General features: G+C 47.7%; 5 protein-coding genes and 3 non-coding genes across 13 annotated transcripts; 4 read left to right on the top strand and 4 right to left on the bottom strand.

Moving 5' to 3' along the window:
* Positions 1–5,920: 5,920 nt before the first annotated feature.
* On the bottom strand, positions 5,921–31,809 carry med22 (mediator complex subunit 22). Of its 3 annotated transcripts, none has more exons than XM_068012032.1 (5): positions 31,621–31,809; positions 26,045–26,184; positions 23,534–23,614; positions 12,045–12,253; positions 5,921–6,591 (listed from the first exon to the last, which is right to left on the bottom strand). In XM_068012032.1, exons 2-5 carry the CDS (start codon positions 26,165–26,167, stop codon positions 6,375–6,377), a joined length of 630 nt encoding a protein of 209 aa, XP_067868133.1. In that variant the 5' UTR covers positions 26,168–26,184; positions 31,621–31,809; the 3' UTR covers positions 5,921–6,374. The 3 variants fall into 3 exon arrangements, with proteins under 3 accessions (XP_067868133.1, XP_067868135.1, XP_067868136.1); XM_068012034.1 differs by having other exon boundaries at positions 5,921–6,585; XM_068012035.1 differs by lacking the exon at positions 5,921–6,591 and having other exon boundaries at positions 9,226–12,253; positions 31,621–31,808.
* Positions 31,810–35,825: 4,016 nt separating this feature from the next.
* dnlz (DNL-type zinc finger) lies at positions 35,826–44,647 on the bottom strand. The gene is made up of 3 exons (XM_068011837.1): positions 44,400–44,647; positions 40,459–40,598; positions 35,826–36,261 (listed from the first exon to the last, which is right to left on the bottom strand). Exons 1-3 carry the CDS (start codon positions 44,598–44,600, stop codon positions 36,093–36,095), a joined length of 510 nt encoding a protein of 169 aa, XP_067867938.1. The 5' UTR covers positions 44,601–44,647; the 3' UTR covers positions 35,826–36,092.
* A 6,335-nt stretch (positions 44,648–50,982) lies between these two features.
* Positions 50,983–57,903, top strand: rpl7a (ribosomal protein L7a). The gene is made up of 8 exons (XM_068011831.1): positions 50,983–51,141; positions 51,772–51,934; positions 54,450–54,599; positions 55,007–55,147; positions 55,505–55,584; positions 56,470–56,600; positions 57,186–57,255; positions 57,748–57,903. Exons 1-8 carry the CDS (start codon positions 50,983–50,985, stop codon positions 57,850–57,852), a joined length of 999 nt encoding a protein of 332 aa, XP_067867932.1. The 3' UTR covers positions 57,853–57,903.
* On the top strand, positions 54,857–54,925 carry LOC137347861 (small nucleolar RNA SNORD24). Its single transcript, XR_010969034.1, has one exon. It is a non-coding gene; the product is annotated as a small nucleolar RNA SNORD24 (small nucleolar RNA).
* LOC137347859 (small nucleolar RNA SNORD36) lies at positions 55,951–56,029 on the top strand. The gene has a single exon (XR_010969032.1). It is a non-coding gene; the product is annotated as a small nucleolar RNA SNORD36 (small nucleolar RNA).
* Positions 57,038–57,110, top strand: LOC137347860 (small nucleolar RNA SNORD36). The gene has a single exon (XR_010969033.1). It is a non-coding gene; the product is annotated as a small nucleolar RNA SNORD36 (small nucleolar RNA).
* A 255-nt stretch (positions 57,904–58,158) lies between the features above and the next one.
* Positions 58,159–82,475, bottom strand: surf1 (SURF1 cytochrome c oxidase assembly factor). Its single transcript, XM_068012031.1, has 9 exons — positions 82,400–82,475; positions 69,643–69,718; positions 68,733–68,860; positions 67,922–68,004; positions 67,373–67,564; positions 64,703–64,775; positions 64,118–64,280; positions 58,984–59,065; positions 58,159–58,354 (listed from the first exon to the last, which is right to left on the bottom strand). Exons 1-9 carry the CDS (start codon positions 82,439–82,441, stop codon positions 58,288–58,290), a joined length of 906 nt encoding a protein of 301 aa, XP_067868132.1. The 5' UTR covers positions 82,442–82,475; the 3' UTR covers positions 58,159–58,287.
* Positions 82,476–103,741: 21,266 nt separating this feature from the next.
* ppp1r26 (protein phosphatase 1, regulatory subunit 26) lies at positions 103,742–115,298 on the bottom strand. Of its 4 annotated transcripts, none has more exons than XM_068012029.1 (2): positions 115,156–115,298; positions 103,742–111,407 (listed from the first exon to the last, which is right to left on the bottom strand). In XM_068012029.1, exon 2 carries the CDS (start codon positions 111,350–111,352, stop codon positions 107,225–107,227), a length of 4,128 nt encoding a protein of 1,375 aa, XP_067868130.1. In that variant the 5' UTR covers positions 111,353–111,407; positions 115,156–115,298; the 3' UTR covers positions 103,742–107,224. The 4 variants fall into 4 exon arrangements, with proteins under 4 accessions (XP_067868130.1, XP_067868131.1, XP_067868129.1 ...); XM_068012030.1 differs by having other exon boundaries at positions 115,178–115,298; XM_068012028.1 differs by lacking the exon at positions 115,156–115,298 and adding an exon at positions 114,728–114,825.
* Positions 115,299–122,480: the final 7,182 nt, after the last annotated feature.

The raw sequence follows: 122,480 nt of genomic DNA, 5'->3' as shown, positions 1-122,480 counted from the left end.
GTACTGAGGGAGTGCCGCACTGTCGGAAGGTCAGTAATGAGGGAACGCTGCACTCTCGGAGGATCAGTACTGAGGGAGTGCCGCACTGTCGGAGGGTCAGTACTGAGGGAGTGCTGCACTGTCGGAGGGTCAGTATTGAGGGAGTGCCGCACTGTCGGAGGGTCAGTACTGAGGGAGTGCCGCACGGTCAGAGGGTCAGTACTGAGGGAGTGCCGCACGGTCAGAGGGTCAGTACTGAGGGAGTGCCGCACTGTCAGAGGGTCAGTACTGAGGGAGTGCCGCACTGTCAGAGGGTCAGTACTGATGGAGTGCCGCACTGTCAGAGGGTCAGTACTGATGGAGTGCTGCACTGTCGCAGGGTCAGTACTGAGGGAGTGCCGCACTGTCGGAGGGTCAGTCCTGAGGGAGTGCCGCACTGTCGGAGAGTCAGTCCTGAGGGAGTGCCGCACTGTCGCAGGGTCACTACTGAGGGAGTGCCGCACTGTCGCAGGGTCAATCCTGAGGGAGTGCCGCACTGTCGCAGGGTCACTACTGAGGGAGTGCCGCACTGTCGGAGAGTCAGTCCTGAGGGAGTGCCGCACTGTCGCAGGGTCACTACTGAGGGAGAGCCGCACTGTCGGAGAGTCAGTCCTGAGGGAGTGCCGCACTGTCGGAGGGTCACTACTGAGGGAGTGCCGCACTGTCGGAGGGTCAGTCCTGAGGGAGTGCCGCACTGTCGGAGAGTCAGTACTGAGGGAGTGCCGCACTGTCGGAGAGTCAGTCCTGAGGGAGTGCCGCGCTGTCGGAGAGTCAGTCCTGAGGGAGTGCCGCACTGTCGGAGAGTCAGTCCTGAGGGAGTGCCGCACTGTCGGAGAGTCAGTCCTGAGGGAGTGCCGCAGTGTCGGAGGGTCAGTACTGAGGGAGTGCCGCACTGTCGGAGAGTCAGTACTGATGGAGCGCCGCACTGTCGGAGAGTCAGTCCTGAGGGAGCGCCGCACTGTCGGAGGGTCAGTACTGAGGGAGCGCCGCACTGTCGGAGGGTCAGTACTGATGGAGTGCCGCACTGTCGGAGGGTCAGTACTGAGGGAGTGCCGCACTGTCGGAGGGTCAGTACTGAGGGAGTGCCGCAATGTCGGAGGGTCAGTACTGAGGGAGTGCCGCACTGTCGGAGAGTCAGTCCTGAGGTAGTGCCGCACTGTCGGAGGGTCAGTACTGAGGTAGTGCCGCACTGTCGGAGGGTCAGTACTGAGGGAGTGCCGCACTGTCGGAGGGTCAGTACTGATGGAGTGCCACACTGTCGGAGGGTCAGTACTGAGGGAGTGCCGCACTGTCGGAGGGTCAGTACTGAGGGAGTGCCGCACTGTCGGAGGGTCAGTACTGAAGGAGTGCCGCACTGTCGGAGGGTCAGTACTGAGGGAGTGCCGCACTGTCGGAGAGTCAGTCCTGAGGGAGTGCCGCACTGTCGGAGAGTCAGTCCTGAGGTAGTGCCGCACTGTCGGAGGGTCAGTACTGAGGTAGTGCTGCACTGTCGGAGGGTCAGTACTGAGGGAGTGCTGCACTGTCAGAGGGTCAGTACTGAGGGAGTGCTGCACTGTCGGAGAGTCAGTCCTGAGGTAGTGCCGCACTGTCGGAGGGTCAGTACTGAGGGAGCGCCGCACTGTCGGAGGGTCAGTACTGAGGGAGTGCCGCACTGTCGGAGGGTCAGTACTGATGGAGTGCCGCACTGTCGGAGGGTCAGTACTGAGGGAGTGCCGCACTGTCGGAGGGTCAGTACTGAGGGAGTGCCGCACTGTCGGAGGGTCAGTACTGAGGGAGTGCCGCACTGTCGGAGGGTCAGTACTGAGGGAGTGCCGCACTGTCGGAGGGTCAGTACTGAGGGAGTGCCGCACTGTCGGAGAGTCAGTCCTGAGGTAGTGCCGAACTGTCGGAGGGTCAGTACTGAGGGAGTGCCGCACTGTCGGAGGGTCAGTACTGAGGGAGTGCCGCACTGTCGGAGAGTCAGTACTGATGGAGTGCTGCACTGTCGGAGGGTCAGTACTGAGGGAGTGCCGCACTGTCGGAGAGTCAGTACTGATGGAGTGCTGCACTGTCGGAGGGTCAGTACTGAGGGAGTGCTGCACTGTCGGAGAGTCAGTCCTGAGGTAGTGCCGCACTGTCGGAGGGTCAGTACTGAGGGAGCGCCGCACTGTCGGAGGGTCAGTACTGAGGGAGTGCCGCACTGTCGGAGGGTCAGTACTGATGGAGTGCCGCACTGTCGGAGGGTCAGTACTGAGGGAGTGCCGCACTGTCGGAGGGTCAGTACTGAGGGAGTGCCGCACTGTCGGAGGGTCAGTACTGAGGGAGTGCCGCACTGTCGGAGGGTCAGTACTGAGGTAGTGCCGCACTGTCGGAGGGTCAGTACTGAGGGAGTGCCGCACTGTCGGAGGGTCAGTACTGAGGGAGTGCCGCACTGTCGGAGAGTCAGTACTGATGGAGTGCTGCACTGTCGGAGGGTCAGTACTGAGGGAGTGCCGCACTGTCGGAGAGTCAGTACTGATGGAGTGCTGCACTGTCGGAGGGTCAGTACTGATGGAGTGCCGCACTGTCAGAGAGTCAGTACTGATGGAGCGCTGCACTGTCGGAGGGTCAGTACTGAGGGAGTGCCGCACTGTCGGAGAGTCAGTACTGATGGAGTGCTGCACTGTCGGAGGGTCAGTACTGAGGGAGTGCCGCACTGTCAGAGAGTCAGTACTGATGGAGCGCTGCACTGTCGGAGGGTCAGTACTGAGGGAGTGCCGCACTGTCGGAGAGTCAGTACTGATGGAGTGCTGCACTGTCGGAGGGTCAGTACTGAGGGAGTGCCGCACTGTCAGAGAGTCAGTACTGATGGAGCGCTGCACTGTTATGCGGCCATATTTTTCAGATGAAATGTAAACTGAACGCTGTCTTCCTACATCCTCTCATTCCATTCCTTCTGTCCATCCTTCCTTCCCAATTTTTTCCTTTTCCCTAAACTATGCCTGTACAGTTTGTACATTTATCTGCTGCTGACCTGTTGCAGTTGGCTATTTGGCAGGAGTGCATGGAAACCTGCTCCTGCAATTGTGCAGGCAGCTAATTCACCCTCTTCCACTTCCTCACAGGAAGAGTTATTGCAGAGTGTTTTGCTGATTGATGTCAAACTGTGACTTGTTGCTTTCAGAAATGGTGCTGGAGAATTGTTGAAAGCAGAATATAAAAAAGTCTGTGGAAAATGCAGGAAAACGGGGCTGCAACCAGCCTGAGAAACGCTCTAATTCAGCACATGTAAGGAGGGCTGAACAGTCTCCTCCTGTGCCGTACCTCAGAACACGAAGCCTTTCAGCCCCTCGAGCCAGTAACACATGAACAGGTGGAGGCCATTCAGCCCAAGCCTGTTCTGCCAATCTATTAGATCGTGGCTGATCAGTATTTCAACTCTATTTACCTTTCGTTGTTCCACATCCCTCGATATCCTTACCAGACACAAATCTATCCATTCCAATCTCCCAGCTTCTCCCTCTGCATCTACAAATCAATCGAACTGAGTTTTGAAAACTCCAGCCAACTCTTGGCCCCAACAGCTTTTTTGGGGAGAGTGTTCCAGATTTCCAAGTACTTTCTGACATTGCCCTTGAACAGCCTGCTTTTAATTTGCAGCTTATGCCCCTTCTTGAGGACTTCCCCCATCACAGGCAATAGCTTCTTTGCGTACCCGACCAATTCGGTTTAAAATTTTAAAACTGATGGTGGAAATACAGATGTGGCTGGCGAAAAAAACCAGATGCCCTGGGAATCTCTCGTTCACTTACTCTCCCCACCCCAGGTTTCGGGACACCAGTTTGAAAACATCTATGCAAGCAGACAGGCAGTTACTGAAGAATTCTCCTTGCAATGCTGGATAAACTGCTCCCTCTTGTGGCTTATGCCCAGGTGCAAACACTAGATGCCAGGACAGCATCTGGTCTGCGTTGAGACAAATGACTCGGGGTATTACATTTGCTCCCAATACCCTCGGGTTGAGAAGTGAGTGGAAACTGCCAGGCTATTCTGCTCTTGTTCACGATGTCAGCAGTGCTGCTGTGGGTAGCTTGAGTCAGAATGTCATAGGTTGTTCTCCCATTTCAAAGCCTTGAGCAGATAATCCAGGCCAACACTCCCAGTGCAATACTGAGGGACCGTCGCACTGTCGGAGGGTCAGTACTGAGGGAGCGTCGCACTGTTGGAGGGTCAATACTGGGGGTGCGCTGCACTGTCAGGAGGGTCAGTGCTGAAGTAGTGCTACACTGATGGAGGGACAGTACTGGGGAGCGCTGCACTATCAGTGGGGTTAGTACTGGGGGAGCACCACACAGTTGGAGGGGCAGTACTGGGAGAGTGCTGCAGTGTCGGAGTTGGAGTTTTTTGGATGAGACAAACCAAGGTCCCATCTGCCCTCTCAGGTGAATGTAAAAGATCTCTGGCGCCCTGGCCAATTTTTATCCCTTAACCAACTTAAAACAGATGATCTGTTATTGTTTGCATTCAATCTCGGATGTGGGTGTTGTTAGCAAGCAGCATTTATTGCCCATCCCTAGTTGCTGAGGTGTGGGTGGGCCTTCTCCTTGAACCGCTGGTTTTGGGAGAACTGAGGAGTCACTTCAGAGAGCAGTTCAGAATCAACCATGTTGGTGTGGGACAGGAGTCACATATAGGGTCAGACTGGGTAAGGACGGCAGGTTTCCTTCCCTAAAGGACATTCGTGACCCAGTTGGATTTTTACGACAATCTGACAGTTTCATGATCACTTTTACTGATCCCAGTGTTTAATTTCCTGATTTTTTTCTAAGCTGATTTAAAATTCTCAAACTGCCCACAGTGGGATCTGAACTCTCATTCCCTGGATTATATGATCCAGGCTTCCCAGCAACAGGAAGTAGCAGTGGGCATAGTGTTGGCATTAATGCAGTGCTAAGTCTACCCTGAATATTCACTGAATTTAACTAAATCCCCCCCAACGCTGCCCATCAGAGAGGAATCATAATGCAAGATGTTTGCCTCCTCTCCTGGGGGTGAGTTTGAAGATCATGAGCTGCCCTCTGTAACCTCACCCAACTGCCCGTTCCCCATGTGAACCTAGACTGTCTGTGGCAACAAGCTATTTGACCATGGCGGGCTGCCATTCTGCAGGCAGGGTCACTGGACTGTGATCAATTGTCAGCTGTTTCTCCCACCACACCACCCTCCCTGACCCAGAAGCACAGAGGTTGACCACAGCCCCTTTATCAGAGCCCTTGCTGGGCGGCTTAGATTAAATTAAGCACACTTGCAAATTCTGCAGATCATTGACACTGTGACAATGGTACAGGTTCTACCCACCTTGTGCAAGAATTGATGGAACAAAACAAAAGAAAACATCTCAGGTTTAAGTTTACTAACAACTTCAAACATTACAGAATGCAACTTTGAACATACAATTCCTGCTATTGTGTAAAAATAACAAGGCTTGCCTTTTTTATATAAAGTGTTCTGACTATCTGGCAGAGTTAGGCTCTGTTGTACAATACTGTTGTGGATTCCAATTAGATCGATTAGTCATTTAGCTTCGGTGAGCGCTGCACTGTTCCTTTTAATCTTAAGGTGTTTCTAACACTCTAGCTGTTCGGCTCTCTCGAGCTTAAATGGTTTATAACTAAGAGAGACCGTGTTAGGTTTCTTATCCTACCTATCCCCACTCCCCTTGTCTATTTAGCCAGATGCAGATGCCTCCCAGATCTTAACTCTCAGCCAAAAAATAAGGAAACGAGACTATCGTTATATTCACACATCGTACCCGTCAGTGAACGCCACGGGGTCACGATGACAGAAATTGACATCAAAGCAAACCACCGACTAAAAATATACATTGCAAAACCTTAGAAGTGAAAATGCCTGGCAGACCGATCACAGCCTGATAGGGAAGACAGACTTAGTGTTTCTTTTTTTTGTTGGGGGTGGGGGGAAAGGTGGGAGACACCCGGTCCTGTGGAAATGTGGGGTGGGGGGTGAAGCTGGTCATTGGGTGATGGCAAACTGCCTGTCCATTTCACCACATCTTGATTGACAACACCCACCACCCTGTGCACAGAACCATCTTTCTCTTTCAGATGCTGGTAGGCCCATCTAGTTTAGGCACAACAAGCCTGTGATATCCTATCAGTTTCTTGTATGTTTCCACAATTCTCCTTTCGACAGCATCTAGCAAATGGTATGGGCTGCGTCAGGTGATGTGTCCAGTTCCAACACATGCTGCAGTGTCCGATACATTCATGCATCCGAAGCACAGGTCTGGTCTAATACGGAGGGAGGCATGGCGTGGTGGGGACTAGGGGAAGGGGCATTTCCTGCAGCCACTGCCCGGCCCTAGTCCACCCCACACTTCAGACAGGATCTGTGCTCCCTGCACCGTGCCCGTTCACCTGTGGCTGCACAGTGGCATTGCTCAGTGCCACTCCACCATTAGCTTCGTCACCTGCTGTCGCTGCAGGCCCCGCCATCTCAGTCACCATCTCTTCTTCAGGCGTGACTGCCCCCTCCTCCTCCCGTCTCCGGTACGCTTCGCAAAGTGGGAGGTCAGCACCATCCCACAGGCTGTAGCTTTGCCAGGAACAAAGAGGGCATTAAGAAAGAAGAGCAAAGGTTGTAAGAACAAGTCAAGAGTACAACAAAAAAAATAAAGGAAGTTGGTCACAAAGAAAGACTTGCATTTCTATAGCACCTTTCACCACCTCAATGTCCCAAAGCACTTGACAGTCAATGATGTACTTTCTGAAATAGTCATTGTTGTAATGTAGGAAATGCTGCAGACAATTCGTGCACAGCAAGATTCCACACACAGCAAGGTGATAATGATCAGATCATCTGTTTTAGTGATGCTGGTTGAGGGATACATATTGGGCAGAACACCAGGGATAACTTCCCTGCTCCTCTTTGTAATAACGTCATGGGATCTTTTATGTCCTCCTGAGAGGGCAGACGTGGCCTTGGTTTACAGTCTCATCTGAAAGACCGCACTTCCAACAGTGCAGCACTCGCTCAGCACTGCCCCTCCGACAGTGCAGCGATCCCTCAGCACTGACCCTCCGACAGTGCAGCGATCCCTCAGCACTGACCCTCCGACAGTGCAGCGATCCCTCAGCACTGCCCCTCCGACAGTGCAGCGATCCCTCAGCACTGACCCTCCGACAGTGCGGCACTCCCTCAGCACTGACCCTCCGACAGTGCGACACTACAATGCCAGCCTGGATTATGGGCTCAAGCCTTTGCTGTGGGACTTGAATCCACGACCTTCTGACTGAGTCCATGCTGAGAGTGCTACTACTGATTCACAGGTAACACCATTAGGGGCAGAGCGAGCTGAAGCAAGACCCCTTGCACAGGGTCACGTGAGCACACATTCCCACGACTGTATCCTGACCACTTCAACACTGATTCAGGTAGTTCTTTCCCCCACTTGGATTTTCTCTGCTCTCCATAGCTCACCCAAGTCTTTATTCGATTATTCTGACAGTCTCCTGGCCTCCCTCCTATCTTCCACCCTCCATAAACTTGAACTCATCCATAACTCCACTGATCTAATATATTCATTAGCTTTGGAGCCATTTACTGGCTGCTCTGCTACCCATGTTCTAACTTGCTCCAAGTCCCATTCAGAAATCATCCCTGTGCTTGCTGATCTACACCGCTCCCAGTCTGGCAACATCTCAACTTTAAAATTCTCATCCTGGTTCTCTAATCAAATTGGGCTCTCCCCTCCCAATCGCTAAAACCTCCTCATGCCCCACAACCCTCCAAGATATCCGTGCTCCTCCAATTCTGGCCTCTTGCCCCTCCCAGTTTATATTGCTCTACCACTGGTGGCCACATGTTAAGCTTCCTAGACCCTCAGCTCTGGTTTAAACCTCTTTATCCCTTTCCTCTTTTAAAACATTTCTGAAACTGATCTGTTAGACCAAGCTTTTGGTTACCTGTTCGAATATCGCCTTTTGTGGCTTGGTGTTAAATTTTGTTTGATAACATTCCTGTGAAACGCCTTGTGACATAATTCCTATGTTAAAGGTGCAATATAAATGCAAGTTGTTGTTGAATGTGGGGTCTCTTTAGAAAATTAGCCATAAAACAGTAGAGGCCACAGCAAACACTCCCAGGACAGGCACAGCCCAGGTTAGATAGAGCAAATCTCTCTCTACACTGTCCCCATCAAACACTCCCAGGACAGGTACAGCACGGGGTTAGATACAGAGTAAAGCTCCCTCTACACTGTCCCCATCAAACACTCCCAGGACAGGTACAGCACGGGGTTAGATACAGAGTAAAGCTCCCTCTACACTGTCCCCATCAAACACTCCCAGGACAGGTACAGCACGGGGTTAGATACAGAGTAAAGCTCCCTCTACACTGTCCCCATCAAACACTCCCAGGACAGGTACAGCACGGGGTTAGATACAGAGTAAAGCTCCCTCTACACTGTCCCCATCAAACACTCCCCAGGACAGGTACAGCACGGGGGTTAGATACAGAGTAAAGCTCCCTCTACACTGTCCCCATCAAACACTCCCAGGACAAGGTACAGTACGGGGTTAGATACAGAGTAAAGCTCCCTCTACACTGTCCCCCATCAATAAAAAAAAAGAAAAAGAAAAGAAAAGAAAAAAAAAAAAACGGGGGTTAGATACAGAGTAAAGCTCCCTCTACACTGTCCCCATCAAACACTCCCAGGACAGGTACAGCACAGGGTTAGATACAGAGTAAAGCTCCCTCTACACTGTCCCCATCAAACACTCCCAGGACAGGTAATATGATATTAACTAAGGGAGACATCACAGCTAAGCCCAATACTATCAAAATGGAGTCGCTGAGGAGGGATTAGCATTTGGAACCCTAACCCTGAAGCACTTTTGTCGGCCAACAGTGGCAACCCTACGCCTCTCCCCAGCAATGATCAGCTAACTCAGCACAGTCCAAGGATAGAAGCTCGGAGTTTCATGGTCTGTGTTGACTTGGTAACACAGTAAGCGGTGCATTTACCAATTATAACCTTTCTAGGAGTTGGTCTGTCAATTAAAAGTAAAAAGTCAAAGGAAAATTAATTGAAGAATGGCATGCGTTTGTAAGGCAGAGGAAGCAAGCGGCAGGAGAAAAGCTGCAGGAACTTAAATTGGATGAGGTGACGTTAGACAGAAAGAAAGTGAAATCAGTGATCTGCATGATTTTAACTTTATTTAAGAAGTATTTAAAATGTTGACGCTAAAATGAGATTCTGGAATGTTTAATAGAATGAAGGACGCAGCTTTTAAATTATATATATATATATATATATCTTAAAACAAAAATAAACACAGGTACAGAGATAAAAACAAATTTCTTTTTTAAAATGTCAGGAAAAGTGAACAAGGCACAAGGTGTAACGTCAATTATTAATTGTAACACTCACTACTGGAAGATTTCATTAATCAAAACAGATCACGCTCTCAGTCTGCACTCAATCATTTTAGTCCTGGCTAGGAGTCTGACTAACAGCTTTTTAGTTGAAAGTATGTGTTTCATGAAAATGGAATCAGCTGGCTGTGAAGGAGGAGGATGCATCATTGATTTTAAAAAGCGTGTTGATGTACTTGGTTGATGGGATTCCAACTGCTCCTGCTCTCATACCTCAGTCTCCGCTTGCCCTGATTAACTGTTCTTTACCTTCCGAGACTCCCGGCTCTCACTGGATTATGGATTCTTGGGAGTCAGTGGCTCTTCTGCATTCCCCTCCACATGGCCATTAACTCATGTAATAAGCTATTCGACTCTGGGTGGCATTGCTGCCAAACCCAATCCTGTTCTTGCCCAATTGTGTGCACGCACACTTCCTGGCAGAAACCACTATCATTACACGGTGATCAGGAGCAGGAGTGGTGACAGATTTTCCTTCCCCATTTCCCTTGCTAGCCCAGGGATACTGACGGTGATTGTAGCCTCTGCTGTTGCCCCTGCTGCAGTCAGTGGACTCATATAGGCCAGGGATGGAACCTGGACTCTCCAGTATCCTGTGGCTGAGAATCTACCCCAAGCCTAGAGGTACTTTATAGCCCAGACCGGAGGCTCCAAGGAGGCAGACTGTCTCCAGGCCAGGTCCAGGCCCCTGGTTTCCAGGCCCACAGTTATCCTTCATTGACTCCCAGCTACTGAGCAGCTGGGGCTGCAATCATTTTATAGGATGTACATACTATCATGGGATGTACAGCTAACACAGAAGTGTGATATTATGGGATGTACAGTGAATGGGCATGGGTATTATGGGATGTACACATAGCACAACACTGGTTGGTATGGAATGCATGTGGAATATCCTGGAGTGTACAGCTAACTCAGACTGATAGTATGGGATGCACAATTAGGTGATCGCTTTGATATTATGGGATGTTTAAGTAGAATACCAGATTATGGGATGTGCATGCAACTTGTTACAGTTATATCATAGGATGTACAATTTACAGAACTGATTATGGAATGTGCAAGCAATTCACAATCCATGATATTATGGGATGTACAGGATACGTCGGGTCTTTGCATGTAACACAGGTGTAATATTATGGAAAACACTGTAATGGGAGTGAAGTGAAGTGCTGAATTGCACAGTCCTGTGACTTATGAAACTGTGACTTTTTCTGTCCAGCAGCTTTAGAAAGAATCATATCACAGCAAAGTATAAATATGTATTGTATAAGAAGTTAATTTGTTGTTGAAGTGATTATTGCATATATAGTAACGTCACCATGACCCTGGTCACAATACACCATTTAACATATTATTCTGGTGCAAAGGGAACGCTCCATGTAACCAGCCTATCCCTTTAAGGCTTCAATGTCATATTACTGCAAACGCACAGGTGCGAAAAATATTTCCCCACCAAATATGACACAGAAATTTGCATTAGACACAGCGTGACATTTAAAATCTCATGAACAGGGAGTGCATGCATACATAATGTGTTTATGGTTATATTAAAGATAGATATATTAAATTATAATAGATAAAAAGAATCTCTTACTAAATCTGGGAATGATTTAAAATAAAATCCCAGTTTGTGTTGTAAAAATGCTCAGATTCTCATTGCAATAAAACCGGGACAGGAAATGCCCCCCCACAGAAACTATTGTCTTAAAATGACTGCCCCGTTCAGTACAACATTGAAGAAGTGTTGCTTCCACATCACATGAAAGGCAACGTCTAAACTTCAACATCCTCGACACACACAAGGAGGCAGGAAGAGCAGATTCCAATAACGGGTGCTGCAGCACAGAGAGCTTCTTCAGAATAGCAGAAGGAATGTTTTCGCGAGACGCATTATGCCCAAGAATTTTTAGATTCACTGACTGGGGAGCATTCCTGTGTGGGCTCGCTTTTTTTTAAAAAAAAAAGAACATGTCTGCATGCTGGAGTTTTACCCGGGAGGAATCAGCACATTCAACTTCAATAGACACGGGGTGGAAAACATCCTTTGGGTGCTCAAGAATGATTTACAGCTGTGTGTTGGGAATTTGTTAGGACGAGGAAATGGAGAAAACATCACTCCACACCCCGTTTCCCACAACCTGCCCCTTATAACATTGTGCGCAATGTTCAGGTCGTGTTAGATCATGACTGTTCTCAAATGAAGATCATGTACTGTAAAGGGTGTTTTCAAACAGACTCAACTAGAACCCACATAATGGTGAAAAGAAAGACAGACTTGCATTTCTAGTGGGCGACAGTGAAGACCATGGGGAAAAGAAGCAGCATTATCAGCAGAGTTTAAATATAAAGATACCCTCTCTACTTCGCAAAGAAATACATATATATTGTGGAATATGTACGAGAGTGTTACAGTGTAAACACATCACGTCAAATAGTGTTACATTCTCCTACCTGCTCAAACTGTAAGTGTGGAATTAGGAGAATGTTACAGTGTGTGTAGGTGAGCTTGGGTCATACTGTGGGGTATGTCAGTGTATTCAGGGGCCCTGCTGTGGCTGCTCACAACATTCTGAAGGCTGTACTGGGGACCAGTTCCGTGTTATTTGTACCTGGAGGAGTAATATTCTTCTTCTAGCTCGTACAGATCAACCGCAATCTCGTCTCTCAGCGTGATCAGCTTCTTGTCGCATTCTTCCTGCAGGTTCCGCAGTTGCTGCTTCCGCTGATTAATGGCTTCATTCACGGAGGGAAAGTCGTTCAGGATCAGGAACTGCTTCAGGTCTGAGACAAGCTTCATCAGAGACTCCCCGGCTCGCACCTAAGAGCAAAGCAGCGGAGAAACAAGAGCCAAAATGATCAATTAGATCATAGCTAACCTGTATCTTAATTCCATTTACCTACTTTTACTGCATATTGCATCAGACCGTTACCCAACAACAATCTGTTAAGACATCAATAGAGAAACTGGATGAGATGGGATTATTCTCTTCAGAGCAGAGAAGGTTAAGAACAGATCCAGAAGTCTTGCTTTTATACAGGATTATTGAAAACCTCACAGCCATTGAAGTACTGTTGCAGTGTCGTCACTAGCCAATTTACACACAGCAAGCTCCCACAAACAATGTGATAATGACCAGATAGTCTGATTTAGTGATAATGGTTAAGGGAGAACTCCCCAGTAGAAACCTGCTTTAGGTCGGGAAAAAGAACCCGACCCAAACACAGCGGACCAAGCCCGACCCGGCCCGAGTCTCTCCGATTTTGCCCCGAACCAGACCCGACCCCGGAAGATGGGCCCGACCCGACTTGAACCCGACACATGTCGTCGGGTCCCGGGCCTCTACTCCCCTGCTCTTCTTCAAAATAGTGACTGCAAGATCTTTTACATCCACTTGAGGCAGCAGACAGCACCTCCAACAGTGCAGCGCTCCCTCAGCGCTGACCCTGACACTGCAGAACTCCCTCAGCACTGCCCCTCCGATGGCGCAGCGCTCCCTCAGCACTGCCCCTCCGACGGCGCAACGCTCCCTCAGCACTGCCCCTCCGAAGGCGCAGAGCTCCCTCAGCACTGTCCCTCCGACGATGCAGCGCTCCCTCAGCACTGCCCCTCCGAAGGCGCAGCGCTCCCTCAGCACTGCCCCTCCGAAGGCGCAGCGCTCCCTCAGCACTGCCCCTCCGACGATGCAGCGCTCCCTCAGCACTGCCCCTCCGACGATGCAGCGCTCCCTCAGCACTGCCCCTCCGACGATGCAGCGCTCCCTCAGCACTGCCCCTCCGACGATGCAGCGCTCCCTCAGCACTGCCCCTCCGACGATGCAGCGCTCCCTCAGCACTGCCCCTCCGAAGGCGCAGCGCTCCCTCAGCACTGCCCAGACGATGCAGCGCTCCCTCAGCACTGCCCAGACGATGCAGCGCTCCCTCAGCACTGCCCAGACGATGCAGCGCTCCCTCAGCACTGCAGTGGGAGCTTCAGCCTGGATTTTATGTTCAAATATCTGGAGTGGAACTCAAACCATAGCCATCTGACTCAGAGGCGAGACTGCTACCCACTGAGCATGGTTGACACAAATCACGGCATTCAAAATTATGAAGAGTTTTGTTAAATTAGGAAAAACTGTTTCCAATGGCAGGTGGGTCAGAAGGGACAGATTTAAGGTAACTGGCAATTTTCTTTAACTCAGCGAGTTATGATCTGAATTTGCCAGATGTATGCAAGTGTGTATTTACGCATTGATTTCTCAGTGTTACACTTGGGGTGGGGGAGGGCGTCAGAAATTCATCTCAGATGGTGGCAAAACACAGGTGGTATTGAATTGGTAACCCGTTATACACAGCACCGGATATTTGATTCCAGAGTGCAATGGAACTGAATATCAGGCAATGTGTATAATGGGCAGCTGATCCAATACTGCCCGCTTTCTGCCACTGGCTGAGACAGAATTTGATCTTGGGGTGTCAGGACTCAGTGAAGTAGTCAATGGAGTGCCACAGGGATCAGTGCTGGGGCCTCAATTATATACCTTCTATATTAATGACTTGGATGAAGGGACCGAGTGTATTGTAGCTAAATGTGCAGACCATACAAAGATAGGTTGCAAATCAATTTGTGAGGAGGACACCAGGTATCTGCAAAGAGATACAGATAAAGTGAATGGATAAAAATGTGACAGATGGCGTGGGAAAATGTGAGGTCGCCCACTTTGGCAGGAAGAATAGAAAGGCAGGATATTATTTACATGGACAACTACAGAATGCTGCGATACAGAATGATCTAGGTGTCCTCGTACATCAATCACAAAAAGTTAGCATGCAAGGACAGCAAGTGATTAGGAAGGCAAATGGAATGTTGGCATTTATTGCAAGGGGGATGGAGTATAAAATTAGGGAATTGGTAAGACCACATCCGGAGTACTTTTTTTAAAATTATAAAGCAGGTCTGGCAGCATCTTGTTTTTATTTCAGATTTCCAGCATCCGCAGTATTTTGCTTTTACTTTTTTTTATTATTTGTTTCATGGGATATGAGTGTCACTGGCAAGACCAGCGAGACCTGTAGAAATAAAGAGCGGGGCGCAAGGCCCTTACCTACCTCAGACTGGAGCAGCGGCAGTTGGCAGCGGACCTGCGAGGTGGCGGATCTGGAGAGGGACCAGTAGAAATAAAGAGCGGGGCGCAAGGCCCTTACCTACCTCAGACTGGAGCAGCGGCAGTCAGTGGACCTGTTTGGGTCAGCGCGCGCGCTGAGTTTCAAAGGAGGAAAAAAACTTAAGTGACATCACGGTAAGTCTGTAAGCTGATTGGTTGGTAAGTAACAGCTGCTATTACCTGTAAATAGCTTTAAAAAAAATCAGGGGAAAAAAAAAGAGTTCTTTTTTTTAAAACCCTCAATTAGCTACCTTGTAAGCGATAAGGTTAGTACTACTAAGGTTTTGTTTTAATTAGTGTAATTTATTAATAATTACTCCTTAGAATTATGCTATTTGGACAGAGTCAGGCTGTGAGTTATGTATGAGGGATTTTACTGACTAGGGGAAAGAGCTGCTCTTTGCAGTCTTTCTTTTCTTTTCTGCCTTTTCAGCCTCTATGGTACAGGGGAAGAAGCTGATTGGCAAGTAACTGGTAAGTTATTCCACTTATTACAATAGCAATATTTAGTTTGTAAGGCTAAGTAATGGCAGGGCAGCTCGGCCAAGCTGAATGTCTCTCCTGTGATATGTGTAACGTTGTGGACGCACCATGTGTCCTTGATGAAAACATCTGCAGCAGGTGTCACCGGCTGCAGAAGCTTGAGCTCTAAGTTTCGGAACTCGAGCAGCGGCTGGAGTCACTGTTGTACATCCACGAGGCAGAGAACTACGTGGAAAGCACGTTTCAGGAGGTAGTCACCCCGGAGCTGAAGACAGCACAGGCAGGGAGGGACTGGGTGGCTGCCAGACAGACAAGATGGTCAAGGCAGGTAGTGCAGGAGTCACCAGAGGGCATCAGGAGAGTGCAGTCAGTTTCATGACCAGGGCACCATGCGTGGCTCAGCTGTGCAGGGAGCGAGGAGAAAGGACAAGAGAGCAATAGTGGTAGGGGATTCTATAGTTAGGGGAACAGATAGGCATTTCTGTGGTCGCAGACGTGATTCCAAGATGGTATGTTGCCTCCCTGGTGCAAGGGTCATGGATATCACAGAGCGGCTACAGGGCATTCTGGAGGGCGAGGGTGCACAGCCAGAGGTTGTGGTCCACATTGGTACTAACGATATAGGAAGAAAGAGGGATGAGGTCCTGCAGGCTGAGTTTAGGGCGTTAGGAACAAGATTAGCAAGCAGGGCCTCAAAGGTAGTAATTTCCAGATTACTTCCAAGGCCATGTGCTAGTGAGTATAGAAATAGGAAAATACACCAGATGAATGTGTGGCTGGAGAGATGGTGCAGGAGAGAGGGCTTCAGATTTATGGGGCATTGGGACTGTTTCTGGGTAAGGTGGGACTTGTACAAGCCGGCTGTCTGCATCTGAACAGGACTGGGACAAATATCCTTGCAAAAAGGATGTGCAAAAAGCTCGTGCTGTTGGGGATGGTTTAAACTAGCTCGGCAGGGGGATGGGAACCTGAGCGCAGTCTTAGATAGGACAATTTCAGGACAGGGAACAGGAGGCAGAAAATTAGCAAGTGACTCTGAAAGACAGAAGAAGCAAAGGTTAAAAAGTGGGCAGCATAGGAATTTGACAGTGTTAAAGGGTATTTATTTAAATGCAAGGAGTATAGTAAATAAAGCCGGTGAGCTGAGGGCACAGATAGACACATGGCAACATGATATCGTTGCTATAACGGAAACTTGGCTTGAGGAGAGGCAAGAATGGCAACCCAACATACCTGGATATAGAGTTTTCAGGCGTGATAGAGAGGGAGATAAAAAAGGTGGGGGTGTAGCATTATTAGTTAAGGAATCAATAACAGCTTTGAGGAGGGATGATATGCTAGATGAATCATCAAAAGAGGCCAAATGGGTGGAGCTCAGAAATAAAAAAGGAGCAGCCACACTACGAGGAGTGTACAATAGACCCCCAAATAGTGAGAGGGAGGTAGAAGAACAGATATGTAGGCAAATTTCTACGTGCAAAAACCATAGGGCAATAATAGTTGGGGATTTCAACTACCCCAATATCAACTGTGAAATGGCACAGAGGGGACAAAATTCTTGAACTATGTTCAAATGAACTTTTTTAGCTAGCACGTAACAAACCCAATGAGAGGGGGCGCAATTCTAGATTTAGTCTTCGGTAATGAAGCCGGGCAAGTGGATGAAGTAACAGTGGGTGATCATTTTGGAGATAATGACCATAATACAGTTAGTTTTAGCATAATCATGGAAAAGGACAAAGATAAAACAGGAGTAAAAGCTTTAAATTGAGGAAGGCAAATTTTAAGAAACTGAGAGATGACCTGGAGAAAGTGGACTGGATACAGCTACTTGAAGGAAAAATCAGTGGCAAACCAGTGGGAGGCGTTCGAAAGTGAGATACTACGGGCACTGTGTAGGCATGTCCCCACAAAGAAAAAGGGTGGTATTGCCAAATCTAGAGCCCCCTGGCTATCTAGAAGCTTACAGGGTAAGTTAAAGCAGAAAAAGAAAGTTTATGACGATCACAAATATCTTAATACTTTAGAAGACCTAGAGGAGTATAGAAAGTGCAGGGATGAAGTAAAAAAGGAAATTAGAAAAGTAAAGAGAGCACATGAAAAATTATTGGCAGGTAAAATCAAGGAAAACCCAAAGATGTTTTATCAGTACATTGAGAGCAAGAGGATAACTAAGGAAAGGGTAGGGCCTATCACAGATGTACCAGGGAACTTATGTGTGGATGCAGAGGATGTGGGCAGGTTTCTTAATTAGTTTTTTTGTCTCTGCCTTCACAAAGAAGAGGGTTGATGTAGATATTGTAGTTAAAGAGGAGGAGTGTGAAATATTAGATACAATAAGCTAAGGGAGTAAACCCTAACAGAAAATCCGGAGCGGAACCCCGTAGGCGGTCATGTGTCACCCTTGGCATGTTTCCGGAGTTCCTGCAGCCATACTGGTGCCAAACGTCGTGCTCTGCACTCCTTTGGACCCCACCAGAAAGGCCGAGAGGGGGGTTTTGACGCTTGGGCAACTCTCAACCTCCATATATTCGCCCAGGCATGCGCCATGGAGAGGTCACTCCATAGTCGCCTCACAGTGACTGAAACAACACGGAAGGCAGCAGTTACGGGTTATAAGTCCAGCTCAATTGGCGTAGAGATTGGGCGCCACGGGTTGCCTTTGGCGGTGGGAGAGGTCATCGCATCTCACTGGACAGCTACCGCGTGCCTCAAACCGGGCAGCCCCCGGTCAATAAGGTTCTGTCCCGCCACAGTCCACCTGCTTCAATGGGTGCTTGGAGCTCAGGGTCATTGCCCGAAAAGTGGACTGCAACACCACACCAAACATGAAAAAAGGAAAGAAGGTACCAGCCCTTCGCTTTGCAAGCTGGAACATCAGAACTGTGTGTCCTGGCCTGTCGGAAGACCTTACGCAAATCAACGATTCTTGGAAGACCGCCATCATTTACAACAAGCTCAGTAGACTCAATGTGGACATTGCAGCACTTCAGGAGACACGCCTCCCCGCGAGTGGATCTCGAGCAGAGCAAGACTACACCTTCTTCTGGCAGGGTAGGGATCCTGAAGAACCAAGACAGCATGGAGTGGGCTTCGCCATCAGAAACTCCTTGCTCAGCATGATAGAGCCTCCCTCAAATGGCTCGGAACGCATACTGTCCATCCGACTGCTCACCACCTCTGGTCCAGTACACCTACTCAGCATCTATGCTCCAACACTCTGCTCCCCACCTGAAGCTAAAGACCAGTTCTATGAGGAACTCCATAATATCATTAGTAGCATCCCCAACACTGAACACCTGTTCCTGCTGGGGGACTTTTATGCCAGGGTTGGGGCCGACCATGACTCATGGCCCTCCTGCCTTGGGTGCTATGGCGTTGGAAGGATGAATGAGAATGGACAGAGACTGCTTGAGTTGTGTACCTATCATAACCTCTGCATCACCAACTCGTTCTTTCACACTAAGCCCTGTCACCAGGTTTCATGGAGGCACCCAAGATCGTGTCGTTGGCACCAGCTAGACCTCATCGTCACAAGGCCAGCCTCCTTAAACAGTGTTCAAATCACACGCAGCTTCCACAGTGCGGACTGCAAGAAGATCGCCCCCTCAAATCTAAATCAGGGGTCATAATCACTGACCAATGCAAGCAAATGAACCGCTGGGTTGAGCACTACCTAGAACTGTACGCCAGGGAGAATGATGTCACTGAGACTGCCCTCAATGCAGCCCAGCCTCTACCAGTCATGGATGAGCTGGACGTACAGCCAACAAAATCGGAACTCAGTGATGCCACTGATTCTCTAGCCAGCAGAAAAGCCCCTGGGAAGGACAGCATTACCCCTGAAATAATCAAGAGTGCCAAGCCTGCTATACTTTCAGCGCTACATGAACTGCTTTGCTTGTGCTGGGACGAGGGAGCAGTACCCCAGGACATGCGCGATGCCAATATCATCACCCTCTATAAAAACAAAGGTGACCGCAGTGACTGCAACAACTACCGTGGAATCTCCCTGTTCAGCATAGTGGGGAAAGTCTTTGCTCGAGTCGCTTTAAACAGGCTCCAGAAGCTGGCCGAGCGCGTCTACCCTGAGGCACAGTGTGGCTTTCGTGCAGAGAGATCGACCATTGACATGCTGTTCTCCCTTCGTCAGATACAGGAGAAATGCCGCGAACAACAGATGCCCCTCTACATTGCTTTCATTGATCTCACCAAAGCCTTTGACCTCGTCAGCAGACGTGGTCTCTTCAGACTACTAGATAAGATTGGATGTCCACCAAAGCTACTAGGTATCATCACCTCATTCCATGACAATATGAAAGGCACAATTCAACACAGCGGCACCTCATCAGACCCCTTTCCTATCCTGAGTGGCGTGAAACAGGGCTGTTCTCGCACCCACACTTTTTGGGATTTTCTTCTCCCTGCTGCTCTCACATGCGTTCAAGTCTTCAGAAGAAGGAATTTTCCTCCACGCAAGATCAGGGGGCAGGTTGTTCAACCTTGCCTGTCTAAGAGCGAAGTCCAAAGTACGGAAAGTCCTCATCAAGGAACTCCTCTTTGCTGACGATGCTGCTTTAACATCTCACACAGAAGAGTGTCTGCAGAGTCTCATGGACAGGTTTGCGGCTGCCTGCAACGAATTTGGCCTAACCATCAGCCTCAAGAAAACGAACATCATGGGACAGGACGTCAGAAATGCTCCATCCATCAATATTGGCGACCACACTCTGGAAGTGGTTCAAGAGTTCACCTACCTAGGCTCAACTATCACCAGTAACCTGTCTCTAGATGCAGAAATCAACAAGCGCATGGGTAAGGCTTCCACTGCTATGTCCAGACTGGCCAAGAGAGTGTGGGAAAATGGCACACTGACACGGAACACAAAAGTCTGAGCGTATCAAGCCTGTGTCCTCAGTACCTTGCTCTATGGCAGCGAGGCCTGGACAACGTATGTCAGCCAAGAGCGACGTCTCAATTCATTCCATCTTCGCTGCCTCCGGAGAATACTTGACATCAGGTGGCAGGACCGTATCTCCAGCTCAGAAGTCCTCGAGGCGGCCAACATCCCCAGCATATACACACTACTGAGTCAGTGGCACTTGAGATGGCTTGGCCATGTGAGCTGCATGGAAGATGGCAGGATCCCCAAAGACACATTGTACAGCGACCTCGCCACTGGTATCAGACCCACCGACCATCCATGTCTCCGCTTTAAAGACGTCTGCAAACGTGACATGAAGTCCTGTGACATTAATCACAAGTCATGGGAGTCAGTTGCCAGCGTTCGCCAGAGCTGGCAGGCAGCCATAAAGGCGGGGCTAAAGTGTGGCGAGTCGAAGAGACTTAGCAGTTGGCAGGAAAAAAGACAGAAGTGCAAGGGGAGAGCCAACTGTGTAACAGCCCTGACAAACAAATTTTTCTGCAGCACCTGTGGAAGAGCCTGTCACTCTAGAATTGGCCTTTATAGCCACTCCAGGTGCTGCTCCACACACCACTGACCACCTCCAGGCACTTACCCATTGTCTCTCGAGATAAGGAGGCCAAAGAAGAAGAAGCATAAAGAGAGAGGAAGAACTAGAGGGTCTGTCATCCTTGAAAGTGGATAAATCACCAGGGCTGGATGGATTGCATTCCAGGTTGTTAAAGGAAGCCACAGAGGAAATAGCAGATGCGCTGAGGATCATCTTCAAATCTTCACTGGATACAGAAGAGGTACCAGACGTTTGGAGGTCTGCGAACATTGTATCATTGTTTAAAAAGGGTGCGAGGGATAGGCCAAATCATTATAGGCCGGTCAGTCTGACCTCAGTGGTGGGTAAGTTGTCAGAATCTTTTCTGAGGGTCAGGATAAACTGCCACTTAGAAAGGCATGGATTAATCAGGGATAGTCAGTATGGATTTGTTAAGGTAAGGTCATGTCTCACTAACTTAATTGAGTTTTTTGAGAAAGTAACAAGAAGGATTGATGAGGGTAGTGCAGTGGATGTGGTCTACATGGATTTTAGTAAGGCATTTGACAAGGTCCCACATGGCAGACTGGTCAGTAAAATGAAAGCCCATGGGACACAGGGGAATGTGGTAGGTTGCATCCAAAATTAGCTCAGTGACAGGAAACAAAGGGTAGTGGTCGACGGATGTTTTTGTGAATGGAAAGGTGTTTCCAGTGGCATTCCACAGGACTGAGTGTTGGGTCCCTTTCTGTTTGTGGTATATATTAATGATTTGGACTTAAATGTGGGAGGCATGATTGGGAAATTTGCTGATGACAAAAAAATTGGCATAGGAACATAAGATAGGAACAGGAGTAGGCCATTCAGCCCCTCGAGCCTGTCCCACCATTCAACGAGATCATGGTTGATCCACGGCCTAACTCCATATACCTGCCTTTGGCATGTAGTTGATAGTGAAGAGGATAGCTGTAGACTCCAGAAAGATATCAATGGTTAGGTTGAGTGAATGGAAAAGTGGCAAATGGAATTCAATCCAAAAAACTGAAAGGTAATACATTTGGGGAAGGCAAAAAAAGTGAGGGAATACACAATAAACGGGAGGATATTGAGAGGGGTAGAAGAAGTGAGAGACCTTGGAGTGCATGTCCACAGGTCCCTGAAGGTGGCAGGACAGGTAGATAGAGTGGTGAAGAAGGCATATGAAATACTTTCCTTTATTGGCCGAGGTATAGAATTCAAAAGCAGGGATGTAATGCTGGAACGGTATAAAACGCTGGTTAGACCACAGTTGGAGTATTGCGTACAGTTCTGGTCACCACATTACAGAAAGGACATAATTACTCTGGACAGAGTACAGAGGCGATTTATAAGAATGTTGCCAGGGCTCAAAAACTGCAGCTATGAGGAAAGATTGGATAGGCTCGGGTTGTTTTCTTTAGAAGAGGCTGAGGGTTGACTTAATAGAGGTGTACAAAATTACGAGGGGCCTAGATAGGGTAGACAGGAAGGACCTGTTTCCCCTGGCAGAGAGGTCAATTACCAGGAGGCACAGATTTAAGGTGATTGATAGAAGGATTAGAGGGGACATGAGGAAAAACATTTTCACCCGAGTGTTGTTGGAGCCACACTCATCCAGGCAAGCAGAGAGTATTCCATCACACTCCTGACTTGTGCTTTGTAGATGGTGGCCAGGCTCTGGGGAGTCAGGAGGGGAGTTACTCGCTGCAGAATTCCCAGCCTTTGTCCTGCTCTTGTAGCCACAGTATTTATGTGTCCGCTCCTGTTCAGTTTCTGGTTAATAGTAACCCCCAGGACGTTGATGGCAGGGGATTCAGCTATGGTAATGCTGTTAAATGTCATGGGGAGATGGTTAGATTCTCGATACCAGGCACTTATGTGGTGCACTTATCAGCCCAAGGCTGAATGCTGTCCAGGTCTTGCTGCTTATGGACACGGACTGCTTCAGTATTTGAGGAGTTGTGAATGGTGCTGAACATTGCGCAATCATCAGCGAGCATCCCCACTTCTGATCTTATGATGGAGGAAAGGTCATTGATCAAGTAGCTGAAGATGGTTGGGCCTAGGACACTATCCTGTGGAACTTCTGCAGCAATGTCCTGGGGCTGAGATGATTGCGTACAATGTTGTCAATTTTAATAATTGAAGAAGTTGGCAGGCATGTGGACAGATAAAATATCTTACACATTTTATAGACGTTAATGTTATTATAAACAGACATAGTTGCTGCCAATTTGCTGTTGACTATTATGAGGGCCATCTTTACACAAGTTTTATAAATTCACAAAACATGGGACAGGGAATGTTTTACTTTTAGCTAACCAAGATCCCAGAGATGAAAGGGGCAATATTAAGATCCAGATACAGCCTGGAGCCCTCTAACACTCTTATTTAAAAACTCCATTCTATACACCCACGTGGTCATTCAGGATTGCTAGGTGTTACGGTGCCAGTCCAGGATCTCTCATTAGCCGGCTTAAAAATGAAAAAATCAGTCCAAGTCCCCAATTCTGACTGCTCGCGCTTCATTCCAGTTGGAAACAGTCCGCATGCGGACAATGAATGAGGGAGGTTCGAGTGATTCCTGATATGGTGAGCAGGTTATTTGACAAGAACTTACATTTACGTGCATCTCTAATGCAGTAAAACATTCCAAGTCCCTTCACAAGAGCGTAAATCAAACAAAATTTGACACACAACCACATAGAGACACATCAGGACAGGTGACCAAACTTGGTGAAAGTGGTAGATCTTAAGCAGCATCTTAAAGAACAAGACAGAGGCCTGGAGGCGGAGAAGTTTGAGGGAGGGAATTCCAGAGCTTAGAGCCTCAGCAGCCACCAAGGTGCAGCGATTAATAGGAGGTATAGGATACAGCCTCTGGAACCCATACCCCAGTGAGAGTCAGTGAGTGTGGAACCCGTACCCCACTGAGTCAGCTGAAATTTTAAAAACTACACTGAGAAAGAATAGAGTGCGTTTGACCCGCTCGGTACTCACAATGTTTGCTGCTCTCACATGCATTTCATAATGATCCTGTTCACACTGAGTTGCGCGGGATACCTGGGTCTCATCTTCAACCTGCAAAACAAAGAGCGGCTTCAGGTGAACATTTAGGATTAGTGTCTTCAGGACGTTACATCAATCCTCTAACCACTTCCCAATTAAAGACTGTTCCAGCAGGTGCTGGGCTCCCCATTCGCTCATTGTGTAGCTCGGGGAACAGAGTGAAGAGGACACAGGAACAGCAAACGGCCATTCAGTCCTTCAATACTGCTCCCCCATTTAATAAGATCATGTGTGATATGCACCTCAACTCTATTTACCCACCTTTGCTCCATATCGATTGATACCCTTACCCAACAAAACTCTATTCGCACATCTGTGGAAAGACTGGAGAAGCTGGGATTGCTTTCCCTAGAGCAGAGGTGGTTAAGGGGCGGGGAATTTAACAGAGGCGTCCAAAATTATGAAAGATTTTGAGAGAATAAGGAGAAACTGTTTCTACTGGCAGGAGTGTCGGTAAGCAGAGGACACAGATTTAAGGTAACTGGCAGACTTTTTTACCCAGTGAGCTGTTGTGATCCGGAACACACTGCCTGAAAGGGTAGTGGAAGGAAATTCAATAGTAACTTTCAAAAGCAATTTGGATAAATACTTTGAGGGGAAAAAATCGCAGGACTGTGGGGAAAGAGCAGGAGGAGTGGGATTAATTGGATAGCTCTTTCAAAGAGCCAGCACTAGCACAATGGAGTGAATATTCAACAAAGTTGTACAATGGGAAAAAATGGATAAATTTTGTGCACAGTTTTGATCTCCAGTTGACAAAAAGGATTTAGAGGCAGCAGCAAAGGGGCAAAAAAGAATTACAAGGATATCAGAATTGAGAGATTATAGGTTGAACAGTCTGGGTCTATTTTCTCAAGAAAAGAGAAGGCTGAGAGGTGACCAGGTAGAGGTCTGTAAAATTACAAAGAGATTTGACAGGGTAGATATGGAGAGAAAATGTTTCCATCTGCATAGGAGAGACCAGAATTAGGGGGCCACAAATACAGGCTGTTCACTAATAAATCCAATCGGGAATTCAGGAGAAGCGCCTTTACCCAGAGAGTGGTGAGAATGTGGAACTCGCTACCACAGGGAGTAGTTGAGGAGGATAGTATAGATACATTTAAGGGGAAGCTGCATAAACAAATGAGGGGGAAAGGAATAGAAGAATATGGTGATAGGGTGAGATGAAGAGGGTGGGAGGAGGCTTGATTGGAGCATAAACACCAGCATGGACCAGTTGAGCTGAATGTCCTGTTCCTGTGCTGTAAAATTATATGTAATTGATTGTTTTTACTGCCTCAGCTTTCAGTATCACTGGCTGGAGGGGAAGGTGGAGAAGGGAGATTCTCACACTGAACTAGTTGGAAGGGAAAATGGGGCAGTCAGCAATAAAGCTTAATGAAGTTTGAAACTTGACCCTCAGTCAATTCTAGTGGGGCGGTTGGGGGTTGGGGGTGGGGGGGTGGTGCGGAAGAACATTGAAGGCGGCCAACAATCTGGATCAGCACCCTGAGTTAAACACGTCAAGGGTCCTGTTCCTGATCACCATCCACTATGCTGTTGGCTAAAGACCTCACCGGGAAGGGGGAGCCAGAACTCAAATAATAAAACTGCTGATTGAGTTTGTTGCTGTAACTCAAGTGCTGAAACGTTGAATGTGCAGCAGTTTAAGCATTTGTTCCATCTGCGTCACAGCATTTAGCCAAAAAGGACAACTCTTTAGGGAAGCTGGGAGGTGCAGGTTGAAATACTCAAGCTTACCAACGATGGAGGAAGGGGCTACCGTTAAGATGATTTGAGAAATTAGAGCTTTTGTCACTGGAGCACACAAGGTTAAAATGGCACGTTAAAGGGGTTTGAGACTACGAAGGTTTATAAGGGACTAAATAGTCAGAGGTTGGTCCCATTGGTCAGTGAGACAGAAACGAGAGGCAGCAATTTAAAATAAATCACAAACAAATTAAAGGGTAGGTTAGAAAAAATGTTTTTTATACGCTGGAATGTGGGATCCTCAAACACAAACTGTTGTTGAAGCAAAGGCTGCAAATTCTCTTTAAAGAAAATTGGAGAATTGCTGACAAAGAGAAACATTAAAAGGGTGCAGGGAATGAGCAGGAGAATGGCATTAGATTGGGTGGGATATTAAAGGGTATTAGGGAGTGACTGGGATAGCAGGATTAGAGAAGCTTGGATATGAAAGGGTGCAGGGACTAAGGGGAAGAGTGGGATTAGACATTTGTGTGGTGGAAAACACTGGCACAGATAAGGAGTTGAATGTCCTATTTCTGTGTTAGAACTTTCCATCTTTGCCTTGAATGCCAATGAAACATGAGGGCTGTTGGTATGTGAATTAAAGCTGCTGGGCACGTAACATTTTATGCGTCATTGAAAAATGATCTTCTCACAGGACTGGCAGATCAGTTGTGTTAGGACAACTGGTTTTGTCTAGTTGCCACATACCCGAGCACTTTTGATGATTTCTGTGAAGTTATCCAGAATAGATCTGATGTCATCTTTCAGTCTCTTGTTGTAGGACTGGAGTAGTAACTCTTTACTCTGAGGCAGTGTCCGTTGCTGTGACATCCTGGCCCCTGGTCACCCTGCAACAAGAGAAGTCACAATACACAAAGCAATGTTAAACAACTTTCTCAAGATCCTCTGCCTCCCCAACCAAAACTTGATAGGCTCAGTTCTACAGAAGTTGATGGCCCTTTGGTAGCTCAACTAAATAGCTATGGTTTTGGTACAGGCCTGGATCTCAGATGCTGACAAGATTGCACAAAGCACATCGTGAAAAACATACCAACATACGAATTAGGAGCAGGAGTAGGCCACTCAGCCCTTCGAGCCTGCTCCGCCATTCAATACGTTCATGGCTGAACTGATTACTCCACATTTCTGCCTACCCCCGATAGCTTCTTGATAAGCAAGGGGGTGGAAAGTTATCTACCGCTGTCTTAAAAATATTCAAAGACTCTGTTTCCACTGCCTTTTGAGGAAGAGAATTGCAAAGACTTACGACCCTCTGAGAGAAAAAATTTCTCCTCATCTCTGTCTTAAATGGGCGACCCCTTATTTTTAAACAGTGACCCCTTGTTCTAGATTCCCCCACAAGGGGAAACATCCTTTCCACATCCACCCTGTCAAGACCCCTCAGGATCTTGCATGTTTCAATCAAGTCGCCTCTTACTCTTCTAATTCCAGTGGACACAAGCCTAGCCTGTCCAATCTTTCCTCGTAAGACAGCCCACCCATTCCAGGTGTTAGACAAGTAAACCTTCTCTGTACTGTCTCCAACGCGTTTACATCCTTCCTTAAATAAGGAGACCAGTACTGTACACAGTACTCCAGATGTGGTCTCACCAATGCCCTGTATAGCTGAAGCATAACCTCCCTATTTTTGTATTCAATTCCCCTTGCAATGAATGATAACATTCTATTAGCTTTCCTAATTACTTGCTCTACCTGCATACTAACCTTTCGTGATTCATGCACTAGGACACCCAGATCCCTCTGCATTTCAGAGCTCTGCAATCTCTCACCATTTAGATAATACGCTTCTTTTTTATTCTTCCTGCCAAAGTGGACAATTTCACACTTTCCCACATTACACTCCATTTACCAGGTCTTTGTCCACTCACTTAACCTATCTATATCCCTTTGTAGCCCCCTTATGTCCTCTTCACAAGTTACTTTCCTACTTATCTTTGTGTCATCAGCAAATTTAGCAACCTTACTTTCGGTCCCTTCATCTAAGTCATTTATATAAATTGTAAAAAGTTGAGGCCCCAGCACAGATCCCCGTGGCACACCACACGTTACATCCTGCCAACCAGAAAATTACCGATTTATGCCTACTCTCTGTTTCCTGTTCGCTAACCAATCTTCTATCCATGCCAATATGTTACCCACTACACCATGAGCTTTTATTTTCTGCAAGAACCTTTGATGTGGCACCTTATCAAATGCCTTCTGGAAATCTAAGTGCAATACATTCACCGGTTCCCCTTTATCCACAGCACATGTAACTCCCTCAAAGAACTCCAATAAATTGGTTAAACATTATTTCCCTTTCACAAAACCATGTTGACTCTGCCTGATTACCTTGAATTTTTCTAAATGCTCTGCTATAACATCGTTAATAATAGCTCCTAACATTTTCTCTAAGACATATTGTTAAACTAACTGGCCTGTAGTTTCCTGCTTTCTGTCTCCCTCCCTTTTCGAATAAAGGAGTTACATTTGCTATTTTCCAATCTAACGGAACCTTCCCCGAATCTGGGTAATTTTGGAAAATTAAAACTAGCGCATCAACTATTTCATTAGCCACTTCTTTTAACACCCTAGGATGAAGTCCATCAGGACCCGGGGACTTGTCAGCCCGCAGCTCCAACAATTTGTTCAGTACCACTTCCCTGGTGTTTGTAATTTTCTTGAGTTCCTCCCTCCCTTCCATTTCCTGACTTACAGCTAATACTGGGATGTTACTTGTATCCTCAATAGTGAAAACCAATGCAAAATATCTATTTATCGGCCATCTCCTTGTTATCCATTAATTTCCCAGACTCACTTTCTATAGGACCAACACTCATTTTAACCCTTTTTTGAAAAAATATCTATAGAAACTCTTACTATTTGTCTTTATATTTCTAGCCAGCTTTCTCTCATACTCTAATTTTACCTTATCAATCTTTTAGTCATTCTTTGCTGTTTTTTATATTCTGTCCAATCTTCTGACCTGTCTCCCATCTTTGTGCAATTATAGGCTTTTTCTTTAAGTTACTATCTTTAACTGTTTTCGTTAACCACAGATGGCGGGTCCCACCCTTGGAATTTTTCTTCCTCATTGAAATGTATCTATTCTGTGTATTCTGAAATATCTCCTTAAAAGTCTGCCACTGCGTCTCTATTGACCTACTTCTTAACCTGATTTGCCAGTTAATTTTAGCTAGCTCTGCTTTCATGCCCTCATAATTGTCCTTATTTAAGTTTAAAATACTAGTCTTGGACCCACTCTTCTCTCCCTCAAACTGAATGTAAAATTCAATCATATTATGCTGCTACCTAGGGGCACCTTAACTATGAGGTCATTAATTAATCCTATCTTATTGCCCAATACCAGGTCTAGTTTCACCTGCTCTCTGGTTGGCTTCAGAACGTATTGTTCCAAGAAATTATCCCAAAAAACATTCTATGTACTCCTCATCTAGGCTACCTCTGCCCATCTGATTTTTCCAGGCTATATGTAGGTTAAATTCCCCATAATTTTGTCAGGGGGAGATCATGTCTAACAAACTTGATTGAATTTTTCAAGGAAGTGACTAGATGTGTAGATGAGGGTAAAGCAGCTGATGTAGTCTACATGGACTTCAGTAAGGCTTTCGATAAGGTCCCGTATGGGAGATTGGTTAAGAAGGTAAGAGCCCATGGGATCCAGGGCAATTTGGCAAATTGGATCCAAAATTGGCTTAGTGGCAGGAGGTAGAGGGTGATGGTCGAGGGTTGTTTTTGCGATTGGAAGCCTGTGACCAGTGGTGTACCACAGGGATCGGTGCTGGGACCCTGGCTGTTTATAATGTACATTAATGATTTTCTTTCTTTTGGGCCTCCTTATCTCGAGAGACAATGGATACGCGCCTGGAGGTGGTCAGTGGTTTGTGAAGCAGCGCCTGGAGTGGCTATAAACGCCAATTCTGGAGTGACAGGCTCTTCCACAGGTGCTGCAGAGAAATTTGTTTGTCGGGGCTGTTGCACAGTTGGCTCTCCCCTTGCACCTCTGTCTTTTTTCCTGCCAACTACTAAGTCTCTTCGACTCGCCACAATTTAGCCCTGTCTTTATGGCTGCCCGCCAGCTCTGGCGAATGCTGACAACTGACTCCCACGACTTGTGATCAATGTCACACGATTTCATGTCGCGTTTGCAGACGTCTTTATAGCGGAGACAAGGACGGCCGGTGGGTCTGATACCAGTGGCGAGCTCGCTGTACAATGTGTCTTTGGGGATCCTGCCATCTTCCATGCGGCTCACATGGCCAAGCCATCTCAAGCGCCGCTGACTCAGTAGTGTGTATAAGCTGGGGGTGTTGGCCGCTTCAAGGACTACTGTGTTGGAGATATAGTCCTGCCACCTGATGCCAAGTATTCTCCGAAGGCAGCGAAGATGGAATGAATTGAGACGTCGCTCTTGGCTGGCATACGTTGTCCAGGCCTCGCTGCCGTAGAGCAAGGTACTGAGGACACAGGCCTGATACACTCGGACTTTTGTGTTCAGTGTCAGTGCGCCATTTTCCCACACTCTCTTGGCCAGTCTGGACATAGCAGTGGAAGCCTTACCCATGCGCTTGTTGATTTCTGCATCTAGAGACAGGTTACTGGTGATAGTTGAGCCTAGGTAGGTGAACTCTTGAACCACTTCCAGAGCGTGGTCGCCAATATTGATGGATGGAGCATTTCTGACGTCCTGTCCCATGATGTTCGTTTTCTTGAGGCTGATGGTTAGGCCAAATTCATTGCAGGCAGACGCAAACCTGTCGATGAGACTCTGCAGGCACTCTTCAGTGTGAGATGTTAAAGCAGCATCGTCAGCAAAGAGGAGTTCTCTGATGAGGACTTTCCGTACTTTGGACTTCGCTCTTAGACGGGCAAGGTTGAGCAACCTGCCCCCTGATCTTGTGTGGAGGAAAATTCCTTCTTCAGAGGATTTGAACGCATGTGAAAGCAGCAGGGAGAAGAAAATCCCAAAAAGTGTGGGTGCGAGAACACAGCCCTGTTTCACAGCCCTGTGGCTCCTCATCAGAGCCCTTTCCTATCCTGAGTGGTGTGAAACAGGGCTGTGTTCTCGCACCCACACTTTTTGGGATTTTCTTCTCCCTGCTGCTTTCACATGCGTTCAAATCCTCTGAAGGAATTTTCCTCCACACAAGATCAGGGGGCAGGTTGTTCAACCTTGCCCGTCTAAGATTAATGATTTAGACATGAATATAGGAGGTATGATCAGTAAGTTTGCAGATGACACGAAAATTGGTGGTGTCGTAAATAGTGAGGAGGAAAGCCTTAGATTACAGGACAATATAGATGGGCAGAGCAGTAGCAAATGGAATTTAATCCCGAGAAGTGTGAGGTGATGAATTTTGGGAGGACTAACAAGGCAAGGGAATATATAATGGATGGTAGGACCCTAGGAAGTAGAGGGTCAGAGGGACCTTGGTGTACTTGTCCATAGATCACTGAAGGCAGCAGCACAGGTCGATAAGGTGGTTAGGAAGGCGTATGGGATACTTGCCTTTTTTAGCCGAGGCATAGAATATAAGAGCAGGGAAGTTATCATGGAGCTGTATAAAACGCTAGTTAGGCCACAGCTGGAGTACTGTGTACATTTCTGGGCACCACACTATAGGAAGGATGTGATTATCCTGGAGAGGATGCAGAGGAGATTCACCAGGATGTTGCCTGGGCTGGAGCGTTTCAGCTATGAAGAGAGACTGGATAGGCTAGGGCTGTTTTCCTAAGAGCAGAGAAGGCTGAGGGGGGACATGATTGAGGTATGCAAAATTATATGGGGCATTGATAGGATAGATAGGAAGAAACTTTTTCCCTTAGCGGAGGGGTCAATAACCAGGGGGTGTAGATTTATGGTAAGGGGCAGGAGGTTTAGAGGGGATTTGAGGAAAAATGTTTTCACCCAGAGGGTGGTTGGAATCTGGAACGCACTGTGTGAAGAGGTGGTAGAGGCAGGAACCCTCACAACATTTAAAAAGTATTTAGATGAGCATTTGAAAAGCCAGAGCTTACAAAGGCTACGGGCCAAGTGCTGGAAAATGGGATTAAAATAGATAGGTGCTTGATGGCCGGCACAGACACGATGGGCCTGTTTCTGTGCTGTATAACTCTAGCATTATCGCTGTACCTTTCTGACAAGCTGCCATTATTTCTTCCTTTATACCCCGCCCCGTCCTACAGTGCTTAATGTTAGGTATCCTGTTGTGAACAGAGCCCTGCAAATGTTTACCCGCCCGAGCGAATTGTTTAATATTCACCTGGATATTGTTCGAAACTTTGCCTCTCCCTGACCTGAGGGCACTGAGACCAAATAGAGCCCGTGGCTGTGGTCAGCACTGCCCAGGAATTGCCACTGTCGCTCGCAGGCCCAGTCACCTCACTGAGAAGCCGACTGCGGACCCGCCGCCTCACCACAACCAAACCTGCACCACCTGGGATCCCGCCTCCGGCTGCAACTGATTGGCGGTGCGGCCGGTGAGTGCCGCCAGCTGTATGGCTGGCTGAGATATCAATCCAACCTCATAGCGTCGGCTATCAAGCTCGGTTGAGCGGTGGATAACCAATAGAAAGGACCGAATTGGGACATGTGATGTATCACCGCCATCTTGTTAAGGTCACACGTGCATCAACAAGGAGGGCAGGAAGGGTGGTCGTATCATGTCCAAATGGTGTCATTTAGAACTTGGGACTAAAGCATAAAGCTAGGACTGCTATGGCTTTTAATTCATGTAAATAAATTGAATTCAGAAGTGGTCAAAGGCCCTAGAATTAGAAATTATAGAATGAATTAGACAAGATCCATTAGTGAACAGAAAGGTGGTAGATTAAGTTTAAGGGCAGGGTACTAAGTGTGATGTGCTACATTGAGCAAGAAGACAGATAACAACTTGCATTAATTCAGTGCCTTTCACAACCCTGGGACGTCCCAAAGCCTTTCGGACACTGAAGTACTTTTGAATTGTAGTAATATAACTGAGGTAGTACATTTTGGTAGGAAGGGAGATTGGGCTAGCACTTTTTCAGCCGGCATAGACACGATATGCCAAATGGCCTCTTTCTGTGCTGTAAATCTATGTTTCTAATAAGGAGGCCACATACTCCTTGAAAATGTGTCTAAATCAGGTTGAAGAGCAGAAAGATCTGGGGGTACAGATTCACAAATCTGGGAAAAGGGTAGTCAAAGGCTGACTTAGGGACCAAAAAGATCTTTTGGAGGCAGAGGGTGTGTCTGAGGTGCTAAATGAGTACTTTGCATTTGCTTTCACCAAAAAGATGCTGCCAATGTTACAGTAAAGAAGGAAGCAGTTGAGAAACTGATCAGGATAAAATAGATAAATGAGGCATTTAAGAGGTTGGCAGTGCTCAAACTAGAAAAGGTATCCATTGGGGATAGGATGCATCCTAAGTTACTGAGGGAAGGAGGGGTGAAAATAGCAGAAGCACTAGCCACAATCCTCCAGTCCTCCTTAGGAATGGGAATCGCGTCAGAGGACCTAAGTATTGTAAATATCCTACCCCTGTTCAAACGAAGAGAGGGATAAACCCAGCAATTACAGTCCCTGCAGCCTAACTTGGTGGTGGGAAAACTGAGACACAATAATCCAAGACAAAATTATTTGTCACTTGGAAACATATCGGGAAATGCATAACAAGCCAGCACAGATCTGTTGTAAGATAAATTGTGTTTTACTAACTTGATTGAGTTCTTTGATGAAGTAACAGAGAGGGTTGATGAGAATAGTGTACATGGATTTTCAAAAGATGCTTGATAAAGTACACATAATAGACTTGCCAGCAAAGGTAAGGGACAGTGGCAGCATGGATACAACATTGACTAAGGGACAGAAAGCAGGGAGCAGTGCTGAAGCTTTTTCAGACTGGAGGAAGGTGGGCAGTATTGTTTCCCAGGGGGTTGTTATTAGGATCACTGCTCTTTTTGATATATATTAATGACCTGGACTTGGGTATACAGGGCATAGTTTCAAAGTCTGCCAATGATATGAAACTCAGAAATGTAGTAAACAGTAAGGAGAACATTAACAGGCTTAATGAACACAGACAGGCTGGTGAAATAGGCAGACACGTGGCACATGAAAATTAATGCAGAAAAGTGTGAAGTGATGCACATTGGTTGGAAGCACGAGGAGAGGCAACATGAATTAAATGGTACAATTTTAAAGGGGGTGCAGAAACAGACAGACTTGGGTCAGGGGGTGTATGTACATAACTCTTTGAAGGTGCCAGGACAAGTTGAGAAACCTGTTAAAAAAAAAAGCCTATGGGATCCTTGGCTTTATAAATATAAATGGGCTAGGCCCCAGCTGCAGTATTGTGTCCAGTTCTCAGCAGCAAACTTTGTGAAGGATTTCAAGGTCTTGCAGAGGGTGCAGAGAAGATTTACTAGAATGGTACCAGGGATGAGGGGCTTTCGGTTATGTGGGGAAACTGGGATTGTTCTCCTTATAGCAGAGAAGGTTAAGGAAAAAATTAATAGAGGTGTTCAAAATCATGAGGGTATTTGATAGAGTAAATAAGGAGAAACTGTTTCCAGTGAGAGGAGGACCAGAGGACACAGATTTAAAGTGATTGGTAAAAGAACCGGGGGGGTGTAGGGGGGGGGTGTGAAGAAAAATAAGACTGGAAATTCAAATGGTGGCACGTGAACACACATTATGATACGGACAGATAGCTTGAAAATCTCAATGTGAAGGTGAACACAACTGATATAGGAAACATATAAGAACTTAGGGGTTTAATGTATGCAATATTTAGTAATCAGAATCATATTGAGAAAATATTCATCCAACAGCTTAATGACAATGTTGGTTGGAGAGCATTTAGCTCCCAGCTTACCAGAAATCAAGAAGTGAGTGGCAACATAAATCTGTATATCATGCTGCTTTATTCTAACTCCACATGGTAATCATAGATTGTAGAGGAACTGAGTTCAGATGTAGCCTCAATCATCCTTGTGTTCAAATCCCTCCATGTAACCACCTCCAGCTCTAAAATCCTCTGAGATCTCTGTGCTCCTCCAATTCTGCCCTTTTGCGCAGACCCAATTTTAATCACTCCAAGCTTGGTGGCTATGTCTTCAGCTGCCTGGGTCCTAAGCTCTGGAATTCCCTCCCTAAACCTCTTTCTCCTCCTTTAAGATGCTCCTTAAAGCCTACCTCTTTGATCATGGCAGATGGAATATAATGTGGGAAAATGTGAAGTTATCCACTTTGGCAGGAGGAACAGATGTGCAGAGTATTTCTCAAATGGTAGGATTAGAAAGTGTAGATGTACAAAGGACCTCGATGTCCTCATCAATAAGTCACTGAAAGCTAACTTGCAGGTGCAGCAAGCAATTATGAAGCTAATGTTATGTTAGCCTTTATCACGAGAGGATTTGAGTACAGGAGGAGCGACTTCTTGCTTCAATTGTATAGAACCTTGGTTAGACCGCACCTGGAGGACTGTGTGCAGTTTTGGTCCCCTTAACTGAGGAAGGATATTACTGTCATAGAGGGAGTGCAACGAAGGTTCACCAGACTTGTTCCCGGGATGGTGGGACTGTACTATGAAGAGAGATTAGGGAAACTGGGCCTGTATTCTCTAGAGTTTCGGAGAATGAGAGGTGATCTCATTGAAACCTACAAAATACTTAAAGGGACAGACAGGGTAGATGCAGGTAAGATGTTGCCCCTGGTTGTGGAGTCTAGAACCAGGGAACACAATTTCAAAATAAGGGGGAAGCCACTTCGGACTGAGATGAGGAGAAATTTCTTTACTCAGAGGGTTGTGAATCTTTGGAATTCTCTACCCCAGAGGGCTGTGGAAGCTCAGTCATTGAGTATGTTTAAAGCAGAGATTGACAGATTTCCAAATACAAATGATATAAAGGGATATGGGGATAGTGTGGGAAAAAGGCATTGAAGTGGATGATCAGCCATGATCATATTGAATGGCGGGCAGAGAAGTCTCGATGGGCTGAATGGCCTACTCCTGCTCCTATGTTCTTATGATCCAGTTTTTTGTCACCTGTCCCAATTTTTTTTTATGTGGCTGCTGTCAATAACATTCCTGTGAAGCGCCATGGGATGATTTACCAAGACAAAGGCACTATATAAATGCAAGTTGTTGTTTCTGTGGAGTACGGCATAACATAGTCAGCATTAGAGACTCATAGTCTGATCTGGAGTTAGCTTGATATAACATAGCATTGTTTGAATTTAAGACTTGCACTGCGTGCAATATAACACAGCATCTGATAGTGTCCACATGCTCTCTACTTAAATCTATGGTATTAGGACAGAGGCTTTGGAAGTCCTTGTTTTAGAAACAGTTGCACTATTGGATGAAATTCAATCCCTTCTGTGCTGATTTGGTCCAACTCTTTCCTCTGACGGGGGACTAGCCTCTTGTTGAGAAATTTCCAAAACTGCTGAGCTGGCAGACTGATTTCCCAATATCCTGCTTCACTAACTGATGTCTTTTAATAAAAATCATTTCTATACATTTAGAAAAACATATCTCTGATTTGCATGAAGTAATTTCCCCCCAGGAATCATCAGGGCTACATGTGGTAGAATTCAGTCATAGTTATTCCAATTTATTAGTGATGATTTTATCCCTTAGGCAGAATCTTCCTCGGACGAGCTAAACCTAAAGGAACATGATCTGGCCATTCCAGAGTCATCATCCGTGTTCTCCTTTACTTAGACCTTCCATGCTGGAGACAGCATTAGGATTTAGGTTGATCTCCAGAGTTCAGGGCATCTTTAGAATTGTCCTCCTCAGATATATCTCCAGCTTTGTGGCTGACAATTCCCTCTATGGTAATTTCCAGCGAGTCTTCACCAACCACACGTTGAACCTTCTCACCTGTTGCAGCCAATATTTGTTCAATATTCCTGATGATACCAATGAGAAAGATGCTTTTAAGTTAAAAAAACACTGGTTATAAAGTTTACAGGAGGGACAGGGAAAATGGCAGAGGGGGTGGAGTAGCCTTACTGATTAGAAATAATATCACCTCATTGGTGAGGGAGGATATAATGAGGGGAAGCATCCAGTGGAGACCTTATGTGTGGAATTGAGGAACAGAAAAGGATCTAAAACTGTAATAGGTGTTGTGTATAGACCCCCTGGTAGCAGTTCTGAGGTGTTAGATTGTATAAATGCACATATTAGGCAAGTGTGTAACAAAGGCAGAGTAGTATTAATGGGGGATTTTAACTTACACATAGATTGAGAGAGGCAGACTAGCACCTGTCAGAAAGGTAGTGAATTTCTGGAATGTGTCTGGGATAGTTGCCTACATCAATATGTCCTAGATGTAACAAGGGGACAGGCAATATTCGATTTAGTTATGAGTAATGAGCCAAATTTAATTAGTAGCCTAACTGCGCGTGAACATCTATCAAACAGTGATCACAACATGATCAAATTCAAGGTAGCGTTTGGAAGTGAAAAGCACGAATCAGCTACTAGAATTTTAGACTTGGGTAAGGCTGACTTTACTGGGATGAGACAGAGACTGTCCATGGTAAACTGGGTAGATCTGTTAATGGGTCAAATGACTGAAGAACAGTGGAGAATATTTAAAGAAACATTTAACGAAATACAGAGCGAGTATATACCTGAGAGGAAAAAGCTCCACTTCACAGAAAAAACAGCCATGGACAACTAAAGAGATTAGGGATAGCATAAAACAAAAAGAAAGGGCTTATAAAAATGCAAAACGCAGCACAGATCCGGCCGAATGGGATCGATACAAAGACCAGCAAAGGGTCACAAAGCAGCTTATAAGAGCTACTAAAAGAGATTGTGAAAGGAAACTTGCAAGGGACAACAAAATCAATAAGAAGAAATGTTATAGTTACATAAAGGGAAAACGGGTGGTCAAGAGCAATGTCGGCCCACTAAAAGCTGAAAATGGATGTCATTGATAATGGAGAACTGGCAGACATGTTGAACAATTACTTTGCCTCAGTATTTACAGTTGAAAAGGAGGATAACTTGCCGGAAGTCCTGAAAAAATTAATAGCCGATAGGGGACAGGGACTTAATATAGTTAACGTAAGTAAATCATCAGTAACAAGGAAATTAATGGAACTACAGAGTGAGAAATCCCCAGGATCTAACGGTTTCCATCTGAGGGTGTTAAAGGAAGTAGGGGAGCACATTGTAGATGCCCTACCTATAGTCTTTCAGAGTTCCCTAGATTCTGGATTGCAAAGCTGCACATGTCACTCCACTTTTTAAGAAGGGTGAAAGGGGGAACCAAGGAAATTACAGACCAGTTAGCCTGACATCTGTGGTGGACAAGTTGCTAGAGTCTATAATCAAGGATAGGGTGACTGAACACCTAGAAAAATTTCAGTTAATCAGCGACAGCCAGCATGGATTCATGACGGGAAGGACAGGCCTGACAAATCTCATTGAATTTTTTGAAGAGGTGACTAAGGTAGTGGACAGGGGAATGTCTATGGACTTCCAGAAGGCATTTGATAAAGTCCCACATAAGAGACTGTTAACTAAGGTAGAAGCCCATGGAGTTGAGGGCAAATTATTGACATGGTTAGAAAGTTGGTTGAGTGGTAGGCGACAAGAGAGTGGGGATAATGGGTAAGTACTCTGATTGGCAGGATGTAACTAGTGGTGTCCCACAGGGATCTGTGTTGGGGCCTCAATTATTCACATTATTCATTAACAACTTGGATGATGGCATAGTAAGTCATATATCCAAATTTGCTGATGATACAAAGCTAGGCAGCATTGTAGACAGTCTAGATGATAGCATAAAATTGTAAAGAGATATTGACAGACTAGGTGAGTGGGCAAAACTGTGGCAGATGGATTTCAATGCGGGCAAGTGTGAGATTATCCATTTTGGACCAAAATAGGATAGAGCAGGGTACTTTCTAAATGGGAAGAGGTTAAGTACAGTGGATGTCCAAAGAGACTTGGGGGTTCAGGTGCATCGATCTTTAAAATGCCACAAGCAAGTGCAGAAAATAATCAGAAAGGCTAATGGAATGCTAGCCTTTATATCTAGAGGATTGGAGTATAAAGACACAGAGGTTATGCTGCAGCTGTACAAAACCCTGGTTAGACCCCACTTGGAGTACTGTGAGCAGTTCTGGGCACCACACCTTAGGAAGGATATATTGGCCTTGGAGGGAGTGCAACGTAGGTTTACAAGAATGACACCTGGACTACAGAGGTTAAATTACGAGCACAGATTACACAAATTAGGCCTGTTTTCGCTAGAATTTAGAAGATTAAGGGGTGATCTGATCAAAGTCTTCAAGATATTAACAGGAAAAGACAAGCTCGATAAAGATAAACTATTTCCACTGGTTGGAGATTCTAAAACTCGGGGGCACAGTCTAAAAATTAGGACCAGACCGTTCAGGAGAGATGTTAGGAAGCACTTCTTCACGCAAAGGGTGGTAGAAGTTTGGAACTCTCTCCCACAAACAGCAGCTGAAGCTTGAACAGTTTTTAATTTTAAATCTGAGATAGATTTTTGTTAAGCAAAGATATTAAGGGATATGGGCTAAAGGCAGGTCTATGGAGTTAGGCCGCAGATCAGTCATGATCTCACTGAATGGCGGGACAGGCACGAGGGGCTGAATGGCCTACTCCTGTTCCTATCTTCCTATGTTCCACTTTTTAAACTTAATCGCATTTTATAAATACTAGATGCACAGAGGGAGCCCAAGAGCAAATGTCGCCTTCAGTGCAGTTAATTGGACCAAGGTATGCAGACAGAATTTCAGACTCCATTTGAAAGTGATATATTCGGTTCTTATTTTCACTTAATACCTTAATTTTATATCTATCAATTAATTGGTAAAACCGACAGTAATGTGGGAAGTAGAGGTGTTTCTCTGTAGTAATGACTGAGGAACTGGGAGACACAAAACTGAGGCTCTGCAGTACCACCACTGGCAGGAGGTTGTAATCAAGCATGACATGGTTACATAGGCAGTTTCCATTATAAATGAGAACTTAGGAATTTATAATGGAAAGAGTTGATAGATCATAGAATGATGCAACTCAGAAGGAGGCCATTCGACCCACTGTGCCTGTGCTTTGATAGAGCTATCCAATTAGTCCCACTCTCCACAGTTCATTCCCTCATCGGCCTGTTAATTTTTCCCTTCAGGTATTTATCCAATTCCCTTTTGAAAGTTACTACTGAATTTGCTTCCATCACCCTTTCAGGCAGCATGTTCCAGATCACAACAACTTGTTGTGTAAAAAAAACCACATCTCTGCCTGCCCACCCCCCCCTGCCCCCACCCCGGCCTCCAGCTCTTTTGTCAATTATTGTAGCTAGTACCCTCTGGTTACTGATCATCCTGCTAGTAGAAACAGTTTCTTGTTAGTGCAGATGTAAACTTTGTCCTTGGCATATCATATGGAGAACCCAAGGAGCGTAGGGATGGTACAGGGTCCTACACTCATCAATTTGTTCTAATCATCATTTGGGTTGCAGGCTACATCAATAATATGCAACATATGAATACAACAACTTGCATTTATATAGTACCTTTAATGTGATAAAAATGTGCCAAGGTGCTTCACAGGAGCGTTATCAGACTGAGCCAAATGAAGAGATATTAGGACAGGTGACCAGAGTTATTTTTAAGGAGTATCTTAAAGGAGGAAAGGGAGGTGTAGAGGCAGAGAGGTTTAGGGAGGGAATTCCAGATCTAAGGCCTTGGCAAATAAAGGCCCAGCCACCAATGGTGGAGCGATCAAAATCAAGGATGCTCAAGAGGTCAGAATTGGAGGAGTGCAGAGATCTCGGAGGCTTGTCGGGATGGAGGAGGTTACAGAGATAGGGAGGTGAGAGGCTATGAAAGGACCTGAAAACAAGGATGAGAGTTTTAAAAATCAAGGCATTGCCTGACGTTACAGACCATATCAACTCCCTCAGGGAAGAGCAAGTAACGCAGGAATATCGTGCTACGCAGGTTGGCAAGTGTTGGTAGCTTCATTCACAGGGCTGAATCTCACAGGGCAAAATTGAGATTATAGTTAAATAGAATTGAATTGAACCTATTGAACCAAACACAGCATTAAACGAGGCTTACTTTTTCCCATCAAGGTCTGAAAACCATCCCAAATTGTCTGCTATGATGTGGTGATTGCTACACCCGGGACACTTTACGATGACCACTCCATTATGATAGGCAAGTTTGGAGATCCTCTTCGTAGATCTTGTTTGGCACACCTGAAACAAGATAAAATGCTCATCTATACAGTAACAGGGGACTGATATGTGCCTGCTTGGTTCTATTGTAGCCTTTCTGCACATTTTCTGTTTTTATTTCTCTGTTTGGTAGCTTGCTCTCTCTGTCATACGCACTGCAAGCTTCGCAGAGCCCAGGCAATCAGCTCTCCGGCCTCGGAGGACTACAGCAGTGACACTGAGTATGATTCTATTCAAAAGCTGTCCTGAACTACTTGGGGGGTTAGAGAGGAACTTTCCCTTCACCACCACCCCGCTAACCCAATTGGGCCTGGAATTGTGTCTCTTTTGCCTTTCCCAGGAGATTATACTCTTTGGGCGTGTAGGGAGTGTGTATTGTGATACATGAGGCATCATAACAGTGTGGGACACACTGGCTAAAGCAGTAGGTCATTTCCTATCTGTTATTTTCCATGTGTACCTCTACACCTCACAGCAACCTGTTATTCTGAATCAAGTTTAACGTTATGTAGCCACTACGTCCTTCTGCTCTCCAAACCTTGGTCTCTAAAACCACATAAAGCAACAATTGTAGAAATCCAGGAGTCAATTGTTTGTCACAGTCAGAAATGCTGTGTGGAGAACCCCAAAAACAGTGAAAGGAGTAAAGAAATAAAGACACGCTTTTATACAGAGTCTTGCCTGACCTCAGGACAGCCAAGGCACATTACAGCTTCTGAAATGCAGTCATTGCTGTAATGTGGGAAACACGGCAGCCAATTTGCGAACACCAAGATCCTATAAACAGCAGTGAGAACCAGAAAAACTGTTTTTTAGTGATATTGAGTGAGGGATAAACATTGGTTCCAGGACACCGGAAGAACACCCCAGCTCGTCTTCAGGGTGTGGCTGTGGTATCCATTCCATCCAACCGAGAGGGCAGATGGAGCTTTGCTTTGCCATGTAAGACGGCCCCTCCAACAGCGCGGCACTCCCTCAGAACTGACCCTCCGACAGCGCGGAGCTCTCTCGGTACTGACCCTCCGACAGCGCGGAGCTCCCTCGGTACTGACCCTCCGACAGCGCGCCGCTCCCTCGGTACTGACCCTCCGACAGCGCGGCGCTCCCTCGGTACTGACCCTCCGACAGCGCGGCGCTCCCTCGGTACGGACACTCCGACAGCGCGGCGCTCGCTCGGTACGGAACCTCCGACAGCGCGGCGCTCCCTCGGTACGGAACCTCCGACAGCGCGGCGCTCCCTCGGTACTGACCCTCCGACAGCGCGGCGCTCCCTCGGTACGGAACCTCCGACAGCGCGGCGCTCCCTCGGTACGGAACCTCCGACAGCGCGGCGCTCCCTCGGTACTGACCCTCCGACAGCGCGGCGCTCCCTCGGTACGGAACCTCCGACAGCGCGGCGCTCCCTCGGTACGGAACCTCCGACAGCGCGGCGCTCCCTCGGTACGGAACCTCCGACAGCGCGGCGCTCCCTCGGTACGGAACCTCCGACAGCGCGGCGCTCCCTCGGTACGGAACCTCCGACAGCGCGGCGCTCCCTCGGTACGGAACCTCCGACAGCGCGGCGCTCCCTCGGTACGGAACCTCCGACAGCGCGGCGCTCCCTCGGTACGGAACCTCCGACAGCGCGGCGCTCCCTCGGTACGGAACCTCCGACAGCGCGGCGCTCCCTCGGTACGGAACCTCCGACAGCGCGGCGCTCCCTCGGTACGGACCCTCCGAAAGCGCGTCGCTCCCTCGGTACGGACCCTCCGACAGTGCGGAGCTCCCTCGGTACGGACCCTCCGACAGTGCGGAGCTCCCTCGGTACGGACCCTCCGACAGTGCGGAGCTCCCTCGGTACGGACCCTCCGACAGTGCGGAGCTCCCTCGGTACTGACCCTCCGACAGTGCGGAGCTCCCTCGGTACTGACCCTCCGACAGTGTGGCGCTCCCTCGGTACTGACCCTCCGACAGAGCGGCGCTCCCTCGGTACTGACCCTCCGACAGTGCGGCACTCCCTCAGTACCGACCCGACAGTGCAGCGCTCCCTCAGTACCGACCCGACAGTGCAGCACTCCCTCAGTACTGACCCTCCGAAACTGCAACACACACTCAGTACTGACCCTCCGACAGTGCGGAGCTCCCTCGGTACTGACCCTCCGACAGTGCGCAGCTCCCTCGGTACTGACCCTCCGACAGTGCGGAGCTCCCTCGGTACTGACCCTCCGACAGCGGGGCGCTCCCTCAGTACGGAACCTCCGACAGTGCGGCGCTCCCTCGGTACGGACCCTCCGAAAGTGCGGCGCTCCCTCGGTACGGAACCTCCGACAGTGCGGAGCTCCCTCGGTACTGACCCTCCGACAGCGCCACGCTCCCTCGGTCCGGAACCTCCGACAGCGCGGCGCTCCCTCGGTCCGGAACCTCCGACAGCGCGGCGCTCCCTCGGTCCGGAACCTCCGACAGCGCGGCGCTCCCTCGGTCCGGACCCTCCAGAAGCGCGGCAGTCCCTCGGTACTGACCCTCTGACAGCGCGGAGCTCCCTCGGTACTGACCCTCCGACAGCGCGGCGCTCCCTCGGTACGGAACCTCCGACAGTGCGGCAGTCCCTCGGTACGGAACCTCCGACAGCGCGGCAGTCCCTCGGTACTGACCCTCCGACAGCGCGGAGCTCCCTCGGTACTGACCCTCCGACAGCGCGGAGCTCCCTCGGTACTGACCCTCCGACAGCGCGGAGCTCCCTCGGTACTGACCCTCCGACAGCGCGGAGCTCCCTCGGTACTGACCCTCCGACAGCGCGGAGCTCCCTCGGTACTGACCCTCCGACAGCGCGGAGCTCCCTCGGTACTGACCCTCCGACAGCGCGGAGCTCCCTCGGTACTGACCCTCCGACAGTGCGGCGCTCCCTCAGTACTGACCCTCCGACAGTGCGGCACTCCCTCAGTACTGACCCTCCGACAGTGCGGCGCTCCCTCAGTACTGACCCTCCGACAGTGCTGCACTCCCTCAGTACTGACCCTCCGACAGTGCGGCACTCTCTCAGTACTGACCCTCCGACAGTGCGGCACTCTCTCAGTACTGACCCTCCGACAGTGCAGCACTCCCTCAGTACTGACCCTCCGACAGTGCAGCACTCTCTCAGTACTGACCCTCCGACAGTGCTGCACTCCCTCAGTACTGACCCTCCGACAGTGCGGCACTCCCTCAGTACTGACCCTCCGACAGTGCAGCACTCCCTCAGTACTGACCCTCCGACAGTGCAGCACTCTCTCAGTACTGACCCTCCGACAGTGCTGCACTCCCTCAGTACTGACCCTCCGACAGTGCGGCGCTCCCTCAGTACTGACCCTCCGACAGTGCGGCACTCCCTCAGTACTGACCCTCCGACAGTGCGGCGCTCCCTCAGTACTGACCCTCCGACAGTGCTGCACTCCCTCAGTACTGACCCTCCGACAGTGCGGCACTCTCTCAGTACTGACCCTCCGACAGTGCGGCACTCTCTCAGTACTGACCCTCCGACAGTGCAGCACTCCCTCAGTACTGACCCTCCGACAGTGCAGCACTCTCTCAGTACTGACCCTCCGACAGTGCTGCACTCCCTCAGTACTGACCCTCCGACAGTGCGGCACTCTCTCAGTACTGACCCTCCGACAGTGCGGCACTCCCTCAGTACTGACCCTACCTCAACAGATGTGAAATCTCTGCCAAATGACCATCGAATTTATCTATAAGCTAACATTAACGTTTATAATTTTAATGGGTCGATGCAGAGCCTGGTGAGGAGAGTCCTTTCGGATCATTTCCTTGTGAAGGGGACCGGGACTGACCCTGGCCCCGGAGCCTCACCTTGCAGGTGTAGACCAGCTGGTAGTGGGTGACGGCGGCCTGAACCAGGCCGGTGCCAGCCCTCAATCCCCGGCCGGTGGAGAAGCAGCTGCATGGGGCCTGTATCGGGACGAGGCGCCTCCGGCCCGAGGCCGCTCCCAATAACCTGGGGACGGCAGCCGCTGCTTTCCTAAAGCGGCCCAACGCAACACGGAGGCTCATGGCCGGCAGCTAGGCCGCAGCTCCGTTTCCATGGAAACCCGGGCTTTCCCGCCTAGATCGGCACTTCCACATGACGTATTCAGTCTGGGGCAGCACAGCCAGGATGGGCCAAATGGCCTCTTTTCTTTGTCTGACTGATTCCTGAGGGAGAAAATTGTGGTTTGAGTGAAGAATTGCACTGTTTAGCACAGAAAAAAAGGTTTGAGGCCCATTGTTGCACAGCATCAAAAATAGCAGAAAAAAAGTAACTCAGTAAGTAGTGATAAATAACACAAGCAGAATAGGAAGACTGGGGAATTTATGTGCTGTCAAGCTTGGCTTTTAAAACAATGCGCACACAGAATTTACAGCACAGAAAGGCCATGCGACCCATCTGCTCTGTGTTTATGCTGTGCTGGTGTTTATGCTCCAAAGGAACCTCTTCTCAGCCCTCCTCATCTCACCCTGTCAGCATATCCTTCTATTCCTTTCTCCACCATGTGTTTAATCCAGTTTCCCCTTAAATTAGTTATATACAGTTAAGTACAGCTGTACAGAACTCTGGTCAGTGTCCTGTTTAATTCAAACCCACAAGGGGGACACTGGGCTGTCCCAGTCTCAAGAAATAAATGTGTCTTTAAACGAGGCACAACAAATAGAAAAATAAATCATAGACAAACAATCATTTTCCAGTCCTCACTGTATACATTGTACCTCTGTTTAAAAAGGGAGTGAAGGATCGACTGAATAATTACAGGCTAGTCATTCTAACCTCAGTAGTAGTCAAATTATTGGAATTTATTCTGAGAGACAGGATAAACTATCACTTAGAAAGGCACAGGTTAATCAAGGATAGTCAGCATGCATTTGTTAAGAGAAGATCTTGTTTGAGCAACTTGATCGAATCTTTTGAAGAAGTAACAAGGAAGATAGATGAGGGTAGTGCAGTTGATGTGGTCTACATGGATTTTAGCAAGGCTTTTGACAAGGTCCCACATGGCAGACTGGTTAAAAAAATAAAATCCATGGGATCCAGGGAAATGCAGCAAGTTGGTTACAAAATTGGCTCAGTGGCAGAAAACAAAGGGTAATTGTTGACGGCTGTTTTTGTGACTGGAGGGCTGTTTCCAGTGGCGTTCCGCAGGGCTCAGTACTGGGTCCCCTGCTTTTTGTGATATGGCTGTGTTGCCTGTCCAGTGCCAGGGTTAAGGACATCTCCCCGTGGCTGGAGAGGAGCCTGGAGTGAGAAGGGGAGGATCCAGTTGTTGTGGTCCATGTGGGAATCAATGACATAGGTAGAACCAGAAATGTTCTGCTTAGAGAACTTGAGGAGTTAGGTTCCAAACTAAAACACAGAACATCAAAGGCAATCATCTCCGATTGTTACCTGAGCCATGTGCAAATTGGCACAGGGTCACGCAGATGAGACAACTAAATGTGTGGCTCAAAGAGTGGTGTGGGAAGAAGGGGTTTCGATTCTTGGGGCACTGGCATCAATACTCGGGGAAGATAGAGCTCTTCCGTTGGGATGGGCTTCACTTGAACCAGGTTGGAACCAGTGTCCTGGGCAATTGCAGAACTAGGGCTGTGGACAGGGCTATTGCCTAACAGAGGGCGGGGGAGTGTTTGGGTAAAGGGAAATTTACAAATCCAAAGAGAGAGGTCAGGGCATCGGAGCAGGATAGTGATGTGGGTAACTCCCAAAATAATGGAACAGGAAGGGACAGAGAGTTTAACAAAAATTGTACATTGGCAAATAAGGTCATTGCAAGGAATACAGATAAAAAAATTAAATTAAAGTTCCTTTATCTGAAAGCATCTGTAATAAGATAGATGAACTAGTGGCATGAATAGAGGTTAATGATCGAGATCAAATTGCCATTACTGAGAGACATGGTTACAAGGAGCTCAAGGTTGGGAAATGAACTTTCCATGGTACGCAATATTTCAGACAGACAGGCAGAATGGCAAAGGAGGAGGGTTTCCCTGATAGTAAAGGATGACATAAGGACATTAATAAGAAGGGATCTGGTCTCAGAAGATTATGAAGTAGAATCAGTTTGGTTGGAAATTAGGAATAGCAGGAGTCAGAAAACACTGGTGGGAGTAGTTTACAGGCCCCCTAACAGTAGTTATATTATTGGACAGAACATTAAACAGGAAATTATTGGAGCATGTATAAAAGGTATTGTATTAATTGTGGGGGACTTTAATCTGCATATAGACTGGGACAATCAAGTTGGCAACAGTGGTCTAGAAGATGAATTTGTAGAATGTTTTCATGACAGTTTCTAGGAGCAGTACATTGTAGAACTAACTCGGGATAAAGCTATCTTAGATCTCGTATTTAAGCAGGGTTAATAAGCAATGTCATAGTAAAAGATCCACTGGGAAATATTGATCATAATACCATTGAATTTCATGTTAAGTTTGAAAGTGACACATTTCAACCAAAAAGAAGAAAATCAAACTTAAACAAAGCCAATTACGTAGGTATGAGGGGAGAACTGGCTAAGGTTAATTGGGTAAATAGACTGGAAGGTATGGCGGTAAATGAACAGTGGGAAACAGTTAAAGAAACAATTCAAAGTGTTCAACAAAAGTACATTCCATTCAAAAATAAAAACTCGTCAAGAAAGACCCATCTGTGGCTCACTCAGGAAGTTAAGGAGAGTATTAGACCAAAAGAAGAGGCTTACAATGCTGCAAAAAATAGTAGCAAGTCTGAGGATTGGGAGTGTTTTAGAAACCAGCAAAGGGCGACCAAAAAGTTGATAAAAAGGAAAAAAATAGAATGAGAGTAAACTAGCCAGCAATATAAAAACAGATTGTAAGAGCTTTTATAAGTAAATAAAAAGAAAGAGAGCAGCTAAAGTAAACATTGGTCCCTTAGAGGCAGAGACAGGAGAAATCATCATGGGCAATGAGGAAATGGCAGAGGCATTGAACAAATATTTTGTATCTGTCTTCACAGTAGAAGACACAAGTTTCATACCAGAAATAGATAGTAATCTGGGGGCTAAAAAGAGTGAGGAAATTAACGATATTGATATCAGTCGAGAAATAGTATTGGAGAAACTTGAGGGACTGAAATCTGACAAGTCTCCGGGACCAGATGGCCTACATCCTAGGGTTTTAAAAGAGATAGCTGCAGAGATAGTGGATGTGCTGGCTATAATTTTCCAGAATTCCTTAGATTCAGGAATGGTCCTATCAGATTGGAAGTTGGCAAATGTTACACCGCTTTTCAAGAAAGGAGGTAGAGAGAAAACAGGGAACTACAGGACAGTTAGCTTAACGTCAGTCATTGGGAAGATGCTGGAAACTGTTATTAAAGAAGTCTTAACATTGCACTTGGAAAAGCACAGTATGATTAGAACAAGTCAGCATGGTTTTACTAAAGGGAGATCCTGTTTGACAAATTTATTTGGGTTTTTTGAGGATGTAACTGGTAGGGTAGATAAAGGGGAACCAGTAGATGTAGTATACCTAGCTTTTCAAAAGACATTTGATAAGGCGTCACATAAAAGACTAATAGGCAAGATAAGGGCTCATGGTGTTGGGGGCAATAGATTAGCGTGGATAGAGGATTGGTTAACAGATAGGAAGCAGAGAGTGAGCATAAATGGGGCATTTTCAAGTTGGCAGGCAGTGAATAGTGGGGTGCAGCAAGGATCAGTGCTGGGGCCTCAGCTATTTACACTCTATATTAATGACTTAGATGAAGAGACAGAGAGTAGTGTATCTAATTTTGCTGATGATACAAAGCTCAGTGGAAAGGTAAGCTACGGGGAGGATGTAGAGAGGCTGCAAAGAGATATAAACAGGTTAAGTGAGTGGGCAACAAGATGGCAAATGGAGTATAATGTAGGGGAGTGTGAAGTTGTTCACTATGGTTGTAAAAATAGAAAAGCAGAATATTTTTTAAAAGGTGTGAAACTGGTAAGTGTTGATGTTCAGAGAGTCTTGCGGGCACTCGTACAAGGAACGCACAAAGTTAACATGCAGGTGCAGCAGGCTATTAGGAAGGCAAATGGCATGTTGACCTTTATTGCAAGGGGATTGGAGTACAGGAATAAAGAAGTATTACTAAAATTGTACAGGACTTTGATGAGATCGCACCTGGAATACTGTGTGCAGTTTTAGTCTCCACATTTAAGAAAGGATATATTTGCACTGGAGGCAGTGCCACAAAGATTCACTAGATTGGTCCCTGGGATTGTTGTAGGGGGTTGTCCTATGATGAGAGACTGTGTAAATTGGGCCAATATTCTCTGGAATTTAGAAGAATGAGAGGCGATCTCATTGAGACATACAAAATTCTGAAAGGGTTTGATAGGGTAGAAGCTGAGAGATTGTTTCCACTGGTCGGGGAATCTAGAACATGGGGACACAGTCTCAGGATAAGGGCCCGATCGTTCAGGGCTGAGATGAGGAGCAATTACTTCACTCAAAGGATTGTGAATCTTTGGAATTCTCTCCCCCAGAGGGTTGTGGATGCTCCATCATTGAATACATTTAAGGCTGGGATAGAGAGATTTTTGGTCTCACAGGGAATCAAGGGATATGGGGAGTGTGCAGGAAAGTGGAATTGTAACCCAAGATCAGCCATGATCATACTGAATTGTGCAGCAGGCTCGATGGGCCAAATGGTCTACCCCTCTTCCTATTTCTTGTGTCCTTGTATTCTTGTGATTTGGACATATATGTAGGGGGCATGATCAAGAAGTTTGCAGATGACACAAAGATTGGCCATGTGGTTGATAGCGAGGAGGATAGCTGCAGGCTGCAGGAAGATATTGATGGTCTGGTCAGATGGGCAGAAAAGTGGCAAATGGAATTCAACCCAGAGAAGTGTGAGGTGATGCATTTGGAGAGGTCAAACAAGGCAAAGGAATACACGGTTAATGGGAAAATACTGAGAAGTGTAGAGGAACTAAGGGACCTTGGGGTGAATGTCCACAGATCCCTGAAGGTAGCAGGACAGGTCGATAAGGCGGTTAAGAAGGCATATGGAATCCTTTCCTTTATTAGCCAAGGTATAGAATATAAGAACAGGGAGGTTATGCTGGAACTGTATCACTCATTGGTTAGGCCACAACTTGAGTACTGTGTGCAGTTCTGGTCACCTCATTACAGAAAGGATGTAATTGCACTAGAGAGGGTACAGAGGAGATTTACGAGGATGTTGCCAGGACTGGAAAAATGCAGCTCTGAGGAAAGATTGGATAGGCTGGGGTTGTTCTGCTTGGAACAGAGAAGGCTGAGGGGAGATCTGATTGACATGTGCAAAATTTTGAGTGGCCTGGATAGAGTGGAGGTGAAGGGTCTATTCACCTTAGCAGAGAGGTCAGTGACGAGGGAGCATAGATTTAAAGTGATTGGTAGAAAAATTAGAGGGGAGATGAGGAAACGTTTTTTCACCCAGAGGGTGATAGGGGTCTGGAACTCACTGCCTGAAAGGGTAGTTGAGGCAGAAACCCTCAACTCATTCAAAAGGAATCTGGATATGCACCTCAAGTGCTGTAAGCTGCAGCGCTACCGACTAAATGCTGAAAGGTGGATCATTCTTTGGGCCGGCACAGACACGATGGGCCAATTGGCCTCTTTCTGTGGCATGGTGGCGCAGTGGTTAGCACCGCAGCCTCACAGCTCCAGCGACCCGGGTTCAATTCCGGGTACTGCCTGTGCGGAGTTTGCAAGTTCTCCCTGTGTCTGCGTGGGTTTCCTCCGGGTGCTCCGGTTTCCTCCCACATGCCAAAGACTTGCAGGTGGATAGGTTAATTGGCCATTATAAATTGCCCCTAGTTTAGGTAGGTGGTAGGGAAATATAGGGACAGGTGGGGATGTGGTAGGAATATGGAGTTAGTGTAGGATTAGTATAAATGGGTGGTTGTTGGTCGGCACAGACTCGGTGGGCCGAAGGGCCTGTTTCAGTGCTGTATCTCTAAACTAAAACTAAACTTTCTATGATTCTAAGGACAAGGGACATTTCCCAGTTAAATGAGAAGTCTCCGCTGTGCTGTGCGGGAGGGAATGTCCCTTTAATGGAAAATCTCGCGGCAGCGTGATGACGTCAGGCGGTATTTGGGCGGTATATAAATGGTTCCCGGCAGCCCACGCGCTCTCTCTCCGCCATGGTGAGTCCGGTGTTGCTGACATTTGATTGCAATCCGTCGCCATCCGTCCGCCCCCTCAGCACTGTCGCCACCATACATCCCCGCCGCCCATCCGCGGGGTTACCGCAACATTCACAGCCCGGAATTGGGGCGCGATGGTGTTCTGGGCACTGAGGAGAGGCGAGGCCTGGGGCCCAGTTTTTCATTGTGGGACAATGGAGCGCGGGCCGGGCCTGTGATCCCCGGTCTCTCCTAGAACTGGGCCCCGGGGATGGGGGAACGGTATGTCAGCCTGGGCTCGGCTGTTGCTGGTTACCGGCTCCGGAGACCGGAGAATCAGCTTCCATTCTGCGGCTCAACAAGAGCCTGCAGCTCGAGGCCCATCACAGGAGGTGGTTTTAGGGCAGCGAGACTGGATGGGAATTGAAGCACTGGCCGATCGGGTGAGCGGGGCTCAGTGCGAGTTAGGACACGGGCAGCAGAGTCCTGGATGAGCTGAGGTTTGTGGAGCCCGGCTCCGAGAGTGTTGAATAGTCAAGTCTGGAGGTTACAAAAAGCACGTGGAGGGTTTCAGCCACAGATGTGTGGAGGTCTGGCATTGACCCGCTGGGCCGAGTGGCCTCTTACTCTGTTAATCCCATGAGCTGATTCAGGGCTGGGTGGTTTTGTAGGGTGGAAGTAGCTGATGATGGAGTTGGAAGCTTAATATGAAGCCAACATGAGGATAGTAAATGGCTGTAAAAGATCCCACTGCTCCATTTCAGTGAAGAACAGGGAAGTTCTCCTCCAATGTCCTTATTAGTATTTACATCAGAACCAAAATCACCAGAACAATCATCTGGTCGTGTAGTGTGATCTTGCTGTGCACAAGTAAACTGAAGTGTTATTGTTTGTGGGGGGGTGGTCCTGTTGCTATGTACAATGTGATAGAAATGCAAGGCCTTTCAACAGTGTCAGCTTGGTTTTTGCTGCAGACTGCACACAGCTCACCCACTGGTGCTAAAGGCAAAAGGCTGACTAGTAGTTACTGCCCTGTTTGTGGTGAGTTGAGTTTGAGCAGGTTTGGGTGATGGTGTGTTGCGCCCTCATTAACTCATATTTTCTACCTTTTTCAGCCGAAAGGGAAGAAGGCCAAGGGGAAGAAGGTAGCCCCGGCTCCTTCTGTTGTCAGGAGGCATGAGGTGAAAAAGGTCGTGAACCCTCTGTTTGAGAAGCGACCCAAGAACTTTGGGATTGGTGAGTTCAGGAGCCAGTCAGGAGTCTTACAGACTGCTGTGAGCATGATTTAGGTGTGAATCAGAAGGTACAATAGCACTGAAAACATAGCTCAAAGTTTGATTGGTTTGGGCCAGGAAGATCTTATTGGGTGCCCCTTCCTCTGTTGGGTAACTATAGCTTTATTGCATAATCATCCTGGTGTTTGTGGGCGGCGCTAGTGGGCAGCCTCACAGCTCCAGCGACCCGGGTTCAGTTCTGGGTACTGCCTGTGCGGAGTTTGCCCTGTGACTGCGTGGGTTTTCGCCGGGTGCTCCGGTTTCCTCCCACAGCTAAACACTTGCAGGTTGATAAGTAAATTGGCCATTATAAATTGCCCCTAGTGTAGGTAGGTGGTAGGAGAATGGTGGGGATGTGGTAGGGAATATGGGATTAATGTAGGATTAGTATAAATGGGTGGTTGTTGGTCGGCACAGACTCGGTGGGCCGAGGGGCCTGTTTCAGTGCTGTATCTCTAAATAAATAAAAATAAATAAACACTGGCACACTTGAGGATCTAGCCTTTTACCTTCAGGTTTTGTAAAAGAAATTCACAGGGGAGTGGGACTAATTGGATAACTCCTGCAAAGAGCTGGCACAGACAGTGGGCTGAATGGCCACCTTCTGTGATGTATCATTCCAGTTTCTGGTACTTGGAGATCTGTATGTGTTTTTTCTATTCATTCTGGGGATGTAGGTGTTGCTGGTTAGGCTGGTATTTATCACCCACTTCTGGTTGCCCTGGGAAGGTGGTGGTGTCACCATCTTGGCATGCTGCAGTCCATGTAGGCCCCTTAAGAGAATAATTGAGAATCAACCACATTGGTGTGGAACTGGAGTCAGATACAGATCGGTTAAGAACAGCAGGTTTCCTTCCGTAAAGGACATTAGTGAACCAGCTGGGTTTTTACAACAGTCCGACAGGGTCACTTTACTGGATTACTAGTCCAGTAACTGCAAACCCCTAGGAAGTAAGAAATGCAAAAGTTGCTGTGTTACTGAGCTTTGAGAGCTGGGTTGTGACAATGTAGATGTTCTTGTGCCCTCCGTGAACTTTGGACACCCTACTGCTGCAACACAAGCCAGCCTTGTTATAGCAAGTATGCATAGCTACTATTTAAAGGCAGTGGCTGGTGTTCCTCGGCTACTAGATTGTGCTATAATGAAAATACAGTGCTGAAAATACTGAGCAGGTCAGGCAGCATCTGTGGAGAGAAGCAGAGTTAATGTTTCAGGTCTGTGACCTTTCATTAGAACTGGAAAGGGTTAGAAATGTATTAGGATTTAAGCAAGTGAAGGGGGTTGGGGAGTAGAGAACAAAATGGAAGGTATGTGATGGGGCAGGAGAGATTAAATAGTAAAAATGTCATGGGGCAAGGAGAGTGTTAATGGCAGAATAACGAGCAGCTCTGTTCAGAAGCACATGAAAAACAGACACATGGTTAAAAATAAAATTAATTACAAAAATTAAATAGATAAATAAATACAAAACAATAAGGCCAGTTACGCTTTGTAATTGTCGAAGTCAGTGTTGAGTCCACAAGGCTGTAGCGTGCTGAATCGAAAGAGGAGGTGCTGCTCTTCGGGCTTGCATTGATGTTCACTGGAGTAGGCCGAAGACAGAAATGTGAGGGGAGCTGCACGGTGTTGAAATGACAAGCAACCAGAAGCTTGGGGTTATGTTTTTGGACTGAGCGGAGGTGTTGTGCAAAGCTACATTTGTTTCCCCGATGTAGAGGCGACCACATTATGAGCAGCGAATACAGTATACGAAATTGAAGGAAGTACAAGTAAATTGCTGCTTCACCTGGAAAGAGTGTTTGGGGCCTTGGACAGTGAGGAGAGAGGGCAGGTATTACACCTCCTGCCATCGCATGGGGGTGGGGGTGTGGAGCAGGGTGTCGGGGAGGGAACGATCCCTTCGGAATGCTGACAAGGGAAGGGAAGATGTGTTTGGAAATGGTGGAGAAAGCGTTAAGCTGTTTTGTCTGCGGCTGGGATTTAGTGTCAGCTTTGCTCAGTCACTAAGGTTGTGGGTCTGAGCCCAGCACGATATTATGCTTCCTTCCGCTCTAGTGCAGTAGCGGAGGAGTGCTGCATTGCTGGGTGTGCTGTTCTTCAGGTGAGATGTTAAACTGAGGCTCCATCTGCCTATTGCAGATCGCCGGGGCCTCTTGAGAACAACCGCATCGTTTTATTTCTGCTGGTGGAATCTTGTGATGAGACAAATTGGCTTGCACACCAGTTTCTGCACTTGTGTAAATTAACAGCAATGAGAGTGCAGCTGGTGGAGATAAGAAATAAGCACAAAATGGAGATCCCAGCAGGTCAGTCAGTGGAGAGAGCAGAGGGGTGCATGGGTTCCGTCAGCAGATATTAAAGATAGACGTTTAATAGGGAACGTACTAATGGCTCACTTATGTGAAGCACTTGGGGATCCTAGTGAAGCGTGAAACTCCCTCCTCTACCTGTGTTTATTGTTCGATTCTTTCTGCAGGTCAAGATATCCAGCCCAAGAGGGACTTGACAAGGTTCGTGAAATGGCCGCGGTATGTCCGACTTCAGCGCCAGAAGGCCATCCTGTACAAGCGCCTGAAGGTGCCTCCAGCAATTAACCAGTTCACCCAGGCCTTGGATAGGCAGACTGGTGGGTCCTAGAAATATAGGAAACTTTGGATGGTGGTGGGGTAGAAATTACAGGTAGTTCCACCCAGTGTGGGTTGTGTCTCAACCTCTGACTCAGGAATTCTGCATTTAGTGGGCTCTCAGTTGTTCATCGGATGTCATGAGATGGGAACTGTCTCCATGCAGCTGCAGAGATTGTACAGGACTGAGGTGGGTGGTGGTTCCAAAGTTTGTGGTATTCAAGAAGGGCGGTGGTCGGATGGTTGGGGTTCTGGAGCCTGCAGATGATGTGAAAGAATATTTGCTATCTGAAGTCAACGGATGACACCCACCAAGATCGCTGATGCACTCCAAATCCCCACTCCTTGCAGTCTGTGACACACCCCCTGCACTGCAGCCCCAAGTAACATTGCCACCTCCTCTTCACAGCCACCCAGCTCTTCAAACTGACCCATAAGTACAGACCTGAGACCAAACAAGAGAAGAAGCAGAGGCTGCTAGCCCGAGCCCAGCACAAGGCAGCCGGGAAGGCAGATGCTCCAACAAAGAGGCCTGCAGTTCTCCGAGCAGGTGTGTGTGTTTACCCGGTTCTCCGGGCAGGGGGGCGAGCGAGTTTACCCGGTTCTCCGGGCAGGGGGGCGAGCGAGTTTACCCGGTTCTCCGGGCAGGGGGGCGAGCGAGTTTACCCGGTTCAGTCTTCTCTTGTTTAACCCTTGATGGGCCCAGTAGAGGGGATGAGTCGGGCTTTCCAATCTAATGAGTTAACTCTGCTTTGAGATGTGTGTATGTATTACCACCTGTGCTGTATATGTGCCTGTATGGCTGGCAGGGTGCTGTTGACTCAGGATGTCTTTGCTCCAAAGGCTTGGTTGTGCTCAAACTGTTGGATGGATTGAGCAGTGCTGACTGTCTTTCCCCTCTGTGCAGGTGTGAACACTGTCACGACACTGGTGGAGAAGAAGAAAGCTCAGCTGGTAATCATCGCGCACGACGTCGACCCCATTGAGGTAAGAAACCTAGAGGTTCAGTGACTCAGCTCCTTGATCCCACAGTGACCCAGTCAAACCTGACTGCAGACTAATGCCTAGTAGCTATAAAAGTGCTGGAGTCTCCCCATCTTGAACGACAGCAGAGGTGATGTCTCCTGTGTCAGACTAGTTGTGCACTGAGTTGATGGTTGCCCATCACTTGTTCTGTCCTCCGGCAGAAGATCGTTCCATTTCTCCACCCCTCTGGAACAAGGAGAGGGCAAGTCTGAGACTCTGTTTTGGCCTCGTTATATGGGGTTTGAACTGAGATGTCTTATCCTTCTCCCTCGTTGTCCCTCCAGCAACCCCACCACCACCTTGTGCATGCTCCTGACCTGGCTGATGTTGCGATGATGTTTTTGAATTTCTTCACCTGAAACTCAACATGAAGAGCAAAGAAATGAGCTTTTTAACCCTGAGCAACATCCATGGCTTCCCCTTGTATCTTGATCAGAAGGATCTTCTGTGATATGTGACTGTATCAACCCTCCACTTCTTCCCAAGACCCTCCCCACAACTGTTGGGCCACATTTGCTTCTCCCTCTGCTGGTTGGGAGAGAGGCTTGGGGGCCCAGAGGTGGATGTGACAACAGGACTGTCCCTCTATTATTCCCTTCTGGTTCAGATCACTTGGTGGCTTTGCCCCTCTGCATCTGCTTTTCCCTCTCTAAACCTCTCCTTTAAGATGTGCCTTAAAACTGACCTCTTCAACTACATGCTTGGTCATCAGGCCTAATATTTCTTTGTGGCTCGGTGTCAAACTGACTAATTGCTCCTGTGAAGTGCCTAGGGATGTTTCATTGTGTTGAAGGTGCTATATAAATACAGATTTTTGTTGATTATTTGTGTGATATTGCCCCTCAGCTGGTTGTGTTCCTGCCTGCTTTGTGCCGTAAAATGGGAGTTCCTTACTGCATCATCAAAGGCAAAGCAAGGCTTGGACGGCTGGTGCACAGAAAGACTGCCACTTGCCTCGCGCTCGCTCAGGTCAACCCGTGAGTACCTTGTTTGTAATCTCTGCTTGCTGGGTGGTGGCGGAGGGGTGAACAGTCTCAGCTGAGATGGTGTGTTATTGGAGGAGTTTGTCGCAGTTCCATCAGCTGCTTAAACCACTCTTTCTCAACCTCATGCTGAAGGCTGCAGCAGCAACACATCACTGCAATGATCCCAGCTCGCCTTCCTGCTGCTCTCTGAACATTCCCAACACAGGTGGTGGGGAAGAGAAGTCAGTGTGTGCAGCTTGCAGAATGGTCCTATAGCCCAATTAGCTATGTTTGTAACCCCTCCTGAATCAGCATCCAGTGATCACCATTGAAGGGTGCAGGGACTTGATCCTAATCCCAATCATTAGCAGGGTGTAGTGCTAAGCAATGGGTTGCTAAATCTACTGTGCAGCTTTACCCATGTGGCCACTTGTAAGGTTGAACTGAATCTGCAATGATGAGCAATGAATTTCTTCACCTGAATGACCGTGTGGCATTTTGAGCTTTTTAACCCTGAGCAGTCAGTTCACCTAGACACTGGCCCCCATCCACTGTGCCTGTCTGTACAGCAAGCAGTAACCTATTTCCTTTCCACAGTGAGGATAAGGGCGCGATCGCCAAGCTGATCGAGGCTGTGCGGACAAACTACAATGAGCGGTTCGATGAGGTATGATCCTCTTTACTTGATAGATGTAGCTTTGTGCTGAGGTGGGGGGGGTTTGCTGTTGGCCATCCATCAGTGCAAGGGTTAATGTCTTAGTTAATCTGATAGCCTTTAAGATGGGGGTGGTTGGAAGGCAACTGCTTGGGTTGATAGTGATTGTGAGGGAGTGGGGTTGCTGATTTAGATGGCAACACTGGGAGTCCCCAAATGTAACCAGTGTGTTAATAGTGGCCAGGGTCTTTGTTCAACTGGTTCCCCATCCTACAGCATTGGAACGTTGTGTCTCTGCTAGCCTTTTGAAGAGTACTGCATCAAACGTTGATCAAGTGAGAAACTGGCATGGGATCTCTGGGTTGGCAGAGGGAGCTGTTAGCATCGTCTGACTGGAGGAGCTTGTTCGGGGAAGCATTTATAATGTACAAACTGGGCAGCTGTGGGATAGTTGCTGATGGGCAGTTTGAACTGTCACTCATACCTCCCTCCCCTCTCTTTCAGATCCGTCGTCATTGGGGTGGTGGGATTCTGGGCCCCAAATCTGTGGCTCGTATTGCGAAGCTGGAGAAGGCCAAGGCCAAGGAGCTGGCAACCAAACTGGGCTAATGCCCTCCCACTCGGCCTGTTGTATATAAAAATAAAAAAAACTGCCTCATTTATTGAAGTTCAGATTTGCTGGTCAAACAGTTCAGCTTAATCTGTGATGCAGATTCAGGAGCATCTTTACCCAGAGTGGTGAGAATGTGGAACTCACTGCCACAAGGAGTGGTTGAGGTGAATATTGTAGATGCATTTAAAGGAAAGCTGGCAAAACATGAGAAAGGAATAGAAGGATATGCTGCTAAGGTGATGGAGTGTGGGAGGAGGCTTGTCTGGAGTATAAGCACTGGCATAGATCAGTTAGTCTGGGCTGATTTGTACTGTACAATTGGGGAAAATCACTTTTATTCAGAAGTATTTACAGTGTGATTAAAACATTTCCCACATGATTCATGGCAGGATCCGATTTCCACAGGATATAATGGGTGGCTCAACTGGTCACTAGATGGGGGTTTTCCGTATAAACTTCTGGAACCACATGTAGGATGTAGCTGCACACAGCCCATACCTTCAAAATAAAAATACAACACATTAGTTATAGAGTGAGGCCTACTGTATCTCAAATCACCTGTAGAAAAACCTTTTTATTCAATGAGTAATTAGAGTGTGATGGAGGCAGGTTCAACTGTGGCTTCCAAAAGGGAATTGAATAATCTGAAGAGAACTGCAGGGCTACAGGAAAGGGGAGTGGGACTAGCTGAGTTGCTCTGGGAGAGCCAGCACAAACAGAATGGGCCTCTGTGCTGTAATTCTATATCACAATTAAGAGACTACAGCTCTTCAGATTTGGGTGTTTGCAGATCACCCCTCAACCATTTTTCTGGCAAAGTCTTCAAAATTATGAAAGGGTTGCCTGACACATTCCCACACGTGGGTAAGACCAGAACTAGGGTGCCATAGCCATAAATAAACCAGTCTCGGCTAAATCCAATGGGGAATTCAGGGGAGTGGTTGAGGTGTATAGTAGATGCATTCATGGGAAACTGAATAAAGAGGGAGAAAGGATATGTTAAGGGGGGAAGCAGCATACTCATTGGCATAGAGCAGTTGAGGTGAGTGGCCTGTTTCTGTGCTAAGGCATATTGGCTCATCAGCAATGCAAGAACCAGCCCTGTGGTAGCTGCCCCATGATCTTACCAGGTTAGGATATACTGCAGGTGCTCATTCCTCAGGGTAACTCTTGTCTGCCCACCGATTGGACCTCCAGGGACTGTACTGTCTGTAAGAGATAGTGATGCAATCAGCTCAATGCTTGGAGAAAAACAACCAGAAGATCAATCAGCCAGAATCTCTCTCAGAATACCAGCCCAGGCTGGCACGGTTAATCCAGCCTGTGGAAGAGTAAACTCAAGCCCCACATCACAAGACAAACAATGTGAGGTGTAGCAGTTTGGTAGAATGAATGAGGCCAAATGGGGTTGAGGATTGGGGGGTACAGATACACAAATCACAAAGTAGCGACACAGGTTAAAAAGGCAAACCACGCATGAGGGTTCATTTCTATAGGAATAGAATTGAAAAACAAACCTTGATTAGACCACACTTGAATAATGTGTACCGTTCTAGTGTCCATATTATGAAAAGGATAAATCTGAAGGTGCAAACATTGTCTAAAATGATACCAGAAATAATTCAGTTTCATTATGGAACAGAATGCCAAGTGGCCCATCGTGTGTATGCCCCATGCACCCTAGAGCAATCCAGTTAGCCCCATTCCCCTGCTCTATCCCCATAGCCCTGCAAGTTTATGTTCAAGTGCCCATCCAATTTCCCTTTGACATGGATTGTCCCTTGGTGCAGAGCTCAATACACGCATAGGGAAAGCAGCCACCACCAGTTCCAGGTCATTACCACTCACTGCGTTTTCCACACATCCCCTCTGCATCTCTGGCCCAAAACCTTAAATCTGGGTCCCCTAATCTTTGTAATCAGATCAGCTAATGGGAACAGCTTTACTCTGTCTACCTTATCTAAACCTGTTATAATCTTGTATACATCTATCAAATGTCCCCTCCTTCGCCTTTGCTCCAAGAACAACCCCAGCTTCTCCAACCTAACCTTGTAGCTAAAATCCCTCATCCCCGGAAACATTCTGGTAAATCTCCTCTGCACCCTCTCATTTTTCCTAAAGTGCGGTGACCAGAACTGGGCGCAATACTCTAGTTGTGTCCTAACCAGAGCTTTATAAAGGTTCAGCATAACTGTCTTGCTTTCGTAGTCAACACCTCTATTTATGAATCTGCAGGACTACGGACCAAATGCTGGAAGGTGGGATTAGAATAGGTGGATTGTTTTTTGGCCGGCACAGACGTGATGGGCCTAGTGGCCTCTTTCTGTGCCTTAAACTTTCTATGATTCAATGAAGATCCCATATGCTTTGCTAACCACTCTCTCAATATGTCCTGCCATCTTTAAAGGCCTTCGCACATGCACCCTCACATCCCTCTGTCCCTGCACACGTTAGAAATCTGTCATTTAGTCTATATTGCCTCTCCTATCAATATATCTATTTTGATGTCTATATATGGAATCTATATTGATATACATCATCTCACACTTCTCTGTATTAAATTCCATCTGACACTTGTCTGCCAATTCTTCAAGCCTGTCCATTTCCTGTTGATTATAAGAGACTGGCAGCTAACATAAAAGGGAACTTAAAAGTCTTCTACAGGCATATAAATAGCAAAAGGCTGGTAAAAAGAGTGGGGCTGATTAGGGACCTAAAAGGGGATTTACACATGGAGGCAGAGGGCATGACTAGAGGTACTAAATGAATACTTTGCATCTGTCTTTACTAAGATGCTGCTGCCCAAGTCACGGTGAAAGAGGAGGGACTAAATAGGCTGGCTGTACTTAAAGTCGATATGTTACCAGGACCAGAAGAGATGCATCCAAGGATACTGAGAGAAAGGTGGAAATTGTGGAGGCACTGGCCAGAATCTTCCATTCCTCCTTAAATAGAGGGGTGGTGCCAGAGGACTTAGGAATTGCAACAGTTATACCCTTTTTTGAACAAGGGTGTAAGGACAAACCTAGCAATTATAGGCCAGTTAGATTAACCTCGGTGGTGTGAAAGCTTTCAGAAATGATAATCTGGGACAAAATTAACAATTATTTGGACAAATGCAGATTAATTAAGGAAAGCCAGCACGGATTTAAGGGCAAATCATATTCGACTAACTTGCTTGAGTTTTTTTTGATAAGGTGACAGAAAGGATTGATGAGGGTAATGCAGTTGATATGGTGTGCATGACCTTCCAAAAAGGCATTTGATACAGTGCCACATAACAGGCTTGTCAGTACTGTTAGAGCTCATGGAACAAAAGGGACAGTAGCAACATGGATACGAAATTGGCTGAATGACAGGAAACAGAGAGTATTGGTGAACGACTAGCAGATGCATGGGAACACCATCACTTGCAAGTTCCCTTTCAAGCCACACACCATCCTGACTTGGAACTATATCGCCATTCCTTCACTGTCGCTGGGTCGAAATCCTGGAACTCCCTTCCTAACAGCACTGTGGGTGTACCTACCCCACATGGACTGCAGCGGTTCAAGAAGGCAGCTCACCACCACCTTCTCGAGGGCAATCAGGGATGGACAATAAATGCTGGCCTAGCCAGCAACGCCCACATCCCGTGAATGAATAAAAAAAGCTCGTTTTTCAAACCGGAGGAAGTGGGGTTCTCTTGGGACCGGTGCTAGGACCCCTGCTTTTCTTAATATATATTGACATAGATTTGGGTGTACAGGGCACAATTTCAAAATTTGCAGATGACACAAAATGTGGAAGTATTGTGAACTGTGAGGAAGACAGAGATCAAGCTCAAGAGGACAAAGACAGGCTGGTGGAATGGGCGGACAAGTGGCAGATGAAATTTAATGCAGAAAAGGTGTGAAATGATTCATTTTGTTAGGAAGAACAAGGAGAGGCAATATAAATTAAAGGTCACAATTCTAAAGTGGGTGCAGGAGCAGAGGGAGTTGGGGGTATAGGTGCACAGATCATTGAAGGTTGCCGGGCAGGTTGAAAAAACAGTTAAAGCATACGGGATCCTGGATTTTATAAACAGGGGCATAGAGTACAGAAACAAGTAAATTATGTTAAACCTGTATAAAATACTGCTCCAGCCTCAACTGCAGTATTGCATCCAGTTCTGGGCACCACACTTCAGGAGGGATGTTCAGCCATTAGAGAGGGTGCAGGGAAGATTAACGAGAATGGTTCCAGGGATGACGAATTTCAGTTACGTGAACAGGATGGGGAAGCTGAGCCTGCTCTCCTTGGCGAGCAGAAGATTAAGAAGAGATTTGATAGATGTGTTCAATATCATGAGAGGTCTGGACAGAGTGGATAGGGAGAAACTGTTCCCACTGGCGGAAGGATCCAGAACCAAAGGACACCCATTTAAGGTGAGAGAACCAGATGTGACATAAGGAGAAACTTTTTTCTAATGCAGTGAGTGTTTAGGATCTGGATGCACTGTCTGAGAGTGTGGTGGAGGCAGGTTCAGTGAGTGTTTAGGATCTGGAATGCACTGTCTGAGAGTGTGGTGGAGGCAGGTTCAGTGTGTTTAGGATCTGGAATGCACTGTCTGAGAGTGTGGTGGAGGCAGGTTCAGTGAGTGTTTAGGATCTGGAATGCACTGTCTGAGAGTGTGGTAGAGGCAGGTTCAGTGAGGTTTAGGATCTGGAATGCACTGCCTGAGAGTGTGGTGGAGGCAGGTTCAGTGAGTGTTTAGGATCTGGAATGCACTGTCTGACAGTGTGGTGGAGGCCGTTTCAGTGAGTGTTTAGGATCTGGAATGCACTGTCTGAGAGTGTGGTGGAGGCAGGTTCAGTGAGTGTTTAGGATCTGGAATGCACTGTCTGACAGTGGTGGAGGCAGGTTCAGTGAGTGTTTAGGATCTGGAATGCACTGTCTGAGAGTGTGGTGGAGGCAGGTTCAGTGTGTGTTTAGGATCTGGAATGCACTGTCTGACAGTGTGGTGGAGGCAGGTTCAGTGTGTTTAGGATCTGGAATGCACTGTCTGAGAGTGTGGTGGAGGCAGGTTCAGTGTGTGTTTAGGATCTGGAATGCACTGTCTGAGAGTGTGGTGGAGGCAGGTTCAGTGAGTGTTTAGGATCTGGAATGCACTGTCTGAGAGTGTGGTGGAGGCAGGTTCAGTGTGTGTTTAGGATTTGGAATGCACTGTCTGACAGTGTGGTGGAGGCAGGTTCAATCGTGGCTTTCAAAAGGAAAATGGACAAATGTCTGAAGAGAAAAAATTTGTAGCGATCCGGGGAGCGGGACTAGGTGAGTTGCTCTTGTGGACAGCCGGCACAGACACGATGGGCTGAATGGCCTCCTTCTATGCTGTAACCATTCTATGATTCATAACATCCTCACTGTTTGCCACTCCTCTGAGTTTGGTATCATCAGTAGATCTTGAAATTCTACTCTGTATTCCAATATCCAAGTCATTTAAATATATTGAAAAAAGCAGTGGTCCCAGCACTGGCCCTTGGGGAACGCCACTATCTACCATCCTCCAGTCTGAAAAACAACCATTTACCACGACTTGCTGTTTTCTGTCTTTAAGCCAATTTTTTATCCAAGCTGACACTGACCCTCCTATTCCATGAGCCTCAATTTTGTCAACCAGCTTTTTATGTGGTACTTTGTCAAACACTTTCTTATAATCCACATAGACAACATCCACCGCATTTCCTTCATCGACCTTATCAGTTACTACAGCAAAAAATTCAATTAGATTAGTCAAGCATGATCTGCCTTTTACAAATCCATGCTGGCTCTCCTGAATTAACTCAAACCTCTCCAAGTGCCTGTTGATTTTTCCCTTATTATTGTTTCTAAAACCTTACCCACCACTGCTGTTTGCCTGTAGTTGCTGACCCTCCGACAGTGCAGCACTCCCTCAGTACTGCCCCTCCGACAGTGCAGCACTCCCTCAGTACTGACCCACCGACAGTGCAGCACTCCCTCAGTACTGCCCCTCCGACAGTGCAGCACTCCCTCAGTACTGACCCGACAGTGCAGCGCTCCCTCAGTACTGACCCACCGACAGTGCAGCGCTCCCTCAGTACTGCCCCTCCGACAGCGCAGCACTCCACCCACACTACACTGGGAGTGTTGGCCTGGGTTATGGGCTCAAGTCTCTGGAATGGAAGTTGAACCCACAACCTTTGGCTTCAGAAGCAGTGAGTGCTACCCATCGAGCCAGGGCTGCCACCTTAGAGCACACAGTGTTTCACCAAGTCTTACTTAAGTCTGCGTCGATGAGGATGGGTTCGGTGCCCGCAACCTGTGCCATTGCCTCCAAATCCCGGTAATGCCAGCAATTCTTCTCAATGTCATTCTGAGGGGTGAACGGTTTGCGCGTTTCTGATAGTCGAACGACCCCAACGAGTTCAACCTCGTCTGTAATCTAGGAGGAGGAGACAATGCACAACACAACTTCCTTAGGAAAAGCTTTACAGTTCCCAGCGTCAACCCACAAAGCTGCACAGCCAACGAATCCCCACTCACACAGAACAAAGAGACTTCCCATCCTTGGGACCCATTCACCCATCCTCCAGCCCCACCTCATCAGTCAGCACCTGTCTAGAATTTTGGCCTAAGTATTGATGTTGAGGCCAATCATCTCGGACACGAGTTCATACTGGTCAACAATGAAGGGCACCGGTAGACAAAGGCCACAGTTCAGGCATAGTCATGACACCACAAACAGGTAAGGACAGACCATCAGCTCATCAACTTCACAGTCCATGTACACTCTCATCATGGACTCTACCCACCCAAGTAATCCCCCTTACTCCCTCACCTGCCTGTTTCCTCAGCTCCTCTCACCTGTCCTTTGGTCCGTGTTTCTGGCTTGATCCTCGTTCTGGGTACAAAGCCCCTGTTCACAAGAATCCTCACCCTGAAATAAATCAATTCATGGACAATTCATCCAGAGGTCACAGAGTGCCCATGGAGAGAGCACAGAATTTATTTAAAAGACTATGATGGCACCAGTAGCTGGGGCAGTGGGTTAGGCACAAAGAAATGGGCTGAGCGGTCCGTTTGCAACTGAGCATGGAGTTTGGTCTCAGTGCCGTTAGTCCCAGGCCGACATCAAGACCAGCTCATTTTATACTAATTTGTACTGTTAGTCTGAAAGGGCTGAGGAGTTGCTGTGGCTAACCTGAAAATACTATAGTGATGCGGACAGTGTAGAGGGAGCTTTACTCTGTATCTAACCCCAGTGCTGTACCTGTCCTGGGAGTGTTTGATGGGGACAGTGTAGAGGGAGCTTTACTCTGTATCTAACCCCCGTGCTGTACCTGTCCTGGGAATGTTTGATGGGGACAGTGTAGAGGGAGCTTTACTCTGTATCTAGCCCCGTGCTGTACCTGTCCTGGGAGTGTTTGATGGGGACAGTGTAGAGGGAGCTTTACTCTGTATCTAACCCCCGTGCTGTACCTGTCCTGGGAGTGTTTGATGGGGACAGTGTAGAGGGAGCTTTACTCTGTATCTAACCCCCGTGCTGTACCTGTCCTGGGAGTGTTTGATGCGGACAGTGTAGAGGGAGCTTTACTCTGTATCTAACCCTGTGCTGTACCTGTCCTGGGAGTGGTTTGATGGGGACAGTGTAGAGGGAGCTTTACTCTGTATCTAACCCTGTGCTGTACCTGTCCTGGGAGTGGTTTGATGGGGACAGTGTAGAGGGAGCTTTACTCTGTATCTAACCCCGTGCTGTACCTGTCCTGGGAGTGTTTGATGCGGACAGTGTAGAGGGAGCTTTACTCTGTATCTAACCCTGTGCTGTACCTGTCCTGGGAGTGTTTGATGGGACAGTGTAGAGGGAGCTTTACTCTGTATCTAACCCCGTGCTGTACCTGTACTGGGAGTGTTTGATGGGATAGCGTGTCACACAGTGGGAGTGAACTGCAATTGGTTGTTGGCCGTACAGGGTCAGTGTAAGACCCTAATAAAGAGTTGGATGGACCCTGTAGTGGATCCCGCAACTCTCCCACCTCACAGACCCGATCCGGACGTGTAAAATTACCAAACATGCAAAAAGGGTGTTGATAGGTTTCCCTGAAACTGCCGCTTTGACAGTAGAAACCATATCAGCGGCTGTTTTCCTGCTGATAAATTTTAATATAAATATAATATATTGATTTTTGAATATACTGATGGTCTGGTCAGATGGGCAGAAAAGTGACAAATGGAATTCAACCCAGAGAAGCATGAGGTGATGCATTTGTGGAGGTTAAACAAGTCAAAGGAATACACAATTAATGGGAAAATACTGAGGTGTAGAGGAAGTGAGGGACCTTGGAGTGAATGTCCACAGATCCCTGAAGGTAGCAGGACAGGTTGATAAGGTGGTTAAGAAGGCATATGGAATCCTTTCCTTTATTAGCCGAGGTATAGAATACAAGAGCAGGGAGGTTATGCTGGAACTGAATAACTCATTGGTTAGGCCACAACTTGAGTACTGTGTGCAGTTCTGGTCACCTCATTACAGAAAGGATGTAATTGCATTAGAGAGGGTACAGAGGAGATTTACGAGGATGTTGCCAGGACTGGAAAAATGCAGCTCTGAGGAAAGATTGGATAGACTGGGGTTGTTCTCCTTGGAACAGAGAAGGCTGAGGGGAGATCGGATTGAAACGTACAAAACTTTGAGGGGCCTGAATAGAGTGGAGGTGAAGGGTCTATTCACCTTAGCAGAGAGGTCAGTGATGAGGGGGCATAGATTTAAAGTGATTGGTAGAAAGATTAAAGGGAAGATGAGGAAAAGTTTTTTCACCCAGAGGGTGATGGGGGTCTGGGTAGTTGAGGCAGAAACCTTCAACTCATTCAAAAGGAGTCTGGATAGGCACCTCAAGTGCCTTAATCTGCAGGACAAAATGCTGGAAGGTGGGATTAGAATAGGTGGATTGTTTTTCGGCCGGCACAGACACAATGGGCCAAGTGGCCTCTTTCTGTGCCTTAAACTTTCTATGATTCTATAATATCTCACACTGAGATTTGTGTGTGTTGGAAACATGCAAGTGGAGTGAGCTGTGAGGGTATGAGGTCACTAACTGCAGCCACCGACCTCTCAATGTCCAAATTCTCAATATCTGATTGAATGGTAACACAGGTTCGAGGGGCAGAATGGCCTCCTCCTGTTCCTGTGTAACAGGTTCGAGGGGCTGAATGGCCTCCTCCTGTTCCTGTGTAACAGGTTCGAGGGGTGAATGGCCTCCTCCTGTTCCTGTGTAACAGGTTCGAGGGGCTGAATGGCCTCCTCCTGTTCCTGTGTAACAGGTTCGAGGGGCTGAATGGCCTCCTCCTGTTCCTGTGTAACAGGTTCGAGGGGCTGAATGGCCTTCTCCTGTTCCTGTGTAAGGTTTGAGGGGCTGAATGGCCTCCTCCTGTTCCTGTGTAAGGTTTGAGGGGCTGAATGGCCTCCTCCTGTTCCTGTGTAAGGTTCGAGGGTCTGAATGGCCTCCTCCTGATAGTGTCTGACGATCTGGGACGTACCCTAGGTCTGTGCAGTTGAATGGTGTGATGACATTGGCCCCAGTCTCCGTGCTGGACATCAGCTGTCCGGCTTCTCGCTTCTCCTTGTCCGGATTCACCCGTGATCGGGGCAGGATGTAAAGCTCCTTGGAGTGGTCAAATCTCCCTCGCACCCTCACCTGCCTGTACTCCAGCTCCTTCAGCTCCAGCTGACTGTCAGGCACAGGAAGACAGAGTTAGAGTTTGTGTTACCATGGAAACACTGTTACTAGAACAATCCACGAAACCAACACCCGCCCTGCACAAAGGTCCAACCCCAGGGGCCAACTTATTGTTCCTCAAACAAAGGGGGTCATCGCTCTCTCGTCTTCAGAGCCAGCTCTCCCCAAAACTGACCACGAGACTATGGAGAGGGCCTAAGGTTGAGGGTCAACTGTATGGAGTTGATGGTCAGAGGTCGCGGGTCGGCATAATGCTGGGGTGGAGGGTCAGTGCAACACTGGAGGATGGGGGCGCGACGCCGGGGTGGAGCAGAGGGATGGAGCAATGCCAGGGGGCGGTATAACTTACTCCAGAGGAATGGGCAGAGGGTCAGAGCGAGTTCTTTCCTTCAGTTCCTTGATAAGCTGCAGTTTCCATTTCCGACGTTGAACCTGAACAGAGAGTGAAATCATCAGATCAATCACCAGTTGCCTGGACCCCGCCCAGCCACCTATTCCCCCATACACTGCTCTGTCAGCCGGCCATGTCCAGGCCCTGCCCAGTCACCCAGGCCCTGCTCTGTCAGCCGGCCATGTCCAGACCTTGCCCAGTCCCCCAGGCCCTACCCAGTCACCCAGGCCCTGCTCTGTCAGCCGGCCATGTCCAGACCCTGCCCAGTCCCCCAGGCCCTGCCCAGTCACACAGACCCTGCTCTGTCAGCCGGCCATGTCCAGACCCTGCCCAGTCACCCAGGCCCTACCCAGTCCCCCAGGCCCTGCGCAGTCAGCCGGCCATGTCCAGACCCTGCCCAGTCACCCAGGCCCTGCCCAGTCACACAGACCCTGCTCTGTCAGCCGGCCATGTCCAGACCCTGCCCAGTCACCCAGGCCCTACCCAGTCACCCAGGCCCTGCGCAGTCAGCCGGCCATGTCCAGACCCTGCCCAGTCACCCAGGCCCTGCTCTCATTGCCGGCCTTGTCAAGACCCCGGCCACCTCTGGCCCCACCCACAGCCAGGGGGAGGGGGGCTATTGGGGTTTTCAGAGCATCTCCAGGTTCCTTAGTTATTTTACCCCATATCAACGACAGGGCAAATATTGAGAACACTGAACACTGACCCTCCACAGTGACACCCCTCAACTACCACAATATACCCCGTTCCCCAACCAACCCGAGGTTACCTGCCAGGTTCCAAGACCGAAGGTGGCGACTGGGATTAGGAGCAGAGCCCACTTCAGCGACAAATCACCAGCACCCCCGGCAACCGCTGCTGTGGAGATGTATGCCCCAGTGCGTCTCACAACGACCCCTGCAGCACAGACACAGACACAGACACAACATTGCAGGGATCACGACACCCCATCACGAGAATCTCCTCCAGCCCTACACCCCTCCCTATCTCTGTAATCTCCTCCAGACCTACAACCCTCTGATATCTCTATGCTCCTCCAATTCTGGTTTCCTCAGTACAGCGTGGCGACCCGACCCCGACGGGACCCGATGACGTGTTGGGTTCGGGTGGGGTCGCTCTTCCGGGTCCGGCATTCGGGCTCGGGTTGGACACACTCTATCACCACCTCCAGTACGTGGCTCCAATCTTGATGTACTTTTTAAACAACCTTTCAAGTCCAGTTAGTTTTCGTTGCTTATCTGCACAAGCTTAAAAAGTGAAAAACGGAAGCTAGGTTAACTGAACATTCTGCTGGTCGGGCGTAGGAAAAAATGAAAGGACTCGGGCCGGGTCGGATGTGGTTCTGTCGGGCTCGGGTCGGGTTTCATTTGCAGACCCGTGCAGGCCTTTACTCCTCAGTATCCCCCATTTTAATTGCTGCATCATTGGCGGCCGTGCCTCCAGCTGCCTGGGCCCTAAGCTCTGGAATTCCCTCCCTAAACCTCTCCATCTTTAAGACGCTCCTTAAAATCTACCTTTTAGTCACCTGCCTAATATCTCATGTGGCCTGGTGTCAAATTTTATTTGAAAATGCTCCTTTGTAGCACCTTGGGACCTTTTAACTACATGAAAGATGCTATCTAAATATAAGTTATGTATATTTCCTCGTTTTGATTGTACACTATGGAGCAGCTACTTACCGTTAAACTGTTTTTTGACACAGGGCGAGATCAGGTGAGTCTCTGTGAACACTTCTGCTGAGCAACCATTCAGTACCTACGAGAGGAAAAAAATGGATTTAAAAGGGCACACCAGTGGCTGCCTGTGGGCCCCACTGCCAATGCCTCCCTTTCACAGTAGCTCCAGGCTTAGTAATAGATATAGCTCAGGAGACCATTTGGCCCATTGTACTTGTGCCGGCTTTTTGAAAGAGCTATCCAATTACAAAACAAATTTGACCAGAACAGAACGTTAAACACAGCAATATCGCGTAAATTGGAAAGATAGTTTGTCTGATAAATTTAATCCAAATTACACCGGGCCCGAGTGACAGACCCACACCTAAGCATTATACAGTGACAGACCTGTACCCACCAGTACTGTACCCGTGTTATACAGTGACAGACCTGTCCCCACCAGTACTGTACCCCAGTGTTATACAGTGACAGACCTGTACCCACCAGTACTGTACCCTAGTGTTATACAGTGACAGACCTGTCCTCACCAGTACTGTACCCCAGTGTTATACAGTGACAGACCTGTCCCCACCAGTACTGTACCCCAGTGTTATACAGTGACAGACCTGTACCCACCAGTACTGTACCCGTGTTATACAGTGACAGACCTGTCCCCACCAGTACTGTACCCCTGTGTTATAATGACAGACCTGTCCTCACCAGTACTGTACCCCAGTGTTATACAGTGACAGACCTGTCCCCACCAGTACTGTACCCCAGTGTTATACAGTGACAGACCCATCCCCACCAGTACTGTACCCTAGTGTTATACAGTGACAGACCTGTCCCCACCAGTACTGTACCCCAGTGTTATACAGTGACAGACCTGTCCCCACCAGTACTGTACCCCAGTGTTATACAGTGACAGACCCATCCCCACCAGTACTGTACCCTAGTGTTATACAGTGACAGACCTGTCCCCACCAGTACTGTACCCCAGTGTTATACAGTGACAGACCTGTCCCCACCAGTACTGTACCCCTGTGTTATAATGACAGACCTGTCCTCACCAGTACTGTACCCCAGTGTTATACAGTGACAGACCCATCCCCACCAGTACTGTACCCCAGTGTTATACAGTGACAGACCTGTCCCCACCAGTACTGTACCCCTGTGTTATACAGTGACAGACCTGTCCCCACCAGTACTGTACCCAGTGTTATACAGTGACAGACCCATCCCCACCAGTACTGTACCCCAGTGTTATACAGTGACAGACCTGTCCCCACCAGTACTGTACCCCAGTGTTATACAGTGACAGACCTGTCCCCACCAGTACTGTACCCTAGTGTTATACAGTGACAGACCTGTCCCCACCAGTACTGTACCCCAGTGTTATACAGTGACAGACCTGTCCCCACCAGTACTGTACCCCAGTGTTATACAGTGACAGACCTGTCCCCACCAGTACTGTACCCCAGTGTTATACAGTGACAGACCCATCCCCACCAGTACTGTACCCTAGTGTTATACAGTGACAGACCTGTCCCCACCAGTACTGTACCCCAGTGTTATACAGTGACAGACCTGTCCCCACCAGTACTGTACCCTAGTGTTATACAGTGACAGACCTGTCCCCACCAGTACTGTACCCTAGTGTTATACAGTGACAGACCTGTCCCCACCAGTACTGTACCCCAGTGTTATACAGTGACAGACCTGTACCCACCAGTACTGTACCCCAGTGTTATACAGTGACAGACCTGTCCCCACCAGTACTGTACCCGTGTTATAATGACAGACCTGTCCTCACCAGTACTGTACCCCAGTGATATACAGTGACAGACCTGTCCCCACCAGTACTGTACCCTAGTGTTATACAGTGACAGACCTGTCCCCACCAGTACTGTACCCCAGTGTTATACAGTGACAGACCTGTCCCCACCAGTACTGTACCCCAGTGTTATACAGTGACAGACCTTCCCCCACCAGTACTGTACCCCAGTGTTATAGTGACAGACCTGTCCCCACCAGTACTGTACCCCAGTGTTATACAGTGACAGACCTGTCCTCACCAGTACTGTACCCGTGTTATACAGTGACAGACCTGTCCCCACCAGTACTGTACCAGTGTTATCCAGTGACAGACCTGTCCTCACCAGTACTGTACCCGTGTTATACAGTGACAGTCCTGTCCCCACCAGTACTGTACCCCAGTGTTATACAGTGACAGACCTGTCCCCACCAGTACTGTACCCCAGTGTTATACAGTGACAGACCTGTCCTCACCAGTACTGTACCCGTGTTATACAGTGACAGACCTGTCCCCACCAGTACTGTACCCGTGTTATACAGTGACAGACCTGTACCCACCAGTACTGTACCCCAGTGTTATAATGACAGACCTGTCCCCACCAGTACTGTACCCCAGTGTTATACAGTGACAGACCTGTACCCACCAGTACTGTACCCGTGTTATACAGTGACAGACCTGTCCCCACCAGTACTGTACCCCAGTGTTATACAGTGACAGACCTGTCCCCACCAGTACTGTACCCCAGTGTTATACAGTGACAGACCTGTCCCCACCAGTACTGTACCCCAGTGTTATAATGACAGACCTGTCCTCACCAGTACTGTACCCCAGTGTTATACAGTGACAGACCTGTCCTCACCAGTACTGTACCCTAGTGTTATACAGTGACAGACCTGTCCCCACCAGTACTGTACCCCAGTGTTATACAGTGACAGACCTGTCCCCACCAGTACTGTACCCCAGTGTTATACAGTGACAGACCTTCCCCCACCAGTACTGTACCCCAGTGTTATAGTGACAGACCTGTCCCCACCAGTACTGTACCCCAGTGTTATACAGTGACAGACCTGTCCTCACCAGTACTGTACCCGTGTTATACAGTGACAGACCTGTCCCCACCAGTACTGTACCCGTGTTATACAGTGACAGACCTGTCCCCACCAGTACTGTACCCCAGTGTTATACAGTGACAGACCTGTCCCCACCAGTACTGTACCCCAGTGTTATACAGTGACAGACCTGTCCTCACCAGTACTGTACCCGTGTTATACAGTGACAGACCTGTCCCCACCAGTACTGTACCCGTGTTATACAGTGACAGACCTGTCCCCACCAGTACTGTACCCCAGTGTTATACAGTGACAGACCTGTCCCCACCAGTACTGTACCCCTGTGTTATACAGTGACAGACCTGTCCCCACCAGTACTGTACCCAGTGTTATACAGTGACAGACCCATCCCCACCAGTACTGTACCCCAGTGTTATACAGTGACAGACCTGTCCCCACCAGTACTGTACCCCAGTGTTATACAGTGACAGACCTGTCCCCACCAGTACTGTACCCTAGTGTTATACAGTGACAGACCTGTCCCCACCAGTACTGTACCCCAGTGTTATACAGTGACAGACCTGTCCCCACCAGTACTGTACCCCAGTGTTATACAGTGACAGACCTGTCCCCACCAGTACTGTACCCCAGTGTTATACAGTGACAGACCCATCCCCACCAGTACTGTACCCTAGTGTTATACAGTGACAGACCTGTCCCCACCAGTACTGTACCCCAGTGTTATACAGTGACAGACCTGTCCCCACCAGTACTGTACCCCAGTGTTATACAGTGACAGACCCATCCCCACCAGTACTGTACCCTAGTGTTATACAGTGACAGACCTGTCCCCACCAGTACTGTACCCCAGTGTTATACAGTGACAGACCTGTCCCCACCAGTACTGTACCCCTGTGTTATAATGACAGACCTGTCCTCACCAGTACTGTACCCCAGTGTTATACAGTGACAGACCCATCCCCACCAGTACTGTACCCCAGTGTTATACAGTGACAGACCTGTCCCCACCAGTACTGTACCCCTGTGTTATACAGTGACAGACCTGTCCCCACCAGTACTGTACCCAGTGTTATACAGTGACAGACCCATCCCCACCAGTACTGTACCCCAGTGTTATACAGTGACAGACCTGTCCCCACCAGTACTGTACCCCAGTGTTATACAGTGACAGACCTGTCCCCACCAGTACTGTACCCTAGTGTTATACAGTGACAGACCTGTCCCCACCAGTACTGTACCCCAGTGTTATACAGTGACAGACCTGTCCCCACCAGTACTGTACCCCAGTGTTATACAGTGACAGACCTGTCCCCACCAGTACTGTACCCCAGTGTTATACAGTGACAGACCCATCCCCACCAGTACTGTACCCTAGTGTTATACAGTGACAGACCTGTCCCCACCAGTACTGTACCCCAGTGTTATACAGTGACAGACCTGTCCCCACCAGTACTGTACCCTAGTGTTATACAGTGACAGACCTGTCCCCACCAGTACTGTACCCTAGTGTTATACAGTGACAGACCTGTCCCCACCAGTACTGTACCCCAGTGTTATACAGTGACAGACCTGTACCCACCAGTACTGTACCCCAGTGTTATACAGTGACAGACCTGTCCCCACCAGTACTGTACCCGTGTTATAATGACAGACCTGTCCTCACCAGTACTGTACCCCAGTGATATACAGTGACAGACCTGTCCCCACCAGTACTGTACCCTAGTGTTATACAGTGACAGACCTGTCCCCACCAGTACTGTACCCCAGTGTTATACAGTGACAGACCTGTCCCCACCAGTACTGTACCCCAGTGTTATACAGTGACAGACCTTCCCCCACCAGTACTGTACCCCAGTGTTATAGTGACAGACCTGTCCCCACCAGTACTGTACCCCAGTGTTATACAGTGACAGACCTGTCCTCACCAGTACTGTACCCGTGTTATACAGTGACAGACCTGTCCCCACCAGTACTGTACCAGTGTTATCCAGTGACAGACCTGTCCTCACCAGTACTGTACCCGTGTTATACAGTGACAGTCCTGTCCCCACCAGTACTGTACCCCAGTGTTATACAGTGACAGACCTGTCCCCACCAGTACTGTACCCCAGTGTTATACAGTGACAGACCTGTCCTCACCAGTACTGTACCCGTGTTATACAGTGACAGACCTGTCCCCACCAGTACTGTACCCGTGTTATACAGTGACAGACCTGTACCCACCAGTACTGTACCCCAGTGTTATAATGACAGACCTGTCCCCACCAGTACTGTACCCCAGTGTTATACAGTGACAGACCTGTACCCACCAGTACTGTACCCGTGTTATACAGTGACAGACCTGTCCCCACCAGTACTGTACCCCAGTGTTATACAGTGACAGACCTGTCCCCACCAGTACTGTACCCCAGTGTTATACAGTGACAGACCTGTCCCCACCAGTACTGTACCCCAGTGTTATAATGACAGACCTGTCCTCACCAGTACTGTACCCCAGTGTTATACAGTGACAGACCTGTCCTCACCAGTACTGTACCCTAGTGTTATACAGTGACAGACCTGTCCCCACCAGTACTGTACCCCAGTGTTATACAGTGACAGACCTGTCCCCACCAGTACTGTACCCCAGTGTTATACAGTGACAGACCTTCCCCCACCAGTACTGTACCCCAGTGTTATAGTGACAGACCTGTCCCCACCAGTACTGTACCCCAGTGTTATACAGTGACAGACCTGTCCTCACCAGTACTGTACCCGTGTTATACAGTGACAGACCTGTCCCCACCAGTACTGTACCCGTGTTATACAGTGACAGACCTGTCCCCACCAGTACTGTACCCCAGTGTTATACAGTGACAGACCTGTCCCCACCAGTACTGTACCCCAGTGTTATACAGTGACAGACCTGTCCTCACCAGTACTGTACCCGTGTTATACAGTGACAGACCTGTCCCCACCAGTACTGTACCCGTGTTATACAGTGACAGACCTGTCCCCACCAGTACTGTACCCCAGTGTTATACAGTGACAGACCTGTCCCCACCAGTACTGTACCCCTGTGTTATACAGTGACAGACCTGTCCCCACCAGTACTGTACCCAGTGTTATACAGTGACAGACCCATCCCCACCAGTACTGTACCCCAGTGTTATACAGTGACAGACCTGTCCCCACCAGTACTGTACCCCAGTGTTATACAGTGACAGACCTGTCCCCACCAGTACTGTACCCTAGTGTTATACAGTGACAGACCTGTCCCCACCAGTACTGTACCCCAGTGTTATACAGTGACAGACCTGTCCCCACCAGTACTGTACCCCAGTGTTATACAGTGACAGACCTGTCCCCACCAGTACTGTACCCCAGTGTTATACAGTGACAGACCCATCCCCACCAGTACTGTACCCTAGTGTTATACAGTGACAGACCTGTCCCCACCAGTACTGTACCCCAGTGTTATACAGTGACAGACCTGTCCCCACCAGTACTGTACCCTAGTGTTATACAGTGACAGACCTGTCCCCACCAGTACTGTACCCTAGTGTTATACAGTGACAGACCTGTCCCCACCAGTACTGTACCCCAGTGTTATACAGTGACAGACCTGTACCCACCAGTACTGTACCCCAGTGTTATACAGTGACAGACCTGTCCCCACCAGTACTGTACCCGTGTTATAATGACAGACCTGTCCTCACCAGTACTGTACCCCAGTGATATACAGTGACAGACCTGTCCCCACCAGTACTGTACCCTAGTGTTATACAGTGACAGACCTGTCCCCACCAGTACTGTACCCCAGTGTTATACAGTGACAGACCTGTCCCCACCAGTACTGTACCCCAGTGTTATACAGTGACAGACCTTCCCCCACCAGTACTGTACCCCAGTGTTATAGTGACAGACCTGTCCCCACCAGTACTGTACCCCAGTGTTATACAGTGACAGACCTGTCCTCACCAGTACTGTACCCGTGTTATACAGTGACAGACCTGTCCCCACCAGTACTGTACCAGTGTTATCCAGTGACAGACCTGTCCTCACCAGTACTGTACCCGTGTTATACAGTGACAGTCCTGTCCCCACCAGTACTGTACCCCAGTGTTATACAGTGACAGACCTGTCCCCACCAGTACTGTACCCCAGTGTTATACAGTGACAGACCTGTCCTCACCAGTACTGTACCCGTGTTATACAGTGACAGACCTGTCCCCACCAGTACTGTACCCGTGTTATACAGTGACAGACCTGTACCCACCAGTACTGTACCCCAGTGTTATAATGACAGACCTGTCCCCACCAGTACTGTACCCCAGTGTTATACAGTGACAGACCTGTACCCACCAGTACTGTACCCGTGTTATACAGTGACAGACCTGTCCCCACCAGTACTGTACCCCAGTGTTATACAGTGACAGACCTGTCCCCACCAGTACTGTACCCCAGTGTTATACAGTGACAGACCTGTCCCCACCAGTACTGTACCCCAGTGTTATAATGACAGACCTGTCCTCACCAGTACTGTACCCCAGTGTTATACAGTGACAGACCTGTCCTCACCAGTACTGTACCCTAGTGTTATACAGTGACAGACCTGTCCCCACCAGTACTGTACCCCAGTGTTATACAGTGACAGACCTGTCCCCACCAGTACTGTACCCCAGTGTTATACAGTGACAGACCTTCCCCCACCAGTACTGTACCCCAGTGTTATAGTGACAGACCTGTCCCCACCAGTACTGTACCCCAGTGTTATACAGTGACAGACCTGTCCTCACCAGTACTGTACCCGTGTTATACAGTGACAGACCTGTCCCCACCAGTACTGTACCCGTGTTATACAGTGACAGACCTGTCCCCACCAGTACTGTACCCCAGTGTTATACAGTGACAGACCTGTCCCCACCAGTACTGTACCCCAGTGTTATACAGTGACAGACCTGTCCTCACCAGTACTGTACCCGTGTTATACAGTGACAGACCTGTCCCCACCAGTACTGTACCCGTGTTATACAGTGACAGACCTGTACCCACCAGTACTGTACCCCAGTGTTATAATGACAGACCTGTCCCCACCAGTACTGTACCCCAGTGTTATACAGTGACAGACCTGTCCCCACCAGTACTGTACCCCAGTGTTATACAGTGACAGACCTGTCCCCACCAGTACTGTACCCGTGTTATACAGTGACAGACCTGTCCCCACCAGTACTGTACCCCAGTGTTATACAGTGACAGACCTGTCCCCACCAGTACTGTACCCAAGTGTTATACAGTGACAGACCTGTCCTCACCAGTACTGTACCCGTGTTATACAGTGACAGACCTGTCCCCACCAGTACTGTACCCGTGTTATACAGTGACAGACCTGTACCCACCAGTACTGTACCCCAGTGTTATAATGACAGACCTGTCCCCACCAGTACTGTACCCGTGTTATACAGTGACAGACCTGTCCCCACCAGTACTGTACCCGTGTTATACAGTAACAGACCAGTACCCACCAGTACTGTACCCCAGTGTTATACAGTGACAGACCTGTCCCCACCAGTACTGTACCCGTGTTATACAGTGACAGACCTGTCCCCACCAGTACTGTACCCCAGTGTTATACAGCAACAGACCTGTACTCAACGGTACTGTACCCCGGTGTAAAAGACAAGCCTGAAACATTTGCAACAATCTTCAGCCAGAAGTGCTGAGTGGATGATCAATCTCGGCCTCCTCCTGAGATCCCCAGCATCACAGATGCCAGTCTTCAGCCAATCCGATTCATCCTACATGATATCAAGAAACTGCTGAAGGCACTGGATACAGCAAAAGCTATGGGCCCTGACAACGTTTCTTTTCCCCAAAAATAAACGTTATTCATAAAAATCTGTAAAAAATACATTACAAAACAGCACCAAGTTGACATTCCAAAAAATGCAAAGGAAATCCGTTTTCTTCAACACAGGAGTTGCTTCAGAACCCTTCCATTCCATTTTGTATGCTATGTACATTTTACAGCAAAACCATACTTGGTGTATACAGTCGGAGGGGTTTCCCATTGATCCAGCCCCTCAGTTCACTTTGGTGGGGGGACCTTACACTGTGGTCTTTCCCCATTGAGCCTTTGCTGCGGCTGCCCCAAGCTTTAGTGCGTCTCTCAGCACGTAGTCCTGGACCTTGGAATGTGCCAGTCTGCAACACTCGCTTGTGGACAACTCTTTGTGCTGGAAGACCAGCAAGTTTCAGGCAAACCAAAGGGTGTCTTTCACCGAATTGATAGTCCTCCAGCAGCAGTTGATGTTTATCTCAGTGTACGTCCCTGGGAACAGCCCGTAGAGCACTGACTCCTGTGTTACAGAGCTGCTTGGGATGAACCTCAACAAAAACCACTGCATCTCTTTCCACACCTGCTTTGCAAAGACACATTACAGAAGGAGGTGGGCAACAGGCTCTTCTCCACCGCAGCCACCTCGAGGACATTGTGTGGAGGAGGTGAGACTCCAGGCGTGCAGGAAGGATCTGACGGGGAGGACCCTTCTCACCACCAGCCAAGCTACGTCTTGGTGCTTGTTTGAAAGTTCTGGTGATGAGGCATTCCGCCAAATGACTTTGGCAGTCTGCTCGGGGAACCATCCGACAGGATCCACCATCTCCTTTTCCCATAGGGCCTTGAGGACATTCCATGCAGACCACTGCCTGATGGATTGGTGATCAAAGGTGTTTTCCCGCAGAAACTTTCCCAAGAAGGATAGGTGGTACGGCACGGTCCATCTGGATGGAGCGTTCCGCGGCAATGTGACTTCGCAACACAGGGTACTGATAGAACTTCAGCACGTAGTGATACTTGGTGTTTGTGTACAGGGGCTCTACGCACAGCTTGGTGCAGCCGCAGACGAAGGTGGTCATCAGGATGAGAGTGACATTGGGTACATTTTTCCTGCCCTTATCCAGAGGTTTGAACGTGTCCCTCCAGACCCGGTCCATTTTAGATCTCCAAATAAAGTGGAAAATGGCTCGGGTGACTGCCACAGCACAGGAATGGGGTATGGGCCAGACCTGTGCCACATACAGCAACGTGAGCGCCTCGCATCTGATGACCAGGTTCTTACCCACAATGGAGAGAGATCGCTGCTCCCACATGCTCAGTTTATGGTGTACCCTGGCTACTCGCTCCTTCCAGGTTTTGGCGCACGCCCCAATCCTTCCAAACCATCCTTCCGAACCAGGGGAGGTGGTGGCGTACTGGTATTGCCACTGGACTAGTAACCCAGAGACCCAGGGTATTGCTCTGGGGACATGGGTTCAAATCCCACAATAACAGAAGGTGGAATTTGAATTCAATTAATAAATCTGGAATTAAAAAGCTAGTCTAATGATGGCCATGAAACCATTGTCGATTGTTGTAAAAACCCATCTGGTTCTCTAATGTCCTTTAGGGAAGGAAATCTGCTGTCCTTACCTGGTCTGGCCTACATGTGACTCCAGACCCACAGCAATGTGGTTGACTCTTACATGCCCTCGAAATGGCCTAGCAAGCCACTCAGTTGTATCTAACTGCTAGCACTGTGGGTGTACCTACCCCACATGGACTGCAGCGGTTCAAGAAGGCAGCTCACCACCACCTTCTCAAGGGCAATTAGGGATGGGCAATAAATGCTGGCCTGGCCAGCGATGCCCACATCCCATGAATGAATTTTTTAAAAATCCCCAGCACCTTCAGGTAATCTGACCTGACGGTGAAGGGGACAAAAGATTGGTCGGCCCAGTTCCCAAAGAACATGGCCTCGCTCTTGCTGTGCTTCACTTGGCTGCCGAGGCCAGTTCGAACTGGTCGCAGATGCTCATCAGTCTGTGAATGGACAGCGGATCCGAGCAGAAGACGGTGACGTCATCCATGTACAGGAAGGTCTTTACCTGAGTGCCTCCGCTGCCTGGGATTGTCACCCCTCTTATGTCCGCATCCTTCCTAATGGACTCAGCAAAAGGTTTGATACAGTAAACAAACAAGACCGGGGAGAGAGGACAGTCCTGTCTGACTCCAGATTGGATCAGGAAACTTTCTGATTCCCACCCATTGATTGAGACTGCGCTACTGATGTTTGTGTAGAGCAGTTTGATCCAATTGCAGATTCCCTCCCCAAACCCCATTTTGGAAAGCACGTAGGTGTATGATATCCTGTCAAAAGTCTTCTCCTGATCCAGGCTGATGAGGCAGGTGTCCACCCTCCTGTCCCATACATAGGCGATCGTATCCCTGAGTAGCGCGAGACTATCAGAGATCTTCCTGCCAGGTACAGTACAGGTCTGGTCAGGGTGAATCACCAACTCCAGAGCAGACTTGACCTGACTGGCGATGACTTTGGACAGAATCTTGTGGTCAATATTAAGTAGTGAGATGGGCCGCCAATTTCTGATTTCCGCCCTCTCCCCCTTCCACTTGTAGATGAGGGTGATGATGCCTTTCCTCATGGATTCTGACATGCTGCCGGCCAGGAGCATACTCTCGTATACTTCCAGCAGGTCTGGGCCGATCCAGTCACACAGGGCCAAGTACAACTCGACCGGTAAGCCGTCGCTTTCAGGGGTTTTACTCGTCTCGAAGGACCTGACGGCCTTTGTCAGCTCGTCCAGAGTTAGCGGTTTGTCCAGCCTCTCCCTCATGCTGTCATCTAAGACCTCTGTGATGGATGACAGGAAGGATTGGGAAGCTGTGCTGTCCCTGGGCTTTGCTTCGTACAGCCCAGCATAAAAGGATTTGCTGATCCTTAGTATGTCGGACTGCGAAGACGATACAGAGCCATCCTCTTTCTTCAGGCTGCTGATCACAGAGCTCTCTGTGTGTACCTTTTGGAAGGAGTAACGTGAACACGTCTCATCCTGCTCAATGGAGCGGACTCTGGACTGGAAGATGATCTTGGAGGCCTCCGTGGCAAAGAGCGAGACCTGCTGGCTCTTCACCGCTTGGAGATCCTCCTTGATCTCGACCCGCATCAACTGCAGCCAGAGCAGATTCTGCATCCTTTTCTGGAGTCGGGACATTTCCCTCTGTCTCACTCTCACCTTCTGAACACTTTTGAAGATAAAGAACCTCTTGATGTTCACCTTGATCGCCTCCCACCAGTGAACTGGAGACTCAAAGAGGGGTTTCACGGTTCTCCAACTTTTGTAATCCCTTTTGAGTTCCTCAACGTTCTCTGGGGTTAGCAGCGTAGCATTGAGCTTCCACGTCCACCTGCCAACCCGCTGGTCGTCCTCTAAGTGACAGTCGGCCAGTAAGAAGCAGTGGTCGGAGAAGAACACCGGCTTGAGGTCGGTGGATCCGACCGTGACAGCACGGGACACAAACAGGAAGTCAATCCTGGAACGGGCAGACCCGTCCGGTCTTGACCAGGTGTATCTGCGCTCCGTCTGCAGGTTTGCTGAAGACGTCGTGCAGTTTGGCATCTTTAACTGTTTCCATTAGGAATTTGGACGTAGCGTCCAGTTTGCTGTCGTCTCTGCCGGATTGTCCGGCTGCATCGATGATGCAGTTGAAGTCACCGCCCAGGATGACCGGCCTGGACGTCGCCAGCAGCAGGTGGGAGCTTCTGGAAGACGGTCAGCCGCTCGCTGCATTGAACCGGGGTGTACACGTTGATCAACCGGAGCGGAGCGTTACTCTACATTACATCTGCTACCAGGAGGCGACCGCCCACCACCTCCTTAACTTGGGAGATGGTGAAGCTGCCTCCCCGCAGCAGAATACCCAGGCCGGAGGACCCAGCAATTGTACTGAAGGGTGATGTGGAGAGACACAACCCCCCCAGCTCCCTCTGGCACTGCAGTTCAATGTCAGGGTGTGAGAGAGAGGGAGGCCCGGGGAGGGGGCGCCTCCTCTTCCCCTCTCCGGGACCGATACACTTACCCAGGGCCCGAGGAGCCGCCGCTGCCGCACAATCCGCAGCATCCTCCAACTAGGCCGCTTCACCAGGAAGCGGAAGCACGGCCACACCTCCGGGTCATGCCCTCCGACCTCCCCCCACACACACACACACACAGCTGGGGGCGCCATGTTGGTAAAGGAGGCTCCAGGTGCGGCCTATCCCGGATTATATTTATATTACTGCCCAGTTTAAATTCCCTCTTTAGGAGCCTGAGATCTGTCTCTGTTAATAATGTTTCAGCCATTTCACAGATTAGTAGGATGTGCTCCTGATGCTTCAGTGGGCGAACCAGCCAACATGGGATGTGCAGGGAAACAATGCTATTTTTGCTATTGGGCCATGCACCCCCAGCTTTATAGAATGGTGCCAGCATAGAAAGAGCCCATTCGGCCCGTCGTGCCCATGCCAGCTCTCTGCAAGAGCAACTCACCTAGTCCCACTCCTACACCTGCAAATCTTTGCTCTTCAAAAAAATTATCCAATTCCACACTCTCGGTCAGTGATCGCCAGCCTGTGACGCATTAGCTAAATAGGGCTTCAAGGTACTTGGTTTAGTGATGGGTGAATCAGTCAGGGTTCCTGCTCCTGATCCCTGTCCTGTGACTGCTGAGAAAAAAAGGTGTGTGTGTGTTTAGTCTCAGCAAGATTTCTCTCCCACCCCAGATCAATATTCCACCTGCAGAGCATAGGCTGACATGTAATAAATGTCTGACTGGGTGAGGTTCCAGTGGGTGATTGCTGCCTGACGATTCAAATCCATACCAAAGACGGCACACTCGGGGAGCAAAGAGAAAAAAAATCAGAATCTTTCAGCACTTGCCTGACAAAGATGGCAGATTCTCTCATACAAAGGCAAAATACTGCAGATTCTGCCATAAAAACAGAAAATGCCAGAAATACTCAGCAGGTCTGTCAGCTCCAATGCAGAGAGAAACAGAGTTAACATTTCAGGCCAATGACCTTTCTGATGATGAGCAGAAATTTCCTCCAAACTCTGTTCCCTAGCTACTAAGTCCATCCCTCTCCCTGGCAATTGTCTGAGATTACGCCAGTCTGTTTGCAGCCTTGGTGTCATATTTGACCCCAAGTTGAGCTTCTGCCCACATATTCACGCCATCATTAAGACCACCTATTTCCACCTCTGTAACTTCACCTGACTCCGTCCCTGTCTCAATTCATCTGCTGCTGAAACCCTTTTGTTACCTCTAGACTTGACTATCACAACGCACTCCTGGCTGGTCTCCCACATTCTACTGTCTGTAAATTTGAGATCATTCAAAACTCTGCAGTCCATGTCTTAACTCGCACCACGTCCTGTTCCCCTATCACCCCTGTGCTCGCTAAGCTACACTGGCTCCTGGACAAGCAATGTCTTGATTTTAAAATTCTCATTCTTGATTTCAAATCCCTCCAGGGTCTCACGCTTCCCTTTCTCTGTCGTCTCCTCCAGTCCCACAATGCTCAGGGATATTTGCGTTCCTCTTGAGCATCGATTTTAATCGCTCCACTTTTGCTGGCCGTACCTTCGGTTGCCTAGGCCCTAACCTCTGGGATACCCTCCTTGCACTTCTCCACCTCATTTTCCTCCTTTAAGACACACCTGAAAACCTACCTCTTTGATAAAGCTTTTGGAGACCTAATACCTCCTTATGTGCCTCGATGTAATATTTTACTATATCATGCTCCTGGGAAGTGCCTTGGGCCATTTTATTACATGAAAGGTGCTGTATGCTGTTGTTGTTATTTGGGTGGTAGATACAAACTAAACTCACCACAGAAACTTAAGTCTTGTCATTTCAGTCCAAGTACCCTTTTAACAACATGATAACTCTTAATTACTGCCAATCAACCTCTCTTCAGTTTTAATTGTTGTTGCTGATTTTAAAAATGAAATTGATCTTATTTTACTTTTCCTTTCTCTCTTAATCCAATCTTCCTTTCACTCCCTCTATTTATTTTTTGGGACCTGATTTGACACTGATTTAATCATTCTCATTTACACTTCCTGCTCAGTCCACGCACTGTTTATTTCACAATCCTCAATTTGAATAGTAAAGAAGATACCCAGTTTGTTGCCCTGTTTACTCAGGTCCCAGATGTCCTGCTTCCATTGCACAAAGACAGCAACTTCCAGGGCAAAATACCATTGATATTAAACAGACAAAGGCAAGTATACTAATGGTTGGCCTGTCACAGGGCAATTTGAGGCTTTATATTTACATTGCATTATCCACAATAAGCATCCAATTTTTTTCAAGCAACATATTTATTTGACTACCATGTTCTTACAAGGGATCAAGAGATGAGTAAGCTTAGAACCACTACACAAGACAAACAGTTTCAGTTTCAGCCTAGTTTGCCTGCCACGATAAAGCAGCTTCTTCGCTCCCCATTAAACCTAGAACGTGAGACACACACAACACACATAACTCAATGTCTAAAACATCTTTTAATTTAATGAACTTTCCCCACATTGGTTCTTTCCAGGGACAGACACACTGCTTCTTTTTTCATTACAGTGGTGCTCACTGTGTCACCTGGGGGCAAATTCTCCGCCATTCAGAAATGTTGCTCTGCACATTTCTGGCCTCTATTCATGGTTTGGCTAGGGGGATATTGGTACAGTTAGAATGTAGCTTTATTCCGAAACTCTAGACCTGGGGGGGTGGTTATAGTATTTAGAGTTTACAGTGTTTGGATTTTCCAGTGTTTGGGGTTTCCAATGTTTAGATTTTCCAGTGCTTGGGGTTTCCACTGTTTGGATTTTCCCGTGTTTGAAGTTTCCAGTGTTTGGGGTTTCTGGCATTTGGGGTTTACAGTATTTCGAATTTGTAGTGTTTGGGGTTTACAGTGTGGGGTTTTCCAGTGTTTGGGGTGACAATGTTTGGGGATGACAGCGTTTGGGGGTAACAGCGATTGGGGTTTCTAGTATTTGGGCTTTACAGTTTTAGGGGTTTACCGTTTGGCTTTCCAGCGCATGGGGTTGACAGTGTTTGGGGTGACAGCATTTGGGGTTTACAGTGTGGGGTTTTCCGGTGTTTGGGGGTGACAGCATTTGGGGGTGACAGTGTTTGGGAATGACAGTGTTTGGGGTTGACAGTTTTAGGGGTTTTTCATTTGGCTTTCCAGTGCATGGGGTTGACAGTGTTTGGGGTTTACAGTGTTCGGGGTTTCTGGCATTTGGGGTTTACAATGCTTGGAGTTTACAGTGTTTAGGGTTTCCGGCATTTGGGGTTCACAGTGTTTGGGATTTCTGGCATTTGGGGTTTATAGTGCTTGGGGTTTCCGGCGTTTGGGGTTTACAGTGTTTAGGGTTTCCGGCATTTGGGGTTTACAGTGTTTGGGATTAACAGTGTTTAGGGTTTCCGGCATTTGGGATTTACAATGTTTGGGGTTTACAATGTTTGGGGTTAACAGTGTTTAGGGTTGCCGGCATTTGGGGTTGACAATGTTTGGGGTTTACAGTGTTTAGGGTTTCCGGCGGTTGTGGTTTATTGTGTTTGGGGTTTACAATGTTTGGGATTTACAGTGTTTAGGGTTTCCGGCGGTTGTGGTTTATTGTATTTAGGGTTTACAATGTTTGGGGTTTACAGTGTTTAGGGTTTCCGGCGGTTGTGGTTTATTGTGTTTGGGATTTACAGTGTTTGGAGTTAACAGTGTTTAGGGTTTCCAGAATTTGGGGTTTACAATGTTTGGGGTTTACAGTGTTTAGAGTTTCCGACGGTTGTGGTTTATTGTGTTTGGAGTTTACAATGTTTGGGGTTTCCAGCGGTTGTGGTTTATTGTGTTTGGGGTTTACAATGTTTGGGATTTACAGTGTTTGGGGTTTACAGTGTTTGGGGTTAACAGTGTTTAGGGTTGCCGGCATTTGGGATTTACAATGTTTGGGGTTTACAATGTTTGGGGTTAACAGTGTTTAGGGTTGCCGGCATTTGGGGTTGACAATGTTTGGGGTTTACAGTGTTTAGGGTTTCCGGCGGTTGTGGTTTATTGTGTTTGGGGTTTACAATGTTTGGGGTTTACAGTGTTTAGGGTTTCCGGCGGTTGTGGTTTATTGTATTTAGGGTTTACAATGTTTGGGGTTTACAGTGTTTAGGGTTTCCGGCGGTTGTGGTTTATTGTGTTTGGGGTTTACAATGTTTGGGGTTTACAGTGTTTAGGGTTTCCGGCGGTTGTGGTTTATTGTGTTTGGGGTTTACAATGTTTGGGGTTTACAGTGTTTAGGGTTTCCGGCGGTTGTGGTTTATTGTGTTTGGGGTTTACAATGTTTGGGGTTTACAGTGTTTAGGGTTTCCGGCGGTTGTGGTTTATTGTGTTTGGGATTTACAGTGTTTGGAGTTAACAGTGTTTAGGGTTTCCAGAATTTGGGGTTTACAATGTTTGGGGTTTACAGTGTTTAGAGTTTCCGACGGTTGTGGTTTATTGTGTTTGGAGTTTACAATGTTTGGGGTTTCCAGCGGTTGTGGTTTATTGTGTTTGGGGTTTACAATGTTTGGGATTTACAGTGTTTGGGGTTTACAGTGTTTGGGGTTAACAGTGTTTAGGGTTGCCGGCATTTGGGATTTACAATGTTTGGGGTTTACAATGTTTGGGGTTAACAGTGTTTAGGGTTGCCGGCATTTGGGGTTGACAATGTTTGGGGTTTACAGTGTTTAGGGTTTCCGGCGGTTGTGGTTTATTGTGTTTGGGGTTTACAATGTTTGGGGTTTACAGTGTTTAGGGTTTCCGGCGGTTGTGGTTTATTGTATTTAGGGTTTACAATGTTTGGGGTTTACAGTGTTTAGGGTTTCCGGCGGTTGTGGTTTATTGTGTTTGGGATTTACAGTGTTTGGAGTTAACAGTGTTTAGGGTTTCCAGAATTTGGGGTTTACAATGTTTGGGGTTTACAGTGTTTAGAGTTTCCGACGGTTGTGGTTTATTGTGTTTGGAGTTTACAATGTTTGGGGTTTCCGGCGGTTGTGGTTTATTGTGTTTGGGGTTTACAATGTTTGGGATTTACAGTGTTTGGGGTTTACAGTGTTTAGGGTTTCCGGCCGTTGTGGTTTATTGTGTTTTGGGTTTACAGTGTTTGGGGTTTAGTGTTTAGGGTTTCCGGCGGTTGGGATTTACAGTGTTCGGGGTTTACAATTTTTGGGGTTTACAGTGTTTAGGTTTTCTGGCGGTTGTGGTTTATTGTGTTTGGGGTTTGCAGTGTTTAGGGTTTACAGTATTTGGGGTTTACAGTGTTTGGGGTTTCCGGTGGTTGTGGTTTATTGTGTTTGAGGTTTGCAGTGTTTACTGGTTTACATTGCTTGGGGTTTTCAGCATTTGGGGTTTAGTGTTTTCTTCGCTTTTTGGTGTATGTATGAAACAGGGAAACGTTGCTTGGCTGACTTTTTGATTAACATCAATAAACAGAGAAAACATTTTTAACAGATCAATATCAGCCTTATACATTCCGGTGAGGGAGTGCCGGGTCTTCACCAGCATTACTGAATAAAATTGTAGACAAGGTTCCCAGGGTGTTGGACACTATGGGACAGGGTGTTGCTGAATACCTGGGTGTGGTCTTTGAGGGAGACACAACCAGGATTGCAGGGCTTGACAAAAATAGTGAGCAAATTTCCCTGTTTTCCAGCTCTACATTAACACTGTAGTCAGACCAGTCAATCTCACATTACTGCGATGCTTCTGTGAATAATTATTGTCCACTGATATATCGAGAAAAACAAGCTCATGTGCAGCATTCAGTACCCTATAACATCTCCACTGTAATTAATGAGCATGGCATCATTGGGCTGGAAGTACATGATGTTGTTGGATTGGCAGTACAGATGCTCCAGATGTTATTAGTAGTGGCAGCACAGTTGCTCCAGATGTGATTAACCAACCACAATCCACGGTATGACAAAGACATCAATATAAAAAGGCCTGTGTGAATGAGCAGAGTAATCACATTCAGAAAACAAAGATAGTGTGGGGCAGCAGAGTGCTGTTGTGAAAAGGAGTAAGGAACATAATGAAAGGAATTGTTTGCCATGGTGCTCATTTTGGTCCAATTCCTCTCCACAGAGTGGAATTTACAACAGGCACCAATCAACTGCAGACAATTTATCCAGCACAGGTTTGGACACTGTGTGTGTGATTTGAAAAATGTCCACTGTTCAGGAGAGTGTGAGGAAGCTCACTGTTCCCTATTCCATTCCGACTGTAAATTCACCCTTCTCAGGAGCTCACTGACACCCCAGTTCCACACTGGGAGGCAGGGGTGGCTGCTGTTTTACTTATGAGCAGTTTACTTTGTGCCCCTTTTCCAAATTTGCTCCCTATCTCTGCTTAAGATGCTGACCCTTGCTGAGGTACCAGATTCAAAAGGCACATTTCACACTCAGTACCTCACCTGTCTAATCAATCTTTATGTGTGAGCCTTGAGGAGTGACTGTTTGACCACAGGGGCATCATAATTCCCCCAGTGAGAGTCAGTGTGTGTGGAACCTGTACCCCAGTGTGAATCAGTGTGTGTGGGACCCGCACCCCAGTGGGAGTCAGTGTGTGTGGGACCCGCACCCCAGTGAGAGTCAGTGTGTGTGGAACCCGTACCCCAGTGAGAGTCAGTGTGTGTGGAAGCCGTACCCCAGTGAGAGTCAGTGTGTGTGGAACCCATACCCCAGTGAGAGTCAGTGTGTGTGGAACACGTACCCCAGTGAGAGTCAGTGTGTGTGGAACCCGTACCCCAGTGAGAGTCAGTGTGTGTGGAACCCGTACCCCAGTGAGAGTCAGTGTGTGTGGAATCCGTACCCCAGTGAGAGTCAGTGTGTGTGGGACCCGCACCCAGTGAGAGTCAGTGTGTGTGGGACCCGTACCCCGGTGAGAGTCAGTGTGTGTGGGACCCGTACCCCGGTGAGAGTCAGTGTGTGTGGGACCCGTACCCCAGTGAGAGTCAGTGTGTGTGGGACCCGTACCCCGGTAAGAGACAGTGTGTGTGGGACCCGTACCCCGGTGAGAGTCAGTCTGTGTGGGACCCGAACCCCGGTAAGAGTCAGTGTGTGTGGAACCCATACCCCGGCGAGGGTCAGTGTGTGTGGGACCCAAACCTCAGTGAGAGTCAGTGTGTGTGGGACCCGTACCTCAGTGAGAGTCAGTGTGTGTGGGACCCGTACCCCGGTAAGAGTCAGTGTGTGTGGAACCCGTACCCCGGTGAGAGTCAGTCTGTGTGGGACCCGTACCCCGGTGAGAGACAGTGTGTGTGGGACCCGTACCCCGGTGAGAGTCAGTCTGTGTGGGACCCGAACCCCGGTATGAGTCAGTGTGTGTGGAACCCGTACCCCGGCGAGGGTCAATGTGTGTGGGACCCGAACCCCAGTGAGAGTCAGTCTGTGTGGGACCCGAACCCCGGTGAGAGTCAGTGCCTTCAGCAGCAAGAAAATTAGTTCAAAAAGGAGAGAATAATAGTCAAATTGTGAATGAAAATTATTAAAATCCAATGAAATATCAAATCCTAGAATGAGATCTTACCTATTGTATTTCAAACTGACTCCTTTTTTTTTTAACTGTTCCCCGATATGAGATCAGCTTTAACACTGAAATTGCAGAATATATTAGATGAACTACACTGGGGGTTTTCCCCAGGGCCAGTACTAGGACCACTGCTTTTCTTGACCTATATTAATGACCTTGACTTGTGTGTACAGGGCACAATTTCAAAATCTGCCAATGATACAAAACTTAGAAGTATTGTGAACTGTGAGGAATTAGTGGGCTAATGGATGGCAGATGCAGTATAATCTGGATAAATGTGAGGTTATCCACTTTGGCAGCAAAAACAGGAAGGCAGATTATTATCTGAACGGCTATAAACTGAGAGAGGGGAATATGCAGCGAGACCTGGGTGTTCTCGTATACCAGTCGCTGAAGGTAAGCATGCAGGTGCAACAGGCGGTAAAAAAGGCAAAAGGTATGTTGGCCTTCATAGCGAGAGGATTTGAGTACAGGAGCAGGGATGTCTTGTTGCAATTATACAGGGCCTTGGTGAGGCCACATCTGGAATACTGTGTGCAGTTTTGGTCTCCTTATCTGAGGAAGGATGTTCTTGCTGTCGAGGGAGTGCAGCGAAGGTTTACCAGACTGATTCCTGGGATGGCGGGACTGACATATGAGGAGAGGTTGAGTCGGTTAGGATTATATTCGCTGGAGTTCAGAAGAGTGAGGGGAGATCTCATAGAAACCTATAAAATTCTAACAGGACTTGATAGGGTAGGTGCAGGAAGGATGTTCCCGATGGTGGTGGCAGGGGTCATAGTCTAAGGATACGGGGTAAACCTTTCAGGACTGAGATGAGGAGAAATTACTTCACCCAGAGAGTGGTGAGCCTGTGGAATTCGCTACCACAGAAAGCAGTTGAGGCCAAAACATTGAATGTTTTCAAAAAGGAGTTAGATATAGCTCTTGGGCCTAAAGGGATCAAAGGGTATGGGGCGAAAGCGGGAACAGGTTACTAAGTTGGATGATCAGCCATGATCATAATGAATGGGGAAGCAGGCTCGAAGGGCCGAATGGCCTACTCCTGCTCCTATTTTCTATGTTTCTATGATAGTGATAAACTTCAAAAGGACACAGGCTGGTGGAATGGGTGGCACATGGCAGATGAAAATTAATGCAGAGAAGTGTGAAGTGATACATTTTGGTAGGAAGAATGAGGAGAGGCAATATAAAGGGTACAATTCTAAAGGGGATGCAGGAACAGAGGGACCTGGGGGTATATGTTCACAAATCATTGAAGGTGGCTGGGCAGATTGAGAAAGTGGTTAATAAGGTATATGGGATCCTGGACTGAATAAATAGAGACATTGAATACAACAGCAAGAAAGTTATGATGTGCCTTTATAAAACACTGGCTCAGTCTCAACTGGAGTATTGTGTCCAATTCTGGGCACCACACTTTAAGAAGGATTTGAAAGCATTGAGAGAGTGCAGAAAGGATTTAAGAGAATGGTTCCAGGGATGAGGGACTTCAGTTACGTGGATAGATTGGAGAAGCTGGCATTGTTCTTCTGAGGGCAGAGAAGGTTAAAGGGAGATTTAATGGAGGTGTTCAAAATCATGAAGGGTTTTGGTAGAGTAAATAAGGAGAAACTGTTTCCACTGGCAGGAGGGTCGAGAACCAGAAGACACAGATTTAAGGATACTGGCCAAAGAAGCAACAACGACATGAAGAAAACCTTTTTATGCAGCAAGTGGTTAGGATCTGGAATGCACTTCCTGAGAGTGTAGTGGAGGCAGTTTCAATCATGGCTTTCAAAAGGAAACTGGATAATTATCTGAAGAGAAAAAAATTCGCAGGGCTACGGGGAACAGGCAGAGGAGTGGGACTAGCTGAGATCCTCTCCCAGAGCTGGCATGGACATGATAGGCCGAATGGCCTCCTTCTATGTTGTAACCATTCAATAATTCTATGGCTCAGTTGAGTAGCACACTTACTTCCGCATTGGAAGATCACAGGTTCAAGCCCCACTCAGAGACTTGAGCTAATAATCCAGGCTGACACTCAATACAGTACTGAAGACAGACCTTCATTTCTATAGCACCTTTCAAGACCTCAGAACATCCCAAAGCGCTTTATAGACAATGAAGTACTTTTAAAGTGTGGTCACTGTTGTAAAGTAGGAGATGTGATAGCCAATTTGCGCACAGGAAGCTCCCACAAATAGCAATGTGATCATGACCAGATAATCAGTTTTTGTGATGTTGGTTGAGAAATAAATATTGTCTGGGACACCAGGGATAACTCCTCTACTTGTCTTCAAAACAATGCCACAGGACCTTATATATCCAACTGCGAGAGCAGAGGGATATCAGTTTAATGCCTCATCCGAAAGACAGCATCTCCAACAGTGCAGCATTCCAACAACAATGCACTGGAGTGTCAACCTAGATTTCTGTGCTCAAGTCCTGGAGTGGGACTTGAATCCGCAACCTCTGACTCAGGTAAGAATACCACCAACTGAGCTACGGTTGATGAGTTGGTGTTGCACTGTCAGAGGGGCTGTAGTGAAGGAGTGCTGCACTGTCAGAGGGACAGAACTGAGGGAGTGCTGCACTGTCGTAGGGGCAGTACTGAGGGAGTGCTGCACCGTTGGTAAGGCAGTACTGAGGGAGTGCTGCACTGTCGGAGGGTCAATACTGAGGGAGTGCTGCACTGTCGGTGGGGCAGTATTGAGGGAGTGCTGCACTGTCGGTGGGGCAGTATTGAGGGAGCGCTGCACTGTCGGTGGGGCAGTATTGAGGGAGTGCTGCACTGTCGGTGGGGCAGTATTGAGGGAGCGCTGCACCGTCGATGGGGCAGTACTGAGGGAGTGCTACACTGTCGGTGGGGCAGTATTGAGGGAGTGCTGCACTGTCGGTGGGGCAGTACTGAGGGAGTGCTACATTGTCGATGGGGCAGTACTGAGGGAGTGCTGCACTGACGATGGGGCAGTACTGAGGGAGTGCTGCACTGTCGGTGGGGCAGTACTGAGGGAGTGCTACACTGTTGATGGGGCAGTACTGAGGGAGTGCTGCACTGTCGGTGGGGCAGTATTGAGGGAGTGCTACACTGTTGGAGCTCCTATCTTTTAGATGAGATTTTAAATCAGGGACCTGTCTGCAACGTCCTCTCTAATTTTTTTAGTTTTATGCGTCCAATTTGTTTAAATGCACGGGCCCTTTAAAGTTTTGTGCAGCCCACATGCACGGTAAAGTAAAGGGGCCGACTTGTGTGTGGCCTGCGCACAGACTTTGGGGTTGCTGCGGGACCTTGCTCTTCGAGGGAATATTGCCTGTCTGCTCTCTCAGGTGGTTGTAAAAGATTACACGCACTGTTTTGGCGCAGAGAGCAGGGATGTTCTCCGTCTTTTTACTTGGAGTAATGACAATTTCTGAATTCCAGATTTTAATACATTAATATGGTAACTTTTTTCTTATTCGTTCCTGGGATGTGGGCATCGCTGGTTAGCCCAGCATTTATTACCCATCCCTAATTGCCCTTGAGAAGGTGGTGGTGAGCTGCCTTCTTGAACCGCTGCAGTCCATGTGGGGTAGGTACACCCACAGTGCTGTTAGGAAGGGAGTTCCAGGATTTTGACCCAGCGACAGTGAAGGAACGGCGATATAGTTCCAAGTCTTGGAGCGGAACTTGCAGGTGTTGGTGTTCCCATGCATCTGCTGCACTTGTCCTTCTAGGTGGTTGAGGTCACGGGTTTGGAAGGTGCTGTCTAAGGAGCCTTGGTGCGTTGCTGCAGTGCATCTTGTAGATGGTACACACTGCTGCCACTGTGCGTCAGCGGTGGAGGGAGTGAATGTTTGTGGATGGGGTGACAATCAAGCGGGCTGCTTTGGCCTGGATGGTGACGAGCTTCTTGAGTGTTGTTGGAGCTGCACCCATCCAGGCAAGTGGAGAGTATTCCATCACACTCCTGACTTGTACCTCGTAGATGGTGGACAGGCTTTGGGGAGTCAGGAGGTGAGTTACTCACCACAGGAATCCTATCCTCTGACCTGCTCTTGTAGCCATGGTATTTATATGGCTACTCCAGTTCAGTTTCTGGTCAATGGTAACCCATAGGATGTTGATAGTGGGGGAGACTTGTACTGAGATCGCTGTGCTTTTCCTGAGTTTCTAACGTTTGGTGTCAATGATTGATTCTGCTGTTACTTTCAGCATTTAATCGCCTCACAGCTGCTCACTGACTTTTTTCGGGGGGGTGGTTGAATTTTTTGTCTGCAATTTATACCCCCATCTCTCCTGAAGACCTTGGTGTAATGGTTCCGTGATCACCTGTATCAGCCAGTAGAATCACAGAATCTGACAACAGAGGAGGCATTTAGTCCATTGTGCCTGTGTTGTCACTTTGAAAGCGCTATCCAAACAGTCCCCCTCCTCTGCTATCCCCCCAAGGCCCTGCAAATTTCTCCTTTTCAATTATTTATCCAATTCCCCTTTGAGGATTACCACTGAATCTCCTTCCACCTCCCTTTCAGGCAGCGGGTTCCGGATCATAACTCACCGTTTAAAAACATTTCTCCTCATCTCCTCCTCTGGTTCTTTTGTCAATGATCTTAAATCTGTGTCTGCTGGTCACTGACCTTTCGGCCACTGGAAACAGTTTCTCCTTATCTACACTATTAAAACCCTTTATGATTTTGTTCACCTCTATTAAATCTCTTAATCTTCTCTGCTCTAAGGAGAACAACCCCAGATTGTTCCCAGAGGGGCCTTAAACAGGAGTCAGATCTCTGATTAAGGGGCCTGACAGTCCAGGATGCTTGAAGAAGCAGCCTGACTAATTTAGCAATGGCTCAAGTGTAAACACTGATTGGACGAGGCTTGTCTCACTCTTACATTTGTCATTGTTGCTCCTGTTTTACACCCAATTCAATTTCTATCCCTGTCGTTTCCTACCTTCTAGTCTAATGCAAAGTCTCATGTCACATCCTGGATGAACAGCATGTGGTCTTTACCTGTGACACTGTATGGTTACCTGGAGGCTTCTCACTTTCCTCTGTGAATATCTGCCAGGACGTTTGCAGAGTAGCTGTTCAGGGCTCAGAATAATGTATGGCTCAATGTTCAATCCGGGATCAATGTATGAAGACAGATATATTCTGTAACAAAAGTGCAGCAAAATACAGATTATAGGCAAGTTGATAAGGCTGTTAAAAAAGGCATATAAGATCCTGGTCTTTATATATAGAGCCATAGAGTACAAACACCAGGAAGATAAACCTCTCCACCTCTCTTTCCTCCTTAAAGACACTGCTTAAAACTATCTCTTTGACCAAGTTTTTGGTCATCTGCCCTAATATCTCCTAATGCAGCACTTTGGGATGCTTTACTGTGTTAAAGGTGCTATATAAACACAAATTGTTGTTGTTCCACTAAACCTTTATAAAACACTGGTTAGGCCGCAGCTGGAGTATGGTGCATAATGGTGGAGAGGTGTTGGAGGAGGATGGTATGGTCAACCATGTCAAAGGCTGCAGACAGGTCAAGAAGGATGAGAAGGGATAGTTTAGCATGGCCATCATATAGGACATCATTTGTGACTTTGATAAGGGCCATTTCAATCATGTGACAGGTGTAAAAACCCCTCTGTGTCAGCTGTTGCTCAGTTGGTAACACTTTTGTCTCTCAGTCAGAAGGTTCTGTGTTCAAGTCTCACTCCAGGATGTAAGCACAAAAATCAAAGTTGACACTCCAGTGCAGCACTGAGGGAGTGCTGCACTGTCAGAGGTGCCATTTTCAGATGAGATGTTAAACCAAGATCCCATCTGCCCTCTGAGGTAAAAGGATCCACCGCCACTATTTCGAAGAAGAACTCCATGGTGTTCTCCATGGTATCCTTGACAATAGTTATCCCTCAATCAACAGCACAGAAACAGATTATCTGATCATTATCACGTTGCTCTTTGTGGGATTTTGCTGTGCATGAATTGGCTGCAATGTTTCATACATCACAACAGTGAGTACACTTCAAAATGTATTTCACTGCCTGTAAAGAGCTTTGGGATGTCCTGTGGTTATGAAAGGCGCGATATAAATCCAAGTCTTTTTTCTTAAATCTGAGTCTGCTTTTAGAAGAATGAGAGGGGATCTCATAGAAACCTATAAAATTATAACAGGACTAGACAGGCTAGACGCAGGGAGGGTGTTCCCGATGGCTGGGGAATCCAGAACCAGGGGTCACAGTCTCAGGATATGGGGTGTGCCATTTAGAACCGAGATGAGGAGAAATTTCTTCACTCAGAGGGCGGTGAACCTGTGGAATTCTCTACCGCAGATGGCAGTGGAGGCCAAATCATTAAATATATTCAAGAAGTAGATAGATATATTTCTTAATGCCAAAGGGATCAAGAGATATGGGGAGAAAGCGGGAACAGGGTAGTGAATTGGACAATCTTTTTTGAATGGCGGAGCAGGCCCGTAGGGCCAAATGGCCTACTCTTGCTCCTATTTTCTATGTTTCTGATTGGAGAGATTCAAACATGGAATGGTGGGAAAGATGGGCATGGATTTGGGAGGTGACAGCAGGTTCAAGGACTTTAGAGGACAGGGAGGTTGGAGATGGGGAAGTAGTTTACTAGGACAGAAGGTCAAAGATGGATTTGCTAAGTAGTGTGGGTAACTATGGCATATTTGAAGGGGAGGAGGAGAGTACCTGAGGAGAAGGAAACGTTAATAATATCAGCTAAATGAGGGCCAGGAAGGAAAGTTGAGACAGTGTTATATAGCCTTATAACTGAGGGTGGAATTTAAGACAGAGAATGAATCATAGAAATGTACAGCACAAAAGGAGGCCATTTGGTTCCTTGTGCCTGTGCTGGCTCTTTGAAAGAGCAGTTTTTTTAGTCCCACACCCCAGCTTTTTGTCCGTAACCCTGTAAGTTTCTCTTCCTCTTCCTCAAGGATCTGTCCAATTCCCTTTTAATGTTATTTATGGAATCAGCTTCCACCACCTTTTCAAGTTGAGTGTTCCAGATCCCGACAACTCTCTGAGTGAAAAAAATTCTCACTTCCCAGCTAGATCTTTTAAATCTGTGACCTGTGGTTATTGACCCACTCACCAGAGGGAATAGTGCTAATTCCAAGAGCCTTATAATGAGGAAGTAAAAGAGATACTAATACACATTAATGCCACATTCTAACAATAGTTGGCTAAACAACTGTTTATTTCAGTGCTGTTCCTGAAACCCCTGGCAGAGATTGGAGCTGGCTTTTTTGTGCTAGTATCTCCCATTGTGACTATTGAATTTTCCTGAATTCTACCTGATGTAGTTTCAGTTCTGTAATGGGTCTGTACAGTGCCAAGAAATGAATTCACAGTGAATATTGTGCACGATGTGTTGAGAGGAAATCAGAAAGCAGTGCACTGTATTGAGTTATTTAGTGAGGCATTTGATAAAGTCCTTTTTAATTCATTCACAGATGTGAATGCTGGTAAGACTAGCATTTATTGCCCATCCTAATTGCCCTTGAGAAGGTGGTGGTGAGCCGTCTTCTTGAATATAACTGACTGTCTTCCTTGGCCATTTCAAAAGGCAGTTAAGAGTCAATCACATTGTTGTAGATCTGGAGTCACAGATACGCCAGACCGGGTAAGGACAGAAGATTTCCTTCTTTAAAGGACATCAGTGAAAAGGAAGGCTTTTTACAACAATCCGGTAGTTCCAAAGTTACCATCATTGATACCAGCTTTTTATTCCAGATTTATTTAATGAACTGAATTTCAATTCCCCAGCTGCCAATGTTTGTGGAGCAAGATTTGCCATGGCTCTTTAATTCAGCCACAGCATTAGCTGTTTTTGACCAACTGGAGTGAAGGGCGAGGCCTGATCAGGACCTGCACCTAACTGCAATCCTATACTTCACACAAGTTGACTCAGTTAGGTCCTCATTCGAAGTGTGTGGTGACAAAACCTCTTCAAATAAAGAATTTTAAAGCACTGATGAAGGAAGGAAAGTAAGAGCAAAATAGTCGGGGGTCAGGAGGTTGCTTGAATAGTTTGAAACCCTAAAACCATGGGACGATAGTTTCCTTCGGTTCCTTCCCCGCTTGGGTCTCCCCTGGTGGCCTAGTGAGGCGTTCCATTAGTAGCTGAGCCACACGGGCTAGGGAGGCTGTTTCAATTTTTCTGTATTGAATTTAGAGAGGGGAAGGGAGCTGATTGGGGTGGGGAGGGGGTTGATTGGGGGGCTGCCAATTCCTGCTGGGACTGAATTGGAGGCCTCAAGGGGAGGTCAGTGGAGGCATGCCCGGTCGCAGAGGCTCCTCAGGCTGGCACCTGATCCAGAAGGTAAGTGTAATAACATAAGTAATAGGAGCAGGAGTAGAGCATACGGCCATCGAGCCTGCTCTGCCATTCAATATGATCACGGCTAATCTTCTGCCACAACTCCATTTTCCTCCCTGCACTGACCTCCTCATCCACCAGCTCCTCACCTCAGTGAAGCTGCTGGCTTTCCCAATGCTTGGGAAACCCAGCCTACAGCTGTTAAAGTTGAAAAACTGAATGACAATGAGGCTCGCAGCCTCAATATCATATTTAAAAGTCCAACCCACCTCCTTGGAGTGGGATGGCCACTCGCCTTCTTTCCCACCTCAGTTCAAGCTGGAAGTTGGAGGAAGGTTTGGGTCAGGAAACAGAGTTCTCAGACTTTAACCGTGCCCTGCCCCACTGACCCAAACCTGCCCCTTTTTTTAGGTTAAAATTCCCCCCGTATTTACTGTTGTACAGTAGGGATATAAGGGTGATTTTTGGATTGGTGGGTGAGTGTATCAAGGGATATAGATCAACGGCGGGTAAATGGAGTTGAGGTATGGATCAGCCATGATCTGACTGAATGGCAGAGCAGGCATGAGAAGCTGAATGGCCTTCTCCTGTTCCTGTGTACCCAACAAAAGCATGGTGATTCTGTTTATGAATTGAATGAAAGTAGAAAGGAACACGGTGTTATTGGTCTGGGGTAAGATTCCACACTTGGACACCTCTGGAATTCAATGCCAATGATAAAGAAGTTTAATAATAATCTCTAAACAGAGTGTCTCTTCTTCTTCTTCTTTGGCCTCCTTTTCTCGAGAGACAATGGGTAAGCGCCTGAGGTGGTCAGTGGTTTGTGCAGCAGCGCATGGAGTGGCTATAAAGGCCAATTCTAGAGTGACAGACTCTTCCACAGGTGCTGCAGATAAAATTGGTTGTCGGGGCTGTTACAGTTGGCTCTCCCCTTGCGCTTCTGTCTTTTTTCCTGCCAACTGCTAAGTCTCTTCGACTCGCCACACTTTAGCCCCACCTTTATGGTTGCCCGCCAGCTCTGGCGATCACTAGCAACTGACTCCCACGACTTGTGATCAATGTCACAGGACTTCATGTCACGTTTGCAGATGTCTTTAAAGCTGAAACATGGACGGCCGGTGGGTCTGATACCAGTGATGAGCTCGCTGTACAATGTGTCTTTGGGGATCCTGCCATCTTCCATGCGGCTCACATGGCCAAGCCATCTTAAGCGCCGCTGGCTCAGTAATGTGTATATGCTGGGGATGTTGGCCGCCTCGAGGACTTCTGTGTTGGAGATACAGTCCTGCCACCTGATGCCAAGGATTCTCCGGAGGCAGCGAAGATGGAATGAATTGAGACGTCGCTCTTGGCTGACATACGTTGTCCAGGCATGGTCACACAGTATATCATAGGCTGAGTTCAGTGATATACTGTCAGTCTGTTTTGGTGGTGATTTGTATCATGCATTTGTCAGATATGAAGTGATAGACAGGCAGGAAGCTTGGGGTTTCCTGGGAGCATTGAAAGTTATTGCAATTCAAGTATGTCTGCAGGTATGTAATTATGTGAACAGGTGTGTATTTGTGCAGACACATATGAAGGTGTGTGCATACAGAAGTACGAATGAACATACATGTTGCCATTTTAACATGTATGCTGGCATATGTGAAGAAAAAAGGGAAAGAACACTATGTCTGGAAATGAAGTACTTGGAAGAGCAGTGACTACTATAATATAGGGAATGCAGCAGCCAATTTGCACACAGCAAGCTCCCACAAACAGCAATGAGATAAATGGCCTGACAATCTGTTTTAATGCTGTTGATTCAGGGATACATATTGGCCTAGGGTACCAACAACTCCTAGAATCTTCTTCCAGTAGTGCTTTGGGATCTTTTACATACACCTGAGCAGGCAGATGAAGTCTTGCTTCAACATCTCATCCAAAAGTTGGCCCCTCCAACACTGCAGTGCTCCGTCAGTACTGCCACTCCAACACTGCAGCGTTCCCTCAACACTGTTCCTCTGACAATGCAATGCTCCCTCAGTACTGACCCTCCGACAGTGCAGCACTCCCTCAGTACTGACCCTCCGACAGTGCAGCACTCCCTCAGTACTGACCCACCAACAGTGCAGCGCTCCCTCACTACTGACCCTCCAACAGTGCAGCACTCCCTCAGTACTGACCCTCAGACAGTGCAGCACTCCCTCAGTACTGACCCTCCAACAGTTCAGCACTCCCTCAGTACTGACCCTCTGACAATGCAGCGCTCCCTCAGTACTGACCCTCTGACAATGCAGCGCTCCCTCAGTACTGACCCTCCGACAGTGCAGCACTCCCTCAGTACTGCGCTGGAATGTTAGCCTGGATTCTGTGCTCACATCCTGGAGGGAGCCTTGAACTCATGACCTTGTGATAGAAGTGACAGTGCTACACATTGAGCCATAGCTAACACCTAACTGTAAGAAGGCTTGAAAGTAGTGCTAGACCCTAGCGAGGGTCTGAGAACTGACTCACAGACAGAATGTATGCATCTGCCGAGACGTGTATACATGAGCCCAAACTTGCATTTCCTCCACCACTAGCACTTTGTGGCTGCAATGTATACCATCTACAAGTTACACTGCAGCAACCCGCCAAGGCTTCTTCAACAGTACTCTCCAAATCCGTGACCTCTACCAAATCACATCTGCACACAGTAGCTGAGTGTTCCCAGTATTCTGCAATCCACTGATTTGATCGCAACTTTCAGTTTCCGTCCTCTTTGTCTGTTGGTGATGAAGGGAGGGCGGGGGGGGGGGGGTGGTGTCAGAGATCGGTACAGGCCAGCAATACAAATATTTTGTCCTGGAAACGAAGGTTTGGAACAGAAGATGTGACAGCCTGCAGCACGATTAGGTCACAAACATTCACCTCCACTGACAGAGGAAAAGCACCTCCTGGGTGATGCTCTGGGCTATTGGTTCCACAAGCAATGTGAATCAGCTGCTGCTATTCCCAGCACTGGTGTGGGCGTGCTGTCTATTTATATATATGTGAGACTGTGGGCTGTAAGTTACTCACTGAGATGAATCCTCACTGCCCTTGTAACAAATGGCAAGCCACAATTTCAGCACAGCGGCAGAAAGTACACAAATAAGGTTGGGGGAAGAGAGGCATACTGTCATCACAATCAAATTATATTCACTGACAAACAGTGCAGTGTTTACAGAGCACTGAATCCAACAATTTGAGGTTATGATGTTTATCCGCTTCTTGAACTTCATAGGTTAAAAATGCAAAAGACAAACCCCTCAATCAGGATTCCATTAGTTGTTTGGATTTCATGGGAAATGTAATAAAATAAGGATATTAAACAGAAGCAGGCTGATTTATTCTCCTTCTGAGCCTGTAGTGAAAACAGAAGCCAACTTTAGTGTCCGAACTGTGACCGGCTATCACTCACAGACTGAAGACTGATCCTGGTCTGTAGGCTCAATACTGCACCAAGTGCTGTCTTTATTTAGTAAAACATTAGGAGTGCGTGAATAAATTGATGTCTGGCAGGCACGATAACCCGTAGTTAAGAGTAAATTATACACCGATTGATATAAGCTCATGAAACCATGTCCGTCCCTACACTATATTTATGCAAGTTTACCTGAGTGATATTAGTCTCACCTTCACGCCGCCATCTATAACAAGGTTAAATTTAACTCAGGCTTTGCTTCTGATGTATTCTTACTGTCTTGAAATTCAGTAAAGGAGGTAGAAAGCAAGTGGCAGCAGGCTATGGGTCAGCTGGCAGATAGACTGTGAAGAATACTCCCCAGCAAACACAGGAACAGCATTTAACAGTGAAGTATGAAACCATCCTCAGTATATTTAGCACTGTTCCTGCTGACTGGATGGCGTCACTGCAGTTCAACACCCACTCACTGTACATTGTCAATCCAACACACCAGACGTTGGTCAGATAACACAAACACCCAGCAGTGTATACATCAGGTACAGTATTGGGCCTCAGCTGGGGTACTGCAGTCTGACCAGAACTGGACACAGTGCTCAAAGTGGGTCTGACCAGAACCAGGCACAGAGCTCGAGTGGGTTTGACCAGAACTGGACACAATGCTCGAGTGGGTCTGACCAGAACTGGACGCAGTGCTCGAGTGGGTCTGACCAGAACCGGATACAGTGCTCGAGTGAGTCTGACCAGAACTGGACGCAGTGCTCGAGTGGGTCTGACCAGAACTGGACACAGTGCTCGAATGGGTCTGACCAGAACCGGATACAGTGCTCGAGTGAGTCTGACCAGAACTGGACATAGTGCTCGATTGGGTCTGACCAGAACTAGACACAGTGCTCAAAGTGTGTCTGACCAGAACTGGACATAGTGCTCGATTGGGTCTGACCAGAACTGGACACAGTGCTCGAGTGAGTCCGACCAGAACTGGTCTCAGTGCTCAAAGTGGCTCTGACCAGAACTGGACACAGTGCTCAAAGTGGGTCTGACCAGAACTGGATACAGTACTCAAAGTGGGTCTGACCAGAACTGGACGCAGTGCTCGAGTGGGTCTGACCAGAACCGGATACAGTGCTCGAGTGAGTCTGACCAGAACTGGACGCAGTGCTCGAGTGGGTCTGACCAGAACTGGACACAGTGCTCGAATGGGTCTGACCAGAACCGGATACAGTACTCAAAGTGGCTCTGACCAGAACTGGACACAGTGCTCAAAGTGGGTCTGACCAGAACTGGATACAGTACTCAAAGTGGCTCTGACCAGAACTGGACACAGTGCTCAAAGTGGGTCTGACCAGAACTGGATACAGTACTCAAAGTGGGTCTGACCAGAACTGGACATAGTGCTCGATTGGGTCTGACCAGAACTAGACACAGTGCTCAAAGTGCGTCTTACCAGAACTGGACATAGTGCTCGATTGGGTCTGACCAGAAATGGGCACAGCGCTCGAGTGAGTCTGACCAGAACTGGTCTCAGTGCTTAAAGTGGGTCTGACCGGAACTGGATACAGTACTCAAAGTGGGTCTGACCAGAACTGGACATAGTGCTCGATTGGGTCTGACCAGAACTAGACACAGTGCTCAAAGTGCGTCTTACCAGAACTGGACATAGTGCTCGATTGGGTCTGACCAGAAATGGGCACAGCGCTCGAGTGAGTCTGACCAGAACTGGTCTCAGTGCTTAAAGTGGGTCTGACCGGAACTGGACACAGTGCTCAAAGTGGGTCTGACCAGAACTGGATACAGTGCTCAAAGTGGGTTTGACCAGAAATGGACACAATGCTCAAGTGGGTCTGACCAGAATTGGATACAGTGTTCAAGGTGCATCTGTGTCAGTGGCTGTTACAGAGCAGGAGATTAAAGAGAAGGAAAAACGTACCGATGAACACACTAGAAATAGCAAACAGGAAACTTTCACACACCTTCAGAGACAGCAAAGGAGGAGAGAGGGGGTAGAGGGAGAGGGAAGGGGAAATGAGGAGAGAGAAAAAGCTGGCCCAATGAGCAGCATCTACAAAGAACAACCAACATCACAAACCCTGGTCTGTGCTATTTATTAGATAAATGTCATGAAGATGTGGAACTGTATAATTTAAATAATTTCACAAATTTGTTAAAAAGTATGTGCATCAATATACCCCTCAGGCAAAAACGGAGGAGCAATTTCAACATCACAAGAAAATTTCACAAAACAGCGAAAATATTTGGCAACATATACATTAAAAAGGAAGAAAAGAATGATTAAAAACAGCAGATAGGAACAATTGTTCTTCTCTGGTTGGTAATGAGGGATAACAAAGAATTTGAATTTAGTACTGTCATCAGGTTTTTACAGAGTGATCAATGATGAGGAAGGAAATTCCACTTAAAACAATCCACTGGCATTGTTGGACGGTTCTCGTAACATCTCAGTTCATCCCTGCAAAATTGCTCCCATCACCATTAACTGTACTTCATCCAGTTCAAAGGTCATCAAAGTGGGCTCTCTGGATTGGTGAGGGGTGTGGTGGGCCCAGGAAGTCCATGAATTTATCAAGCTTTCTGTCTGTTTGTCACCACAACTCTGTACCTCTCTGCATTTGTTCACCTACTAGTACCTCACTTGTGTTACTGCAAACTAATGGAAAACAATAGCGCTGTTGTGCGAGGTGTAGCTCTCGCCGTCTATTGCAAGCTTGGACAGGGGATTTACGGAAATGCGTCGCTATTTCTGGGGTGGGGGAGGGTCCCTAGATGTATCTCAATAGTTTCAGTGGAATATTCCACAAAGCAAAGATTGAAACTCACTCCCCAGAATATAAACCACAAAATATTTTCTCCAGACACAATCAAAGTTGTACTACTGGGTGCCTTTGTATTGTTTGGGTAGACACAGCACGGTGCAAACCTTCTACATGCCTACTGTCTCAGGACAGTCCACACACTTTACAAAATCTTACAAAGCACTTCCACACATTCTGACATGGGAAGGTGCTTTTAATGTGAGTATTACCTATTATTTTGCCTTACTGAATTCCTAGTGACAACACTGCAACAGTACGTGCTTAATCAGAGGGAGTGCTGTAACCTACACATTTAAACCCAATTTTGGATTGTTCATTGGGATTTCAACAAATAAAATGTGTCAGACTTCACATACATAAGGAGTTAAGGAATTTAAAAAACCTTCATTAAATTCAATGCCATCCTATACTCTTGGAGCATGAACAGTCTGTACAGAGTTCACATTTCAATATAAAAATACAGAGAAAAGACAAAGAAATTGTTTCCAGTGCATGCTTGCCTAGCTATATTCTGAGCCAGGAGCCAACGTTACCTTTTTTATATAAAGTCAAAATTTGTTTCACTCCTCTCCCCTCCAACCCTGAGGTACTTTTCCACAAGCATTGGTTACCCCTACGATATCTCATCTGATTTTATACAGTGAGTGTTGGCAGGCTGTTTGACTATGGAGGGCATCATGGCCAAGCCAATCCTGCCCTCAGCTGATGCCAGCATGTGTGTCGCTGAACAGTGTTTTGAAAAAAGTAACCTGACTGATATCCCCCCTTCATCCCTGAGGCAAATTGCAGTGGCCCCCAGCACTGCCCTCTTGCCTGAGATTAACTAAACCAGCAAAAGCTGAGGATAGAAAGAGGATTTTTTTTTTGTTGTAAAAGTACTTCCCCGCTGCAGATTGGAAAATGTTCTCAAGTAACTTTTAAAAGTCAAATCTTTACTTCCCACAGAGACCAGGCATCTGGTAACGTGGCTTCCTGCAATAAGCCAGATGCCAATCGTCTCCTGGGTCAATGTGAAGGTGTGATCCCTTTTTTTTCAAATGGAGCAACTCCAGGATCCCTGGGACTGCTCCCCAATGCTGATGTTTCAGAGTGGCTCAGTGTAAAAGAGACCCAATATCACAAAAACAATGTCCAATATAACAGACTGGTAATCGGAATAAAAATGATCAGACCCCTGCAGGTTCCCCCTTTAATAACAGGGTTAGAATACACGACCCAAATGATAATTCTATGAGAATGTACACCCAAGGATACATTGCAATCCACAGGGAAGAGAGAGTAGAATGTGACTGGCAACACTCCCTTTCACCTCTGTGATGGAGGTTCAAATCCAGACTGATGGGCTGCAAGTCACCCACCCTCTGTTGATGTTCAGATAAATTCCCGGCACTGATTGCCCACGGTGTGGGACCAGAATCGGCAATCTCAGTCCTGAGAGTCTGCTAACGGCAGCTGGTACACGGGGAAATTGGAAGATGTCATGCTTGTGTGGGGCGTGGCACGGGGGGGGGGGGTGGGGGGGGGGGGAAGTGTGGGAGAATTAAGGCACATTGTTTGAAGCAGAGTAAGAGGGAGCTTCACTCTGTGTCTGTTGTACCTAACCTGGAAGTGTTCAACACTCACACCATAGGCTCAAAACAGAAAAAAGAAATGTTTAATTTCCCAGCATTGACATCCCTAACCTCAACAGGTGTGTGTACACATACACTCGCACAGAAATAAATGCCTTTGGCAGGGTCTGTCACACGGTCCTTTCACCCCACCTCACAGGGCCCTGAGTCACCTGCTACCAGTTTCAAATTGAAGCACCGTCTCTACACAGTCTCATCAGACAGACAGACATAAAAGGAAAGTCTGAACACAAAATTCACCGCCGGGTACCTATTGCGTGCCTATGTGCAAGTTTCTGTTCAAAGTATATTCCCCTATTGTCATCTCAAAGGAAGATTTTATTTCTTCACTCCCTGCATCAATCTTCTCTTTTTGTCACACCTTTCAATCCTCACTGGGTCACAGCAGCCCACCAGTACCCCGCCTAACTGACTCATTCATGTGTGAGCCCACAGTGAGTGCTACTCAACCACAGGGGTCATCAGAGCAGAACCCCCAACCTGTCCTCTATACAGTGGAGTAGGAGCAGAGGCCACAGCTGAGTTTCCCCCTCTGATGCACTCAGTGGTTGAGGCTAATCGGCATATCACTGGCTCCAAGCAGACAGACGAGCAAAAATCAGTAATCAATCCCAGAGCACCTTCTTGGTCTTTAGGATGTGCTGAACCCAAGCCAGGTTGCTGTGGATAACATCACTGAATGGAACCAGAGTATGTCTCAATAACTGCAATCTGTGTGTGTGTGTGTGTGTGTGTGTGTGTGTGTGTGTGTGGGGAGGATGGTGGATGGGCAGTTGCCGCAACATCAGATATCCGGCTGGAAGGTGGACAGAACTACAGAACTGTCTGCTGCTCCCCACCCCCCCCCCGGAGGAATGCACTGCAACTGGATTTCATGGGGTGGATCTCACCTCTGACCAGAAACTTGTTTAAAAAGAGCTCTGTTTTTAATCAACCTAATTACTTTGAATAGACTGTAACACATATACTTTCAACAACAAAAAACTTTTGTCCTTAATCTAATCCAGAGGTTTACATGGGATAAACTTCCTCCTCCCACAATGGAACTATACTGAGCATCGTGACTGTATCGTAAATAATTAAGAGATAAGCTACTGTACAACATACTTACACCTCAGCACCCTGTCTCTGCAGTCCTGACCTGCCAGTGTCCACTCTACTGTCATCATCTGAATGATCGCTAGCTTTGTCGTAAAAGGCTTCAGGACTTTTCCCCTCTGCTGCTTCCTCTGTTCTTCTGCCCCTGTTGTTTTGCTCCTCAATCTTAGATCCTGACAAAGCCTGATTCAGCGGCTGCCACTGAGAAGCCAGGAGATTCTCACCATTCCCTCTACTCGTGCACTGACTGCTGGCCTCTCCTTCAGAAGTTCCCTCAGCAATCACTGTTTCTGTAGCTATATCTGCTCCTACACTGTGGCCCCTCTCTTCTAACCTGCTGGTTTCCTCATCAGTTGATAGGATGGGATGTGCAGCAACTGACAAACAGCTGGAGGGTCCTGCCATTTCACACAGGCGCTGGGTCACAGAGTCGAAGGGTGCAACTCTAGCATCATTCTGCTCCCTCACCTCACTCCTCACTCCACTCTGATAATTATGGTCACTCTGCTCTTGCCTTGCAACACAAGGCAGTCTGCTCGCCTCACTGGAATGAGCACCAAGACTTGCTGAAAGCATCAGGGATCCTAAAGGTTGACCTGGATTTTTACCCTCCTCACATTTCATTTTAGCACTACCTGCCCAGCCTACATGAGAGTGAGTGTTAACTGCAGCATGCGAGCTTTGGTCTGTACTGCATCCTACATCTGACTGACTGCTTCTGGAATACTCTCCCTCTCTGCAGCTTCCTTTCCCTCCGTGGACTGGCGCACTGTCACCGAGAGGTTCGGGCTGGAAGACATTCCACAATTTCAATTTGTTTACAGTTTTGTCGGAAGATCTGACTTGGACAGCTTTCGGTTGATGCTGTCCTACAGCCCACAATCTGGGGTCGATGTATTGCACATTTTGCTCCTGAATCAAGGGTTGTGTTGTTTCTAAAGCAAGAGCTGACCATTTCCCCTGAATGTTCTGGGCGGCGCAGCTCTCTGGTGTAGTGTTAACCTCTTTGTCCTGAAGGCTATCACTGTGCCAGTCAGACTGGCAATTACCGGTTCCTTTTCCTGGACAGTCTGTGCTGCCAACTTGCAAATGCTCCTGAATGATACCAGCTTTGGTTTCTGTTTTGGAATCAGCTGGTGGCTCTTCAACGACCTGTCTACGTTCAGTCTGCCGCTGCGCACAGCGGGTATCATGAATGTTCTGAAGATAATCCTGCCCATTAACACCGCCCTTGCTTTCAGTGCCAGCCCTTTCTGTACCTCTATGCGAATAACAAGCTGTGGTCTCCTCTTCCAGGTGACATAGTCCCTTCATATTAGCGCCGCGAGATCCCTCAGCTTGTTGAGAAAGAGAAGACAGCTTCCTGCTCTGGGCTGCCATTTCTGATGATGCACTTTCCTCCCCTTGTTTTTTAAAACTTTGCACCTCGTTCGTGTGCTCTTCCAATCCACTATTTACTCTGGCCTTTTCAGCTAGAAACCTCAGAATTTCTTGCTCGATCCCGTCGTCGCTGTCCGCGGAACTGCTGTCACCCACTGCCACAGTTCTCTGAGTCAGCCTGTCAGCCATGCTGGATGGTGCATCACACAACAAATCAACCTTGGGCTTTCCAATTCTGGCCACTTTGCCATTGTTTTCACTTCCTGACTGCTCCCTTATCCTCTTGTTCCCTTTACTCTTAAAGTCTAAATAACTTCTACAAGCTGCCTTGCTACTTTTTGACAAACAGCTTTTTAAGGGGCCGTGACTAGCAGCAAGAACTTCTCCAGTAGCCTTGAAACTTTGGTCACTAATTCCTGTGCTTTGCTCAGAGTAAGTGAGGACCTCCGCTCCTGTAAATCGCACTCGCTTCTTGCACCGGTTCTTTGTGTCCCTTGATCTTTTCCCCAGTTTCTTTCTGGTTTTCAAGAGATCCTTTGTGGCAGTATCCAGGTCCTCGTCACTGTCCAGTGAGCTACTTTTCTCATCTGTCTGCCAAGCATCACGGACAGGCTTACCACAGGACAGATTCTCGGCAGCCCATTTGATGCGAGACAATTTTTCTTGATCTCGGTTGACAGTCCTGCCGTACCAAACGTTGCTTACATCAAACATATCTTGTTCTGATGAGCCACCTTTAAGTTTAATTTTAGAGGTAACAGTGCCATTGTTAGCTAATGCAACAGGTGCCCCACTAGGGTCCTGTGGTTGGCTTTCTCTCAGTTCCTCCACTTCAAGTTCACGATCAGTGCTGACATTATTCTTCAGCCTTCCTTTTTGCGACAACAATGTCTGAGGTGAAGATGAAGATAAAGAAGACAGAGAGTCATTCAGACTGTCTTCTTGCTTCAGCTCTTGGGGGAATGTTCTGTCCAATTCACTCCCAGCTCCAACTTGGTCTGGTTTCTGACTGCTTTGGTTTGCCTTCAGAGCCAAGTAATTCTGAATTTCTTTTTCAATGCTATCGCTGCTGTCTGCAGAACTGTTTTCGCTGTCTGATGAAGATATGACTTGTTTGGAGATAGCAGTGGCGCCCTCTCTGGGTGCCTTGCCTCTGCCTGCACACTCTTTATTTTCTGAAGGAACCATATCTACCATGCTATCTGCACGTGGCTGCACTTTGGTTGCAAGAGGCCCTTCCCGTTTTGGGGAAGATTCTGACAGCGTCTCAGCTTGAAACCTTTTTTCCCAACCAAACCTGGAGTCCATGGCATTTCTCTCCCTTTGTGTTACAAAGTCATCGCCAGACTGATCACTCGAGTCAGTATCGGAAAGGTTGAAAGTACAGGATTCTCCAGACTTTTGGACACAGTGTATCCGCTTCTTATTCAAAGACGCCTGCAGTGTTTGTTTCTCCATGCTCTTCAAATCTGAAGACAAATCAGCACATTTCTGAGTGTTGGGGGGTTTGTGAGGCAACAAACCAAGAACAAAGGCAACATCCTCAGATTTCCCTTTCTTCTGTTCCAACTGGTAAAGTTGGATGGCTTCCTCAATGCCATCATCACTGCTGGAATCGGACAATTCAGTTTGTGCAATAATGGGATTGGCCTTTGGTTCAGAGAATTCAGCGTCGAGGCTCCATTGAGCATTGCTGCTTTTGTAGAGTTCCTTAAAGCGATGCCTTGCTTTTGGTTTCTTCTCGCTGGCCAACTTTTTATTACCCTTAGGATTCCCCTCACTGCCTTTCTCAGCTTTGCAGACAGTCCCAGATTCCCCAAAATGGGTGGAATTAGTATTGTTGACCTGAGTGTAGGCATTCATCACTGACTGTTTGACAAGGTGCATTTGGCTCCCTACGCTGGATTTGACGCACCTCTTCCTCTTCTTTGGTCCCACCTTCACCAGATTTTCTTTCTGTTCTGTCTTCCCTCTAAAAGCAAGCTCGTTCTCAGGGCCGTTGGTGCTAGTGCTGCCGGTCTCCTTACTCCGCTTGTCTTGCAAGAACCTTTCAATCTCTGCCTGTATACTCAGTTCAAAAGAATCATTGCTGCTGATGCTGGAGGGAGAAGAACATTTGGATCCTGCAGCCTCCAGACTGACACTGTGAGGGTCAATATTCACAAAGCCAAGCCCTAGCTCGGTGGGGACCATTACTTCTCCTCCAAGTGAAATGCCATTGCTGATTTTTGGAGCAGAGTCTTCAATGGCTGCATGTGTCCCTGGGGGATCTTTTGTGTCGTGGACTGCCTTTGATATCAAGGAATTATCTTCGGTCTTCTTTTTCAAGTATTCTTGAATTGCTTCTTCTATACCTCGGTCAACAGACTCGTCGCTGTCCGAGTCCAGGATGCAACAGCCCAAGTTGGATTCCTCTGTGCCAAGTGCGCAGGGTGGATAACCAGTCTTCAGGTCCTCCACAGCGGCCCCCTTTAAAACTCTGATGGAGGCTCCATCTAACACACCCTCGCTCCGCCTTTTCGCAGCTATGTTTGTCTGCGCGTTACTACTGGGGTCATTGTTCATGGCACAAGGTGAGTCATTGGCCTGCAAGTTTTCTATGATCATTTGCACATTCACGTTGACAGTACTTTGCACGGCAGGGAACTCCTCTCCAGAGTCAGAGAAACTCACAGGGAGGCTGAAGTTTTGGGATGCACCAAAGGGATGCCAATCTGTCTGTACCGCAGAGACAGGTGCCAAATTCATTAAGAACATTATAGCAGGAAAGTGACAGGCTGCACGTGACCTCTGTTGCTGCTCCACTCACATTCTGCAAATGAAACAGGACAGGAAAAAAATGATCAAAATGGCTGCAGCAAAAACAGGTACAACTTAACAAATTCTTGTGAATTTCAGTGTATTTAGAGAAACATTCTTGTCTATTGCTTCTCCCTCATTGTTTCCTGAAGAAAAACTTGCATTTCTATAGCACCTTTCATCACCTCAGGAAGTCCTAAAGCATTTTACAGCCAATGAAGTACTTTTAAATTGTTATAATATAGGAAACACAGCAGTCAATTTGCAAATGGCAAAGTCCCACAAACAGCAATGAAATAAATAGCCTGATCATGTTTTAGTGATGTTGGTTGGGGGATAACTGTCAGCCAGGACACCAGGCAGAACTTTTTATTCATTCTTGGGATGTGAGGATCACTGGCAAAACCAGCTTTTATTGCCCATCCCTAATTGCCCTTGAGCAGGTGGTGGTGAGCTGCCTACAACTGAGTGGCTTGCTCCACCACTTCAGAGGGCAGTTAAGAGGCAATCACACTGCTGTGGGTCTGGAGTCACAAGTAGGACAGACTGGGTAAGGACGGCAGATTTCCTTCCCTCAAGGACATTAGTGAACCAAATGGGTTTTTATGACAATCCAGGAGTTTCATGATCATTATTAATGAGACTAACATTTTATTCCAGATATATTAATTAATCGGATTTAAATTCCACCAAGCTGTCATTGTAAGATATAAACTCGTGTTGACTGGTGCATAAGTCTGGGCTTCTGGATTACTAGAGTCATAGAGTTATACAGCACAGAAACAGGCGCTTCAGCCCACTGTCGGCCATCAAGCGTATCTATTCTAATTCCATTTTCCAGCACTTGGCCCATAGCTTTGTAAGCTATGGCGTTTCAAGTACTCATCTAGATACTTCTTAAATGTTGTGAGGGTTCCTGCCTCTACCACCTCTTCAGGCAGTGTGTTCCAGATTCCAACCATCCTCTGGGTGAAAGTTTTTTTCTTCGAATCCCCTCTAAACCTCCTGCCGCTTATTTAAATCTATACCCCCTGGTTATTGACAACTCCGCTAGTCCTGTAACATTACCATTAGGCTATACTTGCCTGCTTTTCTTCAAAATATTGTTCGCGGGATCTTTTACATCCACCTGAAAGGGCAGATGGGGCCTCAGTTTAATGTTTCATCCAAAAGACAGCACCTCCAACAGTGCAGAACTCCCTCAGTTCCTTAAGTCTCTGGAGTAGGGCTTGACTCTGCAACCTTCAGAGGGCAGAGTTTAATCACTGACTCTTGTTGAGGTACAGTGCCCTGTGGCCTCGTCCAATATTGTTTCACCTGCTGCCTAAGCACATGCACCTTCGAGTAGAATCCACTACATAGAAACTGCAATCAGGAGAGGGAACCCCCAGCTAGTAAGGTCACCTGTAGCAGCCCCATTACTGCCCCACCAAGATCAGCAGCACCAGCAGCCCTAACAAGAACAAATTGGCATATAGATGGCTGCAGTCAGCTCACTTTGTAAAACCAAGACACCCGATTGTGTTCTGCTGACACAAGAAAGCTATTTATCAAAAAAACTATTCTGGTGGAGGGATAAGTTCAGTATCACACATCACACACAAGCAGAAACACTGACAGAGAAACTGCGACTGGTAGCACATCACCAGTCATCTGCCAGTTCCCTCCAGCACCTCTAGACAAATTTACAAACAGTTCCATATTACTCCTCCTCAATCCCTACAACCTCCCACTTGAGAACTGCTGCCCTGTATCCTAACTTGCACTAAGTCCCATTCACCTATCACCCCACCCCATGCTTGCTGACTTAACAGTAGCTCCTGGCCCAGCAACACCTCACTTTTAAAATTCTCATATTGTCTTTAAATCCCTCCATGGCCTCGCCCCTATCTCTGTAACCTCCTCCAGTCCGACAACCCTCCGAGATCTCTGCATTCTTACTCACCCCTGATTTTAACTGCCCCACCGTTGGTGACCAGCTGCATAGGCCCCAAGCTCTGGAATTCCCTCGCTAAACCCCTCTGCCTGTCTGTCTCTCCTCCTTTAAGTTGCTCCTTAAAACCTACCTCATCAACCAAGCTTTCAGTCACTTGCCTTAATATCTGTTTATGTAGCTAAGTGTCAAATTCTGTTTGATAATGTTCCTGTAAACCACCTTGGTACATCTGACTACATTAAAGGCACTATATAAATGCACGTTGTTGTTGTTGAAAATTAAACTTCTGGTTATTTTAAATCAGTCAACTCATGGAATCATGTTAAAGTCCGGACGCCCTGGATGCCAACACTGCTGAAAACAAAGACCTTTAACTCAATAACAAAACAGGAGAGATAAGCTCACTTTAAAAACAGTACCAAGGTCAATTTGGGAAACTGGGCTGCCTAATGTGATACTGACCCATTCCTGGACCGGTGCAGATTTTAAACGAATTGCAAACTAGTTCAAAAGCAAGTTTAAGATGGACATCAGGATGTTCTCCATGTAAATGGAAAAACGGTTCAACGCTGGAAACAACTCAAGAGCCTCCTAGAGACTGTGATAGTGAAACTGCGGCAAGTAAAACAGGCCGAATGACCGCACCCAGCCATGATCTGAGGCGACAACCTCACTTCGCTTCAGGAGGGGGATATTCGACCGGGATTTCTGTTCGTCAGCGATATCTTTGACCTCAGTTGCTGTGTGCCGGGTGGGAGATGCCCCACACAGTTGAATTGCCAAACGCCACTGGCTGCTCAGACGGGCCGAGCAAGGCCCTCTGGCCCCGGGCAGTCACTGCCCACGGTATCCGGACCCTGGTGAGGTCAGTGTCCACACCACCCCTCACACCCCCCCCGGGGGAGAGGGGGGGGGGTGGGTCAGTGACTGACCCTCGCCTCCTGACCACCTCCGTTCACTCCGGCCTCCCGCCTTGCCCTCGGCTGCTGCCAGCTCGCCCCAAACTCCGAGGCCGAGGCCGAGGCCTCTGCATCCCCGAGCGGCCGCACAGTGACCGGCCCCGAGCTGGGAGTGAGGGAACCGGCCGGCGGCACCTCACCCTCAAGTCGGGGCATGGATTAATTTACTCCCCGCCCTTCAGGCCTCACATCGGAGGTTAACAATAAGAAGGGAGGCAAATAAAGCGACCCCTCCGGCCCGGCCGCTGAGTACAGGCCCGAGGCCTCGAGTCGCAGGCCCTGCCGGCCGCTGACGGACAACCGCCGGATCCGGCGCCAAAACGCAGCGCGAGCCGGAGCCCAGGGTTGATTGACAGCTCCCGGGATTGATTGACAACTCCCGGGGTTGATTGACAGCTGTCAGAGCCCCGGGAGCGGCCGCGCTCACTTGCTCACTACCTGCTGCATGCGGCTCCCTCACTGCGGCCGCCCCGCTCACTGAGAGCGGCTGCAGGCAAAGTTCAGAGCGGCAGCGAGGAGGCGGAGAAGCAAAGAAATAAATAAATAAGGTGCAGATCCCGCCAGCTCTCGGGCAGGCGCTGCAACAACAACAAAGGTCATAAACTCTTCCTGCAAAAAGCATTCGTCACAAATAGGAATTGTTTATTGTAAAGGAGAGAAAGGATGAGGGAATAGCAGCAAGTGTCACTGTTACAGGCTTTGCTCCAAATGTTGGAGGCCTCTCGGTTTGCAACCGAGCAGCAAACAAAACATTAAAATAGCCACAGAGCATGCAGACAAGTGTCGTGCAGATCAGGGAATGCAGAGAACTAACTGTTCTATTTGGGATCCACTCATTGGCGTATTTTGCCCCCGGGTTAACTTGCCTCTTCAAGCGCTGGTACTTGCCTGGGTGCCGTCCACAGGCATCATCCAGAACATTCCCCAAAGCATCAGCCATGGCGCAGTGATAGAATTCCAGCCTCTGAATCCGAATGTTGTGGGTTCATAGTCTCACTCAAGAGACAGGAGCACAAAATTTAGGTTGACCCTCCCACTGCAGTACTGAGGGAGCACTGCATTGTCGGAGGGTCAGTACTGAGGGAGTGCTGCACTGTCGGAGGGTCAGTACTGAGGGAGTGCTGCACTGTCGGAGGGTCAGTACTGAGGGAGCGCTGCACTGACGGATGGTCAGTACTGAGGGAGCGCTGCACTGACGGAGGGTCAGTACTGAGGGAGTGCTGCACTGTCAGAGGCTCAGTACTGAGGGAGTGCTGCACAGTCAGAGGGTCAGTACTGAGGGAGTGCTGCAGTGTCAGGGTCGGTACTGAGGGAGCGCTGCACAGTTAGAGGGTCAGTACTGAGGGAGTGCTGCACTGTCTGAGGGTCAGTACTGAGAGAGTGCTGCACTGTCGGAGGGTCAGTACTGAGGGAGTGCTGCACTGACGGATGGTCAGTACTGAGGGAGTGCTGCACTGTCGGAGGGTCAGTACTGAGGGAGTGCTGCACTGTCGGAGGGTCAATACTGAGGGAGTGCTGCACTGTCTGAGGGTCAGTACTGAGGGAGTGCTGCACTGACGGATGGTCAGTACTGAGGGAGTGCTGCACTGACGGATGGTCAGTACTGAGGGAGCGCTGCACAGTCAGAGGGTCAGTACTGAGGGAGTGCTGCACTGTCTGAGGGTCAGTACTGAGGGAGTGCTGCACTGTCGGAGGGTCAGTACTGAGGGAGTGCTGCACTGACGGATGGTCAGTACTGAGGGAGTGCTGCACTGTCGGAGGGTCAGTACTGAGGGAGTGCTGCACTGTCGGAGGGTCAATACTGAGGGAGTGCTGCACTGTCTGAGGGTCAGTACTGAGGGAGTGCTGCACTGTCGGAGGGTCAGTACTGAGGGAGTGCTGCACTGACGGATGGTCAGTACTGAGGGAGTGCTGCACTGACGGATGGTCAGTACTGAGGGAGCGCTGCACAGTCAGAGGGTCAGTACTGAGGGAGTGCTGCACTGTCAGAGGGTCAGTACTGAGGGAGTGCTGCACTGACGGATGGTCAGTACTGAGGGAGCGCTGCACTGACGGAGGGTCAGTACTGAGGGAGCGCTGCACTGTCGGAGGGTCAATACTGAGGGAGTGCTGCACTGTCTGAGGGTCAGTACTGAGGGAGTGCTGCACTGTCGGAGGGTCAGTACTGAGGGAGTGCTGCACTGTCGGAGGGTCAGTACTGAGGGAGTTCAAGTTTGTTTTACTATTCCATTGGATAATGGCTGATTTGTTTCAACTCCATTTACCCGCTGTTGCTTCATGTAAATCTGTAATCTAAGGCTTTCCTCCTCACCAGTTACGACACCAGCAATTTTCGTGTCATCTGCAAACTTACTTATCATACCTCCTATATTCACGTCTAAATCATTAATGTACACTACAAACAGCAAGGGTCCCAGCACCAATCCCTGTGGTACACCACTGGTCACAGGCTTCCACTCACAAAAACAACCCTCGATCATTACCCTCTGCTTCCTGCCACTAAGCCAATTTTGGATCCACTTTGCCAAATTGCCCTGGATCTCATGGGCTCTTACCTTCTTAACCAATTTCCCATGTGGGATCTTACCAAAAGCCTTACTGAAGTCCATGTAGACTACATCAACTGCTTTACCCTCATCTGCACATCAAGCCACCTCCTCGAAAAATTCAATCAAGTTAGTTAGACACGCTCTCCCCCTGACAAAGCCGTGCTGACTGTCCCTGCCTCTCCAAGTGGAGATTAATCCTGTCCTTCAGAATTTTTTCCAGCAGTTTCCCAACCACTGATGTTAGACTCACCGGCCTGTAATTACCTGGTCTATCCCTGCTGCCCTTCTTGAATAATGGTATCACATTCACTGTCCTCCAGTCCTCTGGCACCTCTCCCGTGGCCAGAGAGGATCTGAAAATTTGTGTTCGAGCCCCTGCTATCACCTCCCTTGCCTCACATAACAGCCTGGGATACATCTCATCTGGGCCTGGGGATTTATCCACTTTTAAGCCTGCTAAAACATCTAATACTTGCTCCCTTTCAATGTTAATATGTTCAAGTATATCACAATCCCCCTCCCTGATCTCTACACCTACATCGTCATTCTCCACAGTGAAAACAGATGAAAAGTAATCATTTAAAATCTCACCTATGTCCTCTGGCTCCACACACAGATTGCCACTTTGGTCCCTAATGGGCCCTACTCTTTCCCTGGTTATCCTCTTGCTCTTAATATACTTATAAAACGCCTTGGGATTTTCCTTTATCTTGCCTGCCAATGTTTTTTCATGTCCCCTCTTCGCTCTCCTAATTACTTTATTTTAAGTACCCCACCCACACTTTCTATACTCCTCTAATGCCTCCGCTGTTTTCAGCGCTCCGAGTCTGCCATAAGCCTCCTTTTTTTTTTAAAAACTTATTCAATACTCTGTATCCCTTGACATCCAGGGTTCCCTGGACTTGATGGTCCTACCGTTCACCTTAACGGGGACATGTTGGCTCTGAACCCTCACTATTTCCTCTTTGAATGACTCCCACTGGTCTGGTGTAGACTTTCCTGCAAGTAGCTGCTCCCAGTCCATTTTGGCCAGATCCTGTTTTATCAAATTGAAATCGGCCTTCCCCCAATTCAGTACCTTTATTTCTGGCCCGTCTTTGTCCTTTTCTATAACTACCTTAAATCTTAGAGTTATGGTCACTATCCCCGAAATGCTCCCTCACTGATACTTCTACCACTTGTCCAGCTTCATTCCCCAAGATTAGGTCCAATATTGCCCCTTCTGTTGTAGGACTTTCCACGTACTGGCTCAAAAAGCTCTCCTGTATGCATTTTAAGAATTCCTCCCCCTTTAAGCCTTTGGCACTAAGACTATCCCAGTTGATATTAGCTAAGTTGAAATCCCCTACTATTATTACCCTATTATTTTTACACCTCTCTGAGATTTGCCTACATATCTGTTCCTCTATCTCTCCCTGACTGTTTGGAGGCCTGTAGTACACGCCCAGCCAAGTGATCGCCCCGCTTTTGTTCTTAAGTTCTACCCATGTGGCGTCATTTGAGGAACCTTCTAAGACCTTCTAGGGCGGCACAGTGGCGCAGTGGTTAGCACTGCAGCCTCACAGCTCCAGGGACCCGGGTTCGATTCCGGGTACTGCCTGTGTGGAGTTTGCAAGTTCTCCCTGTGTCTGCGTGGGTTTTCTCCGGGTACTCCGGTTTCCTCCCACAAGCCAAAAGACTTGCAGGTTGACAGGTAAATTGGCCATTATGAATTGTCACTAGTATAGGTAGGTGGTAGGGAAATATAGGGACAGGTGGGGATGTTTGGTAGGAGTATGGAATTAGTGTAGGATTAGTATGAATGGGTGGTTGATGTTCGGCACGGACTCGGTGGGCCGAAGGGCCTGTTTTCAGTGCTGTATCTCTAATCTAATCTAATCTAATCTAAAACCCATCGCACTATTTTAAAGAAGAGTGGGGAGTTCTTCCCAGTGTCCTGAGGCCAATATTTATTCCTCAACTAACATCACTAAAATTGGTGATCGTCATTGCTGTTTGTGGGATCTTGCTATGCAGAATTTGGCTGCTGCGTTTCCTACATTACCACAGTGACTACACTTCAAAAAGTGCTTCCTTGGCTGCGAAGCATTTGGAATGTTTTGAGGTATGAAAAGTGCTGGGGATTTAAATGGGAGCTGTGCCTCATATGTTGCAGACAGTGACGTTTCAGTGGATGAGGCTGTATTCGCGCATGTGCCTATACTGCGCCAGCTAGTAGTTGTGTTGTCAGCAAACACAGTCATTGAAAAAGGGTGTAAGGATAAACGCAGCAACTACAGGCCAGTCAGTTTAACCTCGGTGATGGGAAAGCTTTTAGAAACGATAATCTGGGACAAAATTAACAGTTGCTTGAATAATTGTGGATTAATTAAGGAAAATCAACACAGATTTGTTAAAGGCAAATTGTATTTAACTAACTTGATTGAGGTTTTTGATGACAGTCATGCTGTTGATGTGGTTTACATGAACTTCCAAAAGACATTTGATAAAGTGCCACACAACAGACTTGGCAGCAAAGTTGAAGCCTGTGGAATAAAAGGGACAGTAGCAACATGGAGACGAAATTGGCTGAGTGACAGGAAACAGAGAGTAGGGGTGAACGGTTGTTTTTCAGACTGGAGGAAGGTATATAGTGGAATTCCCCAGGGGTCAGTACCGGGACCACTGCTTTTCGTGATCTTTGTTAATGACCTAGACTTTGGTGTGAAGGGCACAATTTCAAAATTTGCAGATGACACAAATCTTGTAAATATTGTGAACTGTGAGGAGGATAATGATAGACTTCAAGAGGACATGGACAGGCTGGTGGAATGGGTGGACAAGTGGCAGATGAAATTGAATGCAGAAAAGTGTGAATTGATTCATTTTGGTAGGAAGTACATGGAGAGGCAATATAAAACAAAGGGTACAATTCTAAAGGGGGTGCAGGAGCAGAGGGACCTGGGGGTATATGTGCACAAATCATTGAAGGTGACAGAGCAGGTTGAGAAAGTGGTTAAAAAAGCATACAGTATCCTGGGCTTTATTAATAGAGACATAGGGTACAAAAGCAAGGAAGTTACGGTGAACCTTTATAAAACACTGGTTCAGCCTCAACTGGAGTTTGTGTCCAGTTCTGGGCACTGCACATTAGGAAGGATGTGAAGGCATTGGAAAGGGTGCAGAAAAGATTCACGGGAATGGTTCCAGGGATGAGGGATTTCAGATACATGGATAGATTGGAGAAGCTGGGGCTGCTCTCCTTGGAGAGGAGGTTTAACAGAGATGGTCAAAATCTTGAGGGGTTAAGACAGAGTAGCAAGGAAATCTGTTCCCTTTGGTGGAAGGGTTGAGAACGAAAGGACACTGATTTAAAGTGATTGGCAAAAAAAACGAGCAACACGAGGAAAAACTTTTTTATGCAGCGAGTGGTTAGGATCTGGAATGTGCTGCCGGAGATTGTGGTGGAGGAAGATTCGATCAGGGCTTGCAAAAGGGAATTGGATAATTATCTGAAGACAAAAACTTGGTAAGATTATGGGAAAAGGCGGGAGAGTGGGACTAGTGTGTTGCTGTTGCAGAGACCTGGCAAGGACATGATGGGCCAAATGGCCTCCTGTGCTGTAACCCTTCTATCAGATATCTTTTTTGTTTTTATGTTTTAAGCAGAAGGTGCAGCAGATGTATTCTCTTTGTATCTGTAGGTGTCAGCTGTGGTAACATTCTAGAGCAAGAAGATTGTGGGTTTAAGCCCCACTCCAGGGCATGAACACAAAATAAACGTGACTCTCCAGTGCAGTACTGAAGGAGTGCTGCTCTGTCAGAGACCCTGTCTGCTTTCTCAGGTGGATGTAATGGATCCCATGACACTATGTGGAAGAAGTGCAGAGGAGATCTCCCCTGGGGCCAATATTTATCCCTCAATCAACATCACAAAGACGAATTGTCTGCTTATTATCAGATTGCTGTTTGTGGGATCTTGCTGTGTGCAGATTGGCGGCTGCGTTTCCTATATTATAACAGTCACTACTTCATTGGCTGTAAGACTTTTTGAAATGGCTGGTGACTGCATATAAATGCAGTCTCTTTTTTTTCTTTTTCTCTGTCCAATTTTCTTCATTCACTGAAGACACTGGTCACAAAATTTATTTCGTTTATTGATACAGCACTGAAACAGGCCCTTCGAGTCTGTGCCAGCCATCAACCACCCATTTATACTAATCCTAATATATCCCATTACCCTCTCACATCCCTACCTTCCCTCAATTCCCCTACCTATACTAGGGGTAATTTACAATGGCCAATTTACCTATCAACCTGCAAGTCTTTGGCTGTGGGAGGAAACGGGAGCACCCGGAGGAAACCCACGCGGTCACAGGGAGGGAGAACTTGCAAACTCCACACAGGCAGTACCCAGAATCGAACCTGGGTCCCTGGAGCTGGGAGGCAGCAGTGCTAACCACTGCGCCACTGTGCCACCCTTATTGTTTACACTCTCCAGAAACCCTTCTCAAGTGGCCTGTTTTCATCTGTATGCTCAGAGAGCAAGGGTTATCAGGCTGTTTGACTTTGGTGGCATCACAGCCCAGCTTGATCCAGGTGTTATTCAGAGGTCCATCACCCTGAACAGGAAGCTGGTCAAGAGCAGTGATGCTGGGTGATTTTTTTCTTCCTCTCTAGGCTTTCTTGCTTATTGTCTGACTTTCTAAATCATCTAATCAGCACCAAGACAGGGATTAAAACAGGAATAAAAACAAGAAACGCTGGAAATACTCAGCAGGTCTGGCAGCATCCGCGGAGAGAGAAGCAGAGTTAATATTTCAGGTCAGTGACCCTTCATCAGAACCTGACCTGAAACGTTAACTCTTTTTCTCTCTCCACAAATGCTGCCAGACCTGCTGAGTATTTCCAACGTTTCTTGTTTTTATTTCAGATTTCCAGCATCTGCAGTGTTTTGCTTTTATTAAAACTGGGATCTTGCTGCTCTGTTTGTCTCAGTGCCACATGGCCACAAGGAACCATCCAGGCTAATCCCACTTTCCAGCTCTTGGTCTATAGCCTTGTCGGTTACGGTGCTTCAGGTGCAGCTCCAAGTATTTGTGAAATATTATGAGGGTTTCTGCCTCTATCACCCTTTCAGCCAGTGAGTTCCAGATCCCCACCACCCTCTGGGTGAAGAGATTTCCCCTCGAATCCCCTCTAAACCTCCTTCTTCTTACCCTAAATCTATGCCTCCTGGTTATGGAGCCCTCAACCAAGGGGAATAGGACCTTCCTATCCAGTCTATCTAGACCAGGGTTGTCCAACCTTTTCGGGCTGAGTGTCGCATTGCGGTTTTTGCTTGGTCTGAGGGGCTGGTGAGCAAATTTCAAAAGAAAAAGGCATTAAAAATTTATCTTACAAATAAAAACAACAACAAATGTGCATTTTTGTGAAGCAACTTTAAATGAGAAGATTAATTTATTGGTCAGACGCTAGGAATCCTGTGCCGAGTAACTCACCTCCTGACTCCCCAAAGCCTCTCCACCATCTACAAGGTACAAGTCAGGAGTGTGATGGAATACTCTCCACTTGCCTGGATGGGTGCAGCTCCAACAACACTCAAGAAGATTGACACCATCCAGGACAAAGCAGCCCGCTTGATTGGCACCCCCATCTACAAA

This window comes from Heterodontus francisci, chromosome 32 (genome assembly GCF_036365525.1).
Source record: "Heterodontus francisci isolate sHetFra1 chromosome 32, sHetFra1.hap1, whole genome shotgun sequence".
NCBI lineage: Eukaryota > Metazoa > Chordata > Chondrichthyes > Heterodontiformes > Heterodontidae > Heterodontus > Heterodontus francisci.
The sequence above is the reverse complement of the archived record's forward strand: the minus strand, read 5'-3'. Positions and strand labels throughout refer to the sequence as shown.

Bases quoted from the DNA above. Each gene is read 5' to 3' on its own strand.
- med22 (XM_068012032.1), bottom strand. From the start codon at position 26,167: ATGTCACAGCAACGGACACTGCCTCAGAGTAAAGAGTTACTACTCCAG. The intron at 12,254-23,533 runs GTGAGTACCGAG...CTTTGCTCTTAG, and splicing joins ATGTGAGAGCAGCAAACATT to GTGCGAGCCGGGGAGTCTCT. The intron at 6,592-12,044 runs GTACAAATAACA...TTCCTGGCAAAG, and splicing joins GAAGAATATTACTCCTCCAG to CTACAGCCTGTGGGATGGTG.
- surf1 (XM_068012031.1), bottom strand. From the start codon at position 82,441: ATGCTGCGGATTGTGCGGCAGCGGCGGCTCCTCGGGCCCTGG. The intron at 68,005-68,732 runs GTAACCTCGGGT...CTCTCTGTTCAG, and splicing joins TCGGTCTTGGAACCTGGCAG to GTTCAACGTCGGAAATGGAA. The intron at 59,066-64,117 runs GTAAGACTTGGT...TATCTCTTACAG, and splicing joins CCTCATCGACGCAGACTTAA to ACAGTACAGTCCCTGGAGGT.
- dnlz (XM_068011837.1), bottom strand. From the start codon at position 44,600: ATGAGCCTCCGTGTTGCGTTGGGCCGCTTTAGGAAAGCAGCGGCTGCC. The intron at 40,599-44,399 runs GTGAGGCTCCGG...ATCTTGTTTCAG, and splicing joins AGCTGGTCTACACCTGCAAG to GTGTGCCAAACAAGATCTAC. The intron at 36,262-40,458 runs GTAAGCCTCGTT...TGGTATCATCAG, and splicing joins TCAGACCTTGATGGGAAAAA to GAATATTGAACAAATATTGG.
- ppp1r26 (XM_068012029.1), bottom strand. From the start codon at position 111,352: ATGTTCTTAATGAATTTGGCACCTGTCTCTGCGGTACAGACAGATTGG.
- rpl7a (XM_068011831.1), top strand. From the start codon at position 50,983: ATGTCAGCCTGGGCTCGGCTGTTGCTGGTTACCGGCTCCGGAGACCGG. The intron at 51,142-51,771 runs GTGAGCGGGGCT...TTTGGGTGATGG, and splicing joins TTGAAGCACTGGCCGATCGG to TGTGTTGCGCCCTCATTAAC. The intron at 57,256-57,747 runs GTATGATCCTCT...CCTCTCTTTCAG, and splicing joins ACAATGAGCGGTTCGATGAG to ATCCGTCGTCATTGGGGTGG.